Below are 112,500 nucleotides of genomic sequence, written 5' to 3'. Positions count from 1 at the left end.
GAACCCCGGAGCGTTCAGGGACAAAGCGGACGAGGTACAGGTTTTAAAGGGAATCGAACCCGTGGCGCGGCCTCGTGACTAATCGGCCCTTTACTCTAAGTCGGTGTGGATGCCGCGACCGGGCCGCAGGTGACCACGTCGGAGCAGCAACATGCTCGTAATGACTCGTAACGGACAATAAAACGGATCTAGAATAAATTAGCTTCCCTGTAAACCTGATGCCGAGGGACCCACGACGGAGAGGACACTGAGCGGGCGTTCCGGAGTAAATCAGTGTTTTGTTCGACAGACGGTCCGAGCGATCGTGACCCTGTTCCGTGACGTAGAGTCGGGCTTTGATTCCAGTTTCCTTTTGTGTCCGCAGGGATCGTCCGGCCCCCCGGGGAACGCCGGCCCGATCGGACCAGCGGGAGTGAGGGTGAGTCCGGACCGGCCGGTCGCGCTGCTTCTCGCCACCCGAGACCTGCTCGTGTTCTTACAGTGGTGATCTTTTCATTGCAGGGTCCTCCAGGGAAGGACGGCACGACCGGACCCAGAGGCCCCGCCGGGGCCATGGTAAGACTTCTGACCCCTGAGCGGCTCACTGCCTCGCTCAAGGACAAGCTGGGCGCGACAACACCACGCATTGATTTGTCTCTGTTCTCTCGCAGGGACCTCCGGGATCTCCAGGAATATCAGGTGCCGCGGGACAACCGGGGAAGCCCGGAGACACCGGTCCTCCGGTGAGTGTCCTCCTCGCTGTCGTGGCGACTCTGTACGATCACGCACTCCAAATGGTTTTGACCTGTTCTGTGTTTCTGTCTTCAGGGAGGCAACGGCCCCAAGGGCGACAAGGGAGAGAGAGTGAGTCCGTCTCTTTCTGTTTGAGAGTCTCAGACATCTCCAAAGTGAGATCATTAACCTGAAGATGCTTCATTGCAGAGAAGCAAACATCTCTTCTAACAAGTCTTTTAGTCTTTTATGGATTTATTATCATGAAGTATCGACTCAGTTCAAGAAAATATGATCAGTGTTGAGCCACATTTACAGTTCAGACAATAAAAACTTCAAACACACAAGAAGCTCCACAAACACAATGTGTGATAAAACCTCCACAGGACAATAATCACAGTCCATCAGGAGATAAAACATGTTTAATAAACCTGTTGATCCTCCTCTGCACAGGGCGACTTCGCTCCTCAGAACATGATGCGATCCATCGCCAGACAAGTCTGCGAGCATCTGGTCAACGGTTCGTAGTCTTTTCTCTTCCTCAGCTGCTCCGAGACTCCGAACATCCTCGCTTGAGTCTCACACTCTTTTTTAATCTGCTCCGCCGCCGCAGCGCAAATGACCCGAGTCAACACGCTACTGAACCAGATCCCCTCCGGCATCTCCCGCAACAACAACCCCGGACCTCCAGGGCCCGCCGGACCCACGGGCAGGCAGGGGCCCCGCGGAGAGCCGGGCTCCGCAGGAACGAACGGTTTCCCCGGAAGTCCGGGCTTACCAGGGCAGCAGGGAGAGAGAGGTACGAGCCCGGGGACTTGTCAGACCGACTCCAGTGATTATCTGGAGGGCGAGAGGTTTATTTTAAAAAGCACAAAACCATCACATCACGAGCTCACGAGTCGTGTTCTCTTTCTCTGCTTCATGTGCTGAAGAGATAAAAGAAACGCACCAGATGTTAGTGGAACGGAGAGCGAGGCTCATCCGGAGCAGTCGCTGAGACGAGCGAGGCGACTGCTCCGCCAGGAAACATTCACATGTCGACTTTCAGATTTAATCCGCGGACGTTTTAGATCGGACAGTGTTCCACTCGTGGCCTTTTAGATTCACAGTCCCACAATGTATATCGATGCAGCGTCAGTGTTCAGGCCCGACAGGTAAACTGCCCCGGTGTCACCTGCCACGCGCCAGGTGGAGAACCGGATTCAACAGTAACTGTGGGAGATTAATGTACAAAGTCGATGCAAAGACACGAATTCCGTGCCCTTCGCTTCACTGGCTCAAGTGTAAATATTTGAACTCATACGAAATATTAGTATATTTGGAAGATACATGTCTGACAGAGTAGTAAGTAAATATAAATGATGTGGCGGCCAAAGTCCTGCGAGTAACGCTGTACGTGAAAATTGTTTAATGTGGAAATAGGTTTAAATGAAACACTTGTGATTTCATTTCAGAGTAGATCTTGAAACAACACTCACATTAGGCCTGTCAGCATAATTACATCAATCGACTGATCGTATGATACGTCGACCTCAATAACAGCCACTGTGTCGACATTCGTGAGCGTGAACGTCAACGGACGGTCCAGATAAGTGGTGGAGGACGACCAAGATCACATGATTCAGTATTTTTTTTTAATATTACGATTATATTGTTCAGCGCGATCATTTCTGGGACGATACTTCGTGACAGGCGTCGCTCACGTGTACTGTGGCTGTTCCTCCTGCAGCAGAGAAGCTACTTCCTGTGTGATGGAGAGAAGATCTTAAAGACAACACGGAGGTTTTAGTACGAAATCCCTGCATCTTGTTTTTCAGTTCAACAGGGAAAACAGCCCCAAACACATTTTACGCTAAAAAGCCGACTGATACGAACGGTTGCAGGTCGACGCCGACGCCGCTTCGTTCTCTGTCCTGTTGTCATTCTGTGAACTGTGAAGAAAAAAGGCCTCGGAGTTTTTTCTCTCCACCGTCGCCAAGTGCTTTGCTCATTGTGGGATTTGTTGGGTTTTCCCTGTAATATTGTAATATTGACCTCACTATGTAAAGTGCCTTGAGACAATGTATGTTGTGATATGGCGCTATACAAATAAAATTGAATTGAATTGAATGTGTAACCAGAGGAATGTTGTCACGCCCCTTTGCTTCAGGTCCGGCGGGAGAGAAAGGAGAACGAGGTCTGTCGGGAGTCGGACAGAAAGGATCGAGAGGCCCCGCAGGTACGTCACAGTCTCCCAGCACCTCCACACTCCAATGACCTCCGGCTGCGACATGCCTCAACCACATGCTAGTAAACGCTCAAATGTCCGGCACATCGGTACGAAACCAATCGGGATCGATGTTACACGTCCATGGAGGGAAAGTTCAAAACTCTTGTTCCGCAACACTCGACTCAAACATCCACCACGGAGCGATGATGTCATCCAGCAGCAGACTCCACTTTCTGTTTTCCACAACTCGACCTCGTTCATTCACAAACACGCTGAGGTCACGGAGATGCAGCAGAACTTTCCAAGTGGGTTTCGTCCGTGTCTAGACCAGCGACCCCCCCCCCCCCCCCCCCCCCCAGTCGAGGTTCTTCTGGACCAGCGACTCTCAGCTACAGTAAAGCAGATTTTCTTTTTTTTTTCCTAGATTAAGTTTCCAGCTGGAAAACTCAGTGAAGACACGGAGCCATAAGTGTCTGTGTGCCGCCAGCGAGCCGAGGCAGTTTAACAAGAGGACAATAAATTAGGATATATCTGCGGATTATTCAGAAATAACAATTCAAAGCTGAATTTTCCAAAGTATGATCATAAAATGTTCAAAAAAAGCACAAAGCCACATGGAGACGAGTCACTTTGAGCGTTTCAGAGAATCCACATTTCTTCTCAGTAGATGAAACAGACTGTTGCTCTCTTTGCTCCATTGAGTCTTTGAGAATCTTCCAAGTGTCGACAAACGTTCCTGTCTCGTAAAACTGTGACTGGTGCGGACGGGAGGCGTGTTCGCGTTACGTTATACGGAGAATTCATCACGTGTTGCGTCTGTGTTTCCCCCTCAGGTCCGCCAGGCGAGAGCAGGACCGGCTCCCCGGGCCCCTCGGGCTCCGCCGGACCCCGCGGACCCCCCGGACGTTCGGGATACGCCGGAATCCGCGGGCCTCCCGGACCCCCTGGATACTGCGACTCCTCCCAGTGTGTCGGTATTCCTTACAACGGGCAGGGATACGGAGGTACGTTCTGAGAGCTCACGCCCAACGGAGCGGATCCGCTGTTGGAAACTATTCAGACTGAAATTAACATGTTGGGAAATCCTCTGGATGTCCGTCTCACCTGGAGTCAGACCAGAGTCACTGGGTTCCACGCATGAGGTCTTCCTCCGTCTCATTCGAGTCTTGTTTTTGAATATACGCTGCATTTCATTTCCTCAACAATGTCCAGAATAAAAACATTTCAAAGTTGGTGGATTTAAAATAATATCCGTGGTAACGATCTCGTGCTCGTTGCAGAGACTCAAGGGACAATGACATTGTCAAAGTCAACTAATGTTGGTTCAGTTTATTGACTCAAATATATAAAATTACTAATATGAGTGATTATAATTAAAACAATGAAGCCGCATCATCCCATTAATGAAAGGATCAAACACTGACGTGTGTTTCAGGCACGTTTGGTCTCGTCATCAAACATCAAATTCACGAAAAGCAGCTGAAACAAAATCAACATATAACAACATGAATTTTCTTGATTGAATCTGTGGCTCAAGCGTTTCTGTTCATACGCAGCAGATGGAACATTAATTCGTACTGATCATCGATGTCATAGGTTATCCTGCGACACGTAGATGAATTCTATGTAGATCTTCTGACTCTGGGTGTGAACGTCACCAGGAGAATTTCCCAGTCCTTTTTTTTTTTTCTGAGATGATTAAACGCATGTGTGGAAACTCGTAGTCACTAATCACGAGAGAGAGAAACGTTCAAAGTTGATGATTCTCTTGTTTTCCTGCTTTGACCTGACTGACGCCTTCCATCCTCTTTGGCCTGTTGCAGGTTCACAACAGTAGAAACTTTCTTTGCGCTGCTTTCGCTGACTTCCTGAAAACAAACAACCCAAAACTCACAAGTCCTGTAACTGAAACAGTTCGCGCTCGCTCACTCGCTCTAGAGCCGTTTTAAAAAGGGATGAACGCCAAAGGAAACCATTAACAAACAAGCGCAACACAGAGGGAACCGTACTAACAACCAGTCACCAGCGGCGGCGGCGGCGGTGATGACACCGACCTGTTTGACTCTTGAAGCCAGAGACCAAACACAGCAGCCTTGTGTTCAGCGGACGAGCATGAAACAAACAGCAGCAACAGACAGATACTAACAAAGTGGAACAACTGCAGCGGCGTCACCGGCCTCCGGGCGGCAGCGACTCTGGTTAACAGCATTTCTCTGGAGGTGACGTGTAAATAAACTAATCTGTGCCTTGTACACGATGTTTGAATTCAGTTTTGAGCATCTGTAGTTTTAAAGCTTGTGCCTTGCAGACAACAACAACAACAACAACAACAACAACAACCTGCTGCTTGCTGAATGCCAACCAATCGCCTCTTTCTTTCGTTCTCTTCCTGCCCCTGTGTGTTGGAAGCTGTTCTTACTGCTCAGGGCCACGATGAGTCACTTGTGCACACGTGACCCCGAAGGTTCAGATTGACTTCATGTTCAAAACCAACATGGAATCAAGCTTTTACCCCTTTTTTATGATTTTATTTTGTTCTTTAATGTTTCTCCCCAGACCAGCTGAACTGTATCTGTATGTGATGAAATATTAACAATGTAAAGCCAAAGGAGGTCGAGGTCGAGGCTGTCGTACCTGACTGAGGTTTTTCTTGTTTTCTTTTTGTAAAAATGAATGAGTTGAACACCTGAACTTCTAAAAAGAAATGGGGGGGGGGGAGTGTCCACGATGGTGTTGCAGGTTGTGTGTCGGCCAATGAAAATCCATCTAGAGTCCAACATAAAAAGACGTGTTGGAGAGAAACTCTGCAAATTAAAGATTAATTCAATTTGACCATTTAGTAGCTGTTCTGGTTCTTTCAGTCATCTTACATGATCTTCATCAGAACAGTAAGATTTCATTTCTTTGTTTAACCTCTACAACTCCATAACAGAACAAAGTAAACGTGCCGATGAAGACCATGTGATGTTATTGAAAGTCCCAGAATGGGTCAAAGTCAAGAGTGAACTTTCAAACTTGAAATGAATTTGAAATTCCTGAAGGCGTCAGTTTGGATCCGCCCTTTCTCCGGATCCTCGGGTCAACGACCCTCCACCACATTGGGTTCAGGAGTGTTTTAGAAGTTGTGCTGGCTAACACACAAACAGCAATGAAAACACACCCGGTTCACATTTTACTGTAACCAACTGATATTGCTATTATCAGTTCAACGTTTCCGTTTAAGAACTGTAAGATCGTCCCAGTTGAAGGGGAATATCCCCAGTTTTTGTACTAATAAGATGAGTTGAACACGTGACTCCAGTTGATCCACTGATCAAGTAGAAATCGTTCAAATCGTTCAAGTTAAACCTCGTAGCTCTCTGGCTAGCATCGTCCAAACACCTCCGACACCATCGTGGACACGCCCCCTGGTGTCGACCAACCAGCGGTGTCGCTGCTTTAGCTCGCAGGCGGGAACTCCTCGTTCCAACACGTTCTCTTTGTGCATGCCGAGAAAAAACTGACAACTTGTGCTCAACCGGCCCCAAAACCACTATCTCCGAGCAGGACAGTACCCTCCCGAAGCCGACGCCCGCGGCGCCCCCGGTCCCGTGGAGGAGGAGGAGGAGGAGGGGGAGGAGTCGCAAAACTGGCGTCGAAAGAGGTCAACATGAAGACAAGCGTCCGACGGGCTCACGTCGTAAGACGAGGCGCGTTTTTGTTACAACGGAAAACAAACCAAACAACAGAAAGAACCAAAACTTCATCGGAACAAACCTTTAAATGCTTTTAAACCTTGGTGGATGTTGTGGTGGCAGTTGGACGGAGGTTGAATTGAAGAGGAGAAACAACCTGTGGCCTTTTCTTTCCCCACTTGTGTCTTTTGCTTGTAACATATTTGCGTGGCGTCAGTCTGGACGAGCCAGTTGACCAGTGGAACCAGTTGACCAGTTGACCAGTTGACCAGTGGAACCAGAGGACGGACGTTCACGCTGTCCGATCGGATAAGAAATGATTTTTCTCCTCTTTTTTTTGTGTCACACTTCATCGATATGTTAAATATAATCCTTCTCATCCAGCGTCATCGTTCGGTTTCATTGCGGCAGTTTAAACACAGCTTTCATTTTGTATCTCTACACTTTAGTATTTATCAGTTTTCCTTTATTCCGTCACAGCTCATTTCACCGAAGGTGGAATCGCATGTCTGTGGTGTATATTTACTATGGTTTGTTTTCTTTTTGTTCATTTTTAAACATTTCATTTTGTTTTATCCAGAATATAGTTGTTCTCATTCTTGTCATTCTCTCAGTATCGAATGCAGTCGAAAAGAACCTGCGAGCAGAGACTGTGGAGGTGGTGTCGCAGCGTCATGTTTAAAACTGCAGATTGTGAATTCCACAGCCTTATTTTCTTATTTATTTCTGAAAACAGAAGAGGCATTTTTCAATAAAACTACTGAAAATTTACATCCGTGTGGTTTTGAGTGAGTGTTTCATTGGGGGGGTTTCAGAGTCTGTAGGGACACGGGGGGGGGGGGGGGGGGGGACCACAGGGCCTCTCGCTAACTACAGCAGCACTTCCAGTATCTTGACCTGGGCTGAGAAGGTCGAGTTTGAAGTATCTGGTGTAATGGAAAAACTGATGCAGTTGAATCAGGAAGACGAAGAACGTAGATTATCTTAAGCAGAAGTTATTTATTACAGGAGCTCAATATTTTGAGGGGATTACTGGTTCGTAGACGAGATCAACAGTGTCAGAGCAACATGTCCCAAAAAGCCTTCTTGTCCCGAGTGACGCGATCGACTCACAATCATGTCGTCATCCAACAAATAGAATGTCGCTCAACTATCATCTAAGACTGTGATGTCCAGAGATAAGAAGATCTCCAGAGAATCTCTAGGACATCTGGGATGACGAGAGGTGAACTGCACTTAGATCGACTGGGGGGGGCTTGTTCATTGACCAGTCAGGCTTTGGGTAGTTGGGGCACTTTGGGTGACTAGTTGGACTTGACAGAATGATGGGTTGACCCTGGCCAACAAGAGTCCCACAGACTACTGGGGCACTCAAGGTGTATTAGACTCACCGGGGGGGGGGGGCTCATCAGGGGGCAGTGGGACGGACTCGGGTGGCACTTGAGCCGACGAGGTGAATTCAAAAAGCACTTTTGCTGAACAGAGGAATGGTGAAGAACGGTAGGGCATCTTTAGAGAATTGGACCAATTGGAGGTCCCCCTCAGGGGCACTTGGCCCAATCAGACAAGAGGAATGACTAGAGGAGCATCTGGGCCAGATAAAGGGGCACTTGGGCAAACTAGAGGGGCCACCGGCAGCTCCAGCGCCCCTGATTTGGTGATGTGAAGAAGTGTTAAAGGGCCACAGGAGGAGCCTGGTTGAATAAAGGTTCAAGGGTTTGTGAGACCAGGATCATCTGCTCCATCCAGGAGCTGGTGGAGGGAAAGACCTGAAGGCCTTGAGGAGTGTGTGGCCCTCAGGGAATCCGTGAGAGCGTCGCTAAGTGTCATTCTCCTGAAGCTCTTTGAACGACGACCCGGAGCCCCGGAGCTGCTGAGGATCACAAAAGTCCCCTGGCCTGATTCTGTTTCTCTTTCTTCTCAAGACTTTTTTTTCTCTTTGGATATTTTCCCCCTGAATCACCGCCACAGACATACAGCGGTAATAGCCGAGCACACGAGTGAGACGCAGCGATCATGTATGAGCCGTAAACATCAGATCTCTGCCATGGAAACACCTCATCATCATCATCATCATCATCATCATCATCGTCATCATCAGCGTCGTCATCGTCATCCTCCTGAACTGGAGTGTGACTCATCTGTAGCTGCCAGTCACCACACAGACAGTTGAGATTAGAGATGGAACAAATGAAAGACAAAACCCCTCTGAGCTCAGAGGGTTAAGACTCTGAACCCTTTTTAAATCCCTCGATGAAAACTACTGAAGGATGACGAGGCCCCACAACTATTCTCAAAGTGTTTGTGATGTTTAGATCACATTTCCGTCATCACTCACCAACACTAAACAGCAATAACTCCTCCTAATATCATTAATTCATCGCGTCCCGTCCTGGTTAGTGGTTCGTACCGGACTCCATCTTTTACACAATCCTGACAAATTGCACATTGTTTGAAAGCTCTAAGTCTCCTGATTACGTCTGCAGAAAGCGGTTTAGGATCCTTCTGTCACTACAACAGCTGCTGACACAGAATTCAGGCTTCAGGCTGCAAAGTGATTTCCACAATAAGGATCCGAGTGCAGGACTAAAACATTTCCTCTTCTGATTCTGACTTTGAGGTTGTAAATGTTCCTTTCAGAGGAGAACAAGGTCATGACCATAATCATGTAAACTCTGTCGGTGGAGCTGAAAACTGATCTGAGTAAATCAACGCATCACCGCACTTGATTGAGGGTCCGTATGTGAATTCATATTTTCAACAACTATTGTGATAATTATGAATTATTTCAGAGGGCGTGCAAAATCTTCTCAAGTATGAAGATTTGCCGCTTGTTTGTATCATTTTGTACAAGACCGAACATGAAAGATATTTGGGTTGTGGATAAAACAAGAATTAAAAGAGCACACTCGGGAAGTTTCCTCGAACTCGGCGGTCGAGCAGAAGTTTTGACATGAAGCAGCGAGCACAGCGCTCGTGAAGGATGAGGAAGAAAACAGCAGAGAATGTGGAGTTGGTGTTTTTAATCAGACCGATCGGAACGGGATGAGGAGGCGGAACAGCCTCGTCCCCCCCGAGGGTTCCAGCCCCTCGGCAGCTCTGAACGTCCTCCCTGGACCAGAGACCAGGTCTGTGATCGCTTCCACCCACGAATGAAGGTCACTGAGGATCTTCATCTCTCGTGCTCTTGATAGGTGATGGATGTAGACCAGAGATTACACGTTGAAACTCTGAAAGGATTAACTGCTAATCTCTAACAGAACATGTGTTTTGAAATGATCCCGGCTCCGAACGGATATTCCACAAAAAAATGAAGCGAAACGAAACGGCGGTTCAGGTGCGAAGGTGGAGGTGACGACGTGACTTTCTGAACTCGTCCACACTGGGAACAGTTCGGACTTTGTAAGAAGTGATACGTCTGTTTGTTCTCACCTCTGAATGAACTGAGGTTCTGCTCTGATCGATCAACTCTTCAAAGTGACGTGAAACACTCGATGAGTCACGTCGGAGCAACACCTCGGGTTCCTCTGACGGACGGATCGCAGCCGCTCCACAAACACTTGAGCTTCATTTGGACGTCGGCTGCACAGAAGGAGCCGACTTATCCGGAGGGGAGGACGGTGTTTATATGTGAACCCGTCGTCCGGCTTTCAGCACAACTGTAAACTCAAGAGATGAGCTCATGGAAAAGTCTGGCGGTCGGTGCGCTCGGAGGTGTCCCACCGGCCGCCACTGTTCAGGAAACTGAACCAACATCATTCCAGTCCAGTGCAATATTTATGGAAGCGTTTGTCTCAGCGGGCCGACGCTGTCAGCGCTGACAAACACGGTGCGGAGTCGGAGCAGGACAACGGACCGGCGCAGACTGGAGTCGCATCAGATTCAGATCAGTGACTCAATCTTTGGCTTCGCCCGCTGAGGTTTAAATCCACTCCGTCTCTGGAGAGGATTATTAAATATCATAGTAAAAGACAAAAAACATACGGTAGAATAGTAACGCATAAAAATGAAATACAAACCTCATAGTATAGTAAGAGGGAAACAAGATATTCAAATGTCTGAACCCGAAAATATTGAAACACTTTACTGAACACGTGTCTTTAGATTTTCATTTATTTTGCCAATTTTTTTCACCACTGCATCAAATTAAAACGCCTACATGTGCTTTTTTCCCTTTTTGTCTTGATTTTCAAGGAAAAAATCAATTACAAAAGTACAATTTGTAAATCATTTTTTTAACACTGAACATTACACGACTTCATCCAAACAAAATATTCTATATTGGCAGAACATGTTTTTTGCATGTTAAAACAAACCCCTTTCCGACGCATTCTAAAGATTTTATCCTCTGGTTTTTATGTGATTCTGTTTCTTCTGCTCACGAAGGAAACACCTGGAGATCAGCGTCGATAAAGCAAACTGGTGGTCGAGTGCCAGAAGATACCAAATCTCAGGGAGATACTTAATTTACCTATTTAAATTTCCTTGCGCATGTTTCACGTTCACCCGTGTTGGGTTCTGGAGGCAGTGGAGACGACGCAGCAGAAGGAGATCGGCATGTGGAGCGATGCGGGAGTCGCAGTGAATTCCAGATGTTGCACTTCTCCGGCCCGTATGAAGTGATGACTGTCTCTGATGATGGGCCACGTTCAGACGCCTCCTACTGTCTTTTTATTGCACTGGAAAAGTAAATCTGCAGCTGGAACGATGTAAGAACAACAAGGTCTTGTCGGGGGGGAGGTTCTGGTTCTGGCTGTTCCACCGTGAAGGAGGTCAAGATGCTGTAAATGTTTGGACGACGCTTCTTGGGAGGCGTCGACCTGCGTCGACCTGCGTCGACCTGCGACCTCCACAGAGAAGTTCACAGGATCCGACTCAAGACCAACTGAGGTTTTTGTCTTTTCTCTGGCGAATCCTCAAGTGAGATGTATTTGAGCCTCGTGCCGACTTCTGTTTGGCCGCTTCTATGTTTTGTTTTGTCCTTCCACACCAGCAGGAGCCGGCTGATCCACCCCGCGACCCCGGACCCCCTGAGGGGCCTGACGTCCCCTAGTCTCTCGTCGTCCTACAGGAACAATGCTCCTGTGTGTGTGGATACAGATCCCAGGAGTCACCGTCTGTCTGTGTCTTCGTCTTCACCTGAAGCTCTGGTCCAGGAATGGCCTCGTCTGAGACTCGAGTGATAGAATCACTCACGTGGAGTCATGAACCACCCGTCGGACGATATCATTGATGTTTGAACAGACGACGTGTGAATATATCCTGTTGGCCGTTAACTCGGGGGCGGTGACGTTTGTGGGGCTTCACGCCGTTTTATTGGCTCAAATGCTGATCTGTGACTTTTATTGGCTGCAACAAAGACTTCAGCCAGGTGCTCGCTCATGTATGTACAGTATATATATCTACGTGTCGGGGCTGCAACTCGCGTCACGTTGATTGAAGGAGTCATTTATTTGCTTTGAGCTGCAGGGCGTCCCCGGCCGGGCGGGGTTTACCACCGCGGGGGGGGGTTACAGTAGGTGAAGAGTTCAATTGACCGTGAAACTTTCTGCTGGAGCTGAAATGTGAGTGGCACCTGGTGAGCTGCGGCTCCCCCACAGGGAAGCAGCGGTACTACGACGAGACGCATGGGAGTTAAAGGGATAATGCACATATTTCCCTCAGGTGCAGGTGGAGACCAAAACAGAGCTAAAAAGAGTGAACGTTGATGTTGATATGTCTGGATATACACACAGCTTGTTTTGTTGCCCCCAAGTGGTACCTTTTTACAGGTTTAAGTACCAAACCAGTGTTTTCCAGAAAACCTGGCCCTGGCCCGAGCTGTGCATTACGCTGCAGCTGCCGCCCGTCGATGAGGTGCCCCGGTGATGTACCATCTCCGATCACACATCAGGAATCTCAGCAAAAGGCAAAATTAGCTCACTCTGCCTGAACATGAGCCTCCTTGGCTCCCGTACAGCGCCGCTGAGGACGAGCTGAAGGTCGGAGCATGACGGCAGCGGAAGTCGGCGGCGGACGACGAGCCCACAGCTGCGTCAGCGGGAGTCGGTAAGTGACGCTGATGGACGGAGATGTCGGTGCCGCGGAGCGAGAGCAGATGCTCTGACTTCACACTTTGTGCTTCCAGTGGACGTGATGATGTCAGTGGAAACACTTACTGGTAACATACAGGGAACTCTTTTTTTAAGGAGAAACACTGAACTACTCGAGGAAAACTCATGACATTTATTATATTCAGTCCATGTACTATATATTTAGTACATTTCAATTTATTTAGTTTTGCTATATACTGTTTGGTTTTGGATTACTTACTTTTGCACTGTTTAAAATGTATTTACTGTAAATGTTACTTATGTTTTTGTACTTATTGCACCGTGGGTCGGAGAGAAACGCAATCTGTCTGGCACATATTACAGGACTGATAATAAAGTTGACTCGCCAAACTTATTGATGAGATATTTAAACACACACACATTGTCAAAAATTTACAGAAACAATACATAAAAAATAAATAGCACACCAATTAATTTCAATATGTTGGATGACAATGACAAAAGACATATTGGACATATGACCTGGGAGCTTCTCTCCAGATCTTTAACTTTTGAAGCCGATCAGTCAAAGCAGCTCATACGATCTTTTCCTGAAACAGCGCCTCTACTGATGAGAGCAGGTACTGAACGCCACAAACACTTGGTCCGCCTCAGAGCATGACAGAGAATCAACACGATGAAATTACAGAATATGAGGAGATCGACAAAAGCTTCAGATTGAGTAACGTTGACGCCAAGTTCAGGTTCTCTGGATTCATAATGTCTTGAGTTAACAGTTGTTAATATTTAATAAGTTCAGACGACGAGCAAACAAACAAATAAACACATGCAAGTGTGTCCGCAGTCACTCTAGTTATTGCGATGTATTTATTTTTCATTCCCCGGTAACCGATGACAACATCTTAAATACGATGCGGTCACGTCTTATGAGTCGACTTTACGAGTCGCCGGGAGGCTTCGTAAAACAAACTGGAGCGATTCTCTTGTTTCGCCATCGTCTGCCGGACGAGTCGTGAACCTGGACGACCACACATTTCAGAAAACACAGTGTGGTCGGACGTCTTTTCCTTTTCTTCTTCTTCTTCCTGTATTTCACGGCTTGTAACATCTCTGTGTTTGTTTCCCGACTCTCTGCCAGATTCTCCTCCGGCCTCTGTGCGTCGCCTGAGGGACGAGTGACGGACGATCGAATCCGCCGCCAGATAATCACTGAGGCTGGCAGAAGTCTCGGGACTTTCAAGGAAAAGTCATATTTCTGGCGTTTGGACGTGAGTGTGTTTATTGGGTGTTCACATAAACTCGGCGTTTGTCAGGATTATTCAATTTCTCTGTGTGAAATTAAAGATCACTTTTAATCGGCTCATTTGAAACGCTCCAGATCTTTTCGTGGCCCCGAGCGTCCAGGGGAGTTAATGGAGCCCGGAGCCTGAGTTAAGTGGGGGGCCCCTGGGGGGGGGGGGTAATAGAGAAGCATAATTTCATGGTTGTCAAGAATAACAATGATATAAAACTGAAAAACAAAAAGAGAGCAACACACGGCTTCACATTTTCTACGCGGTCACCTGAAGTGTGACCCCCGATTCAGTGTCAGTTTGTGGGTCTTTGGAAGATAACGTTGGAATCTCAGCCGGTACACACACGTCTATAAAAATGTCCCGTTCGGATCGTTTCTCCTCTCGGGGTCGACACGTGGACGAGGTCGGTTCCCTTCTCCTCCATCCTGACTCACGCAGGAACACGACGAGCTGCCGGGACGTCCCGCCTGACGAGCGCGTGGGCGTCCAACAAACGATTCAGCCCACGATTTAAAAAGCCCACAATCACATGAACGTTCTAAAGTCTTTCCCGTGATGAAAGGACGTTATACAACAACACGATAACATCTTCCAGAATGTAATCCCCACCATCTGACACACACACACACACACACACACAGCGGTGACTCAGACCAGCACCTGGTGTGTGTGACCTCGTCTCATTTCTTCTTTGTGCTGTTGACGACAGAAGAACCTGGAATTTACACAGAGATTCTTTTCCCCGTTCGGTCAAACTGTCGTCGTGAATTCTCCCGGACAAACAAACAAACAAACAAACAAACAAACAAACAAACAAACAAACAAACAAACAAACAAACAAACAAATCGCCGATTCTGCTCCGACCACAAACCTGTCGTCATGGCGACTGGTCTGGGATTTCCAGCTGATCCGGTCCACGTGTGGCGGGATCAGATATCACACGAGGGGGTTTCACAAGACGCGGGTGCTGAGAGTTGGTGTTTAACATCAGAGATGAGATAACGGATCAGAGCACGACGGGGAATCACAGCAAAGTGTTTCTTGTTTATAAAGATAAAAGGAAGATTTTCATTTTGTCTTTACGATGATCAATGTGTCTATTAGTCCCTGGAGCCGTCGCTGCTACAGTTTCCAGATGAGATCAGAAGTGAACCGCCGACGCGTCGTCTGGTAAAGATCTTTATGAAGTAAACAAAACGAGGAATCTCAACTCTTGGTCTTTTTCTCTCTGATCTCGTGACTCAGGTCTGGTATCAGAGTCCAGGAGCTGAGACCACATCCTCTCCCTGAGGGACTCCACTGGTTCTGGATCTGCCCTGGAGGAGGGGCGTGGTCCTCTGAGATAGCCACGCCCATAAAAACTTCCAGTTTTCGACATCTCAGTTGCCGGGATTCAAACGAAGGTTCCGGACCCTCCAGTCGTTTTCTCTCCATGAGTTTTCTTCTCTGCCGCTTCAAAGCTACAATGGGTAGAATTCAGTAGAGTTCATCCTCTGAGGGCCAGGAATCGTTTTTTAACCAAATATCCCGGTGAACCACCCAATGAGCTCCGGGTCGTAGACGGGGCCACAACGCGATGAAGAGGTCGTACAGTCGCTTCGTGTTTCCTCTGACAGTCGCAGATATTTAAATGTGGCAGGAAACTGTTTGTTATCCGAGTAATAAGTGTCAAAACATAAATTAAAAATCGGCGGCTAGCTGTTAGCCAACTCCTCCTACGACAGCTAGCTAGCAGCTACCTAGCTGAGACGACACAGCTGCTATTGCTAGCTAGCTAACGGCAACTTTGACAGGAGTTAGCTAGCTAGCTACTATTAGAACACACACACACACACACACACACACACAGTATTATAAATTCATCAGCATCATAGCTACAATGTCCCACAGAGACTGCTTATGAATTTGGGAACACCCCTGCTAGCATGGCTAATATTAGCCATATTATTTTATATTATATGCCCAAAATAGAACTGTACACTTCTGCAGCGCGCTCTTCTGAAAAGACAGATAGTGGTCGACTCACGGACGTTCCACTTTGCTTCCTCACCAACAGTAATCGTCTCCACATGGTACAGTAATGAGCGTCTGAGTGGAACCTCGTGCTCTTTAAAAACCTCCCCGGCAACCGAGGCCCAATTTAGTGGCGACTCGTGTTGCGGCCTCCGAACATCAGTCAGGATCCTCATCTGTTGTTTTTATTGGATGATTGTGCCGTGATTTCTCTTCTTTGTCTGACGTTTTAATAATTTATTGGAAGTTCAGGTTTGTTTTTGGAAGGTGCTTTGGTCTTGTTTGTTTCTGAGCTTCATTTTGATTCTTTCTGCGGCAGATGATCGTGACCTGGCTGCTGCAACAAAGCACTGGATTCATAAACACTCGATACGTCTCCATCTCGTGAGATCGAGGTGAAGGAACTGTTTGTGCCAGACGTGATCAATAAACTGTTCAGGGGTGTGGCCCCTGTAACCGTGCACCGATTGGGCGGTACCAGCTGTCAATCACACTGTATCCACCGTGTATCGGTTTGCATATTGATGCATCAGAAACAATAATAATGATAATAATAACAATAACAATATATTAGTCAAAAGATTTTATTTTTATCATTTTAATTGTTCTATTATTTTTCACTAAAGCAGGATTTCTACTTGTGACAAAGTATTTTTGCATCGACCTGATTATTATAAGTTCTAAAACAATAATGAGATTTTAAAAATCCATCCGTCCACCAACCTGTGTCCTCACATGTTCCATACTCATTAATAAAATGAATTGACTTCATGCCTGCCAATGTAAAAGATGCACTGAATCACTGCCCATGTTTGCATTTCATTTTTTAATAGTTTAATAAAGCTGCTTTATATTAGACCTTGTAACTCTGCTGCGCATAATTACATAAAAAAAGAACATTTGTTTTTGTTTGTTAGATTTTTGATTTATTGTGCTCTTTATCCTTTAATGTAATTTTATTACATTTCCTATAAAGTGGTCACAAAAAGCTGTTTTCACTAAACTATACACATTGAATTATTTGCTGTTAAAATATTTATTAAATGACATGACGGTTAGATTATTTTTTAAAGGTCAATTTTAAAAAATACTCCTTAGAGACGTCAAAATCCCCCCCCGAAAAAAAACAGCTGTTTATATTTTAAAGTCGAGTCTGTGGTGATGTCACACTCCGCTGTCAAACAGTGACTCGACACCAGGGTTCATCTGAGGTGTCGTTTCAGTCATTCTCCAGAAATGTGCCGACAGACGTTCATCAGATGAGACTTTAATCCGCGAGAATGATTCATGCAGTCGGTCCGTGAGCCGGACGTCGGCACGGAGACGGGCAGCGCACTGTAGAAAGAAAAAAGAAAAGTCCATGGCTTTTTAGAATATTGCAATGTTTTTGTTTCAACTAGTTTCATTTCTGAAGTTTCAATCAAAAGTTGATTTATGGACGTGAAACACAAAATTGTGAGTTTTGAGGCCAGGCAAGTAAAAAAAACAGGGTCTACTTATCAATTCTGCAGGGGTTTTCATGAAGACTGGGGTCTCCAGATCATTTCTACAGGGGTTTTTAAGAAGACTGGGGTCTCCAGATCATTTCTACAGGGGTTTTTAAGAAGACTGGGGTCTCCAGATCATTTCTGCAGGGGTTTTTAAGAAGACTGGGGTCTCCAGATCATTTCTACAGGGGTTTTTAAGAAGACTGGGGTCTCCAGATCATTTCTGCAGGGGTTTTTAAGAAGACTGGGGTCTCCTAATCATTTCTGCAGGGGTTTTTAAGAAGACTGGGGTCTCCAGATCATTTCTGCAGGGGTTTTTAAGAAGACTGGGGTCTCCAGATCATTTCTGCAGGGGTTTTTAAGAAGACTGGGGTCTCCTAATCATTTCTGCAGGGGTTTTTTAAGAAGACTGGGGTCTCCAGATCATTTCTGCAGGGGTTTTTAAGAAGACTGGGGTCTCCAGATCATTTCTGCAGGGGTATAGATTGTTGCCAGATCAATCCTCCTCCTGCATCAGCGGCTGAAGACCAACTTTAGAATCCAAGTGCTCAGGTTTCAACATGTTCTGCTCTTCACAGCTTGTGGTGGTTTAACAGTTCAGAGTTGGACTCTTCGCAACATCAGACCTCCTCTTTTTTTAATGGCTTTCAACCTGAAGCCTGAAAAACGAGTTGTAAAAGACAAATACATCGATTTTATAGATTTCCCATCGTAAGAAATCAGAACATACCGGAATGATTGAGTCTAATAAATTTGAATGTTTTCTTTTTTTCTTTCTTTTTTTTAATTACTCACCGAACTTTATCGCACTTTCTCTTTTCCAACAAGTTACAACTAACAGACGGCAGCAGTTTCTCTCAACGCGCTGCGTCACGGTGTCTATTGTTGCTCCTGTGGATGTGATATTAAAAAAGATGAAATCAAACTTCAAGGTGAATTCACCACATTAACACAAATTAACAGGACCCCTCTGTGCTACCTTTTCAATTTTGTCCAATCTCCGCAAATTTGACCCACTACTGTCGTCTACAGCGAGTTTTATGAATCATACTCCTGTCCGATACGTTGAGCATAATGAATATTTAAAAATCTGTTCTGTTAAAGTGAAGCTAATGCATAGTACACCTGAAGCCTGTTTTCTGTGTACTGACCAGCAGAGGGCGACTCTAAGAACACGACTCTACTTCTCACTCGATTCATAATGTCAGTAAAACATTTCCTGAGGAGTTTATGGTTCAATCTCTAGTTTTTTTAAAGTCTTCTTCTCCACATGATGTTCATTTTGTACATTAAGGTTCATTTACGGTCAAACAGACCATAAAGCACCGGATGTGTTGGAGGCGTGGCTACAGTGTGATTGACTCGAGGCTTCAGAGCTGCAGCTCACAAACCAACAGCTGACGTCACAGTGATGCAAATGACAAACGTTGCCTGTGAAGACCAGTAAAAGAAGATTTTGTCAGCTTTGGAACAGCTTTGGTCCCTGCCACAGGTGCAAATCTACAAATCCATACGTCAGCGACCAACTGCTGAACACACCCGTCAGGTCCGTGGCTCACATCGTGGTCCAGACACAGGAAGTGGACCCAGAGAGACGCAGCAGTGCGGCGATTTATTTCCCTGCGATCCGAAAAGGAAATCCTACTTTCAAAGGAAAACCCTAATGAGGTTGTAAATACCAGCATCTGGTATCAAAATGTCCCGCTCGGAACCTGCGTCCCACTGAGAGCCGAGCTCAGCGTGAGCGAAGCAAACATTTCATTTAAAGTAATCAGAAACATTTCACACGTCTTTTCAATCTTCTTCCTTTCATGCTCGTGCCAAACGGCTCGGCGTCTGTTGCCGCGTTGCCCGGCGTTGATCGACAGCTGCACGAAGAATGTTTCATTCTTCATCGCAGGTCATCGAACACAGAGATCTGCCTCCGTCACGACCAATCACAGACGTGACTTGGTCAACGACGCCCTGAACCTGGGAGAGAGAATAGAGACGGATCGCGTCAGAGGTCTTTACACAACACGGCACCAAACAAAGACTGTAAATAAGATGGACGACGTGTGAAGACAAATCGTCCTGATCGCCCCCTGGTGGCTGGCGGTCATAAGCCCCGCCCCCTCCATGTTAGCGGATGGGACTTGGAGTGTTTAGCGTCGTCGCCTCTCTGTGAGGAGTTTGCATCTTCTCCTCGTGTCTGCGTTGGTTTTCTTGGGTTCTTCAGCGACTGTAAATCGCAGCTGCCACCTGCTCCAGTTGTGAAACCTAATTAGTTCGTGGACGTTCGTGGACGTTCATGGACGTTCATGGACGTTCGTGGACGTTCGTGCCTGCAGCTGCGAGAGGATAAAACAATCCTCTGAGGGTTTTCAGAAAAGTTTTGGGGTGTCCATTTTTTTATATAATATATATATATATATATTTTCCTTTCGAAGTTACATAAACAAATAAAATTTAACTTTACGTCTCCCTCGTGCCTTTTTTTTCTTGATGGTCAAGACATTTGTTCTCCATCCTTTCAGCTGCTGTATCTTCCGTCCTCCAGCCGCCTCGGCACAAACCACCATCACACAAGATGCTTCAGTAAATAAACTTCAATTTAGTTTTTCCGTTTGATTTGGTGCGATCTCGTGAAAAAGGTCTGTTCATCGGGTCCGACCTGAGTTCATCGTCTGTACGGCGGCGGGGCCACGTGAGGTGTTTGGCTTCGGTCCGACGTGAGGCTGCGTTAGATCGGCTCTTCGTCCACGTTCATCTGCAGGTGGTTTGTCAGTTCTCTGACTTCCATCGCAAGAGACAAGGAAGGTGTGAATGAAGTTCCCACCCGGAGATGCAGAAGCAGCAGGTTAGAAAACCGCGGATGTCTCAGACAATTTGAATAAAAGAATTGGAGCACAACTGTCGGCGACAGGAGTGGAGGGCTGCAGTGGCACAGCGACGTCGTGGCCCCTGCCGTCAGATCAGGTTTGAGGGATTTTCGTTGCCGACGTAAAACATCTGTCAGACACATGAACAGCTGGTTGGATTCTCTTCAGACTGTTTGACAGAGAGAACAGGTTTGTTCAAACAAACAGTCTGTTCGACTGTCACTTCACCAAACCGCAGCCCGACAGTCAAGTCAAGACGTCCACAGCCTGAGACCATACGGATACTGAGAGAGGCTGAGGGTCTGAAATGATCTGAATAACACTAAAAATATGGGCGGCCGCATTTGAATCAGTCGACAAAGATTCTTCATTGTTGTTTTGTTCTATTGCACTCTGCTCTTCAGGGTAAAATCCTTCCACTGCGTCAAGTCGTCCTGTCTGCAGCGGATCAGGCAGCTGCCGACCCCGATCCAAGATGGAGGCCGCTGCCCGGTCAGGGTCCGAGGAAACGCCTTCTTCTTCTCAGGAGTGAGGGATGTTCAGCTCACAGCAACGTACTGACATATGATACAGTCTCTGGCTTTGGTTGGATATCTAAAAAATGTTTTAGATCTGTGTTCCCTCCGAGTGATAACTTGGCTCATTCGTGAACGTCGGTGTCACCCTGAACATCCTACCCAACCCAGTTCAGAGAGTTTTCCTAGAAAGATCCGGTCTGCAAACCAAAGTCGAGCTTCTCCGATGGAAAAACATCAGCAATTATTTGAAGGGATACGATGAAGACGGACGACACGCCGGCTCCACGAATGTGAAGCCGAAACATACTGATCGCCCCCTGGTGGCTGTCTGCAGTATAGGTCATAAGCCCCGCCCCCTCCATGTAAAACAAGGACATAAATGTTTCTAAAGATGGTTTCTGTCATGTGTCATCACACTGGTGTTTGTTCAAGTGTTCATGTTTCTGATCAGTTTGCTTTACATTAGTTATTTCTGACAGATGATAAATCTGAGATACTTTTTACTGCTTCATTTTTGTACAGTGGGAGGAAATGGAGACACGTCGTCCATCATCTCTGGTACACAAACATGAACGCCCTCGGCAGAACAAAGTAATAACATGCTATTGATTACAGTCAGTGAATCTGTACATTCTCATGTGCATGAGGAAAATCACTCTCCGTCTTTTCTCTAATAAAATTAATATCTTGAAAGCAAAGTTAAAGTGATGCAACATGTGCAGCCTTTGTTGGGTCCTATTTAAAATTCCTCTCTGATCATTTTCATGGAACAAATTTTTATATATATATATATTTATAAATATGATTTTTTTTCTTCCCCAAAACAGATTTCTAGTATTTTGGAATAAAATCAGAGAACACCTGCCGCATGTCTTCTTCTTATACGCAAGCGAGTGTTAACAGATGATCAACAAATTGATCAATGCAACGTGCAGAAGTCTTTGAAACTCTTATCTTTTTCTTCAGGATTATTTGTTACCTCTCGGCAAATTCCCAGGTGTCCGTGACATGAAGATTCCTGAACGTGTCGTCATGTGGGCAGACAGAAGTCGGAGACTTGGGATAGGTCAACCAATGCGTTGAAGGTTTAGGAGAAGGCATGAGCGGGTTATTTGATATCGGCATGAAAATGAAACATTTGAGTCAAAGGACGGTGATTTTCGCTCCGTCCTCAACACCGTCCACTGCCGAGGTTCCCTTGAGCACTGAGCTCGGGGGTGAAGGGTGAAAAACAGGTACAGGCTCGATGTCAGTGACCTCAGGCGTAAATCGTCCAACACAAATTGCCGCCAGTGGTTCGTGAGATTTGGGAAAAGTGGCTCGTTAGAAACAATTACACTCGATCGTGTTGTTCCATCCGAGACAAACAGATGTGATGTAAAACCAAACACGGCTTCTTCTGTCACTCTGCCACTTTCCATGTCGCCCTTCACGTCGACACCTTCAATAACCGAGACGTCGCGCCAACGCCGAACATGCACACCAAGGAAAAATCGCAAATTTGATAATTGCTTTGACGTTGACACGACAAAACAAGAACATGTGGTCGCCTGGTTTCCTCCTCCGAGGGAAATGAAAAGAGAAACCTGCGTTGGATTCAAGATGGTAACAATTGCCGATATCTTCCAACTGTCCCGACCATCCGGACTTGGCCAACAGTTGCGTGGATTACTGAGCAATGAGTCTCTAATGCAGGATAATGCGTCTGTTAGGGGTCCAAGACGGATCAATCAGGAGGTTCATGTGTGCACACGTCTCCAGCTCTCCTGCGAGGAACCTGTGGAGTTGTTCACGGTAGACCGCGGCTCAGGAACATGTCCGTCGACCGTAACTTCGGTCTACGAGGTGGACGACAGCTCATCTACGAGTCGCCGTTGAACAACTGCAGCAACTGTATCTCCTGCCTAGTGACGTACAGTCGAGACTGAGCCTGTCACGGGAAGAGGGATCATATCTCCTGCTGCCTTTCCTTCTTTCCTTCCCTGCTTTCCTGTATCCTTTGTCAAGGGAATCACCAATGTCAATGCAGTTCCATGTGTTATCGGCTCAGCGGTGGAACATTCAGCTTCCAGTCGCATCAGACACTGAAACACAATAGTGGATGATGACAAACAGACGATCATCGGCATAATGAAGAGCATATAATGATGTGGTCGCGTTCAGTGTCAGATCCTAAACAAGCTATAATGGGTTTATAAAACTTTATAATCATCATTCACATTTTTTGTTTGCCAAGTGAGAGTTTCCTCGCAGCCGGAGAGCAACTGTTCCGTGGTCTTGTACTCGGGGAAACCGTTCGACTGCCACCGCAACAAACCCTGGAAGTTTACTGCTCTTCGCTTGTGCCACATCGGATTTGCAGCCGCGGCAGAAAAGCTGCTCACTTCAGCTCTGCCATCCTGGAACATCTTTTTCCACTTACAGATATCAGATGAAAGCTCGCGTTGGAGTGGAAACAGCTGCAAGAGAAGCTGGTGCGCAGGAAAACAAGGTGGACTACTCCACTACCATGGAGACGACCCTGGCGTGCGTGTGACCCGACCACAGAGCTCGGGAAGATGAAATGATCTTTTTTAAGACAAACAAAAATGTTGTCTGGATGAAAAAACGGGAGAAATCGTGATTCTTTGATCCTTTGTGGGGAAAATGAAAAGCTCGACCTGAAGGTGGCTCCGGTGACGAGGCCACATTAATCCACACGTCGAGTCATATCAGAGGAAATGTAGTTTCTGGTTTCTGACTTGTGGTTTTCTGACTGAATAATCATTAATGATCTAGATATTAGCATATTTTTCCTCCCTTGACTGAAAATAAAAGCTTTATTCAAGAACATGTTCACATCTTCCAGGACGGATCCCGTCTGCACCTTTTGTTAAAACTGCATTATTATAATTTTATGAATCAACGTTTTTTGGTGAATCCAGACGAGAGAAAAAAGCAATTAAAAGCCACGAGAAAGAGGGAAAGCATGTATGATTGATGAGGAACGTTGAAACCTGGGAGGGAAACTAATGTCCTCATTCATCCTCTGCTTCGTGTCAAAAAAAAAAAAGGGAGGAATAACATTACCAGGCAGGTTGGGAACGTAACTGCCAATCATTAACCTTCAGGACAACTTCAGCACATGACACAGGATCATGGCAGCAAACAGAACAGATACGGGAGAGAGAAACGATCGAGGCGGTGGAATAACGTTTCATCTGGGCAAAGACCCACGAATATGGAGAATAAACTGTGGAGAGTCATCAGGATAATTGCGTCCATTACGTTTAGATTTTGACTTTATCGCGCTCCCTCTGGGGCCAAGAGTAAAAGCCTCAATCAATCTTGCTCGTTTCTTTTTTCCTACCATAATAATATGTGGTGACGCTAAGCCCACTTTTCCGTGCTTCTGTCTCAAGGCTGGAGCCCAATTTATTATCTAAATGACCCCCCCCCCCCCCCCCCCCATCTGTCATCAGCTGCTCAAGCCAGAAAGAGTGAAATCATCTTACGAGGACAATATTTGCATTTTGATGACGTATTTGGCTCTGCAGAGCAGTAACTGTGATCACTTTCAACAAACCTCTATCAGTAAATATTTCTTCATTGTCCATATACAATGTCTGGATTCTGAACGAGGCATAAATTCACACCATATGTACTCACGCACTCAATCCAGAAGTCCAGAAGCTGAGTCTGAAGACGTTGGGTCCGCCCCCTCACTTGGCTCCACCCACTCCGTTCTTCCACTTCACCTGAAGTCCCCATCTGTCCACCCTACGTTTGACAGGACTGTTTGAAGAGGTATAAACCCCTTGATCTTCAAAAGAAACGGAACACCCTACCCTACAAGGGAGAAATGGGCGGGCCCCTAAACCTACTCGGTCTACGATGGTCGCCGTCGTAGACCGAGTAGACTGTGAAAGGTCGGACCGAAATCAGACCATCGGGTCTACTGAACATTTCCTATTTCCATCACCAGGTTGTCCTGCGCTCGTCATTGCAGTCGCCCACATAGCTAGCACGTTAGCTTTGTCACCGGCATGAAATGAATCCTGGGACAGGTTGGTCCGAGGAGGACTGGATCCTTCGGGAATGCAAGGATACGTTTCCTTAGGCCGCGTTCGAAGCAGCCTTCGAAATGGGACGTCCTAGTCCCTCCGATACGATGCATCGCTCTTCAAATGTGGCCTCCGAAGGACGCTGCACAGCTACTGGCTGTACTTAACCTTTAATTGGTCTTGCCAGCGAAACCAAGCATGTTATGTCCACGCTAACAAGATTGTAAAGCACAAAGATGATCTAAAGATTCTCATTTGCTTGAGTTGGTTGGTAGACTATCTGATTTATCCCCAGTGACGGAGCAAATACTGTAGTTTAAATAGGAATGTACTTGTATATTGTCCGAGGTGCAAAGAACACACAGGGCGCACATGTAGTCTGTGCTCAACCCATTAGCAGGAACTAATTCCTCTGGGATATAAACTGGTGAAAGCAGAGAAACAGGAAGAGATGATAAGTTTGTAGTGGAGTCAAATCGGGTGAAGAGGAAGAAAAGAATGAAGAAACTGCCTGCAGGAAAACTTTGGTAAGAAAAAAAAGGCGGAGGATAAAAAGCCTTTTTCCTCCGCCAGCATCATCAGGCCCTTGGATTGGTCCAAGCCTTTGGTTCACGAACTGCCACTCCCATCAGCCTCAGCTACACGTGGTAAATCTGTCATTACAGTAAGTCTGATGTGACATGATCATGCAACATTAGTCTTGTTTAAACATGCTACCGCTAGTTACTCATAGAAGCTCTCTAAACTCCTAATGGGACAATAAGTAGCTACAAGCAATAGATTCCAGAGAAGTATTTGTTTCAACTCCTACAAACGGTTCTTAAATAACAATGGTTACGTGTACAACACCTTCCTCTGCAAACGTGCTGGGGAGGTTTCTTCTGGAGTCACAAGGCTTCACCCGCAGCAGGAGCTCCACTGACTGGATGGAATCCATCAAAATGAATAATCTTCAGTAAACTGTAGACGTATTTCGTGTCTGGTTGGAGAATTGCAACGAAGTCCCCCCCAAAAGAGGGGCCTGATGTTTTCTGCAACATTTGGAGGAATATCTGCTGGAGCACATTTCATGTATTAAAAGAAAAAGGAAATCAGAGGTTCACTGTCATAATTGTGAGATCTGCCCTCTAGTGGCCAGAAGGTTTCCTCCTGGAGAAGATGGAAGGATGATAAATCATGATGTCAATGCTGTTGCAACACTCCTGTCTGTTCTGTGACAACATGAATTTGTGTTGTTGTACAGCGTCTTACAAATCAACCGCAACTCACACGACAAGAGGAAAAACATAAATTACCAAACACATGCAACACATTCCACAGAGGCTCACGTGTGTAGACAGACGGTAATTAACGGTTAATACTGTTGAAAGAGCCAAGACGAGACCACACGTGACGTGTGACTCAAGGTGTTCGTCTCTATTCGTATGAATGCGTTAAATCACTTTTTTCTGTCGTAACTTAAAGCCGACGCTCCCGGCACGGACACGATGCCGTTGGCCTCCAGGCTCCTGCGACCGACGGTCCCTCGGTCGTGTTCCGTGAGCAGCACAAAGGCCGAGTCGTGTCACCGGGGACGGTCTTGTTATATATCAGCTCTTATGGCTTTGACATGTTTGCCATCGATTCCACAAACTGTTTGAACAGCTCAGATTCTGCCGAGCTCCTCGGGCGTTGCAAGACTTCACAGAGTCCCGTGATTGTTTTGGCCCAAAGTCACAGACCTGAATTTACATTGTTGAGGAGATTCCAAAAGTTTCCAGAGAAACTGTTGACTCAGTGATTTACTGTAATTGTATTTTTAGATTAAAAGTCACACTGAGATGAAAATGAAAAGGTGAAGACGCTTTACTCCCCGTGTGGTTGAGAGACGAGGCTCTGAGGTTTGTATCGGACGACGGCTCCAACAGATTCAACGAGGACCGGACGAAGGACTCTGACGCAGCTCGCTCAGTGGAGTTCTTCTCCAGCGACGACTTCCTGTTGACTCCCTGAACACGTGAACGGGACAAAGACGCTGAACCGTTGAATTGTCAGTATGAAGCGTTTGTACTTACAGCTGCAAAGGAGGTTATGTTTTCACCCCCGTTCGTTCTTTGTCAGTTACTTGGTTGGATTGTGAGGAGTTTGTTCCTTCGTTCGTCCTTCAATGCAAAACAAGGATCTTGACCCTAAAAGAAGAGCTCCCTCTGACACATGGACAAAGTTAAGTATCAAAAGTCCCAAAAGCCACCTCTGACGCCCACAGACTCAAACGCCTCTTACTTCTTCTAACCATCGACACAAGGAGCATCAGACAGTTACAAAGGTTCCAGAGCTGCCAACAAACCCCAGATGCTGAAGGAGACGTTTGCCTGCGACACGACACAAGGCGGAGAAACAAGACGACAACAGCTGCTGTTACGACCAAACATCTGGAAACACGACGAGAGGAGATTTGAACCAAGTGTCGCTACCTGGATGTGAACTGACGACGTCGCAGTCACGTGAGGCCACAACAGAATATTCAGCGTTTTATTTCAGCTTTAGAAAGTCCGTAGATATTAATATCTGTGTCTCAGCAGATACGACTGGACACATTCAATTTCACGGCTCTTTATTGTTATTAACCGCAAATATGAACCGGCGGATCGAAGCGGCACCAGATGAGTTCGGCAGCTCAGGATTCAAACATGTGCAGCAGCAGCTTATGTAACATCTGTCCAGCTGTCATGTTAGTGTGACGGGAACTCCGTCTGGAGCTGAAGCTGCAGGTAGATCCTCCTCCTCCTCCTCCTCCTCCTCCTCCTCCTCCTCTTCATCTTCCTCCTCCTCCTCTTCATCTTCCTCCTCCTCCTCTTCCTCCTCCTCTTCCTCCTCCTCCTCCTCCTCCTCCTCCTCTTCATCTTCCTCCTCCTCCTCCTCCTCTTCCTCTTCCTCCTCCTCCTCCTCCTCCTCCTCCTCTTCCTCTTCCTCTTCCTCTTCCTCCTCCTCCTCCTCCTCCTCCTCCTCCTCCTCCTCCTCCTCTCCATCATCCTCCCACTCCTCCTCTTCCTCCTCCTCTCCCCCCCTCCTCCTCCTCTTCCTCCTCCTCTCCATCATCCTCCCACCCCTCCTCCTCCCCCTGTTCCTCCTCCTCTCCCCCTCCCCTCCTCCTCCTCCTCTTCCTCCTCCTCTCCATCATCATCCCACTCCTCCTCTTCCTCCTCCTCTTCCTCCTTCTCTCCATCATCATCCCACTCCTCCTCTTCCTCCTCCTCTCCCCCTCCCCTCCTCCTCTTCCTCCTCCTCTCCATCATCCTCCCACTCCTCCTCTTCCTCCTCCCCCCCCCCTCCTCCTCTTCCTCCTCCTCTCCATCATCCTCCCACTCCTCCTCTTCCCCCCCCCCTCCTCCTCCTCACTGGAGGTTTCTGGTTGCGAGCAGATGCTGCGAATGCCGCGACGTCTGTTTGGCAGCTCCTCTCTCTGAGGCAGTGACGCATTTCAAGTGTTTTAATCCTGACAACCAGGAGAAACATTTATCCATTAAGGGAAATGGGGGAAAAAAGTTTCTTTCTTTCTTTTTTTTGAATGTTTGGACATCACGACAATTCCGTCAGCGATCAGCGATTCGTGCTGATGTAACGTGACACAGGGTGAGAGGAGTTTACGTGTCGTGGTGGGAGATTCATGGCGGCTGCTGTGACTGTAATGAAGCATCAGATAAAGAGTTTGAATTATGTGGAACTCTCCTGCTGCAATGTGCACGTCGTCGTCGACGACGGCGTCTCCTCTGGCTGCAGCGCTGCTCGCTCTGACTGATGAACTGCTTTTTTTATTTTTTTTTTTACAGATATTGTCTTTCCAGACGCGGTCGCCCGGAGGTGAAATGTGGTAGTGGAAAAAACTCTCCTCCCTCCTCTTCCTCCTCCCCCTCCCCCTCCTCCTCTTCCTCCTCCCCCTCCTCCTCTTCCTCCTCTTCCTCCTCCCCCTCCTCCTCCTGACCCTCCTCCCCTTCCTCCCCCTCCTCCTCTTCCTCCTCCCCCTCCTCTTCCCCTTCCTCCCCCTCCCCCACCTCCTCTTCCTCCTCCCCCTCCTCCCCCTCCCCCACCTCCTCTTCCTCCTCCTCTTCCTCCCCCTCCTCCCCCTCCCCCTCCCCCTCCTCCTCCTCCTCTCCCTCCCCCTCCCCCTCTGCCTCTTCCTCCCCCTCCGCCTCTTCCTCCCCCTCCCCTCCTCCTCTTCCTCCTCCTCCTCCTCTTCACCTCATCTGTTGTTCAACGAGGAGGTAGAGGGACTGATGGAAAATTATATCACCATGGACGACTTACCCATCAGCCCCTCCACCGACAGCCCCCCCCCCCCAAGCCCCTGCAGAGAGCTCTGCTGACCCCTGATGGAAGCTGTGGCCCAAACACACCTCACACTAAAAATGAATTATTATTATTATTATTTTCAGTGTTTGGAAAATAATTAAATCCTGGGAGCAACATTCCGATGCGTATAAAGTTAGATTTACGTGTCACAGTGCAAATGTTTTGTACGAAAACGGTTACGTATGTTGATATGTTTTGAATAAGAACAACAAAATGTTACATATGCTACAGTTATTATTATCACTATAGAGAAATTAAATCATTTTTTATTGCACTTAACTTTTCGTCATCGTCGCTTTGTGTCTTTAAACTTCATATAATCCTTCTTGTGACGCATTAACCGACTTACAGATCAAACAGGTTCATCAATTAATATTTTGGAAACAACAGTTACATGTAAATTAAAATGTAAATTAAACATGAAGCCTGGTTTTGCAGATGTCTTCACACCTGCAGCTCCGTTCTTACTGATTTAAAGATAATGTGAATTCAATCGCTGTGAAACGTCCGATTCTTAAAACCTCTCGCTTGTCGCAGACACTTGAACGCAGCAGGAGGAAGATGAATGTTCAGCTCTCTGCAGGACATTCATCTAGAGTCTGAGTCTGGAATCGAACCTGTGTTCTTCCGGGAGAGTAATTAGACCGTCTGGGGCCTGAAGGCTCCTCAGCTGGACGCACACGTGTGTCAGTGACCTTTCACCTTTTGTTTACAGGACGGACTCCAGAGGTCGCGACTCGGCGTGACCTCCAGGGCTGAGGAATATCCTTTCCCTTTTAACCTCTGACCCCGCGGACAAGCCGGGGCGTCGGCGGCAAAATGAGCAGAACCGAAAACCGAAGCAGCTCGTAGAGCGAGTGACTGAATATTGGATCATATGTTGTTTACTGACATATTACATATCGAAACAAAATACAACTGATATCGTCACAATGTCCGAGAAAAGTTTGTCAGCATCTCTTTTGTTTGTCACAACCAACATCAGAACTTTAAAAGGAAAGATTGTTTTTATTAATCATCAATATTTTAATTTACTGGAGACACAAATTAAATGAAAGAGAATTTTGAGTCCTGCCCAGAATAAAAATGAATTCTGCTTTTAATTTGTCCATTGCATTTGTGTCTGTTGGATATTGACATTCATTTTGAATAATTCTTGGTTTTGAATATTGTTCTTTTGATTTTCCAACTCCGTCGCCCACAAACAGATGAAATCCAATTAGACAAAACAACCCCATAAAAAATAATGAAAATAGATAAATAAAATCAAAGCTCAATAGATAATAAACAGTAATAAAAGGTCGATGGATTCACAATAGTTGCATTATGACTTTTCTCTGGTTTCATAATGCAACTCGAACTCGAGTCGAACTGAGAGAGTTTCCCTTGAAGTGAGTTTGGCAACAAAACAGGGAATAAAAATAACTCGAGTCTGGATTCGAGTCGTGGGAAAATGTGGACAAGAGGAAAGTGGACACGAGGGAAAAGTGTGGAAGTTTCACCGAACAGGCCGAGAAGTTCTCACTGACGAGCGGCGACGTGATGGTGACGTCGTCTCACCGACAGGTTGATGCTTCCTGCAGGATTCCTCTCATGCCTCGCAGTGTGTGTGTGTGTGTGTGTGTGTGTGTGTGTGACCTTCGCCACGTTGCTGAATCTGACTGTTCCCATCGCCCTCGAGTGCGAACGTGGGCAAGTCCTCTCTTCTCCTCCTTCACTTTTATTCCCAGCGTGGCTCTGACCTTTGACCTCTGCGCTACAGTCACACTCAGCTGCAGCAGAACCATTTACAGCAACACAGGAAACACCACGACCTGCACAACAAGGGGATTTTTTTCAATGCAAACCCTCTCGAAGGTCGCGTCTCGATCGAGGCGGGGCGCAGGTCTCCGGGGCGGCCATTTTGTGGTGCAATCCACCAACTGATTTACAGCAGCATCATTGCGACATGTTTTGAGACAAGCATCACAACACTGCTGCGGTTTTCTGCAGCTGGGCTACGTTGATTCGTTTCACACAGTGAATCATCGGAGCGTCGCCGCTGGCACACGAAACATATTTCAACTTGAAGCGCCGCGACAAAGACGTTCCTGCGGGGCGTCGCGTCGCCTCCTCTCAACCTTCGCTAGTTTACATAATGTGGCAAGTGAGGGGCGGGAATTCCTTCAGTGTGCTGCGAACCATGTCTGACTCCAGACGTCCAGATCCATCTCTTGACACTCGAGTCGATCTGATCATTCCCAGCGTCTTTCTCACTGCACTGCAAAAATATATCTTTACTTAAACAGATCCACAAGTTAATTCCCCCCGTCCGGAGAAGAGTTGATCCCGGTGTTCCATCTGTTATGACTCAGTTAAACTTGGACCCAAAAACGGAAGACTTGGGGAAAAGCAAAGTTGTCACACTCACTCAGTGTGACAGGTAAAGTTTGGCAACAGGTGAGCAGCAGTGTGAAATTAGATTTCTGCCTCTGGAACGTTTCCTTTGCAGGAACTCTGTACGTCTCCACCAGGGACCAGGATCAAATCAAGTTCACCCCCCTAAAAGTACATGAACCTTTGGGGGCGGGGCTTGCAGGGCTGAAGATGCCCGATTGGTGGAGTGCTTCCAGCCGGTGTCCGCGACAGGGACCATGTTGTAGTGTTGATGTCCTCATTGTTGTATGGTCTACACACGCCTCTCGTCTTTGGACCGTGATGGAAACACAGACCAACGACGGTCTGCAGGAATTGTTTAGTTCCTTGGAAAAAAAGTTCCAGGAACTTTTGGTCGAAAATGCGGATTGAATGGGAACAAACTAGTAGAAAGGTGAAGAGGTCAGACTGGCTCGGCTTGGACGGCTCAATAAACAATGAGTTGAATGGAAGTGGCAGGAAAACACTGCTGCCCCTAGTGGTGAGACTGGGAAGGACAGGATGCGTTATGACGGGTCACCTGGTCAACCTGGCTGCTTCCTGCCTCTGACCGAGTTTTAAAATCGTCTTTTCTACAGCGAACAACAACAACAACAACCTCCAAACTGCGACCTTCACTCCGGAGATGTCGATTTTAGGTTCAGACGAGAACAGGCCAGACCGTGACACAAACACCAGGCAATAAAACGTCCATAAAAACCAACACCTGGGAGGAGAAAGTGTCCATTAAATGACCACAGACGCTGCCTGTGAGAGTTAATAGAATAATAATCCCAACTATGATCCGACAACATGTTGGTTTTTATTAACAACAGATAAGAGATGGAACTCCATCAGTCACATCATCCGGATATTTTCAAAAGCGTCATCAAAACTATCAGGGGGAAAAAAAACTGACAACAGTTTTTGACAAGTCTCGAATAAAATATGTTTTCCACTTAAAAATCCAATGTTGCATTTCAATATCCACGAGCAGCGACTCAGGTTTTAATAAACGGTTGAATGGCTCTGTTCAGACTGAAGGTCGGTGAATGATCCTCGTCTGGTTTAATAGAGAAAAGTTTCAATGTTTCCTGAACCTTAAAGCCCCAGTGTGTCATTTTTGTAATTTTCTGGCGCCATCTGGTGGTAAAGTCACAAACCGCGACCAACTGAGCGACCGACAGGGGACACTTGATGGCGGCGCACCGCTCATTCCATTTCCTGTTTCCGTCAGCGTCTGATAATTCGACGTGAACGCGACGTGTTCTGGACGTTTAGTTCAACAACCGTATTCAACAGGACGTAGAAACATGGAGACTCACACGGAGGTCTGGTCGCAACACAAAAAGATGCACGTTATTCAAAACCACGCCGCACGTGTCAGGGTGAAGTTTTCAGGAAATATGTTCAAACGATGGAAAACATTTTTCAGTCACATGTCACACGTTGAGTTTGCATATCATTGATCCCATTTGGGAAATCACTGAAACGATATCTACATATATCTTGATCAGATACGGTTCGGTTAATTATCACCGAGGGAAATCATGACTGGAGTCGGGTCGCTCCCCCACAATTCTTCCCATGTGTGGAATCCTGGGAATCGATCGTGCGATGGACGAAGGGCGGCGCCACGAAAAACTCAACCATGAAAGTGTTTGGGAATCAACGTTTTCACGACGCGTTTGGGGGAAAAAAGACTCGAAGGCGCTCGAGAGAGTTGAGGAGTCAACGATTGACTGATGGTGCGAACGTGTAATTCAATCAACGACTCCAGAAAAATGGATCCCCGGAATTTGGCCGCCAGCGCTGTTGTTGTTGCCTTACGGCCACGTGAGTCATTCTCAAACGATTGTGCCATTATACTAATTTAAAAGACATAAAACTTCAGATGGTGGTTATTTAGTGGACGAGAACAGGCTCATCGACGAGGACGAGAGTGAACTTCATGTGTGCGCTGATTTCTTTTGAAGGTGCTGAGGGAGAAGAAGAGGTTTGTGAAGCTTGACTGGAAATTATTCCAACGCCTCAGGCAACTGGGAAAATCCAGTGTTAATAAAAATCACTGGCATCACACGGCGAGGAGTGTGTGTGTGTGTGTGTGTGTGTGTGTGTGAACATGCGTGTTGACGTGTTGATCACAGATGAGCGAATGTATGACATGTTTCTATTAGTCGGAAAATGAGATGTAGGACATAGTTGGGATCACATCTTCACATGACATGAAATCCTCACACTAAAAGAATATACATATATATATATATATATATATATATATATATATATATATATATATATATAGTACATTTAATAAATTTAAGGTTTTTTTTAAGCACTGTCAGTTTGTCTGATTGTTTGTCAGCAGGATTAAAATATACAGAACAGATTTCCAGTCAACTTTGTGGACTAAATTCATTTTAGTGCTGATCTAGACAAAGGGGCGGAGCCAGGACTGGGGCATGAGTTTACAGTTAACGATGCTATGTAAGCGATTTCACTTAGCGATGCTATCCTTCAAAGTCTGTAAGTTGCATCAAAATGAATGCTAATAACTATTTAAAGTCACACTCACGCTGCCGAAGCCCCGCCCACACACACTCTCGACCAATCCGGAGTCAGTGTCAGCTGTCAATCATGATATCTCAGCCCCGTTTCGATATCAATCATCAGTGTGATAAGAACGACCTCACGTGACGGAAACATCTACATGTCCCATCTGCTAACATGGAAGGGGCGGGGCTTATGTTCCTATACTGCAGCCAGGCACCAGGGGCGGGGCTTATGACCTGTACTGCAGCCAGACACCAGGGGGCGGGGCTTACGTTCCTATACTGCAGCCAGACACCAGGGGCGGGGCTTATGACCTGTACTGCAGCCAGACACCAGGGGGCGGGGCTTATGTTCCTATACTGCAGACAGACACCAGGGGGCGATCGTGATGATTTGACTTCACTTTTGCAGGGCTGTCAGGTCGTCCATCTATGTGATTGAAACAAAACAAATCTTGTTGCAAATTTTGTGTTTGATTCTGCGCTGACAGAACGTTTCAACTCCAAAATCGTATTTAAAAAAATGTGACAACAATATACAACATGGACAGGGAAGGATGGTTTTCAACTGGAAGAATTGAAACATGTCACCAAGAGTCAAGACTTCCCCGAATATTCCCTCGTTAATATACGGCAGAACGCTGTTCTTCTTCTTCTTCTTCTTCTTCTTCTTCTTCTTCTTCTCCTTCTGCTCTCAGACACATTTTCACATTGACTCTTCATGAAGTTTCGACGACTTCACGTGGAGAACTCCCGGAGAAGAAGAAAAAATGACCACGGCGCTCACGTGGGTTTATGAAACGAACGACCTCCCGTCGGCTTCGTGCACGGGCCCGTCTGGTAGCTCTCCAGTAACTTTTCATCTAGACGTACAAGTGTGACACGTAAAAGAACCGTGATGGGTTTCACATGTGCAGCAGGTAAATCATGACCACATCTAATCCTTCTTGCAGGCGGATCCATGAGCTCACCGGCGATGCACGGTTTGGAAAAGGGAGGTTATCTCATATGACTTTATGAATCTTTAAAATACATGTGGGAGCTCTGCAGTGGATAAAAGGTGAGTGTATTTAATCCTGTAAACTCACAGAGTCAGATTCTGCTGCGACGCACTTCAGGAAAAATGCTCGATTCAAGTCGACAAGTGTAAAAACCTCCGACTGAAAAAGCAGATTTCACTTATTGGTGATGATCAAACGAAGAAAAGTTTTACATTTTGAAATGAGAAATCTTTTCTTTGACTTTTCCAAAAAGATTCCTGCTCAGAATATTTAAATTGAATTGTTAAAAATCTCTTCAATTGAGTAGAAGTGACCGAGTCGTCCCGGGTGAGTGGGCCGGTCGTCTGGGGTTTCCTCCGACCCGTCGGGTTTCACAGGGGCCGTCCGTTCATGTTCCCTGTGGATTCTTTCCCCGGGTCGTGTTTCTGCCGACAGCGCAGCTCAGATGTTTGCGAGCTCTCACATGAAAATTCCTCAGAGAACATAACTCTGTCGGGACCGTGACACCTCCTCACGTAACCACGCAACAACAACAAAAAAAAACCTCTCTGGAAAATGAGTGGGTCCAGTTTTTTTTCTTTCCGACTCGGAGGAAGATTTGCTGACGCTCGATCGTCTCGCAGGAATCCAGACGCCACAAATCATCCTGCAGCGCCCGTCCACCGCGCGGCTGCGCCTCTTCCTGTGTGTTCCCGAGGAGCGAGCTCGTGTTTATCACATGGAGAAATGTTCAGGATTATTAATCAGAGGAGTCGCTGCAGACGATCAGTCACTCGTGTTTCTGCAGAAGCTTTTCTAACCGCACTTATTGTCCAATAACCAGATATTTGTCTTCTGTTAATGACATAAACTGATCTTGAACTTGTTTCTAATGAACCCGTCGCTCGTCATCACTCCCCCCCGAAGGCCGACTGACAAATATTCGCACCACACCCCCGACTCGTTGTTTTCCGTGCATCGTGTCAATCCCTTCAAAGACACGTGCCTGCTTATTGATTCCATTTGCCGAAGACGCTGCTTTAATAAGTCACGTTTACCCGACGAGGGCCGATTGGATTTACAGCTTGTTTGTTCCAAACGAGGAGCTCATTTGTTTTTACAGTCAGTGCCCGAGCTTCATCGCTCACAAACTGATCCTGGGAAAGTGGAAACTCTTCAGAGTAGATTTCTGTTTCCTGCGGCAGCCGAAGGTCCCGAGGTCACAAAGTTACAAGGAAGAATTAAAGTGCAAACTGACGCAACACGTGACTTAACGTGATGTTTGTGGAAGCGTTACCATAAAAGAACTGATTGGAGTTATTTTGTGATGAGTTGATACGTCAGGAGGAAACTCACCAGGACGGAGAGACGCCACAAGTCGCACTAAACAGATGTGATTCTTCACGACATGTCTCGGCTCTGTGCCGACCGTCACGTCACGTCACCGCCTGGAGGCCGAGAAGTCTTAGCTTAATTTTTCTACAGTAGTACAGTGGAGACTTAATTCACAATCTAGAGCAGTGTCCCAGTTCAGAGAGGGCGTGGTCTGTTCTAAGGACCATCTCATTTGCCGTCTCCAGTGTGTTCCGCCCTTACCGCTGTCGCCAAGCAACGAAGATGCAGTTGTCGCCCACGGCTCGAATGGTCGTCGCCGGCGACCCGTTGGATCCTCCGTTGGATCCTCCGTTGGATCCTCCGTTGCCTGGGAATGGAAGGACGTGTTCGAAGGAGGCGTTGTACTGGGTCAGACGTCGTGACGCCAATGTGGCCTCCGATGATAATTTAACCTGAACGAGACTTCTACCTGGTAGAATACAGGAAGTGACAGGATGAGAGTGAATGAATAATTGTGGCCTGAACTCCGTTGACCTCCAGGTTGAACAGTAAAACATTATTACTGCACCATTTCCACCAAACCTCCGTTCGTCCCTTTGAAAGAAAACAAACGAACAGTTGCATCAGGAAAAGTGCGAAGTGTGTTTACGACGTTGCGTCGGGAGACATCATCTCTCCCGTTTGTCAAACGCTCGCTCGCTGCCAGACAACGGAAAACTGCGGCGGAGCTTCAGCCGAGGCCAAGTTCCTATTGACGGACGAGCTCCGAGCTCCGCGCTCCGCGCTCAGCGTGGGGTCGAGTGAAGTCGACCGCCAGCGACGAACCAGACGACCAATTAGAGTAATGAGGAGCAGGCGGCGATGTTGACTCCACGTGTGAGAGACTCTGCTGACTCCGCTGGTGGAGCTCGCCGTCGCCGTGCGTCTCTGGGGGACGAGCGCGGAGGAGGAGTTGGAGTCGTGACGGGTCCAGAACCAAGAGACGCGTCACGTGACACAAGTCCAGCTACTGGTTTCACGTCTCAAGAGGCTCAGTCACATCTTTGACCAAGTGAAACGGAAAGTCGTAGGTTTGGTTCTCTAGTGACAAACTCACGAACTGAAGGCAAATGATCAAGTTCAAATAAAAGGCTTGAAGCTCAGGTTGAAGTATTTAACCTCCATCAGGGCCTCTATGACACCGTCCCTGAGGAAACCCTGCGTCTTGTCTGCAGGTTTCTCTTCAGACACCGACCGGCTGCGTGTGCTCCTCCACCTTCTACAAAGTAATGGTCTTTCACCGGGGCGACTCATCACGCGCACTGAAGCCAAGTAGAGCAAAAGCACTCAGCCATCTGTCCATGTGTTCCAGCGGAGCAGATAACCGACAGGACTCGGACGGTTTCCGTCTCCCGTCAAAGCGGCTGGATGATGACAAAGGATGATGTCACCAAACCTCTGTCCAATAAATGAAATGGGACATTGATTTACGAGCCTCTGTGTGTTCGGTCGGTGTGGAGCTGGAAAACACTTTTCCATTCTGATCCAGGCCGAAGACGACGGAGCGGCGTGATCGCACCCTGAGTCACGGCGCTCGGTCAGATCCGGGATCCAACCGCCGGCGTCTGATCCCGTCGGCCGATCCCAGCTGCCGGAGCTCAACACCGGAACACGAGGCGGAGAGTGAAAGAGCCACCGGGGTTTCTGAGGTCAGAACGATTGACTCGCGAACGCGACGCCAACACTAACAGACACGTAACCGTCCGCTGGAGGAGCATGACTTGGTCCTGTCAGGCCCGATCAACAGACGGACGCCACAGAGGGATCAGCAGCACGGTGCTGCTGACTCATCGGAGACGTCAAATAAACCACTTTTAACTGAAGACACTTGAATAAAGTGTAAAAAGTTGACACAACAATATGAACTCTTCAACCACGTTATGGCACCAAGTCGCCAACATGATTATCAAGGATAACAGCTACTGAACTATAGGCAGTGATGTAGAAATCCTTTTTTAATTGTTTCTTGTGTCTGTCATTAGATATATTGAACATTCATCTCACTCTTATCACGTCGTGTTCTGCTCGACAGGAAGTCGCATCCGCCATCAGACGCAGTGAGAGATGAGGACTGAGTCGACGTCGCTCACGTTCAGTCAAATTAAATCAGTATTCATCTGAATCAGAAACATTATGGATTTTACTTTAACTTTATATGTGGAAAACCATGTTGTTTAAAACAAAGTCTGAGGTCACTGCCTCGTCGTGTCTGTTGTATCTGGAGGTGACGGAGCGTGACGGAGCGTGATGGAGTGTGACGGAGCGTGGCGGAGCGTGACGGAGCGTGGGCCGTGTTCATCCTACATGAGCAAGGAGCAACTACATGGACAATCAAACACTGAACATATCAGGAGAAGATGTGCAATGTTTTTTTCTTTTAAATACTGAAATATCTGATCTTGCAGTGGAACGTCCACTTGTCGTGACTGCAGCATTTCTTTAGAGATACACACACACACACACACACACACACACACACACACACTCACGCACACACACACACTCACGCACACACGCACACACACACACACACACACACACACACACACACTCACGCACACACGCACACACACACACACACACACACACACACACACTCACACACTCACACACTCACTCACTCACACTCACACACACTCACACACTCACACACACTCACACACATTCACACACTCACACACTCACACACTCACTCACACACACTCACACACTCACACACTCACTCACACACACTCACACACTCACACACTCACTCACACACACTCACACACACTCACACACTCACACACTCACTCACACACACTCACACACACTCACACACTCACACACACTCACACACATTCACACACTCACACACTCACACACACACACACACACACACACACACACACACACACTCACACACTCACACACTCACTCACACACACTCACACACACTCACACACTCACACACACTCACACACATTCACACACTCACACACTCACACACACACACACACACTCACACTCACACTCACTCACACACACACACACACACACACACACACACACTCACAGGTGCGTCGCCTCAGCGAACCTTTCGGGCCTCGTGTGACGAGCTCCCTGAACTTTGACCTCGTCGTCTCCAGGAGCCACTTTTATAGGAGGCGCTGCCTTTTGAATGTGGCTTCGTTCAAATCCACATTCCAACTGCAGAGAACGGCTGTGAAAGAGCAGCTCGGTTTCCATTGTGGACAAAAGGGAAGGCACTCGTGTAATGTTGTAATGTTCAAAAGCAGGTTATTGACCTTTTGACCCCTGGCGTTTCAGTGAAACTTGAAAGTTTGACTCTTTAACGAATCCTAGATGTTTCTTCTTTCAAGCTGCATTATGTCCGAGCACAATAACTGGATCGGGCCCCTCTGCTCTCTGTTTGACAGCGACAGAGCAAAATATACAATCAGCATCCAGTCGCTGGCTGCCAGTGTGAAGCCTCGGCTGATTCCATATTTCCCTCATTAGTGAGCGGCGAGCGGCCCAGGTCCATCTGCCTCCCATTAACGACGGCTGCCAGAGGCTCGACGCTCACACAGCACGCCGCTTACGCAGCCGCAGCTGAAGACGCTATAAAAAGTTTCCCGTCGTTACCTTTGTGTCATGGAAAGTTGTCGTTTGGAGAACAACGTGCCAGTTTCTCTGTTTTCTCTGAACCAAACCTGCCATCTAGTGGCGGAGCAGGGAAGATGTCATTCCAATGAAACACTTCTCCAAAAAGGCGAATGAGTTGAAATATTCACCCAAAAAGTGTAGAGAAATGACCTTTAATATTTAATGTATTTAATATATTTTAAAGAACAGAAACGTATTTCTGAAGAAAATAAACGCGAGAGGTTAGAAGTTAAAATCATCGCTCTCATGCTTAGTGCTCGAAAATCTACTTTCTTACATTTTATTCTATTATGACTAAGAGTAAAGTTTCTACACTTTATTATCTGAAAAACTGCCAAAATGGCCGAAGCATGTGAGATGCTGAGTGTTTAGACCGTTGCTACAGAGCGGCGTCACTTCTGGTGGACGTTCCCTCTCCGGAGGCTCGTCCGGGCCCAGTGGGGCACGTGTGTCAGGACGTCCTGCATCTGGATCTGGATCTGGATCTGGATCTGGATCTGGATCTGGATCCTTTCCCCCCGTGATCAACTCTCTGCTGCAAGTGTGAACCGTTTCAAACTGGAACCCGGTTTCTCCGTCCAATGGAAATGTGTTGGATCCGCGGCGGACAGTTGCGTCAACGTGGAGCCGAATCTCCTCAAAGGGAAGTTGTTGAATCAGCGCGATGAAGCGCGGAGGCGGAGGCCGTCGGAGCCCGTCAGGTGTTTTCAGTTAGTGTTTGAGAAATGTTGTCCGAGCTCCAACTCACGCTGTGCGAGTAAATCGTCCCATGATGGAAAAGACCAAAGCTCAAGACTTGTGTTCTCACACTGTCTGGTCCCGTCGTCGAGCCGCGACGAAAGACAGTCGCTCAAGTTGAAACATTCGCCTGACGCTATGTCGCGGACGCCGATGAGCTTCACTGGTGCGACAGAGAAGAGGAGGATACTCTCTGGTTCTGAGCCGCATTCGAACGCAGCGTGACGAGTAGCAGGAGCGCGTCAATCACTCAGGTTCTTCAATGAACCTCTCGTGAGAAGGTCCTGGTTCGTCTACGCTTCGTACAATGTAACAGAGTTGACGAGTAATAATGAGCATCAATCGAGTTCCCTCAGTAACTCTGAGGGGGTGAGTGAGTTGAGGAGGCCGAGGGGGTCGGGGGTCATCACATTTCTTCACCTCTCTTTCAGCGCTGGTCCTCTGCTCGGGACAGAACGTCTCTCTCCCGGCTCCAGAGAGCGGCGGCTCTGCTCCGGCCCGGGCGGCAGATTGAGGCCAGATGCTCGTCCCGATGACTCAAAGGCGCTCTCTTGAAATATGGTAGCGCCGGCACTGCAACTGCAACTGTGACTTTCTGGCATCCTTGTTTGATGTTGTCCATGAGAACGGGCCGAGGGGTCTGCGGCGCACGTGTTGACCGACTGGACCGAAACATGTGGCGCAGATCCGCTCGCTGACGGACGAGCAGAGGAGATCTGTGGCATGAAAACATGTTTGGCTCTGCGGCCGTGTTTATACTCTGACAGGATCTGATACACACTCGGGGCTGAGTGATGACGACGCCATCGCTGCTGGCTGTGGAATCTGCTCCGGCCAAAATATTCCGAGCCAAAGTTCTCTCGCTCCCTTCTTTCTGTGAAAGTGTGAGTTCACACTTTTCTATCTCGGACTGACGTTCAGGGAGCGTAAATAAAGACGGACGACGTGACAGCTGCTCCAAAGTGAAGCCACATCTTCTGGATCGCCCCCTGGTGGCTGGCTGCAGTATCGGTCACAAGCCCCGCCCCCTTCATGTTATCAGATGGGACATGGGGAGGATTCGGGTCGTCCTTCCTCTCTGCTCGTCCTTGACCTCAGTGGAAAACGTCCTGAGGTCAAGAGAAGGCGTCGAGGAGGATTCAGAGGACTTAGGAGAAGAGGATCCGACTCCTCTGACACTGAACCACGTCGTCGTGTGACGTCCTGGTGAAACCACACATTTACTGAAGATGAACTACAAAAACCTCAGCGGCTCCATGGGCATGTTTCAGTGTTTTATGATTCATATGTAACAGTAACTGACATCTGAATCATATTCATACTCTTCTTCTTCTTCTTCTACTTCGGATTCAATCGTTTACGTCTGTGCATTAAATATCGCCGCCGCAATGAATTGTGGGTCGTCTCTTTCTCTTTTCCTCTCACATAGGAAGCTCCAGTGTTTCCTATGTTAAAGGAAATAGGAACAGAAGCATTGAAGCTCCTTTCTTATGCATTTAGAGAATCTGAACAGATCTTATCATGGTGCTCATCAAATACTTCCGTGTCACTTCTGTGATTTAGGAAACGTCCTGAGAAAATTTGACGATTCCACAGCAACCACGTACCACATGAGATCAAAAGCTCGGGAGGTCTGGTCCAGTGTGCAGTTGACAGAAACCAGACCGGTATCAGACGCTCATACATGTGCGGACGCTTCCTCCGAGGAGAGGCGTCCTGCAACGTGCATCAGACGCACCTGCGTCTCACCTGCACATGTGGGTCAGATGCCGTCGGCTGCGCTCGATCACGGCGTCCATCGCTGCGGGACCTTTGAAGTCCCGTCCAAGTGTCCAACGTTTTTATGCTTCAATCACTTTGAGTGTCGCGGGGATTTATTGCGCTGCTGCACCATCAGGCGGCGTACGCGCTTTTCGTTTGCAGATTTATGGGAGGCCTTCGTGTTCCTGCTCGTGTTTGGACGCTTTTATTCCTGGTCACGGTCGCAGCCTGATTAAAGCGCCGCCGCCGACTGAGGTCAACGTCCACAGAGTAAATGTGTCAAATGATGATTGTTCGGTGCCGTTTTTACCTTCTGCCATCAATCAGACGAGGGGCAGGGAGAAGGCTTCTGTCCCAGCTGGTCCTCGGCCTGGGGGTCATGACCCCTCTGGGGGAAGCAGAACTTAAAACGGTCACAGGAGGAATTCAACTGGGTTACTGTACAGCTGAAAGTTTTATTTGGGGGGGATGTCTCAGAAACAGATTTGAGCCCAGTGGAGCCGAGGCGGCAGCAGCCACAGCGGATGAAGAAGTTCAGACGTCGGACAATCAAGTCAAAAATATCAAGCTGCAAAGAATGTTTCCATGGTTACGAATTTTTACACAGGTAATATATATTTTTATTTCAAAAATAGACACGAATAATGTAACAGTGGTGGAAACGGCTTTAGTTCCTGTAGAAACAGGAAGCAGTTCCACCAGCAGCTAACAGGTTAGCTAACAGTTGTGTAGTTTCACTCATTAATTCTGACTAAAGTTTTCGTTCGCTCTTTTAGCTCCGTTTGAGTCTCCTCACGTCTTCTTTGTGCTGTTTGATGCTGGTTTATGAGCAATTTTAAAGCCCCATCTTTGTAATTTTTTTGGTGCCATCTGGTGGTAAAGTTGAAATCCGCGACCGACTGAGCGACCGACAGGGGACACTTTATGGTGGCGTCTGAAAAAGTTTAGTTCAACAACGTATTCAACACGACGTAGAGACATGGAGACTCACACGGAGGTCGGTCCACCTCATGGAACTATATTTAACTCTTACATGAACATAGTTATGGACAATATATTCAATTTATGTGAATAAGTTCTTCTAAATATTACACACTGCAGCTTTAAGGAGATGAAACATTGTTCGATTCCACATATTTACAGGGTTTCTAGTACAAACACGAAATGATCAAGGGAGGTCCCTGTGCTCCGCTCGCTACCTGGAAGAATTTATAGTCACAGGGGGGAGGAGTTTAAATACTCCAGAAAGCTTTCTGATTGGACGACAGAAGAGGGAACGCTATCTAAAAAAATGATAAGAAATAGGTTTTATAATAAGAGGCTACATGGATTCTGTGTCCCTGTGTCAACACAGAAACGTCTTCTTCTACTTTTCTCTTCCCTCACTGATGAATATCCAACTTTAACTGTCGCACATTTGAGTTGAAAAGTCCACTTAGAGTGAATCGAGCCAATAGACAGCATGAACACGTGTGATGTGGAAAACTCTGAAGCCTCCGGTGCACAAACTCATTCAGGAGAACGTGAAAACATATCCACACATCTACGGCCGAACTAGGCCTTGTTAGATTTTCTTTTCTCTACATGCCGAGGACGACGGTGCAGATCACGAGCAGAGCAGCGGGCAAACCGGTCAGCAGGACGTTGTGGCGGCGGCGTGGCGCCGCGCTGTGCTCGTACTCGTCCATCATGCAGTCGCTGCAGTCCTCACCGCAGAAGAAGCAGGGGGACATGTCGCGCCGCCGCTCGGATCTGTACGACCTCTCCGTCCTCCGTCCTGCCAGAAAGAGGGGAAAGAGGTCAAACCTCCACCTGGTGGAAACGTTACGAAGGTCACCTGAATCATCGTTTTAGCAGAAAACCCATAGATGAACATCCAGGGCAGCACGTACAACTGTTCTAGATCTACTGTACATTCGACAGGTGACGTGTGTGTTCAGTGGTTTGTCGAAGGAAGAACGGGCGAATATTCCTGAGTTGTGTTCATCTGTGCGAAGAAGCAAAAGCGATCCTGTGGACAAAGTAGCGCAGTGTCCTGTGAACACGACCTCAGGGGTCCTAAGTTAATACAAAGCTGTATTCCGAGTGATTTCTGGACTGTGGTCTTACGAGGTTCATAATAGTCGTAGAGGAGAAGAGTTCCCTCCAGCAGTTTGGCGACTTTGTACTCCATCACCAGAGGAACGTGAACACAGAACTCTTGGGTCGTCACCTGGAGACACATTGACATTTGAGTCCTCGTCGTTAACGTCAGACAGAATCAGAGCAGCTCCACATGGTCCATGTGTTTCCACCTACTGAGTCCAGGTACAGGACCACCTTCCCCGGGTGCGTCTCCACTTTCTTCACCATGTCGTTGGTCTGGATGCCGTCCGGCGCCAGACTGAAGCCGCTCAGCAGGCCGACCTCCAGGACGGCCATGCCCGTGGCGTCCAGACCCAGACGCTCCGACAGGCTGCGGGGGCGAAGCCGTTAGAAAACTGCATCACCCAAACATTTCATTTGTCTGGTACGATGAAATAACAAGACTCGGAGCAGGAACAAGAAAATGTTATTCCAATGATTGAAATTTAGAAAAAACGATGTAACATGTTGCATATTATTTATATACGAGCAAAAACTTTACATAAATACTTTATTCATACACAACTTTTTTCCCCAATCATCTCATTTTTCAACATATAGATGACAATAGCGATCATGAAAGAATTACAAAATGTATCAAACTACTTTAACATCAACTGAAAATTATATTATTTATTAGTATATTATTAGTACTATAAGTTAAAATTGAATAAAAGAAATAAACAAATACAGCATATTATTTTTTTCACACAGCAACTAAATGTAACAATTTACTTTAATTTTTTTGATCTCAAATCCACATTTGATCCTTTTTCCAAGTTGCCTCAGGTTTTATTTATTTCAAGAGAAAATAACCGTTTCCAGGAAACGTCCGTCGGAGTCGAGCTGCTCACCTGAAGCAGACGTACAGATGCTCCCAGTTCATCTCCGCCTCAACCAGCTCGGCGTACAGATGAAACGCCTCGTGCTCGTCGGCGTCGCGCCGCCGCCGCCGCCGCGCTTCCTCTTCCCTGACGTTGTAGAACACGTTCAGCTGACGGACGAGAAGAACACGGGTTGGACGGTTCAACAAGCAGCTCATCCGTCATTCTGCACAGTTTCTCCTTCAGCTTTAAAGGCGCTTGTGCCTTCATGTGACCAACAGGAGGCGCCGTTGCCGCGGAGTTCAGACCTTTGCAGGTTGAAACGTTTCTACGACTTCATGACGACGTTTGCGAAGACTGTTTGGTTACAGTCGTACTCACACAGCAAGAGGGATGTGGAGTATTAACGACACTTGACAGGAAGAAACAGATGACTAGAGTACAGGCACCATCTTAGTAGAAGGACTATTAAAGTTTTCATTTCTTGAGAAGAGTTTTCTGGACTACGACAACTTTATTCTCTTTTCTCTTCTTCAAGATTAAAGTGGTAATATGATCATTTTCTTCAATATGGCCCCAGACACAGATCTTTGAAAAAAACCGCTGGAATATGAAGAGAAATCTAAATCAGATCATCCGTCGGCATGGAAGAAGTTTTGAATTGAAATCTAAGATGAGCGGAAGATTTCGGAGGTTGGGACCCACGTCACATGAGTCACAGTCGGAGGAAACAACTGTACCTGAACGAGAGCGAGTCCACGACCCTCCGCGGTCACGAGGAGGCGCAGCTCCCCCTCTGGCTCCATCTGAAGACACAACAACATTCAGGCCTTTTACGTTCCCTTTTCTAAGAACAGTTCAGAAGACTTTAGATTCAGTCTGAAAGCAGCTTGTGAGTTTTACGACTTGGTTTGGTCTTCGTCTTGGCTCCACCGAGTGACATTCTAAGTTTCATACGGTGACTGAACGTCCCCTGACGTGAATGAGGTGGTGATCTCTGGGCTCTGTCCCGGTGGTACCTGCTGGCTCTGCAGGAGCAGGGAGTTGCTCTGGTCGATGTGGAAGAAGGCGACGGGGTCGGAATCGTCCGCGGTCACTTGGACGCTGAGGTCGACGTCGTGCGAGCCGCCGGCGGTGAAGGTGGACAAGGTGAACAGGCCCAAGATCGTGTCCTGAGAGACGGGAGAGGAGAAGAAGACGCTCATACACATTTCCTATCTCGCACATCTGTTGCCCCCGTGACTGTTCGGTCGCTGGAGGAACTTCACACCTTGAGGTTCACCTGCCTGAGAGAAGCACACGTATTGCTCGTACTGTATTTGGGGCCAGTGACACGATATTTGGACGTGCTTTGTTTCCTTTTGCGTGCGTGACTTGTCCATTCGTGCTGAGAACTTAATTATCCTTTAGTCAGCACCGGGCCCAGACGACCACAGTCTCCCTCTGATGTGACAAACTACAGACGGGAATCCTTCTGAGTCACACATCCAGCTGTCTGATGCCTCAAATCATTTCACAATGTCGATAAAATGCTGTGGTCACACGATGGCGTAGAAAATGTAGTTGTACTCTGGTTTTTTGACTTTTACAGATCGGACCTGGGTGCTTCCGAATCCTCCCGAGGCGCCGCGCTGCCGACTGAGCCACTTGACGAGGGCGAGACCTTCGGCCACGCGACCCAGTCTGTGCAGAGACAGCAGCACGTAGGACGCCATCTCGATGTCGACGGAGCGAGGCTGCCACGACCGCGACACGCCGGCGTCTGGGGACGACCACATCGGCACGCCGTCTAGTCCGCAGACACAGCCGACGGGGGAAAGACAAATTCAGTTTTAAGAGAACGACTCAGTTTTTTTCCAAAAATGTAAGTATAGAACTATTCCATCAAACACACACACTCACCGACCATCTGGGCTCGTCCAATCAGCTCGCTGAGCGCCATGTCGGCGCTGGAGCTGCCGGACAGCGCCAGGGCGTAGATGAGGAGGCTGAGGCTGTAGTTACTGGAGACGCCCAGAGCCAGACGGGTCTCCAGGTACACCAGCGCTGACGACACCTGGCTGCCGTACTGAGCCTGACAGACAGAGAGCAGGGCGCGAGTTACCCCCCATCTTTTCACAGACTGCTCATGAAAAATCGAACTTAACTGATCCCACGGGGAAACAAACAGACATGCACCGACGAGTGGAAATCAAGAGAAATGCCTTTGGTTTCACCGTTTCTTTTGTGCGTTAACCTCAAATTTTACAGTCTCATCAGCTTGTCAATCGTCTGGTGAAAACGCGCGGCACAGGCACTCGCCGCTCACCCTGACGTCGTCGTCCTCCAGCAGGGCGACGAGGACGTAGGCCGCGAGGGTGACGGGACCGTCCACGCCTCCCTGGAGCTCGGTGTGAATGACCCGGCCCGGCTCCTCGAACCTGCCGTCGGCGCCCTGCTGCCATGCCAACCAGGCGGCCATCGTGTCCAGCACGTGGGCGTCGATGGCGATGAACGGCCGCGCCTGCAGGAAACACCGCAGCACGAAGGCGGTCAGCCTGCGGAGAAGAAGACACCGTCGGTGTTACCGAGAGGCAGAAAACACAGTTCCTGACGCTTTCCGTCCGCGTTTTGAGCTCAAAGCTTCTTTACAAAAACTCACCAGGTGCTTCCAGAGGAGTCGCTGTCTCCGAACGCACTGAAGGAGCCGTCCTGCCTCCGATAGGTCAGCTCCTGCTCATAGCCTGAGGACGGCACAGCAGAGATGATACAGCCTTCACACTACAGTTCGATTTCATATTGCGTACACACTGCATCGATTTTGTCAAGTCACAACCAGCCCTGAGAAGCTCAAGTGTTAACTGTTCCTCGCTCCACCTCTGGTCATGTAGTCCCTGGCCCGCTGCGTGACGTCGTGCTCCGCCTGCCCCGTGGCGCTCAGATACTGCAGCACGTAGATGTTCGGCGCAAAGTTGATCATGTTCTGTTCGCCGCAGCCGCGCGGAATCTGGATCAGGGAGTCCAGGCCGCTGATGGACGGGCCGAGGATGTCGCCTTCGTCGTCACCACCAGGACACGAGAAAGACGGAGGGAGAGAAGAGCGACGCTCAGTTGAGTTGAGAGCACAGACACATGGTTTCACTCCCAGTGACCTAGTGATGCATGGACTCGCGTCCAGGGCTGTGGCACCACAGTCTGGGCATATTTGTAGTTGCAGTGCTCAATAACCATGGCAACGCAAAAACACTGGAGTTTCTCCTCCAACTTTGTGTTAACGCTCATTTTACTGCAGACTTTCATCTGAGGTCCGCAGAGCGTGAAGTCGTCTTTCCACTGAAGAGGCGGCCGCTCCGTCTCCGGCTCACACCGACGCCACGCTCGACCTTTGACATCACTAAAGCGCCGAATCGCAATCGCGTGGTTATAAATGTCGTCGGTGTTCCCCGTGAACAGGAAGGTGTGACCTCAGAAACGTCTGCACTCCCTTACGTGGAAAAGTACCACACATGTGTTTCATGTTCTCACCACCTGACAACATGGATTATAAGAACCAGAGGGAGTTTCTTTATGGTTTTTTCTTTTTTACTACACGTTTCCAACATGCTGAAGTCAATACGTGGGACAGACTAGTATTGTACCATGAAATTAACTAATAGAGGTATTAACACAGAAGGAGAATTAATTCATTTAACAGTATTTTGTGACTTTCTAGAAAATAAAATGAGACCAATCAGAAAATACCTTTAAAAAACTAAAATGTTGACTTTATTTGTATTTACAGTCGGACCTTTCATTTCATGGACGTACAATAATTGAGCACCTTCGATATATAAAGATTCAGAACACCGGATCTGGTTTTTGTTGATGTTTTTATAATCTGGATATTATAAAGTGTTGGTCAGTTCACCACTTTTTGTCCAGACTGAAATATCTGAACATTTTTATTGGATACTGATTGGATTTGATGGACTTTTTTTAAAAACATTCTTGGTCCCAAGAGGATGAATCTTACAGATGTTGGTGACTAGTGGTTCACATCTGAAATATAATTATTGGATTGACTGCCTTGTACTTTTTACATGTTCACCTGTCAGCCTCAGCTGTACTCCGCAGGTCCTGAGGTATTAACTTCAGTTTCCCATGTGTAAAAAATGTATTCCTCAGACTGTGACTCTTAAATTGAATAGGTTTTTAATAGGCCATCCATTAATCCATCATTCTTTTCCTGCTGCTTATCCAGGTTCAGCTCATGTTTAAAGATTAATTACTGTGATTCAGAATCGTTATACACAAGTGGGAAGAGCTAAAATTGTGATATAAAACTAATAATTCACAGGTTTTTATCAGTATAATTTATACTTGTATTCAATTGCATCCTGTGTAGTATTAGATTTAAGTCTAATACTGTGATGAGAACACCTTGAAGGTGCTATAACCACGATCTCATCTCTCATCTTATCTTGCTTAATTTCAGATTTTGAGTATTTCAAATCAATAATTCATCGGTATAAAAGTTTTACTGTACAGATTTAGTCACTGTTATCAGACCAAAATCTCAATCCAAGTCATATATTCACACACAATTGTCATTTGTGACCCATTTGATATGTGATAATCAAACGCGGGCCAGTTCAGTGACCCGAGCCAGAACCCGGTTTCCCGGCAGGTCGTGACTCAGAGACGATTACATACCGATGGCCGTCACCGACGCTCTCTCGCTGCCCCGCACAGCATCTGCCGGGAGAGTGAACGCGACGTGTCTGGAAAGACTCGGCTGCGCTTGGGAAACTTCAAACAGCAGCGAGGCCGAGTGCGCCCGCTCCACTCCTTCGGCCTGCGGAGATCAACAGCCGAGGGAAAGAGTTGACACACAAACATTCGTGGTGAGTAATATTTCTGGGAAAGGCAGAGCTGCAAACAACATCATTTTTTTTTGGGGGGGGGGGGGGGGGGGGGGGGGGGGGGGGCAGCAGATGAGTTCCCTTTGTTTTGCAGCTGTTTGACAGACACTCGGATAAACACGGTGACAGGATCAACTCTCGCTGCCGATGAGGCAAGACGCTGAACCTTGACTGCTCACGAGAGAAGAGGACCAGGACCACCCGACAAACATATCTGAGGTCAAGTCTCTTCAACATGTTTGGGAGAAAGAACAAACTTTTTATTTTTTTTAAATTTCTGCATTTTTTGGGGCGAGAAATACTGGACAGACGACACCGAATCACGTCTCATTTAAAGGAGACACATTCTGCTCATAATCAGGTTCATAATGTTCATTTGTGTTATTACTTGACAAGGTTCACATGCTCTAATGTTCAGTGAACACATCCGTTTCCTGCAGCTCCTCTTTCACAGCCCCTTGTCTCTTTAAGGCCCCTCCCCCTCCCGATCAAGCCCAGTCTGCTCTGATTGGCCAGCTGGCTCCACTCTGTTGTGATTGGTCAACCGAGGAAGGTTCTCTGGCCCACCCGGCTTTGTTTGGGGGCGTGTCTTATTCACTTCTGTGCCATCGTGACGTCACGATGTTACGGAAGAATCGTCTGGACGACTGACGAGGCGTTTCAGGAGCAGTGTTCTTTACCTCAGAACTTTCACAAAAAACCTTTAACACACTAGAGGAAAGAGATAAACTGAAAAAGCAGAATATGTCTCCTCTAAGTTCCAAGTCATTGGACTATTCCAACAACCACAGTATAGTGTCATTAACTAGACTATACATCGATGTTTTGGGATGTTTTTTTTGGTCTTGGAACCTCCTCCACTGACCACTTTTATCTCAAACCTCCCCAGTTGTTGGTTTTTCCCCCTCGCACCTTGACGAGCACCGTCCGGCGCACGAGGTCGGACGCTGCGCTCGACATGGCCTTCACAGAGACGGGGATCTCGCCGAGGACCAGCGGCCTTATGGGAACGAGGACGGACGTCCCGCCCTGGCTCCCCACGGACACCCGGCGGACGCTGGGCATGGGGAGCTCCTCATTGTCCGGGAAGACGAACTCAAAGGTGTCGCTCTCCGCCACAGTCACCATGACCTGATGAACAAAAGACGACAGCAAGAGAAACCGCCCAGATCACGTTGAGCCAAACACAAAGAGCGTGGGAGGAGAACAAACGGAGGCATGTTGTTGAAACCCAATATCAAATTAAACAACTGGCTCTGATGTGATCTTTTCTGAGGGATTTTGTTTGTATCATATCCTCATTGAAAACCGCAGAAAGCCACTGATGCCTTGTTGAGATTAAAGAAACCTGACGCCTGAACCGACCCCACAAATCCCCATGAACTACATTTATTTCACAAGAGCCACTCGTCACCTGACACCTGCTGTATTCTACTGTTTGGTACACGCTGATATTCATCACTGTTGGAACCAGACGGGCTCATTTAAAAAGTATATGGGTCCCGTGTGTGTCTGAGAAATCCAGCATCGATGTTCTCTGACCTACATTTTTGAAAACCCTGGATCAACATATCGTCTTTGGCAGCGACCACGGATCTGCACTTGTACTACAGCAGTACAGTCGGAAACAAACCAGCTCAGGGAAAATAAGCAGCCTTATTTTGAACAAGGAGATACTTGACTTAAATTATAGAATAATTTGAATAAATTACTTTTGAGGGACATTTTTGGATTTCTACCTTTAAAATCTATATATATTTTTTAAAATATGAAGTATGGTGTATGAACCAAACATGACAAATTTTTCTGAGGTCTACTGTTTCACTTGAATCTGGTATTTGACCATTTGATTCTCGAGAGATAAAGAATTGTATTAAATTAATTATTATATAAAGAGGAGCAGACCGACCTCCAGGTCCTGCAGGAGGTAGTTGAACAGAACGATCTCCAGCAGCAGTTCCTCTCCTCGGGTGACGTAGGCCGGCAGATTCAAGGACAGGAAGAAATCCTGGAACACCACGAGCTGTAGGAACGTCACACGAAAACCGTCTCAATGGGTGAAAACGGTAACGGACAATACATAAAACGTACCAATACAATACAATACGAGTTAAAATTTGCTGTTGTGCAATACAACAGTTCAGAAATAAAAAAAAAATTGTTATTGTCTTTGACGTGATATAAATACCTGCGCAGGCTCTTCGACGATGCCCAGTCCCAGGTTCTCAGACATGACGAAGGCAGTGGCCTCCCAGGTTGTGATGCTGTCTGGTACAGTTAGAGTCAACTCTTTTTGGTTGGAATCACTGTGATAAAGATGAGAAAATTAATTTTATTATAAATTCTATGAAGTGTCTTTTAGGGCTACAGTGCGTTTCAAATGTAAGCACATTTAGTTATGTTTAAATCCTCACAATGGCAGCCCCCTGAAGAGGTGCTGTAATGTTCTAGTCACTGTTGACTTTTTAGTTTTTCATTTTATCCTTAATGCAACGTGGATCAAATTAAATAAAACCTCATTGGTTGCTTGTTATTGTAATTAGTATATATCTATACATGTGTATCATCTGCATACAGGTGTATCTTGTAGTTGATCTAGTCCCACCAGGGACAGTTTGGCCTCGGTAGCTCAACTTTAGGTGTTTTTTTTCAGTATTTCATGACATGAAGTATAGTTTGAAAGTCTCATCATTCCATCTGTGCAAAACATTTTAGGATCTGACTATAGATAGATAGATAGATAGATAGATAGATAGATAGATAGATAGATACTTCATTCATCCAGAGCTGGGAAGCTGGTTTAAAGAGTTACCATTCAAAAGGAGACTAATGACTCATGTCTTCACAGGGTTGAAGACCTTTTCATTGCTGATACATTTTCAGGCTTTTGCACAAAAAACAGGGGTTCAATTATTATTATTCCTCCCCAACAACGAGATGGACGTCCCCAATGTCTGCTCTCAACCCCTTAACCCTCTTCTGCACCATCAAACACATGCCGTCATTAAGTTTGCTTTTTCATATATTCTGCCAATGAGACATGTCGGTAAGCTTCCAATATTCCGTGGTTGAATCCAAATGCTTGTCTGATTTGAAAAGAGATCCTGGCTAATAGAAAGTGCACCAACTTCAAACAAAAGTGGCGAGTTGAAATTGAGCAACATGGTGAACATTGTTCTTCACCCCGTCTTGGTGTCCAGCCATATCCACGTCTCTGGAAAGAGCCAGCGCTCCCGCAGCTCCCGCTGTCCCTGCAACGGTGGATCATCTGTGTGGGTGAGGTGATGTATTCCCTCCCCTGCTGTTTACAAGACGAGCATCAGTTATATTAGCTTCAGAAATCCACGTAATATTTCAGCGAGAGTGAAATGGCAAAGCTTTTGAACAACATTTATTTGTCCACTTACGAAATGCGGGCTTCAGTGAATGTTCCATCTTGTGTAAACGGGCGTCTGTGAGCACCACGAGATCACAAGTCTGTGCAGGGAGGGAGAGGAGGAGAATTCAGATACCTTCAATACCATCGACAACCTGCAAGTCCGCAGGACACGTTTAACACTGCCGATCTGAGGAATGCCGTTATTACACTTCACAAAAACGTAAATAGATTAAGAGCGTTTGAACTCTGTCTCACTACGATAGAAATGTCAACATTAATCAATATTGAGTAGCAGTAGTGATATTGATAAAATCCCAGTTTAGGACCCAGATAAACATCTTGGAGTAAATCACACAGATTTATTATTTTCTATAATATTAGAAGGAATATCCCAGTCAGCCATGGAGATAATGGGATAGCTAGTGGCCACACCTTTTCATTATTTTATCGGTGGACTGGTTTAAATGGTGGCAGATACAGAACTCTTCCATTAATTGACTAAGGTTCTGAAACTGACCGTGAAGATGGAGTAGGGATCTCCCATTGCCACCATGTCGGAGTAGGCGTCGGCCCTGGAAAGGCTGTACTCCTTCAACTCCTCCGTCACCTGCAACAACAACAACATCCCCTGAGCCGCCATTGAGTCGGGAAGGACGAACAACACTGAGCCGGACACAAAGACGGTTCGTATTGTTTGAGACCAGTCTGACAGGCGCTTTGAGACACTACGTTGATACTCAAAGTGGCAGATTGGGTTTCATAGGTGAACCTGCAGGAAACGTTATACAGGAAAGAATTGGGGGCGTGAGGGAGAGAAGACCCTGGAGAGTCATGGAAGCTTCAGGTATTCACAGATCACATGATGCACTTTTGTGAACAACAATGTAAGTCAACGCGAAGACGATGTCTTTGTAGTCGATGCTGAATCAGAATAAGTTGACTCACTACGTATGGTTTTGGTATATCTGAGTCATTCTTGTTCTCACCCTCTTCTTAGTGATGTCATTGTTTGAGCCCGTCCACCGCGTCGCCTTGTCGACCACCAGGATACCGACCAGCGAGTCGGTCTCCGCCACAGTGACCCCGAGTGTGACCTCGTCACCCGGCTTCCTCTTAGCGTTGCTCCAGGTCAGCAATACCTGCCAATCACAGTCTGGTCTGTCATACACCATCATAATATATACTCATCTCCCATTGCACAGATTCAATGTTTATGTGTTTCCTCTTCATTAGTGAAGCTCCGTCGCTGCGAAATATCATAGATGGTGGTTTACTTAATAAATACACATTAATCTTTCTGAAGCAAAACAACACAGTAGCTCCTGTACAGCAAGTTAGCATTAGCACATTAAACAGTTTTTTGCACCTTGATAACATTATACTGTCAGACTCACTGCCATGCTTACTAAGTCATTACTATTAATTCAGAGAAAAACTTAATTTAAAGCCGTCAATCACCTTGTTTTGTAAGGTTTGTCCGATTGGCAGCTGCAGCACATCGTTGATGATCTCTCCGTCGGGATGCACACAGAAGACGATGATGCAGGCCAGAGGCGCCCAGGAGACTTCTGGGAAAAGTGTCGGATCACCAGAGCTCTTCCCAGCAGACACCACCTGACCTCTGGACTTCACCTTCACACACAAAACAGGTGTAAGGAATTCATATAAAGTGCATGATGTTTGATGTATTAGAACATTTGGAGTTTTAAATAGTCCATCGCAAAGAAGTTCATGTTTTTTTCTCTACAGGATCAGATCCCTTCCAGTTTTCCAGATCTTTTGACCACTTGGATGCAAACAAACACCTGAAGAAGTTGAAGAAGCCATATTGTGACTTTAAGTTAACTAAAAAAGAAGTGAATATATGCAATAGTGAATGATTCATAACTCTGAAAAAAATATACAAATCTAGTCAATGAGGAAATTCATGATTAAACCATAATTGAATGTAAATGAATGTAGTGAACAATTAAATGCGATACATTAAATAAATAAATACATTTTCTTACTATGTAGTGAATCTCAGTTACTGGAAAATTCTTCTCAATGTGAAGCGGGAGAGAAGAACCAACCTGGAGGAGAAGATGGGCATGTTTTAATTCCATTCCACTAAAGACAAATCATGTTCAAGGACTTTGATGCGTTTACCTGCGGAGGACTTTTTGGATTCTGAATCTGCAGGTAAGAGTGACTGTGTGACGTGTAGCTCCTGTAGAGCTGAAGGGTGCTTTGGCTGTCCTCAAAAGATGCCTGAAAAATGATGACCAATATGTTAAATAGCTTTTTGTCCAGGTACCAAAGAACATCAGAAAGATCTTTCTAGGCCTCGGCAGCTGACCTGAAAATCCCAAGAGTTACCCATCGGGTTATCCCTGAAGTATAATAATGCAGAGTATATTATTCAGGGTATTTGCCGCTATCGAGTCTGATCCAGTGCTTATTGCTGTCCAACGTATAAAACGTCCGTATTGTGCAAAGATGTATCATATATTGAATATTAAGGAGACGTTAGAATTGGTTATGCTACACAAGTTTTGAAAGTGGACAGGATTTTATAAAGATTATCTTTATAAATAAAACCAGTATGTCCGCCCTAAAACTGGCCGTGGAAATCTTTAGCTTTTTTCTCTTTTGTGCAGACGATACACAACTTCGCATTTCAGTTTATCCTGTCAAAATTAACATATTGTTCATATTGCACATTAAATATTGTATAAAATTACCAAGTTTTGATGTTACCAATACTTTACCATTTTATCCTGCCTGCTGGCATTTTACAGTTTACTTTATTTGCATTTTTTATTGGGGAAACCTCTTTTCTTTTTTTTTTAACTTACATCAATAGTGAGTGTTTCGGTGTCATTCATGACCTCGATGTGGAGGCGTATGAATCCATCTGCCGGAACAGGAAACTCCATCTCTTTAGGCGCCGTCTCCTCTGGACGGGGAGGCCTGTTCGAAGGACCCGACAGGTTTGACATACGAGGCCACATTTCTTCCACTTCTTCCATTTTCCAACTCCACGGACTTTCCTTTCCTTGCATCACCGACACTTGAACCCTCTTTCGCTGATCCTCCTCCGACAGGGGTTGATTGTTGTACGTTGATATTTTCAGCTACAAAGATAAGAAATTGTTAACTGTTAAATATTGGGAATATGCCAAAGGAGGCGTGTTATTTAGAAATAGAGAACAGTTTGTAAACTCAGACAGACTGTGCTACCAGAGGCTCAGTCAGTACACGTGTAGCAGCCCACATTAACGCCCCCGCCAAATTATACCCTGGATAAAAAAATTATATTCTGTATATTCTGAGCTTGGCCAGAATATACCCCCTTGTGTTTTTCATGAATAAGTCTGTATTTTAATGTCCAGAGTTAGCCACTTTAACCCCGGGTATAGTCTGGGGAGGGGGTATATTTTGTGTAAAGTAATTCTGAAAGGTGAAGCAGATACCTCAGAAACAGGATTAGCTTTTGTATTGTTGCTGCGATCAATTATGTATCGGAATGTTTATTGATCTCCATTGACATTTGAAAATACATCGTTCCAATTATCTTAAGTAGGCAAACAATATAACTGAGCTACAATAGGGTATATCTTAAAAAATAAAAATAAATCCTTACCATGGCATAGAAGCTTAAGGGCTTCAATACTTTGGGATAGTCCTCAAAGGAAAATTTATATTTGTGTTTAACCAAAGACACCATTGCTGTACTGTTGTACGTGAGACCTGAAAGACGAGAAGCATCGGCAACGGTCAATGACACACCATGACATCAGGAATATGATTACAATTCAAACTAATTTACTTTAAATTATGATGCAAAACATAACAGAACAAAAGACCCACTATATTCCCCAGAGGCAACAGTTTTCAGGACGTCATAAGTAAATGTAGCCAGGAGATAAAAACTCATTACCTGTGATATAGTCGGTCACATTCACCACAATCGTTAGAAACTCTTCATTCATGTATCCTTCATCCAAAAAGAAATCCATTTCTTGAGCCCTTTCGCTCATTACGAAGTTATCGGGAACATCGAATGTGAAGTCGTCGGTGCCATCGATCTAAATCAAACAGAAAATCAAATTTCCACTTCAGAATTCTTATTTTGTTTGAACAACAATCAAACTTTAAAAATGTTTCATCTATACACAATAAATCATCCAATAACCAGCAGATGTTTGTTCTTAAATGATAAAGTATCCAGTGAGCACATGAATCATTTAGATATTTTATCAAATTAACAAGAAACATGATATAAATGCAGTTGTTAAGGAAACCATGTGCATGTTGGGTTTTAAACTCAAGATGTTCATTTTTAAAATAATCAATAATAATAATCCTTTAAACAGAACTACAAACCTCTCGATCTTCATCGTAAGCATCAAAAATACCATGGAAATGATGGAAGAACGTTATGTACATGTGTCCTTGAACAGGTTTCATGGTGGAATACCTGGAGGAGGAAGAAAAACACCTGTTAGCGTACGAACAGGTGAACGATGGAATCAGAACTTTTACTGAATGAAACCAAAAAGTCCCACATTGCTTTGACGGAGCCGCTCAGCGTGTCCTTGTGATACATGGAGTCTGGAACGTCGATCACGACCTTGAACTTTGGCAGCACTGCAGCACGACACGCAAGATTAAAAATATATACTTTCGGCAAAGCAGATAAGTCTGATAAGCACGAGGATGGATGATGGTTTTATTGTACAACAAATAGTCGCTTGGAGAAAACGTACGAACCATAATGAGCCACGTGGAAATGCTTCTCACTTGAAACGTCCTGGAAAACAAACAGAAGATAAAACCTTTTAGGTAACACGACGTTCGCTCTGGTGCCACCTACATCACAACCTTGACTTAAAGGCCGTTTTAAAGTCTGACTGGTTGTTTTTTTTGGTGCGTCTGGACTTTGAGTTTCTTTAGATCCCAAAGGAAAAGTTAAAAATAACAAAAGCAGCTAAATGACGTTGACACTTTAATATGGATATTTGGGGTTTGTGCTGAAATGACAGAAACATCTGTAATGGTTGTTATAAATGTAAAAGAACAGCATGTATGTGCTGAGCCGTTACGATGTAACACCGACTCTACTGGACGACAGACGTCAGACTTACATCGACTGTAGCGACGATGGTCCACTCGCCCAGCGGAGGGTTTTCAGAGAGCTGGAACTGTTTGGACACGACCCCGAGGTCGGCGTCCACAGACAGCCACTGTCGGAGCAGGTTTCCCCTCGGATCCTGGATCAGGGACAGAGAGAACAAATCGATTCAACGGGCTGATTCTGAAGAGGTGTGATGTATAAAAAGGTTCAGTCGTTCTTCTGTCCAGACCGAGGTCCGACTCACCCTGACGCTGACGTCCACCGGGCTGACCAACGGTTTCCCGTCAGGACGGACGAACACCACCCGGATCTTCACCTCCTGCCCGGGCCGATAGTTCGCTTTGTCCGTCTGGATGAAGACGGAGACGCCTTTGGGGTCAAAGTGCAGATCCGTCGAGTTGGAGAAAACCTGTACGCCGCCCACGTGACCCCTGACCTCCAGGCTGTAGGTGAGCCAGTAGCTGGACTCGTTCTTGTGGATCTGCAAGGGGGAGGCAGCGTCTCAAACCATTTCATTGACATTAATCTTCAATTATTGACGATAAAGAACCTTTTTGAAAAATAAAATACGGCAGTTTTCAGAACTACACAACAAAAAACTTTGACGGCTGAAGTTACGTCACAGACCATCGAGAGTTAACACCGAGTAAAAAACATTTCTTTTACTTTTTCCAGAAAAGAAATACTAGAAATAGTGGAGAATTAAGACCAAACTGTAGAAATAGATTCTTGAAACCTCCCCGACAAAGATTGAAATGTTAAGTGACTTTATATATTTTACTCACTGGAGGCAAAGTCAGCAGCTCCGTCGAACCTTCAAACAGAGAAATTGAAATCAGATTCAAACTGAGAACTTAAAATTTTATTTGTATTGCAAAAAAAATAACATACATCCTAACATCGTGAGATCAAGACCGTACAATAATTCATACATGTTCAATATACAGTTAAAAGAAACAGTTCCCAGAAACCTTCAACAGAAATTGAATTTCAACGACAGATAATCTCTAACCTGCTTCGACAGTCGCCGACGCCGAGGCCACGCTCTCGTTGCCATGAACGATGTGAGCCGACACGTCGACGGACGAGCCGCCGAGGACGGTGACCGACACGGACGGAGGGACTCCGGGCCGGAGGGACTGGGGAGCCAGCAGCAGGTAGGACGGCTGAGGGGCCGAGCTACAGCAACGAGTTGGTCCAACGGTTTGTGTCAATCAGATTCAAAGTCAACGCAAACAGACTAAACTCAAACTCTTAGGAATCATGAGACCACTTAGTAGAATACAGCGGGTGTAGGAAGAGCCTGTTCTTTAAGACTGAACACAGTCATACTGAACTGTTGATGAAACATTAACCTCTTCAACAGGAACAAAGATGTTTTCTAACAGATATTACTTTTTTTTTTGTCACAGACTATTTTTTAAAACCCTGTGAGATTCTATCAAAAATTCAAAATGCATCCAGATGTGTGAAGCAAGAGCTAAAATGAAAAAAGAAAGACATTTAAAATGTAGCAACTTTGTGACACATAAAGTCACGTTGTGCTCTGTTCATGAAGAACATGCTGATAATAACCATATCCTAATAGTTAAAGTAGAATTTTATTTTTTTCATGAAATTTCCTCTAAATATTAAAGATTAAAGTAGAGATGCAACAGTTAATCGATTAATCGATTAGTAATCGACTACTAAATGAATCGCCAACTATTTTGATAATTGATTGATTGAAGTAGTTTTTATAGATCATAGTAATAGTAGTAACTGCGACAAAATCTCTGTGAATCTCCAGATGATTCATGTCACTTTTTTGTAATAAAAAAATATACAGTATTTGGATTGTTGCGAGAGAGTTAACGTTTAATAACTAATTCTCTGATTAATAATCAAAAAAATTAATAATAAATAATCAAAGATCAAAGATAACCAAAGATCAATAATCAAAAATAAAAATTCACATGAGACAATGTTGTTATTCCCAAACCTTTTCCTCTCACATTGAGTTCTGTCAGTCGTGAGTGTCTGTGGTCGTTACCTGGGTGAGTCGCTCTGGGCGGCGACGAGGACGACGACGAGGCTGAAGAATCCAAACACCTGGACACGCTCCATCTGCATGAACGACCAACCTCGATCCACGACGACTCGCTCGCTGTTCGGACGCAGGCGAAGTCAAGCGACAACCTTCATACCTGCGGCCTGGCGACCACGCCCCCTCACCTGATGAACTGCACCAGTGTCAGTTTACCTGGATCCCCCCCGGGGAGGGAGGATGGGGGGGGGCCTTTGTGTGGGATCCGTGACACTGGGTGTTTCCACGCTGACGATATTTACACTGAGAGATAACGTCGCTGTGATTTTATTTGTGATGAGTCGTGATAAAGAGTCTTGGCGTCGGTTTCGGCCTCGCTGCTGCTGCTGCTGCTGCTGCTGCTGCCGAGTCAAACTGTCACCGTGACCTTTAACCTCCTTCGTGGAGCTGGAAGAAGAAGTTGAGGACGACCTCATGAAACGTAGACGACCTCCCGAGGGCCCTTAGTTCTCCCAGTGTAACCAGTGTCAGTCACTGCATCATTAAGTTCCTTGGGAAACTATATTCACCGCAGCATCGAGGCCATTCTAGAAAAAACAGTTCCTGTATTCATTGTTTTTCCATTGTTCGAAGCCCCAACATATGAAATTCAATTCACTTCCATTCAATCGGAGGGCGGAGGCAGAAATCCCCAGAAAACAATATCTCATGTAGCAAATTAATCTTTTGCCCTGATGATGGCGTTAGATTTAAAGTCAATGGAAGGATGGGGAGGATTGAATGTGTGAAGCGAAATATCAAGTCCAGCTCTATTCGATTCTTTTCTATTCTAATCGATTCTATTCTTTCTCCAAGGACAGACGTACAAGCAGTTGTTGTGGCTCAGGAGGTAGAGCGTGTCGTCCACCAACCAGAAGGTTGATGTTTCGATCCCTGGGCCGAAAGGGTCCTGATGGAATGACTATGAGTTACCATCTCGTGCTACACCGCATGATGTTTAGTTTTTCAGAGTCTAATTCTTTTTGTAATATTTTGTGGATTGTTGAGTTTTACCTCTAACGTAAAAAGAAGAAAAAAACATTTCAATGTAAATATACATCACACACGTAAAAATGTCAACAAAGAGGTGTCTTTCCATTTTTACCAACTTTCTTCTCACCAAGAAGGCACAGCAGAGGATGTGCTTCCTGCGGCAGCTGAAGAAATTCAACCTGCCGAAGACCATGATGCAGAACTTCTACACTGCCACCATCAAGTCCATCCTCACCTCCTCCATCACCATCTGGTACGCTGCTGCTACTGCAAAGGACAAGAGCAGACTGCAGCGAATCATCCGCTGTGCCGAGAAGGTGATTGGCTGCAACCTGCCGTCCCTCCAGGACCTGCACGCCTCCAGGACTCTCAAGCGTGCAGGAGAGATCGTAGCAGACCCCTCCCAACCCTGACACAAACTTTTTGAAATGCTCCCCTAAAGTTTGAGGTCCGTCAAGACCAAAACCTCCCGTCACAAAGACAGTTTCTTCCCTTCTGCCGCCAGCCTCATCAACAAGGCCCGGGACCCCCACTGACACCTCCCTTCCTTCCCCATGGACAATACACGTTATATTAACGTGATACACCACACTCACATTTAACCATCTGTGACCCGGTATTTATTGTAAATTTATTGTAAATAGTGTGAATTTTATTTAATTTAATCTTATTTTATTCTAACTTCTTTTTCTAATTCTGTGTGTATATGTTGGCTGCTACATGCACCTTAATACCTACCAGGCATTAAAACTGATTCTGATTCAGTCTATAGTTCTTCCACGGTGTAGTACACCTCCCGGCCAGCAGGGGGCGCCACTCGGCTCCTTTACGCCTTTAAAAAAACAAACAATCTCTTTACGTCCGAGAGGTGAAAGTTCACACAGCTGCAGCCGAGATGACGACGTTACGACCGTTCACCTGCGACGATCTGTTCAAATTCAACAACATGTGAGTGATGTCTCACGACTTCACGTGTGGTTTAACGTTATTCTTCCTGCAGCTGTTTGCGTGAGAACCGTGCTCGCGTCGCGTGCGTGTGTGTTCGTGCTCGGCGGCGTTAGCAGGCTAACCTGCGGGATCACGGTCCGAAACACCGGCGCGACTCTCCGTGCGAAAAACATGCGATTTAACGATTTCGCCATTATTGTCAACAACAGGCGCATTTTAACGCATTGGTTTTAAAACCATGTGAATCGTTGCATCTTCCGGAGAAGATCGGCGTAGTAATTATCAGTGGAGGAACATGATTCTTTAAGTTAAGTGAGGAAACTGTTGTCAGCTAGCTTTGACAAGCTAACAGTTGGATCCAGAATGTGTATTTCCGTACAGAATGAATGAGTGACACGTGCCGAATTCACCCACATTTGCTAAGAAATGTAAATTATACCACGTCAGAATTTGTGGGGATTGATATTTATAAATATCCTTAATGTTCAGCAAAAACAATATATTGTTCGATGGAGTTTGGTGTGTTCGTCTCGCACAGATTTGTTATCAGCTGGACACAAGTAACATTTATCTATATTATTATTAAAAAGCTCAGTTTTAATGAACGTTTTAAAAACTACATGAGTCGAAGCATCTTCTGGAAAAGATCGGCGTAGTTATTATCTGTTAAAAACACGATGTTTGGATTAAAGTAGGAAACTGTTGCCTCGCTAACAAGCTAACGGTTGAATGTGTATTTCATACAGAATGAATGACACGTGCTGAGAAATGTAAATAACATTGAGTCAGAATTAATATTTATGAATATCATCAGTGTTAAACAAAACTTTAGATTATTCCATTGACTTTGTTGTTCGTCGTAACATTTTCAGATTAAAAGTGAGCTAATGCTTTTTGTTTTGTTCCAACAGAAACCTGGACCCTCTCACAGAAACTGTATCCTTCATGTTACCAAACCATACATGTGTCAATGTTATTAAAAAGAAGGAATTGACTTTCACAAGGATCATGTCAATGCAGCACGCGTAACTCACAGAGTCAGTTCTCATATCGTTGGGTTGTCTTTGACCCTTTGACCTTCAGTACGGGATCCCGTTCTACCTGCAGTACCTGGCTCACTGGCCCGAGTACTTCATCGTGGCCGAGGCTCCTGGTGGTGAACTGATGGGCTACAGTAAGTTCAACCATCATAATAATAAAATCTTGCCAAACACTATATTTTCCTCTGTCGTGGTTTGATAAAATAAGAAACGATCGTTTCCCCTGCAGTCATGGGGAAGGCGGAGGGATCTGTGGCTCGCGAGGAGTGGCACGGCCACGTCACCGCCCTGTCCGTCGCCCCGGAGTTCAGGAGACTCGGCCTTGCCGCCAAACTCATGGAGATGCTGGAGGAGATCTCGGAGAGGTCGGTATCGCCATTCATCTCCTCCTCTTGGAGGTTCTACTGCCACTTATTCACCGCGTCGTGTCGTGGTCGTCTTGTAGGAAAGGCGGATTCTTTGTGGATCTCTTCGTGCGAGTCTCCAACCAAGTGGCGGTGAACATGTACAAGCGTCTGGGCTACAGCGTCTACAGGACGGTCATAGAATATTACTCGGCGAGCAACGGAGAACCGGATGAAGACGCCTACGGTGAGTTGGGTTATGAAAAACGGACCCAGACTAAAATATATAAATACCTGGTGTTGAGAGAATGTTGAGCGTGTTCTTTGTGCTCAATGAGGAAAAAAAAATTCATGCGACAGATTTTGATTTTATAGTTCTACAATTAAGATCCTTTTTTTTTTGCCATCTTACTCCCGTCCTGCATCTGCTGCTGCAGAATTTACAGATGTCCGTGAAACGCCACACATGCAGACTGTCACACTGCAATTTTCTTATGTTCATAAACGCCTCATATAGTCAAAGTTGACAGACGCTTTGATTTACTGACGTTCCTTGAACGCAGACTGTTGACAGACAATGTAACTTACTGACGTTCCCTGAACGCAGACTGTTGACAGAAAATGTAACTTACTGACGTTCCTCGAACGCAGACTGTTGACAGACAATGTAACTTACTGACGTTCCCTGAACGCAGACTGTTGACAGAAAATGTAACTTACTGACGTTCCTTGAACGCAGACTGTTGACAGACAATGTAACTTACTGACGTTCCTCGAACGCAGACTGTTGACAGAAAATGTAACTTACTGACGTTCCTTGAACGCAGACTGTTGACAGACAATGTAACTTACTGACGTTCCCTGACTCTGTTGCGAGTCCTTGTGACTCCACCTATTGTTTGGCTTTATAAGACACAACCTGAGGGGGGCGCTGTTCACACTGACTTTCTCTTCTCTGTGCAGACATGAGGAAAGCTCTGTCCAGAGACACGGAGAAGAAGTCCATCGTCCCGCTGCCTCATCCCGTCCGACCGGAGGACATTGAATAACGTCGGCATGTGGCTCTCTGACGATCATGTGTGACACGTGTGTGTGATACTGTAACTACAGGAAGCTGCTCAGTTACACTCTACATAGTTCAACAGTCGGGGAGTCACAGCTTGTACAAAATTATCGTAAATTTATTCCTGTAAATTCAAAATTTTGCTTAAAGAAAAAGAAAAAACACCTGATGCCAGTTTGACTTAACGTGTGTGTGTAATTGAAAACATGGTCATACAATAAAGATCATGAAGAAGAAAAAAACAAACAGTAGAAAAATGAATCCATTCCCTCGTGTCCCTGAGTGAATCTAATCTTTATCTTCTTCATTGCTCCTGCTCTCTTTCTTCTTCTCCTCTTCCTCTATCTTCGTCTTCTCTCCATCATCACTGTCACTCTCGCTGCTGCTGCTGCTGCTGTCATCTCGGTCGTCGTGCTTTTTCTCCCCTTCTCTTTCAGCCTCAGTGTTTCTGTCGGACTCTTTCTCCGGCTGCTTCTCAGGAGGAGTCGTTGCAGGTTCCCGAGTGGACGGCGATGGCGGTGACAATGGTGGTGGGGATGTCGCCATCGGCGTCTCTTCATCCGTGGCACCGTTCTCTGGAAGCTTCTCCTCGTCCGTCTCCACCTGCTGCCTCTTCCACATCTTGGCCATGGCCAACAGCTTGAGGTTGGGCTGGTTGGCGGCGTCCTCTGGGAAGATGTAGTCGTAGTACTCCTCCCAGCCGGCATCCGACTGATGGGAATCAGGGAGAGAGAGGTTTTGATTAAAAATTCAATTTTCAATCAGTTAGTCTATAAAATATGAAAACAGACATTTTCAACCAACAGCACAGAACCTAAATATAATGAGTTTAAAATAATGTAAAACATAGAAAAGCAACAAATCTCCACATTTGAGAAACTGGAGCCAGAGAATTATTATTTTCCTTTGACAAATATCGGGGGGGGGGGGGGGATAATTACGCCTTTCCTGAAGTTAATATTTTAACTCGTAGGGTTTCTAAAGTCAAACTTTATTATAATGACCATAGATATTTGCCAAAATACTGTAAAATATAAATTTATTCTCCTTCAGACTGTTTCTCAGTCCAAGGCCGAAATTTTCCTGCTTAACACTGTATGAAGTTATGAAATAAGATTTATTGATTTGACCCTGGTGTCCTCTGCTCACTGTACCAAGCACAGTAAATTAAGTAAAGATCCACTAATTGTCTTTTACATTTATATTCATTTATTTTTAACTTATTATTTTTGCGTTTTAGACACAATTACTTTCCATATGTAAATCAAGTTTTTTTTATTCAAAAGACAAAAACTGTTTTTATCTGACACTGAATTAGAATTTAAACTACTGAGCTTCGGCAAACAGAAATGAACCGTGTCCCAGAAATCCACTAAAAAACGTCATAGGTGTAAAAGTTGCTGTGAAATCATCAATGTTAATTTAGCTCAAAACGAGAAAAAAGTATTAAACCAGTGAAACACAACGTTAATGGATCGAAAACTTAAGATAATCAGGGGTTTTTTGAAGCAGGAAAGTGAAAGTTTGCCATTTTCACTTGACGAACAAATAATTAAAATAGTCCGTTAATTAGCGAAGAGGCGAAGAGATTTATGTTTTGTTTTTTTACAGGTCAAAGTTTGTACAACATCTTTGAACTTTTGGTGTAAAAACAAAACGTCTTCACTGCCAGAAGAACAAACCAAGAAGAACAAGACATCAGTTCTTACCCCGTCCTCGGCCGTCAGCTTCCTCCTCTTCTTCACCTTCTCCGGCAGTAGCTTCTCCACGCGCTCCTCGGTGGAGTCGGAGCCGAACTCCCTCTCGAATTCCCTCCAGGACTCGAGCAGCATCAGCCGCTCCTCCTTCTCCTCGCAGCTCCGCATGCCCTTGTTGGCCTCCTCGAAGATCTGCCGGCACCGCTGCAGCCGGTCGCCGCCACCGTCGATCGACAGCTCGAACTTGGCGTAGCTGATCCAGACCTGCGAGATGAGGAAGAGACAAACATGAAATTGAAATCTGCCCGTCTGGGTTCCTGATGCTGCTTGAAATGTCAGCAATAATTTCTAGTGTCTATTCTCAAATATAAGTGGATAACTAAAAAAAATAAAAGGACATCCACCCAGTTTCATTTATCCTGATAACAGAGGAAGTGTAATTTTTTTTGGTGTCATCTGGTGGTAAAGTTGCAAACCGCAACCAGCTGAGCGCCCCTCGCGGCGTATTCTGGACCGTTTAGTTCAACAACCGTATTCAGCATGACGTAGAAACATGGAGACTCGAACGGAGGTTGGGTCCACCTCAATAAGTTATTCTAAATATTAGACACTGTAGCTTTAAATAAGGAGCTAATGTCTATTTAAATACTGCGTTGGAAAACAGTAATTTTCACCGCGTGCTTCTCACCTTGACGTGCTGCGTTCGCTGCAGCAGACGCTTGTAAAGGTTCCTCGTGTTTCCAAAGTCCTCCTGCTCAATCTCGAAGTCGATGTAGGACTTCCACAGAACCTGCGGACGATATAAAATTAAAACGTAATGTTGACTGTATTTGCAGACGAACGTGAACTCCACATTCAGGCTGTTACACTGAACTTGCTGATCTACTTTAACTTTTCTCTGGAAGTAAAAGATCTGTCTCTCGACGGTAATCGTCAGACCCAATCGATAATAGAAGAGCTTATTAATTGTGCCTTAGTAACAAGGTTTCTAACTTTCACCAACAGAGGATAAGGAAACGAAGTCGATACCTCCGGCATGTCGAGCCGCGGCTGTCCGATGGCGAGCTCGAAGATGCCACGGGCTCGCTCCACATCGCCCAGGATGGTCTCCAGCTCGGAGAACTTGATCCAGGTGGTGCAGTTCTCCGGACTGAACTCCAGGTACTTCTCGTAGAGCTTCCGGCAGCGGTCGAACTCGCGCAGCTGCAGCTCCAGCTCGATGTAGCCCTTCAGCAGCTTGTTCTTCGGACACTTGCCGATCGCAGTGCCCTGACGGGAGAAGACGATGAACAGATCAAATTCGTCTGCAAGACGAGTTTGTGAATTTTCCCATTGAGGCTTTTTTTTTAGTTTGAAATGTTAAATGTTTGCTTTTAAATCAATCAGAGTGGAGTATCAGGGAAACGCTGCCCTTGTAGGCGATGACGACAGGACGAAGGTTTGTCACACAGTGAAACCAGAAGTAATTGGACAAATGTAAACAATGCAACAGACACAAGTGGGTTGGTTCAGACTTTTCTAAATCTCAGTCAGTTTGTGGACGGAGGAGACAAGATCGTGGATGTAAATGACGTGTCGTTGAATCTCACCATGACCTTCCTGGCTCCCTGCAGGTTCTTCTGTCGGATCTCAAACTGAGCGTAGAGCAGCCAGATCTTAGCGAACGTGAACTGAAACAAAAACGTGATCGTAAGAATATTTAATAGTTTATTCAACACTATAACTAATTGTCTATATTAAAAACAGAATCGGGAGTAAAAAAATGAAGAAGTAAAATTACCTTTTTATGCGGCATGAGGTCCAGACAGGCCTGGTACACCTGCCTCGTTGTCTCCGGGTCCTGACGGAGACAGACACAATGGATTTTTATAGATTTGTGATTTGTTATCCAACGAGACAGAATCTAACGTCATTAGAAGGAAGGTTAAAAGAAAAGAAACAACATTTGACAGGGTGTTGAACTGTGTCTGCATCTAATTATGGAAACTTTCCATTATGTCATTTCTGGGAACATTAGAAATTTTATTTTTTCCTCCTCTGAGACCTGATAGAAAAAACATCCTGTGATGGAAGTTTATCAAAGATTTTTTTTTACAAGATGGTTCATTTTACCACTTGTGTGAACGCACCTTGACCTCAAGCTCCTCGTACAGGGCGTAGTTGATCCACAGGTAGATGTATCGTCTCCAGTGTCTCTTCTCCTGGATGGGCGGGATGTTGGCGATTGCTCGCTCGTACACCTCCCTCACGGTGTCAGGGTCAGCGTCGCTCTCCACCAGGCGCAGGTAGTCGAACCACGCGTCGTAATTGTGCGGATTCGCCTGTAAGCAAAAGAATAAACGAGAAGTCACGAGGACAGTTAGTAGTTTTTCCCCCTCATCAAGTGGTCTGATGTGCCGCAACGTAAAAATCATTTTTTTTGACGGGACAGATTGTGATTTTTGAGTCTGATCACGTTATTCAGGCTTGGGGTTTTCCCGGGTTTCGTACCTTGACTTCCTCCTCGTACTGGAACCTCCGTTTGCTAACGATCACGTCCTCGATTCCCCGCCGGTCTCCGAACTTCTTCTCGAACATGGTGTAGTTCTTGAAGAGCTCCTGTGCCTGCTGCTTCGGGATTCGGTCCAGAGCGTACTTGTATATCACCCGGACACGTTCCATCTGTAAAAGGGAAACGGAAAGTCAATCGACACGTTTGTTTTTGTGGTTGATTTGGGTAAAAAGAAAGAAAGAAAAGAAGTCTGGATTTTTGTTGCACAAACCTCTTTCTGTGCCTCCTCGAACCGGGCGAAGGCCACGAAGAGGTTCTCGTTCACGTACTCCTCCCCGAAGAACTCCACCGCCCTCTCGAACACCTTCCTGCTGTGGGCGATGTAGCCGTGCTTCTCCTCGAAGCGAGCGTACTTGATCCAGTTCTTCACTTCAGGGTGAACAAGGACGAGTGCGGCGGCGTTAAGCAAAACACAATCATTGTATTTTCACTCCAACCCCAACTCATTAAACAGAAAGGACTTTTCAAATATGGTAACTCTGGGAAGAATAGGACTGATTCCTGTTTTCCAAAATATTGTTTTGACATTAAATGTAACCTCGCGAATTTTCTATTTCTACGATCCTACAAAAGTAGTGGATTCATACTTGCACTTGAGTTTTGTTTGCGTCTATTTTTCTTTTTGTTCTATGTTCTTTTGTTTCTTTTTTGTTTCCTGCACAAACAAGAAAAATCTAAATCCTTTACTAAATCTTTGCTTTCAGGTGGACTAACTCCGACCACAACACACGGAAAATGCCCACAAAAGGATATATCGCTCATAAATGGTGCGAGCTTTGTCCACCTCCTTGTAGCGCAGCTCGAAGTTGATGTAGGAATGCCAGGCCTGCTCCTCAGGCTCCCACTCCATCCATCGCTCAAACGCCTGCCGGCAGCCGGCAACGTTCCCCAGCATCTCCTCCATGTAGGTGTACTTGTACCTGAACAAATCAGACAGTAAAAAATCTGAAGTACTCCCGTTGGAACACAGGAACAAACAAAAACGGTCTGTTCATTCCATCAGCAGGTGAGTAGACGTCATTCGTACCAGAACTGGTTGACTCGTGGCAGGATGGTGATGGCTCGGTCCCAGATGTTGCGGGCATGGTTTACCTGGCGGCTCTTCATCTCCATCTCGGCATATTTCAGCCACAGGGTGATGTTGCGGTGGTCGACATCCAGCGCTCGCTCGTAAATGGAGCGAGCCCTGAAACCAGAAAAGCGAGTGGTTGAGAGGAAACCCTGCGTGCGACAGTTCTCGACATGAGGAAATGGTAAATCACATCGTAGTAAACCAAAACATACCTCAGGATCTCCTTCAGGCTTTCCTCCCATTGTGCGTATTTAATCCAGTTGCTGATGACGGTACGATTCTTTCTTATGTTGTCCTCAAACCCCTGAAAGAAAATACACACCAACTTGTAAGACAATCATATGTCGACACACCAGATATTTATCACTGGTTGCTGGAGCACTTTTACCTTCCTCTTCTTCAGCTTGTAGTCGTTCAGCTCCTCCTCATCGGTGATCTTCTGTTTCGGCGGGGGAGGCAGAAGTTCGAGCTCCCTCTCTTTGGCTTCTCTCAGCAGCTGCTCGGCCGTGATCTGAACCTCTGCGGGAGCTTTGTTCTTCACCTGAGACACAAGTCAGTCAAACGATCATGAATCGAGATGCTGCTCCAATCGTGAGTATAATATATATTAACTGAAAACAATCAAACGTTTGACACTGTCTATCAAATTTAAGTCAATTTATTTAGCCTTTGTCTCACTAATGGTTTTACTTATCCGGTTGTAATGTTGAATGAATGAATTGAGGCTCGATATTGTATCAAAACTTTCTAGAACTTGGATTAAGAAAATAAACATTAAACAATAAACATAAAGTATAAAACATATATGCAATTTTTTTCTGCATGTTTACTCTGTAAAATAAAAGATTTCATATCGCTAAACATGAGTGCTGATACCGATACTGTATGTCCGAGAAGGGCTCATAACAGAATCAGATATATCAGTCTGAGTCTAGAACCAAGAAATTAACAGAACATGTTTCAGAACAGAAAATACACTTATGGTTGTGTGTTTTAGCAGTATTATGAAAATATGCAGCATAAGGAGTGTGACACATATGAGTGATTGGTGTGTATATATGAATGTATGAACATTATGGAGTGGATCTTTTTATATTAACACTTAAACACTAAACTATATTTAGGTACAAGACCAGTACAGTGGAAACAGATAGATCAAAAGAGGGAGTTCTTTTGTTGTTTTACGATGCACTGTGGGAAACATTGAAGATGAACGTCAGTTTTTGTTTTTACTCCCCATTATACAGCTGATTAAAATATGATGTTTTGCTTGTCTTCAGTTTGGATAACCATACGAGAGACAATTCACTTTGCTCACAATATACCGTTTCATTTGATACGTTGCGCGTGTTGTTTCCCCACTGCCAGGGTGAGTGTTAAATCAGTGTAAGATGAACATTACACAGACAATCCACTTTGTTTTGAACCACAGTCTGAAAGGTTGTAATGAAGCAGTGTGAGAAAGTCTCAGTCTCAGATAGAACCGATCAGTCAGTGGCTTCATGGGAATATTCCCACAGACAATGAAAAACTAACCAGGAGTGAACTCGTCATTAAAAACACAGGAACAAGTGTCAGCGACAGAGTCTCAGAATCAGTGATGGTAAAACGTGGGGCAACCAAAACAACGCGTACCTCGGTGCAGTTAGCTTAGCACAGGACATGTAGCTAACCCCGGTAGTGTAGCTAATGTCAGGCCAAAGTTAAAGTCATCACTCCTGTGATGACACTCGATTGTTATCGACTTCACACGTGCGTGAGAATAGATTTTCAAAAAGCAAACACGAGCTCCACACGTCGACGTCTTCGCTCCATTAAACCTCCCGCGGTCCGTTAGCATTAGCATTAGCTTAGCCCTGGAGTTAGCTCACGGCTCTCAGCGCCTCACATATTGTGTCATTTTTGGGGGAATTTCTCTTGTTTTTTTACCTTCGCCACCTTCGGGATCCGCTGCTTCCCCGCCGCGGTGGACGCCATGTTGACGGGAGGTTCGACAATCAGACAGAAAACACACAAAATAAAGCAACCAGCGCTTTTTCAAGAGGTTTCGACAACGTTTCGATGTCCGCCAGCGACGGCAGCCATTACGGTACCCAGAAGGCTTTGCGCGCTACCAGGCAGGAAGCTGCTGTGGTGCAGCGTTCTGTTACTATGGTAACAGAGTTTGCGTCGGCTAGCAACGCCGAACGAACGTAGCATTTTAAGCTAGTTCTTGTAGTTATAAACACAAAGAAGGTGAGTTACACTGTTTTTAAAAATCGTTTAACCACTTCTCCTTCTTCCTGGTTGTTGTTTGTATCGTTGCTGACATCGTGTACCTTAATTACCGGTCCCGGGAACCTGTGCGACAGTCAAACCTGCCCCCCCTCCCCGCGCTGTTTTGACGTTAAGGCATTACGGTAACAGCCGTAAGAAGTGATTTCACAATACAAGAATCGTCACTCAGACAGTTTCACGATTTTCTGATGTGGACTTTCAGAATTAAAACCATATAAAATGTCATTTATGTGCCATCGTCGTCATTAAATTCGTTTTCCGGTGCTCTGATTGGTCGGTGTGATCCGCCTTTCATCTCTCTGATCTCAGGTGAAGCCGTTCAGCATCAGTTGCCATGGTGATTTACACACCAGCGTCGCGGGGACGGATAACACCGAGTTGAAACCCTGAAGTTGCCTCGATAGCCGCAAATGATAATAATAATCCGTGGCCTCGTCGTCCTGCAGGTCCGAGATGAGCACCGTGACTCCACCGGACGGCGGTCGGGAGGAGGAGACTGTGACCGTGAGGAGGAGCGAGTCGGCGGACGCGCAGGGCATCGACAGCCTCATCAGCCCCGAGGCCGCGGAGCTCTTCGGGAGTGTCAATGTGCTGCAGCTTCTGTGAGGAAAACACACTCATTTCAATGTCTTTCATTTTGTGAAGTTTACGTTTAATAAAAGGCTTTAAACACTGGAAAACACCGGGGCTATAAGTAGAGTCCGACCGATATGAGCCTTTCACAGACGTAAACAATGCAGAAAAATGTGCATTTATGTGAAATACATTATGTTCATGTTCTTAATTTCAAGTTCTATATATTAGTTTGTATTCTCTTTTTATTTCTAGTTATTTATGATAAAGTTTATACTAAAATGTCAAGTATCAATCGTGTACTCCCTAATATCGATATCTGCATCGCCACCCCCCATAAAATCCGTATCAGTCGGGCTCTAGTTATATAAGATAATGTAAATAATTAAAAGTATTGTTCACCTAGGTATTTACAGAATTCAAACATGTTTGTCATTTTAACTGAACATGATGGGTTATTGTTTTCTCATACATACTAAGTTATTCATACTCTAGCAAATAGTTTCATTCATTGTAATGGTTTGTTTTCATTATGTACAAAGCTACTCTCCATCCATACTCTATGTTAGCGTATTGTCAATATTTTCGTGTATAATTTATTTATGTAATTCTGAACCAACCCTGGTTTGATGCCATGATTGTGTTTCCTTGTACTCTTTCTATTCACTCTTTGCAATTAACGTAAAGTTGAATCCGTATCTGATTTAATTGCTTAGGCTTTATTAATCTGGTTATGATAGCAAACAAAAAACATAAGGATGGTAGTTTAAATTCATGTCTTTGAGCTGATTAAACCAAAACTAAGACTGACAAGTAGCAACATTTTTGAAATGTCAAACCCACGGGGCGAATTATTTTGGTAGATCTGAGTTTGAGAATCACTGTAATTGGTGGTGACGATGATAAAGTAATGATGACGTGATTCTCAAAGAGTTCAGAGGTCCGGTAAAGACTCTTTCTCCTGCCTCTCATTTCGGGAACCCCTCCAGAGAGAAAGCCAACCTGGCCGTGACCGTGGCCAACGAAGAGGACGACATCGTGGCCCACGCTTCCTTCCTCGATCACCCCGTCGGAGAGTTGGTGGATCAGGCTGACTGGGAACTTTTCCTGCACCAAAACTTCAGCACTGAATCCTGCACGGTGTGTATCATCGATGAATTCAAACAGAAAGTGCAAAGATCTGCTGATGCCGAGCTGTTTTCAGGATATCAATCTGTTTGTTGTTGACCTTTTAGCCGCGTGCCTGCTCACACATTTAAAGTTTCTCAGATCAGACGATATGAAAGTGAACTCACCTCATGAAACTGTCTATTTTCGTCGCGTCTGCAGCCTCTGAACACACTCTTCCTCCACCTTTTCGTGGCACAGCCGACTTTCGCGACGGCAAGTGTGAAGGCGATAATGAGGTATGAAAGGATGAGGTCATAGGGTTTGAGTAGAATTTGTCAGAAGGAATTCGTCAAGGTTTTGCAGTGTTTTGTATCTGTAATCTTTTCTTTCCAAATGTCTGTCCCACAAATGTCCGATCAACTTGTTGCTCTGCATCTTTTCACAGGGCTGTCTTTAACGCCATCCCAGAGCTCGAACACATCTGCCTGGTCGGCCCAAACGTCCAACCTTTAGGTGAAAAGCTGCCTCAAACTCATTACCTACTAAGTTCACCTTCCGCTCCACGACACTCGTGACCTTGTGACCTTCTGTGTCCAGAGCCGGCGCTGAACGACACGTTTGAGCCGCTGCAGCGCCTCACTGACCCGGGGCCGCAGTGCTTAGCGTTGATCTGCCACCGGCGGCAGCACTTTCCCAGACTTCACATCCGCCCGGCCAGGTGACTCCTCCCTACAATAGCAGAGCATCTGGCGAGAAACACACAAACCTAGTGGTCATACAGAACAGAGAAGCTAAAGAGGTTGTGAACATCTGCTGTTTCAATCACTCGACTCCTTTCACCTTCACAGAGAATCATTTGATTTGTTGCAGTACACACACATTGATCGTTGGCACTTTAAGGTGTCGGCTACTTGTGTGCTAAATGTGTCCGTACATTACAGGGTGGAGGATCATGACGACATCATGCGCATGTTTAAAGAGCAGACGAGCCTGTTGTCGGTCTTCGATCAGCCGTACCTGCTGACGGAACTCATCGAAGCTCAGCATGAAGACAATCCCACCGCTGTTTGTGAGGTTTGTGAGGATCTTTTATACACACTGATCTCCATTTTTGTGTGTGTTCAGTTAGTGTGTGATTGCAGCTCAGTGGTTTTGAAAAGTAGTTGAATAATCCTGCTGACAAACAAACAAACCTCGGTGCAGGGAATTATAAAGTTCATCACGTTCGCGTTGTGCCGTCGTCGTGTGAATCACGCGTCCCAGTCGTGTCCAACATCGACTCTTCCAGCCTAAGATTTCCTGTGACGCAGATCTGTGATGACACTTTGACTGACTGTCAGAAACTCTGCCGGGGTCTGTTTCCCCCCCGGGACGCGGGAGATGACAGATCCCCCCCCCCCCCTCCCCCTGGCAGGCGGGATGACATGTGTTCATGGCGGCAGCATATGGCAGATACGAGCTGACTCTTGGCCAAGACGTGCTCTCACTGAACATATTGTGTCCAGACATCTGAGGCATTTTGGTTAAATATGTTCTGAGGCAGCTCCAGGAGTCGTCCTGTTCACTCGACTCGGTTCTGTGACGCGTCATTTTCAAATGCAACACTTATTTTCTCTTCTTCTGAAAGTTTTCATGTTTTTCCAGAGAAAAAACACGCTATCAGTCACACGATGAAACTTTCTCAGGATTTATCAAAAGTCATCTTCGGCCACTTGCTGCTCTGACATTGAAACTCTCTTGAATCACATGATCTGTCTCAGCAGACAGAGTTCGATAAAATTGTCATGACAAATTCTGAATTTAGGAAAAAGCAAATGTTTAAAACAGAAAATGGAAAAAATTAAACTTGATGCACAGGCAGAAAGTTTGCAGAGAAGGAAAAGCTAAAATAGACAAAATAAACACTGAAAATTGCTTTATAGAAGAAATCAGTTCAAGAATATACCTTGAATTCAAAGGTAGAAAAAATTTAATCACTTTTAAAGCAAGATAATTCATCTCATAATCTTTTTTCATTTTAGATTTTAAATCCTGGCGAGCACAGAACATTACACGGTGTATCATGAGTGTGTTTCCTCCACAGATTGGCGGAGTCACTGTCGGCTTCATCTGCGTCACCACTGACGTGGACATGCAGAAGCTGCGCGGCGGCTTCGAGCTCGGCGACTTCGACGCTCTGCACGAACCGCAGCAAAGCGACGACGAAGACGAACCGAGATGGACCCAAACGTCAGAAAAGGTCACGGAGTGTTAGATAGATGAAGACACATGTATTTATTACAGGAGCTCAATATATTGAGGAGATTTCTGGTTCCTTACACAGATCAACAAGTGGTCAGTGCATGGCTAGGTCATGTCTTTACATCGACTTTGCATGTGATCTACTTGCGCGAATAATTTGCGTCGCGTCCGGTGTGAACGCACCATAAATTTCCCCGACAATTATCAACGCACATACGACTCTTAGAGAGGAAATGTATTCTACAGGCATTCAGGCGGAGTTTTTGTCTTTGCTCTTTTTACTCTAGATAATTAAAAATGATATGAAACATGCTCCATCATCCAGCTGTTGAATCCCGTCGTGTTGGCGTTGAGGTGATTTAAGAAGCGATTCCTCAACAGTGCAGAACTCATAAAACAATCAAACGAACTTCAGACTCCATCTTCTCCTTCTTCTATCTCTTCTGTCGGTCTCGTCTCAGCAGGAGGAGACTCGGTCGACCGGAGCCGGAAGGTTTTCAGAGGAACTCGACGCTTTCAGCATTCAGCTTTTTGTTATGGACAAGAAATATGAAATGAGGTGATGATTCTAAAATTACTAGAACTCAAGAAATCCAAATGTTTCCCCTCGTCATTGTCGATTAATCCCAGGAAAAGACGTAAACTAACAATGAAACAATGAATATTCTGCCTGCGAACAAGTGTAATGTAAGTTTATCACACACACACACACACACACACAGTTTGTGTACACTTCTCTTTCTGATTCCTTTGTTTTTTAATAGAAATATTATAAAACATTATCAACCACCACTTTTTGGTTGTTGTACATGATTCATATTTAATATAATTATATTTTTCATGACTGATAAATACGGAAATAAGATATAATGGTTTCCCGGGATTTTTTCTTTTTCTTTTCTTTCTTTATGTAATTTTCTTTATAAATCAGAGGATTCATAACACATTTCAAATAAAATAATTTTCTTAAACTTTTTTTTTTTTTTTAAACAGTGTAAGGCATGAAAAACTTAATACTGCTTTTTTAGGAGAGAATTAATATTCTATAATTCACAGATACTTAAAGTCAGATACAAATCCATTTTAATGGTCGTACATATTTCAAAAGTTTTGCTCCTGGCGGTTGCTCCTGCAGCTCTGGTGGCAGTCGTCCAGCGTCGCGTCAGTCATGTGACTGCGAGTTGGCTCCAGCTGAGCTTCCTCTCGCCGCCGCCTCCCAGCTGCTCCTGAATATGGAGTCGATCCGCTTCCCGCCGAGAGTGAGCACGTTATTAATGAGAGCTGCACTTAAAGCGACAGCGAGTCGAAAGGCGGGAAGTTGGCGGAACCCTCGTCCAGTTGTTCCACCACGGTGATCGCCAACTGGCACAGACATGTTTTCACTTAACTTCTCCTCTTCTTCTTCTCCTCTTCCAGATCCGTGGACTTTATTCCATATCTGTTCAAACTTTTCCCTGTGAGTATCGTTTTGCCTTTTGAGTTTAAGACACCGACTGATGTTCTGTACCAGACAATACTTTTTTATTTAATGAGTTTTTGAAATGCATCCATGTCCCTGGAATGATTAGAGGTAATTATGTCACTGTAAAACGCTGGATTCCTTGACCTTGAAGTGTTTCTCCTCGTGTCCGTCAGGACCTGGACCTCTGCGTCATCACTGCTCCGACTCTTTCCCCGGAGTTCCCATTGCTGCAGAGCTTCATCCGGTTGGAGCCGCGAGCCGCCGGCTCTCTGCTTCGTGAGCTCTACGTTTTCCACCGCGTTGGTCTCAGGTGGGTCGCCGTGGCTGTCGTGTTTCCACGTGCAGCATCATCGGTGACCCGGGGTCTCGTTCCCTCAGGCCTCTGTATTTCACATGGAACCTTTCTCAGCTGTCGTTCCTCACTCGTCCACCAAGTGCCCTCGGATTTCCCCTGACCCTCCCCGCCCACTCACACACACACACACACACACACACACACACACACACACACACACACACACACACACACACACACGCTCACACCTGTTCCTGGTTTTCCCAATCATGCAGCCAGTATTTAATCCTTCCTGTTCCACCTGACTTTACCCACTGGTCACATCTCTTCAGGCCTCAGTTGGTGTCAGTGTGCGTTCATCAGACTGTGGTTGTTCCTCACAGGCCGGTGGAGGTGAGGGCGGCAGTGGCTGCCGACCGGCCGGCCGTCTCTGACCTGGTGAAGGACCTGGCGCTGAGCGAGTCGCTGCTGCACGACCTGGACTGTTACTACGCGAGTGACACGGTCGGTCAACACACGCGCACACACACACACACACACCGTACACACAGTGCCAGTTGTCAATCACACTGTAGCAACACCCCCAATACATCTATTATATGGTCAATTTGACTCTAAATGGACCATAATGTACAAAATGAACATCATGTGCTGAAGAAGACTTGACACTAGAAATTGAACCATAAACTCCTCAGGACAATGTTTTATAGACGTTATGAATCAAGTGAAAAGTAGAGTCACGTTCTCATAGTGTCGCCCTCTGCTGGTCATTACATAGAACACAGGCTTCAGGCAACTTGTGTGTACGAGATTATTACAATGGCTTCAGGTGTCGGTTAATTAACTAAATGTGATTTTTACGTAGAGAAGATTCAGTTGGTGAAGTAATTTTTTCTTTATGGAGTCGGCAGTGAGCCACTGGAGCTTATTCATCTGAATATATTTTTAAAAAACACGGTCTGTGTCTAAAACAAGGAATATAATTCCAAACTGTTAATGGAGAAAGTATCGGGGTTGTACCTCTAATTAGTCTCCCCTTTAACTTCCAAATGAAACGATGATTGTTTTGGAGCGAGCTGCGAGCGGAGTGGGAGCCGGTCGGTGTGTAATGATGATGATGATGATTGTGTTGGAACAATGATGGAATATCGCTCCGGTTGCCAAAGGAACAGATTGGTGAGAATTCAGCTGAGCGGCTCGTCCTCCTCCTCTCTGACTGACGCCCCAGCTGTCGCCGCCGCTGCTACCACCGCTCCAACTCTGATAATTACTCCTCAAATGAGATACGCAGCCACTTCATGTGTATTCATGGCACAGTCAACTCGACACACACACACACACACACATTAATATGTCTGTGTCTTGTTGTGTGTGTTCAGGACGCCGTGCGGCTGCAGGCCTTCGTGGCTGAGGTGGACGCTCAGGTCGTCGGGACGCTGATCATCAGAGACGAGCAGGTTGGCACGTTTTCAGTGTCAACGTCTTTAAAAAATACAAAACATTATCTTGCTTTTTTCTTTTCTTATTAAATAAATGATTGTAAATCACACAAGATTATTGATTAAATATTATCAAGATATTAATATGGAAGCCACTCTGTCTCACCACACATTGAAATTTAAACGGGCACTGAACTTCTGAATTTTTCAGTTTATCACAGTCATGTCAACTTAAAAAGTTACTTCAGTAAAAATAAAAAAGAAGAAACAAACAAACAATAAAAAAGAACAGAGCCTGTGAGAAACCTTTACAAAATTGAAAATAAGCTAATTTTGAGTAGCTGCCTTACACTTAAATGGTTACAAACTCATTTTTAATAATTGATTTTCACTTGTGTTTTTCAATGTAAAATAAATAAATATATATATTAAACAATAATGAAAATAATCATTCAATGCATCATTAATCTTCTTGCTCCAGGTCTTTGTTGAGTCAATGTCACACTTAAACTGTGTATTAGTCCAAACACACATTTCTGTCTGATTCATCCTGACATCAGTGTTTTACAAAGTATTTGTTCAGTTTTCAGAAAATTTAAATAGGAAAATATAAAGTACAAATATTCCCCCCGTCAGCGTTAATCCCCGTGACCTTGTCTCTGTGTCCCTCAGGACATGGAGTACGTCCGCGCCCACTACAACATCGAGAACTTCATCTACTTCAGCCACCACGGCGCCGAGGAGCACGCTCGGATCCGCCACTTCGTCCTCAGACGCTGCGTCCAGCACTTCACCAGACACTTGTTCAAGGAGGTTCTGCGTCTGGCCCACAGGTCCTGCCTGTACCACCGGGTCCACCCGGCCCACCACCGCCAGCAAGAGGTGGGTGCGCTGGGGGGAACCCTCGGGGGCCCCTTCATCACCAGGCCCCTTCCAGCCATGAGGGCACGTCTGCTCAGTAATGATCCACGCTGCAAAAAATATGCGCTCATCCAAACTCAAATCTAAGGGAAGTTCTAAAACACTTCACGTAACGTGAAAAGGCTTTAAAGTCGCTAAATGTTGCCAAAGCAGCGATCAATAATCATCACATCTCTCTCAGATATGATTCGTCATAAACACCTAAACCCCAAATCCTACAATTATGGACGCAAAATTTTGATGATGCCTGGCTTGGAAAAGGGTGAACGTCTCTGTCGTGTCTGAGCTCGGCCTCCCTCTTTAGAAAATACATAAATATGATGGGCGTGTCATTTTCATATGAATATTCATAGTCTCAGAGGACGGTCACCAGCCCCTTTTCAGAGGGTTTTTATTAAACTCTTTTGGGGGGTAAACAATGTTAGACAAAATATTAGGCATAGCTGATTCTTTTTATGTACGTGACTGGAGGGGGTCTTTGAGTGGCTAAACCATGTGAAATGAGGCGGATGAATTCATTGGGTTGATTTAAACCTTTAAAGATGTCTCCTTCTCATTTTGTCACTGATTAATCATGTCACAATTGTTGAAGCTTTGCAGCGGTGTCACTTTTTGCAGTGTCTGTGCTCCCGGGGCGGGGGGGGGGGGGGTCAGGGCCGCAGGTGTCCCGCCGGCGCTGCCAGCTCCACCTCTCCACTCCGTAATAAGACATTTCCTCCACTTCCTGCGCTAATTAACCTTCCACAAACACGCGCCAGGAGGAGAGATGATGATTTGCAAATAGAATAATGGCAGCGGACGAGCAGAGGATCAGCTCGGGGCCGCGGACGGAGCTCCGGTGTGACGATCATCTGGTGTCTGTGGTGCAAACCTTGCATCATCTAACCCTTCTCACCACAGCTCATTATCACTTGATGCTGTTTGACCTCCGGGGGGGGGGGGGGGGGTTGTTACTGACACCGTGCCCTCTCTTCATTCTGCACTCACAGGATTCCTGCGTCCATCATCTGGATTTCCTCCTCAACTGTGCGGTTCCCGTGCGCCCGCGACGCCAGATCATCTTCCCGCTGGAGGAGCTCGGCGTCAACGCCCCGTCCAGGCAGATCACCGAGCACCAGGTGAGGACAGTGATGGGACGGGGAGCAGCTGAGAGAGGGGGGGAGCGCAGCAGGGCGGAAATGTGGCCACTAGGCGGAGCTGTTTTCAAAAGAAAAGGAAAGGGAATCTGGTTGACCTGAAGGTGACGAGGACGGAACGTCACGTTTGTCCACAGACATTTATACATTTCAATTTCGTGTCAAGCTACAAAATGGATCATTGCAAATAAGAATAATGTCTGAATTTATTTGAAATATGTCACACAAGCTCAAAACATACGGAGACAAATCAGTGCCCCGTGTTTTTGTTAATTCGAAGAAAATGTTTCAGACTGAAAGTTCAAAGTTTTGATCTTGAACTTTGTAAAATAAAACAAGTGTCTTCATAAATTAAAATGAGTGTAGGAAGAGACACTTTTAAGAAAAAAGAACAAAACTAAAAAAGACGTTTTGTCTTTTTTAGCAGCGTTAACATCAGTGAGATTTATATTGTAACATTTTCACAGTGTCTTACTTCAGTTTGTCTGTTCCTCAGCACATTCACAACTTTCTCTTCTCCTTGAATAAAACAAAGCAACCGGTGTATAATGATCCGGCTCTCTTGTTCAGAGTCGTGTGTTCTGGCCTCAGTGAGTTTGTGATTAATTTTAACGTCCTCTACTTCAAATATTTACCATATATAAATACACGGCAGCGCTCTGTGCACACACACACACACTCGTTTATTTCACTCCATCAGACCGCAGACTCCGCCCCCTTCGTCCTTGGTAACGCGGCGGCCGTGATTTCTCCAGGCTGCCATGTAGATAAGGGCCTTCGCCCGAGCTTTGTCTCTGGGGAAGATTAATCTGATTTACAGCACCTGTTTCCCTCTCGGTCAACACGGGCCGCGGTCAGACTGAGGCGTGCGCTGCAGCGTGATGCACCTGCTGTTGTTCATCCGAGGACTTCACCTGGTTCATTCCTGCAGCCATTTATTTACTATACAGTCAAATGTGTCCTGCAGTGACGAACACAAAAGTTTTCACTGTGTTGTAAATGTCAAAATACAAGAGCCCGAACCATATGGATCTGTGGGGGCCGATACGGATGTTTCAGTTTGGCTCCGGACCAACGGGCCAAAATTGATTGCGACCAAACAGAACCATGACCCGGTTCGTTAGCGTGAAACAGAAAACACAAAAGTTTTGCTCGGCACAGATTTTAAAAAGCTCCTTCATCCCATTACAATTCAAATGGAAATTCTATTAGCCACTTTATTATTTAAGGCTTCAGTGTGTGTTAATAATAATAATAACAACAGTTAGCCTACGTGTATTTTAGGTGGATTTCATTTTCATTTTCTCTCTCTCTCTCTCAGGCACCGTTCGCCCTCTGCCTCATCAGCAGGAAGTTGACCCTGGAGCCCAAGGTCACCGTCAACGCCCGGGTCGTGGTGGTGGGGGCGTCGGACACGGGCTTGTCTTTCCTGGAGGTGCTCTGCTTGTGGTGAGTTGGACCCGGGTGTCATTGCTTCTCCCAGACGAGCTGTAGATCGTTCACTGGTCGACGAAGAGGCGAACTGACGCGTTGGTTCTGTTCCTCTCGTGGGACAGAGGTGACATAATGTCAGGCACCGAACAGAAATCAAAACTTCTACTGCAGCAGAACTGGTACAGGCAGAGGAAACACCGGCAGGTTACAGGAAGAAGACGGTCAGATGTGGACAGATGAAAAGTCTTCACACCATCATCAGTGACTCTGATGCGTCGGTATAGAAACACACAAAAGCTCCACTTTCATTATCTTTATACTTTTTTTATTTTTTTTATTCCATTCCGGAAACCCAATCTCTGCAAATGTCACTTGACTCCAGGTCGGCCCGTCTTACACCCCCCGTCCTCGCCTGGTGAGATTAACTGCTCCGGCAAATAATCATGAGAAGACGACGAGCGGCGGCCGCTGCCAGGCAACCGGGGCCGTTGTTGTCTTGTGCGAGCGAGATGAGACTCTCACTGGCGCTGGCAGGGCCCCGGGGGCCGAGGGGGCCGGGGCACACAGCTGTCTGGGGCCTGGCATTCAGGAGGGCCAGCGCTGGACCCCTTTAATTAGCCACTCCGCTGCCCCTCCCTCCCCGTCAGGGATCTGCTGCAGCGATCTGTGTTCGCTGTCGCTAACGACTTGACTAATGAGACAGTTAGTGTCCGCTGAACTAACGGCGAGGCGGCGACACGTTGAGAGGGTGAATGATGGGTCAGTTTCTCCCCTTATCGGCTCTGCCCAAACGTCCAACCCCCTCCTCCCCCTCCTCCCGGCAGCACCAGCTTCACACCCCCGCAACCCCATTACCGACGGGGACGGGGTCAGACAGATAAAGAGCTCTGCGGCCGCCCGGCCCTCGGCTCGCCGCGGTCAGGGCTGCAGGGTCACCGCGGCCGCCTGCCACCGGCTGATAACCGAGAGGAAATCCAGAGCCGCTGATTCACTCGCATCCAGACGCCAATAATTGTCCTTAATGCCTCAGTAAATCTGCCCTCAGGCAAAGATCAACAAGGAGAGTTTGACTGTGCTGATTATTATTATTACTGTTCACACGTTCACGTCGAAACCTCACAAAGCTGAAGAGTGACAAGTGACCATTATTTTATTTAATGTTTGATGATTTCACTGCTCTACAAGTGAAAAAATAAAACTTTAAAGGACGAAAATCGCCAGTTATTCCACCAACAGAAAATTATCCATCATCAATTATCAGTTACTTATCCCAAAAATATGGAAGTCGAATATCTTTGTTTTTTCAAACCATTGAATGAATAAAACATTGAATTTAAAGGCATCGGCTATGGCTTTTCATAAACTTCAATGATATATCGATCGATAAAAGAATCGCTAATGGAAAACAGCAAATGCAACATTGTCATATTCGAAAAATACACCTTTCATGAAAGAAGTGCTTATCCTGATGTATGTAATTCTATATTCATCACACTATACATTTTCTCTATATTTATGTGAAACCATTTCCTGCTCAAATAGTCAGATGTAAAAATATCTATCCAGTGGAATAAAAATACCGGAGAAATCAGTAAACCTGATAACTCGTGACACCAACAGTCCACAGCGTCCCGTCGTACGTGTCTCCGGCCCGTTCGCCAGCGTGTCTGGTGTCTGTGGTCGTAGATGTGCAGCCGCCGGGCGTTAATTTACCAGGAAGTGGAGATAAGGGCGGCGCAGCAGGTGATCAGAGGCGACGGTGCGATAAGGTCGGACACACTGAGGAGCAGGAGCTGCTCTTATCAGCCGTGTAATGTCGGCAGGCCGAACACAAAGGAGGTCGTTTACATCACAACAGATGGTGTTTTTACTGCGGACAGTAAAAACACACACAGACACACACACACACACACACACACACACACACACACACAGCAGGAAAAGGCAGGTCAGTCCACAGGCTGGACAAGTTCCTCCTCAGGAGATTTAAAACACGGCCTGAGATTTAACTGATTTCACAGAAAATAAGTAAAAAAAGAAATCTCACAATGTTAAAGAAAGAGATAAGAATTTCCTGGATCCGCCCCCTTTGTCCAGGTCTGCGTGAAATGTAATGGATTCTTTCTTGGTCCATGTTCCATCCATCTACCAAGTTTACTGGAAATCTGTTCTGGAGCTTTTGTGTCATCCTGCCGACCAACCAACCAAACCAACCAAACAAAACCAACCAACCAACCAAACAAAACCAACCAACCAAACCAACCAAACAAAACCAACCAACCAACCAAACAAAACCAACCAACCAAACCAACCAAACAAAACCAACCAACCAACCAAACAAAACCAACCAACCAAACCAACCAAACAAAACCAACCAACCAACCAAACAAAACCAACCAACCAAACCAACCAAACAAAACCAACCAAACCAACCAAACAAAACCAACCAACCAAACCAATCAAACAAAACCAACCAAACCAACCAAACAAAACCAACCAACCAAACCAACCAAACAAAACCAACCAACCAAACCAACCAAACAAAACCAACCAACCAAACCAACCAAACAAAACCAACCAAACCAACCAAACAAAACCAACCAAACCAACCAAACAAAACCAACCAAACCAACCAAACAAAACCAACCAACCAAACCAACCAAACAAAACCAACCAAACCAACCAAACAAAACCAACCAACCAACCAAACAAAACCAACCAAACAAAACCAACTAACCAAATAAATCTCCTCGTGGATGTTATCATATTGAAACCACCCATAGTTTTTAAAAAAGCATCATTGTCTGATCGGGGGTTTTACAGTTCGTGCGTTGTGTAAAAGTCGCCTCTCAAATACTTAAATGTTGTTGTTGTGGTGGTAACTTGTGTTTTTAATGAGCCGAGGAAACTTGGTACGATGATGTTACTCGTTTCCTGTCATGACAGACAGAACAGAACAGTCTCTGACAAACTCACATCTCTTCATTACAACTCCCCGTCCTCTACACCTACAAAGGTTTTACCGTCCACTGGTCATTTTTTGAGCCAAACGTGTTTGCAGATGTTATTTTTTTTGTTTTATTTATTCTTCGTCTTCCTCTAGACATGTTTGACGAGTCGTTACAGGTTTGTTCTGCGGCGAGGCCGAATCTGAACTCGTCCTTCCTCTGAGCACATTCCTCTCCTCTGTGAAAAGCCTCTTCATGCTGTTTGTTCTCCCGCAGCCCTCACCTGAGGTTCAACAACCTGACCCTCGTCTCCACGCACGGTTTCCCCGGCGACTACGACCACGAGGACGGCGCTTTTCTGTCCACAAGGTGAGTCAGTGGGACAATGGCAGACGTGAAGAAACGGAGAGGGAAAAAATCATGTTTCGGCATCTCGGCAGGAGGATGTTGTAAAATAAAAACTAAACGTTAAACGTGTGTGGGATTAAAGTAAAGTTTGCTACTTTTTCAATAATATAGAAGATTCCCAGAACAAAACATCACACGTGGATTTTACTGTATTTACTGAGTAAAGAAAATATGAGGCAAGAAACAGCATAAATGTGTAGAAATATATTTTTCTTTAAACCCCGTGTGTAATTTTTGAAATTTTTCTGGCAACATCTGGTGGTAAAGTTGCAAACTGCAACCATGAGCGACCGACAGGGGACACTTTATGGCGGCGCACCGCTGATTCCGTTTCCGTTTTCCGTCAGCGTCTGAAAATTCAATGTGAACGTGACGTATTCTGGACGTTTAGTTCAACAACCGTATTCAACACGTCGTAGAAACATGGAGACTCACACGGAGGTCGCTCCACCTCATGGAACTATATTTAACTCATATATGAACACATAGTAATGGACAATATATTAAATTTCCTCTAATTATCACACAATTTGGCTTTAAATCATAGTTGGACTTGGAATAGAACAGGAATTTTCCGCCGTGCTTCATTTCTTTGAGGCTCAAGTTTCTCAAATCCGCCCTCAGTCTCACTGCGTTGTTCCCTCCTGTCTCCCGCAGTCACGCGTACAGCGGCCGAGACCTGGCCCGGCTGCCACTGCGCGCCTGCGTCAGCGTGGTGACGGGCAAGATGGTGGGCATCAACAGGAAGTCCAAGCACGTGCTGGCGTCGGGTGGTGCCAAGGTGCCCTACGACCACCTGGTCCTGTGCACGGGCCTGCAGTACCGGGTGAGCAGCAGGTTGCTGTATATAGGTTCTTTTAAAATGGGTTCCACTCCGTAAGAACCCGTGAAAACGAGAGGGTGAATCTGCCTCTAAAATATCTCGGCTAGAGGAGCGGCCATCTTGCACTTTTGTCGTCAGTGTCCCCATGAATCAGTTTTAACTTAATGTGTGTGTCAGGCACTTTGAATGACTTTGTCGTCGTCCTGAGGCTTGTGCAGGCTCCCTGTCCCAGGAGTGTGGATGTGACCCGGCCGGTCTCCAACAGCGAGCTGCAGAGTCGGGCGGCTCGCCGCGGACACGCGGGGCCCGTTCTCTCCAACCTCCTGACCCTCAACGACCTGGACGACTGTGCGGCTGCTCGCCGCTGGCTCGGCGCCAACTTTGTGAAGCGGGAGGGTGAGTACGTCCTCCACACACACACACACACACTCTCAGAAGCTCACATTAATCTGCAGCAGTGTGTCATCACTCAGCCAGTCAGCGCTTGAAGTGCCTCGGTGTAATTAGCAGCTAATTAGCCGCAGAGACAAATCTTCTTTCATCTCTGCCAATCGGCGGCTCGGCCCCGTCTTCCCTCCAGTCGCCGTTATCGTATCGCTCCTCTTCTCTGGGTGAAAACTACACGGCGTCATTACGCAGAATTAATCTGCTCTCTGAAGGAATCGAGCTTTTCATACATACTAATTAGTCAATCCCAGTCATAAAAGGGAAAAGCGTCGTTAACGAATGCAAATTGCGAGCGGCGGACTCGGGCAGATACCGGAGTTTTATTTCCATATTCTAATAACATCAGGAGGAAACACAAGTGTATGTCAATTTTGCCGTATTAGACTAAAACGGTTCGGTCTCAACACAAAGAGATTTTTTTTTTAATAGACAACAAATCCCATGTTCTTCCGACTCTCCCGGTCCAATAGTCTCCACTGAAGATGTGGATTCTTGAAAATGGCTCAGAAATATTTTCCTTCTTCTCAAGTTCTAATATGTTGGCTCAAACACCTGCTGCCTGTAGTTTTTTAAACAAACACACAGAAGAAGAGCTGCAACAGTTAATCGATTAGTAATCCACTACTAAAAGAATCACAACTATTTTGATAATCCATTAATCGGTTCAAGTAGTTCAAAAAAAAATCAAAATTCTGAAATTCAGCTTCTTAAATATGAATATTTTCTGGTGTCTTTGCTCCTCTTTGACAATAAAATGAATGTCTTTGGTGTTTGGACAAAACAGAACATCATGGGTTAGGGATAGTGGGTTATGAGTATTGGAAAACACAATTTGATCATGAAAATAATCTTTAGTTGCAAATGCGAGAGATTAATCCACATTCGGTGCTCTGGTGGGTTTTTGGAGGTGTGTGTGTGTGTGTGTGTGTGTGTGTGTGTGTGTGTGTGTGTGTGTGTGTGTGTGTGTGTGTGTGTGTGTGTGTGTGTGTGTGTGTGTGTGTGTGTGTGTGTGTGTGTGTGTGTGTGTGTGTGTGTGTGTGTGTGTGTGTGTGTGTGTGTGTGTGTGTGTGTGTGTGTGTGTGTGTGTGTGTGTGTGTGTGTGTGTGTGTGTGTGTGTGTGTGTGTGTGAGAGAGAAAGGGGATTTTAAAAACGGTAACACACAGTTAGCAGGAGACGACAACACTGTAGCCACAGTCTGTATCCTGTGAACGGAGCTCTGTGCTCCGGAGGCCTGCACGTTTCAGCACCACGGACAGAGTCAGTGAACAGCAGCTGCTGTCCGAGCGACTCTACCTCCCGAGCCGTGGGCGCCCGACAGCGGCTCATTCAGATAACACTTTTTGTTAAGATCTTCGTTGCTCTTCAGGAGCTCCGTGGTTATGTATAAAAAAGGCGGAGATACATTGAAACACCATGAATTCATCACACTAACTGTTTCTCTCTTCGGCGTCCAGACAACGCCGTCGTGTACGGAAACAACATCGACGTCTACGCCACCGTGGAGGCTTTGCTCGGCCTCGGCGTCCGTGGGTCTCGTATCCACGTGGTCCTGCCGCCGCCCGAGCCCGGAGCAGCCTCCTCCTCCTGCTTCAGCGACCCCGTGGTGGAGGAGGCCGTGGCGTCGGCCACGGAGAGGGCCGACGTCCAGGTCCACCGCAACTGCCTACTGGTCTCCATGAAAACCGGCAAACAGCCCGAAGCTCTCAGGTCGGCGTCGTTCACCACCGACGCGAAGCCTCTTCATCTGCAGTGCGCCGTAAGTTTCACTGCTCGGCCGGTCGGTCACATGTTCTCCAGACAAAACTGCATCAAGCAGCCAAAGGGCGACTTGTAGAAAAGCTCCACAGGCTGAATGTGATGTTGGTTATGTGTTAATGTCCCTGCTTTGTTTAGCACGAAATGATTTGGTTTGTTTCCCGTTGACATTGTTTCAGACGCAGGATTGTCTGCTTGTGTTTGTTCATGCTGCTCTGAAACCGAAGCTCGTTCGATGAGACTGTTGTTCCCATATTCTCCACATAGGAACCACAGGTTGCACAATATTCCAAATATGTTTCTTTTGAGGAAGGAAAGTGTGTTGAACACATTTGTCAGGCCTCAAGAGCGTTCGTAGTGTCTAGTGGTGAGAAACATTTAACGGAAACATAAGAAAACTCCACAGGCTGTTTGACATTTCTAATAAGTTACAAATGTTTCATCTTCAAAGTTTTATCCTGCTCAAAGAGCAAATTATATTTTTTTCAAGGTGATATGCTTCTTCTCAGTGATCCAGTTCACAAAACAGGCTCAACTCAGTGTTCACTCAGTGGGAGTGAGAGCTCCAGAACAAGCGAGTAAGTGGACATTGAGTTGAGGACGTCAGCTGCTGTTTCCAGCGTCAAGACGCTGCCGTCGGCCTCAAACTCTCGATAGAATCAGCATCGTCCTCGTCGTCATTTTCAATGGAACCAATTATATCATGTCATCTTCCTCTCCCAGGTGTTCATCAACCTCTCCAACAGAGGAGTCGACTACGACGCCTTCAAGAGCGTCAACGGCTCCTTCCTGGTCTTCGACAGCAGACTCGTCATAGACGCCACGTTCCGCACCAGCGACTCGGCCATCTACGGCGCCGGACCCGTCACCAAGTTCTCCCGCTGCTACCACTCGGAGGAGTGGTCGCACGCCAACTTCAACTCCAAGGAGGTGGGCCAGGATCTGGCGGCCACGATGCTGCCGCTCTTCGACCCGACGCGGGAGCTGGCGGACGAGCAACCGCCCGAGGAGGGTCGTCTGGTGCCGCTGTACAGACGGGCCAAGGTCCAAGGTCGGTTTCTACACTCGTGTCTTTGTCCTAAGTGTGTTGTTCAGCCACAGTTCCTACATTTTTTTGTAGAGATAAAGTCAACGATCATCAGCATAGAACTCAGATATTTTCCAAACCCACGAACCGCGTCCACCGCTGCTCCAGAGAAGGACGGCGGTCAAAGGCCCGAATCACAACTTTGTCATTGTGCTTCATTCACAGCAAATGCGAATTTTTGGGCTACATTACTCACCTCCCCTCTCGCGGTTGCGGACGTTAAGTGACGTCGGGAGGATCTCAACACTAACCATCTTTGGCAACATTGCGCCGAGCGAATATATCGCTTGAGTTGAAATATTTAAACTAGTGCGATTAAAGTGAACGACGCGGATTTCTTGTGTTTGCGCGATTAGCATCGGCTGGCGCAACCGACACGGATTTTGTGTCTACTCGCATCTTTGCATGTTCTTTGTATGTAATGTCATGGCATGAAGAATTTGCTTGGCGGACTCGGCGGAGTTTGGCCATCATGGATCATTTGTGCTGATTCGCATTGACATATAACACGAATATTTCCCTCAAGTTCAAATATTTCAACTCAAGTAGGAGAAGATATGGACTTTGGCGGCCGATGCAGATACGGATATTAAGGAGTAAAACATTTCCAATATAGATGTATATGTATATATATATATATATATATATATATATATATGTATATAATCTTTTTTTGAAATGCCAATGATTAATTACTAAGATGTCGTTGTCAAGCCCTCATTACAATGAAATGTAATTGAGTCTTGATATTTTAAAAGTTTAACCATAAACTTTATCCAATTTACTATGAATAAAAAAATTGTAACACAAAAAGAATCATATAAATAGAACTTGGATTACCACCTTGTGTTCTGATGATTCAAACAGACCGAGCGACAACTGTGAGTCACATTACATCGTCTGAATGGGACAAACTAAAGAACCCACTTCACTACTCGAGGAGCTTTCCCGCAGTCTTCAGCAGTCGTGTTGTGAATCACGTTACGAATCATTCCTTCACGTTCCACAGCAGATCTCCTATTTCCAGACAGTTTCAGGGTTTGTAATTTTTTCCTCCATCCTCTCCGGTGTCCTCCCTCCTCCTGGAGCGTGTCCGTGTTGTTGTCTGACAGAAGTTCTTTTTTCATTATGCTTTTGTGAAACAGTTACACAATCTGTCTCCGCCCGCCGCGCGTGTTATTGTGACGGACCCTGGTGCTGCGGTGCATTCAGAGTAACCGAGGCCGCTCCGAGGGTCACAACCGACACAACAGCCACTCGGCTCCGCTCGTCTCACACTGATGAACTTTTCAGTGCTCAGGGGTGAAGCAGAGAGAGGGGACATTTCATCGCACCAGTTCATCGCCTCGGCTCCGTTTTCCTCCGTGGGAGGAAGCGAACGGTGAAATGTATTTTACTGCTGTTCAGTTCTGGTGCCACGTTGATCATTGATCCCCGGGTCGGTCTTTTTTAACTTTCTGATTTTTTTTTGGTCCCCTGTGCTGCTTACGTTTCATTTACGTTTCGGGTTATTCTATTTTTTTATAACCAAAACTTGTGTTTGTAACACTTGATCCGGTGTGTGTGTGTGTGTGTGTGTGTGTGTGTGTGTGTGTGTGTGTGTTTCTTTCCTCCATCAGGTGCGAAGCTTCCTGGAGGATTTCACTACCTGCACGTCACCAAACCGTCTGCAACCGACACGACACCTACGACTCCTGCTGAACACGTATGTTCGGTTTCCTGTTGTATGTGATTTATCTTTTTTTTCCTTTTGGTTAAGGCTGTTAATATGTGACGGAGATATGACATTGTTTTAGAAAAGTCTCACCCAGTGTCCGGACTTAGTTTCCAGGCGCCTGATTCGCTCCCTCAGCTCAGATGTTATCAGCAGTTTCCAACACGTCTTGATTTCATTTGCAGCGGCTGCGAGTGAAATTGAAAAATATTAAAGAGGCAACAGACAACATTTGTGCCCCCTAGTGGTTCCAGGCGGTGTTACTGTTTGGGTCGCTGTCGTAGAGACACCGGTGAGGACGCAGGGGCTTTTTCTCAGAGCTTCTGAGATAGTCGTCAAACACCAGGAAGAAAGGAAGTATGAACGTTCTGGCTCCCAGCGTTAGCTAGCGGCAGAGTTAGCATCACGGCTAACTCAACGCCAGCAGCCTGGCAACTGTCCAAAGCAGAAAACAACCGTGAAAGATTTGCACGAATACTTGTCGGCACAGTTCCTTTGTCGCAAATCAAGTCGTCATTTTTCAAAGGAAAAAACGCCCCCTGGTGGCCGAGAGAAGAACATAGTGAAAGTGGAACTCGTAGGATCAATATAAGTTTGGATAGTGTAGGTTTTTTAAATACCATAGTGACACTTTTAAAGCCCCAGTGTGTAATTTTTATGATTTTCTGGCGGCATCTGGTGTTAAAGTTGCAAACCGCAACCAACTTAGCGACCGACATGGGACACTTTATGGAGGCAGCGTTTTCCGGCAGCGTCTGAAAATTCAACCGTTCAACAACCGTATTCAACACGACGTAGAAACATGGAGACTCACACGGAGGTCGCTCCACCTCATGGAACTATATTTAACTCGCAGTTTAGTCTCATCACCAGGTTCTCTCTCTCTCTCTTTCTCTTTCGCACTCTTTCTCACTCTGTAAGGAGTCACAGGACAGAGAGTTCGTGACCGGACGGCCGGAGACGGGGAACTACTTCTGTCTGCACCTGGACGGCTACGAGCTGGTGGAGACGCTCACCTGCCTCTCCCTGACGCCCCTCCCCGTCTCCAACTACCTGAGCCTGTACGGGAAGCACCAGCAGCTGCTGGGCCAGCTGTCGAGCCGCTACCGGGAGGGCCTGATCCGCGACCTGTACAGGTGAGACCCGAGACCGGTGGGAAGACGGAGGGAGCACGGATCTACGTTAATATTTCAGGAGATACTGAAGAAGCTCAGACACAAATCGGAGTGAGATTTTTGCTTCGTCGTACAGGAAAACACGTTACTGTTATTCAGAGGTGTCCGTCTGAAAAGACGGCAGGTGGTCGGGGTTTTAAAGAAAATCCACCAGGAAGTGTTTTCAGAAAGCTGCAGGTAGTGACCCCCCCTGTCATGTGACCGCTGACTGATGACCTCACACATCAACGTGACACATGAGAAGAGCAGAGAGAGAGAGATGTAGGTCCAGAGTGTCTTTTGTCCTCGTGTGTGTGTGTGTGTGTTTGTCAAACAGCGGGTGACCTGCTTCTGAGGTTTCAACACAACTGACCCCCCAGACACGGACGTCTATTGTCCCCCGTCCCCCTCCGCCTCCTAATCTGTTTATGCAGCTCGCCAATCTGTCTTTGTGGACGAGACAAAGCCGCGGCCTCCCGGCCGCAGAGGGCCAACTCCTCCTCGCCACCACCACCACCACCCGCTCACTCAGCTGACTCGTAAAGTCATTGTGGAGCCTGACGGAGCGTCGTGAGCCGTTAAAATAATCGATTGGCCGTGTGGCGGCTGGGGGTCGTTCAGCCGACACCGTGAGTGTGTGTGTGTGTGTGTGTGTGTGTGTGTGTGTGTGTGTGTGTGTGTGTGTGTGTGTGTGTGTGTGTGATGCTTAGCTGTTATTTAAAGATCCAGATTATCATGACGGATGTTTCCTCTCGTGGCGTCGTGCCGTGCAGATCGTCCCCTCAGACCTTTCACTCAGAGAGTAAAGTAATGTTATTACTTTGTTTGTTATTGATTCAAGATTTCAGAGACATTATCCACAGATCGTTAAAAATGATGCATAGACTCAGAATATTAAAATTGACCTATTGTTACCAGGTTTGGAAAATAAAGCCAGTGCTGAAGTGTGTGAAGTCTGTATTCTGTGTACTGACCAGCAGAGGGCGACTGTGAGAATGTCACTCTACTTCTCACGTGATTCATAACGTCAGTAAAACATTTTCCTGAGGAGTTTATGGTTCAATCTCTAGTTTCAATTCCTCTTCAATACACGATGTTCATTTTGTACATTATGGTCCAAGCACCGGATGTATTGGAGGTGTGGCTACAGCGTGATCGACAGTTGGTACCGTCCAATCGGTGCATGGTAGCAGGTGTAGGTGGACGCTTAAGTTTTATTATTTGCATCAAAACTTTCCAAATAAAAAGTGTCGTTTTGTTTCTCAAGTTTCACAAAAAAACCTGTTGTCCAGTAAAACGGACAAAAACTGATTTTCTTTTGTTGTGGATTGTGTTGATTGTGTTGACATCACAGTCGTGTGTGTGTGTGTGTGTGTGTGTGTGTGTGTGTGTGTCTCGCAGGTTGTTCAGACAGAGCTGGTGTTTGGCCGTTTGTCACGACAGATTCTCCGACTTTGAGCAGGAGATTCAGCAAATCACGTCAAATCAACAGGTTTGTTTTTCTTTGTTCCTATTTTCTTTTCTTTGGGTTTCGTCACTTTCTTTCTTGCTTGTTTGCTTTTTTTCCTTTTCTCTTTCTTTCGCTTTCGTTCTTCCTTTTCTTTTTTGTGGAAATGGAAAATTCTCTGATTTCCTTTTCCTTCTCTTTTTCTTTCTTTCTTTCTTTCTTTCTTTCCATGGTTCTGTGTCTTTCAAAGCTTTAAAAGATTTAAAACATGAGCACATGGAACAAAGATCAGACCAGACGGTCGTTAACGAAGAGACACGGAGCATCAGGAGTCAGATTGTGTCTCGTCTCTCCGCAGGACGACGAGTCGACGCAGCGGACGATGACGACGGACGACGACGAGAGTCGAGCTGCTCTGAGGAACAGCGCCGTGAAATATCTGAGCTACAACAGGAACCTGCTGCCCATGTTCGCCTGCACGGGACGACTGTGACCCGACGGCCTCGCCTGCACTCGTTCACCAAGGTTCTGATCCCGGTTACGTGTGGAACGCACACACACACACACACACGCTCACACACACACACACACACACACAAACACACACACAAACACACGCACACACACAAACACACGCACACACGCACACACACGCACACACACACACACACACACGCACAAACACACACACAAACACACACAAACACACGCACACACACACACACACGCACACACACACACACACACGCACAAACACACACACAAACACACGCACACACAAACACACACACACACGCACACACACACACACAAACACATGCACACACAAACACACACACACGCACAAACACACACACAAACACACGCACACACAAACACACAAACACACGCACACACAAACACACGCACACACAAACACACACACACACGCACACACACACACAAACACGCACACACACACACACACACACGCACACACACACACGCACACGCACACGCACGTAGAATTGAAGCTCTTGAAAAGTCGCCCTCAGTAGTTTTCTTACTGTTTCTCATCAGAACAAAACATATCTCATAAATCTGATTTATAATCAAATTGATCAAAGTTAGTTGGCGTCCATGTTTTTGTGTGTGTGTGTGTGTGTGCACAATACAAACAAAACAACTGCTGGAAAACCTGTAATTAAAGAAAAATTGTTTGTAATTAGTGTCATAACATAAATTATTAATTGGCTGAATTCATTGGTTGAGAGACTGAACTATGCATTTAAAAAAATAGTGGAGGTTCCATATTTTTTTTGCATAGTCTAATACCTCGGTAATACTTGAATAATGTTGTTAACGTTAATGTTTTGACTCATTAAAACATCAAACTAACAGAATTTCTAATTTAACCTCTGATTAAATTTAATTGTCTGACTCGAGTGAACAAACTTTTTTAGTTTTTTTAAATTCCACCAACAACATCATCATCATCTTCTCGTCCATAAATGTGCCAACTGTAACTGAGCGTGACCTCTGACCTTTGTGACTCCACAGCAGCGTGACCAATCACAGCGGCTGGAGATGAAAGTGGATGTGTGAGGAGGGGGAGGGGGAGGAGGGGGGTGTCACTCTACAGCTGTATGCTAATGAGGCTGAACTGAAGTCTGTGCAGAAAATAACCCCACACACACACACACACACACACACACACACCCTGACGATGCAGAAACAGTTTTTAATCTACTGTAATATTTCTATGATCCTTTGTGTTAGAGTTCCTGTGGTATAATCGCTCTATAATAATTGAATCATATAAATTTTCTTATATTCTCTTATTGCAGCTTTGTAGAGAATCCTGACAATTTAAATTAGGTTTTAATACTTTCATTTTTGTTTCACAATAGTTTAGACTATTTAAAAAAAGAAGATATTTAATGATCATTTCTTTAGTCCCTGTGTTATTGCATTATTTATATATTTCTCACAGGAACTCATATTCCTAAAAGACGACATTTGTTGTCCAAGTTTTCAATGGAAAGTCACATCACCTGTTGTAGCTGCAAAATGTGTGATATTCTCCTGCTGGATTTCTTGGATTATCACATATTATGTGACACCTCACTACATATTTTTATGGATGTAAAACAAAACTCAAATGATGCAGACAAATCTCCATCTTGTTTCAAATGTAATTCGAGGAAAAGTTTCCGTGTAGACAATAAAAAAAATGAAAAGACTTAAAACAGGTCGATTTGTATAAACAATTATTAAAATCTCACTTAACAGTTTTTATGGTTTCAAGGACAAATAATAGACAAATGAAGCAGGTGGAGATTTTAACTCAAATCTTAAGATATGTCTGTCACAGACGTTACAGATGAAGAGAAAATAATTTGACAGTTTTGATCAGATATCAGCTCTTTGAGTTTGGACTCCACTGTCATCAACATCCAGTGAAACTATCGGGCTGCAACTAATGATTATGTTCATCATCGATCCATCTATCGATAGACGATCGTGTTTCCCAAAACTCGATAGAAAGATATTCAGTTTACTGTCAGAGGAGCAGAATCCAGAAAATATTCACATTTAAGAAGCGTTGTTATCCTAAAAAACAACATGAACCGATTAATCGATTATCAAATAGTCTTCGATTACTAATCTATTAATCAATGAACTGTTGCAGCTCTAACTGAAACCTGCTGCCCCCCCCCCCCCCCTGACCGGGTCCGACGACGTGCTGGAATCGGGTTTGATGTGTTTTTTTCTTCTTTTCTCTTCATTAACCCGCAGATAATCTCGGTTTGCCCCCGTTTGGAGACAGAAAGAGCGCACTGATTACGCACAGCACGCGCCCAAGGTATCTGGGGGCCAGATTGCTTCTGCCCCCCCCCCCCCCACACACACACACTTCTACTGCCCCCCCCCCCTTTCTTTAACTGTGCAATTTCCTTTCCAATCACGGAGGCTCTGTCGCTTTTTTGCACAAGCGGCTGCCATTGTGATGCAAAGCAGGAGAACCCCTCCTCTCCTCTCGCTTATTAATTATGTATGCGCGAAATGACGGATTCATATGTCCCGAGTTAACTGTCACGCCACATGCTGCTGCAGGAATGAGCCTCTTCTGCTCTTTGGTTATTTCACCTCATTGTCCTGCAGCGCGTAAAGAAGAAGAAGAAGAAGAAGAAGAAGAAAAGAAAAGAAAAGCCACAAACCTCCACGATGGTTCGTTTTCATCCTGCAAAGTCTTAAATTCTCAAATCTGAACCCAAGGTTTCTGAAACTGTTTTAAAAGGGAAATTCTAATGTTCATCAGTTTTCATATCATTCCAGAAACTTTGTATTTTTAAACGCCAAGACAACGGTCTCAAAACTTCACTGCCTCATTTTCCAGTTTCAACATTTTTCCACTTTTCCTCGTGCGTAATTTCTCCGGTCACTTCGTCCTGGCGCCGCTATGTTTGGGGCGGATGTCTCCCCTTTTTTTGTGGGGGGGGGGGGGGGTCACAGCCCCCACCGCCCGACACATAAAGCCGAGGCACGTGTAGATTTCTATACAAAGTCATCAGACCGTAAAAGCAGGAGGCTCCTGGCGTGTGCCCGAGTCGAGACGAGGAGGAGGCGGAGGAGAGAGAGAGAGAGAGTGTGTGTGTGTGTGTGTGTGTGTGTGTGTGTGTGGTGTGTAGAGGGGGGGGGGGTGAAATACAATAAAACCCTCAGGTACATCTGCTTTGCAATCTGCAAATCCTCCCTCCCTCCCTCCCTCCGTCCATCACCCCTCCTCCTCCTCCTCTCCTCCAGCAGCCTCTCCATCCTCCCACTCCCACTCTCCAAAATCCACAGGGGACCTCGGCGGCCTGTGATTGGTCGGGGGGGATGATGAGGCAACGAGGGGGCCACGGGAACAATGTCATCGTGTCGCCCTTAAAAAGAAGTGCAGCTATGCTCGCGAGGAGAACCGAGGATCAATAGCGGGAGGAAACTAAGGAAAGGACGCGTCAGATGTTTGTGTCCGCGCGCAGCTGATCGTGGATGTTCTTGTCCCCGCAGCCGCCGCCTCAGTGCCTCCAGCTCCCCGCCCGGCGCCAACATGCCCAGAGGATTCTTAGTGAAACGGAACAGGAAAACCAACCCGGTGTCGTACCGGGTTCGGTCTGACGACGAGGACGCGGAGCTCACAGCGGCAGACGCGCCGCCGCCGCCGCCGCCGTCCTCCTCCTCCTCCTCCTTCTCCGCGCATCTCGCGTCCGTCCCGGTGCGCGCACGGACGCCGACGCCCACCTGCGGGGCGGCGGCGATGGCCCCGGAGCGCAGCGCCCGAGCGGTTCAGTTCGGGAACCCGGAGGCGGTGTACCAGCCGCTCTACAGCCCGACGCGCCCCGTCAGCCAGGACCACGACCGCTCCTACAGGCGCTTCAACCTCGGGTCCCCGGTCTCCGCGGAGTCGTTCCCCACACCGGCGGCGCTCACCGCCCTGGACCACCTCTTCGCCCCGGTGGACCTGAAGATCGGCTCCAGCAACAGCAGCCGCACCGACACCGTCGCGGCGGCTGCCTCCGCCGGGACGCACCCCGGCGCCGCCGGGACCAAGCGGCCGTCCGGCGACGCCGAGCGCAAAGGCAAACCGCCGTCCAAGAAAACCAAAGCTATCCGGAAACTGCACTTTGAGGATGACGTCACCACATCTCCGGTCCTCGGGCTCAAGATCCGGGAGGCGCCGGTGGACCACAAGCCGCCCCGCGCGCCGTCGGCCGGCGGAGACAACGTCCCGCTGGGCGAGTTCGTGTGCCAGCTGTGCCGCGAGGCGTACGCGGACCCGTTCTCTCTGGCGCAGCACAAGTGCTCCAGGATCATCCGGGTCGAGTACCGGTGTCCCGAGTGCGACAAGGTGTTCAGCTGCCCGGCCAACCTCGCCTCGCACCGGCGGTGGCACAAGCCGAAGCAGCAGAGCGGCGCGGACAGCGACAAGGCGGCGGCCGCGTCCGGTAGAGCGGCGGCGCCGGATGACGCGAAGGACTCCAGCGACAGGGACACGCCCAGCCCCGGGCCGTCCGAGTCCGGCTCCGAGGAGGGGCTGTACGACTGCCACCACTGCGGGAAAAGGTTCAAGCGCCAGGCCTACCTGCGGAAACACCTGGCGTCGCAGCACGGCTCCCCGAAGCGGGAGGAGGAGGAGGAGGAGGCGCAGGAGGAGGAGCAGCGGGACGCGCGCGCCGCCGAGCCGAGCGCGGCGCCGCTCAACCTGAGCGCGTCCGGCTGCCACGTGTGTCCGGTGTGCGGGGAGAGGTTCACCAGCCGCGGCAGCCAGGAGCGGCACCTGCGCCTGCTGCACTCCGCACAGGTGTTCTCCTGCAAGTACTGCCCCGCCCTCTTCTACAGCTCCCCGGGACTCACCAGGCACATCAACAAGTGCCACCCGTCCGAGAACCGGCAGGTGATCCTGCTGCAGGTGCCGCTGCGCCCCGCCTGCTGATCCCGGGACGGACACACACACACACACACACACACACACACACACACACACACACACACACACACACGACCAGTCCCAGTCCCAGCATTTTAAATAGTTACACTGCAAAAAAATAAAAATAAAATAACTTTATGGCACTTTGAGGAAGTGTAACTGGTTGATAGAAGTGTTGAAAATCACCAAATTTCATCAAAATTTTACATTTGAAGAACTTTTAACACTGACGTTAAATGTTTTTGGGACGTTAATCCTTTTAAAAAAGCACAAATAATCAAAGATTCTGTGTAATTGTGATCAAAGTCGCCGCGTTGTTGAGGTGAAATGAGGTTCATTTTCGCAGTGTGACTGGAAAATGTGCACTGTTGAAGGTCAGAGGTTAACAGTTCAGTGCCTTGCTCAAGAACACATCTGCAGGTACTGGGTGTGTATGTTTCCGTCGCAGCCCAGGATCCACACAACACCCCGAGTGCAGTTTGTGAACGTGACGCGTCGACACTTAAAGCCCCAGTGTCTCATCTTTGTCATTTGCTGGCGCCATCTGGTGGTGAAGTTACAAACCGCAACCAACTGAGCGACCGACAGGGGACACTTTATGGCGGCGCACCGCTGATTCCATTTCCTGTTTCCGGCAGCGTCCGAAAGTTCAACGTGAACGCGACGTGTTCTGGACGTTTAGTTCAACAACGTATTCAACACGACGTAGAAACATGGAGACTCACACGGAGGTCGCTCCACCTCATGGAACTATATTTAACTCTTATATGAACACAGAGTTATTACAATATGTTCAGTTTCTGTGAATAAGTTCTTCTGCGTATTACACACTGGAGCTTCAAGACGCGTGCTAGCGGATGGCGCTGCAACGCGGCGGTCTTGGCCTCGTGGTTTAGCGCGTCAGTCTCCCGAGGACCTTCGCTCGCGCCAGAGCAGGAAAATCACTACAACAACAAAGAGAGAAACAAGGTTTCTCCAGAATCGCTCACTGCCCCTTTCAAAGGATCTTTTTGACGTCACGTTCCGAACACCTTTTCGACTGTTAATTTATTTTTCTAGCATCTCTGCACAAGTGCTATTAGCTTCTAGACCTAAGAGAGGGGCCGGGCCGTGGGCGGACCTCGTCTCGTCACTCTGACTAGCTTTAACTTACAGTAGCTTGTGGATCATGTGGATCAGTAGCTTGTTCGCCTGAAAAAACACAAAGGAGAGTAAAGAAGTATAGTTGTAGCCGTTAATGCCTTTGGATTAGAAACTCCTCGCTGTAAAACTGCCTTAAACTCAACTCATCTGTGTGTTTTTGTTTTTATTTTTAATCACTGGTTGAATATGATATAAGCCTTCTGTATTACCACTATACAGTATATATCTCTTTCTCCTATTTATTTATGTATTTATTAAATTATTTGTGTAAATTATTGCTCCGTCTTGTTGTCAGACCTGTGATCCGTCGCTGTGTTGTTATTTTTATTTTCATGATGGAGCCAAAATGGTCTTATTTTTCTTTTAACTTATTTTTTGGGAAAAAACGCCGCGAGGACGGCGACGTTACAGCGAAGTTCTATCAGCCGCTCCGAAATAATAATAGTAATGAACTGAATGCAATCACGATTCTATATTTAAGATTTTTATTCTTGTTTTTTGTTTCATTGTTGCCCGTAGCTCTTCACACTGCTTTTGGATGTTTCTGCAGTATTTTTGCTAAATGTCCAAAAAAATAATAAAAAAAACCAAACTGAGAAACTGAGGTTTGTTTTCCATCGTCTTCTTCTTCTTCTTCTGTAACAACACAAACAGCTTCATGATGATCTAGTGGTGGAAACCACGCTGGATTTACACCTGCAATTATGTTTTTGTGGACTAAAAACGCCCCAAATTGATCTTTTAAAAGCAGACAGGGCCGTAACATGTACAAACACTGAGGGCAAAGACCCCCCCCCATGAGAACACATGTCTCTTCCTGATGCTCTGATGTTTGACAACTAGGGAACAGTCGATCTTTATCTTTGCTATGTGTTTTTGGGGTTAAAATCAATAAAGTCACACCAGATTCAAGCCTTTAAAAAAAAAAAGTAATATATGTTGCAGATTATTTACTCCAGGACACATTTCATGATCCGATAAATGTGAAGAACCGTAACAAATGAATGAATGAATGAAAGAAAACTAAAAACTAGAGTTTGACAGAAAAATATGAGGAACTGATCGAATTATCACGAATCGCACGGAGAGAACACACAAATGATATTTTTGACTTTGAGTGTTTGTTAATGGTGATGTCACAGATTTCTTCTTCTCTTGACGAAACAAATACTGAGTGTTACAGTGTCAGAGTGTGTGTGTGTGTGTGTAACAGGGGTCAGAGGTCAGCTGCAGGTCAGCGCACACAAAGCATTTCTGCATCTGAAAGACATTCCCTCACTCCTCCTCCTCTTAGCTGTGTTTATCAGCTAACTAACCCAGCTAACCGTTAAGTAGTTAACACAACTAACCGTTAGCTAGTAAACACAGCTAACCGTTAAGTAGTTAACACAACTAACCGTTAGCTAGTAAACACAGCTAACCGTTAAGTAGTTAACACAACTAACCGTTAGCTAGTAAACACAGCTAACCGTGAGCTAGTCAACACGTGAGGGCCTATGAGCTATCGTGCAGCCAGCCACCAGGGGGCGATCCAGATGTTGAACGGGAGCCGTGTCACGTTCCATTAAACATTTCTCCACCGACAACACGTTCTGAAACTCAAAAACACCAGGTGATGGTTTATTTTGAAAAAACTATCTGAGGTAATTAAATTTGCATTTTCATGTTTATAAAATGAACCAATTAATAATTCAATGTTTCCATCCTGCCTTGAATAAATTAAATGTTTTAATGAATTCACAACATAGATTTAAATAAAAAGAGTCTTTTGAATAATTGAAATGCTTTTAAAAATGGTTTTATTTATTCTATTTAATGTTTCCTATTACAAGTCTCTTTAGTCAAGCATTTTCAGTGGGTCCCCACAACATGAGTAATACATGGACCACACACACACACACACACACTTGGACACAAAGGTCGTCCATCAGTCTCCGTCTCTCTCTATGTGGCTCTGACAGGTGCAGGCCAGCTGGGATCACACTGCAGATAAGAGCTCCAGATAACACACACACACACACACACACACACACACACAGAAAGAAAGAAAGGGAACAGCAGAAAGCAGCTTCTTGTCACAGATGTAAACCTCAGGTTTTGAGTGAAATATCTCTGAAACTATTGGATGAATTGGACATAAAATCTGAATCATCTTGTCAAGTTAAATCGACGCTGTGACACAGAGAATAAAAAACAGACCTTCATTAAATAAGAACCTGTTGGAGACGATGGTTCTGACTCGTACAGTATCTCGGGTTGTCTGCTGTCGCCCAGCGTTAACGTCAGAGTCTCTGCTGCTGTCGCGTCAGACGACTCGTTATCGGACGCGAACGCGACACAACGTGATTGAATTAGTCGGGTTTAATCAGACATCTACTGCTCTGATGCTGTTAGGCCAGAGTCATGTTACACCCCGTGTGTGTGTGTGTGTGTGTGTGTGTGTGTGTGTGTGTGTGTGTGTGTGTGTGTGCGTGCGTGCGTGCGTACGAACACAGCGGCTAAAATATTATGATCACATTTAAAGCTTCAATTATTGTGATTTAGATGAAAATGTGTCATTAATAACCAACAGGTGGAGTTAGTGTTTGTTTCTCAGCATTATGATGATATATCCCATCCATCCATTATCCGACATCAACGCTTCTAAAATCCATCCAATTATCTTTTAATCTACTTATCTACTACTGTCAATGCATCATCCATTATAAGTCACTGTTTTATCATCCATCCAGAGAACATACCCATTTTCCCCCATTTCATAAACCTACCATTTATCATCCCACCAACCAGAAATTAACCATCCAACCAAATATTATCCCATCCATCCATCCTTCCTTCCACTCATCAAACTGTTCAATTATTTTTTTATCCATCAATAATCTACCAATCTGTCTTTCATCCTTTCAACCAAAAAGTAATTTATTTACTTTCACCAATTCTTCCAGTCTACCATTCATCCCTCCATCCCACCAACCCCCAAAATACCCATCCATCCATTCTAATATTCATCCATCTATCCTCATTCATTCATTACCTCATCATCCATTCATCCCTGCAAACTTCCATCCACGCATCCACCATTCGTCCATCCATGCTGATGTCCAGGTGAATGTCTCTCTGTACATTAATCCACTCATCCATTCTTTCATCCATCTGAAACATCGGAAAACACCTTTTAAAAAGAAACAGTTGACTCTTTGTGGTTGTTTCGGCCGATGCTGTTTCACTTTGTCCTGCAGACACATTTATTTGGATGTTACACAGCAACAGCACAGAACTGCCACATGATCACACATTTAAGATCCATGTCACTGTTGCCTGATCTTACAAACATCTAAATTCTTCCTCTCTGACGTCAGGACGTGAGTAGGTGGCGAGTTACATCGCGTTCGATTTCCACACGTCTCCTCTTATCTCCGACACACTCGAGCAAAGAGGAAACAAAGAGCAATGAATGAAAGCAGGAGCAGTCAGGGCGAACGCGCCCTCGCTGGTCGAGGTAAGTCAAACAAAGCTCGGGGGCATTCTCCCGGCCGGCGGCAGGTGTTGGTGTCAGAGGCAGGCGAGCGTCAAGAGTCAACAAGTGGAGCGGCGAGAGTCGAGTGCAGGTCAGACTTCAGGAGCTGTTGCTGCTTGTCGGGTGTTTGTGGTCTTTTGTTCACTTGACATGTGGCTGTTGAAGTGGTAAATCCTTCAAACGGACCCTCCATCTTTAGCGTCGTCCTCCCGATCGCCGCAGGGCGCGTGAGACGCTCCGCTGCTTCTTCATTCCGCTAGATTCTTTCTAATGCTGCGTTCACACCGAACGCAAGGCGGATGTCGCCTGGTGAACCTGTCTGGCTGCGAGATCATTTGCGCGGGTATTGTGTGTGCATTGTGTGTTGCATTCAAGCCAAAGGCCCTTGGATCAGACCACGGTCATTGGTTGGTCAGCCGATCGGATGAGACAGTGACGATGCACCGAATCAATACGAAGCAATTGTGTCGATGACGATCGTTGTGACGTGCGAGGAGCTTAACTCTGGGGTTGAGGTGGAGCGTCAGAGGTTCTTCTGTCTAGAAGCCGGGAAGTTACCGTAACCTCCGTAGTACAGAGTTCTCCTGCGGGCGGGTGAAGTGAGGTAAACTATTCATGTCGGGGTTCATTGTTACCTGGTTGAACATGTAGGAGCTTGACGAGGACGACGGGCCCAGCGTTGGGAATTAGCGAATCAGGAAGACGTTCAATGATTCGCTACTTGGAAACGTTTGATGAAGTCAAAACAGTGACGTCTGCTGGTCAAACGCGTTTGTATGGATGAATTCAATCTGAGAGGCTGTTTGTCAGAATGTTACGGAGCGTGTTGCTTTCACTTCTGTGACTTTAGCAGAGTGAAGTCTGTCCTTTTTCTCGACAGCTGCTCGTCCGATCGAGTGCAGACGGGAGTGAAGTCGACGTGGAGAACACACTGCGTCGGTGCATCGCGTCCATTTGGACCCGCGTTGTCTCTTTTTTCCAAGGTCGGTGTCTGCGGACGCCCGCTGATCGGCTTTAGCGAGCAGGATCCAGCTGGCTGTGATACCCATCTCCCCTCTGATTAGCAGGGATCAAGTAAAACCTTAATCGCCTTGTTGACTTGAAAGGCTCTCAAAGTGGGAAAGCTAATTAACTGCAGCCCGCAGCACACGGACGGAGAGGGAATGTCAACCTCCCAGGATTCTACTATTCATTTAGTCTAACATCCTTATTTCTTTGCCGTAGCTATAAAAAAAATAATTTGCTTAGTTTGATTTGCAAAAACTAAATGTACGAGGATCTTCCTGGAGTAACTGTGCTGGACCCCCACAGTCAGTCTAACGAGTGTGTGTTGGCAGGTTAGAAACACTGTGTGTGTGTGTGTGTGTGTGTGTGTGTGTGTGTGTGTGTGTGTGTGTGTGTGTGTGTGTGTGTGTGTGTGTGTGTGTGTGTGTGTGTGTGTGTGTGTGTGAGTGTGTGTGTGAGTGTGTGAGTGTCTGTGTGTGTGTGTGTGTGTGTGTGTGTGTGTGTGTGTGTGTGTGTGTGTGTGTGAGTGTGTGTGTGTGTGTGTGAGTGTGTGTGTGTGTGTGTGTGTGTGTGTGTGTGTGTGCGTGTGTGTGTGCGTATGTGTGTGTGTGTGTGTGTGTGTGTGTGTGTGTGTGTGTGTGTGTGTGTGTGTGTGTGTGTGTGTGTGCGTGCGTGCGTGTGTGTGTGTGTGTGTGTGTGTGTGTGTGCTCCCTGTCACTTATATGCACGGAGCCTGCGGTGGAAACTGGGGAGCAGCTTATTGCATCTGCTGCTGCTGAAGGCGCTCGTCTGTTCAGTAATTCCTCAAAATCTGCGAAACATCAGTGTTGCTCTGTAAGCTTTTGTTCCGAGGGCCGAGGTAATGGGTGGGGCAGGGGGATGGTGTGTGTGTGTGTGTGTGGAGGTGAAGGGGGGGCAGCTGATTTGAGGGCCCTGGCAAACACAAAGGGGCCGGGACCTCCTCCACACATGCCCAGCACAATGCCCCGGCCCTAATGCTTGTAAATCTATTCACACATCCAGAGGCCAAAGATAATAACAAGCTGTTCAGAATGAATTTCTAATGAGAACCATTGGAAACCTGATTCTGGTTCAGAACAGAATCCTCCATCGCGGTTCAGCCGGGAAACAAAACACGGCCGTTTTCAGCAGCGACGCAGAGACGAGGACGACGGAGGACGAAGAAACAACTACACACCGCGACGCTACAGGACGAAGGCTGTGCAGTGTGAGCAACACACACACACACACAAACACACACACACACACACACACACACACACACACACACATACACACACAGATTTAACTTCTCCAATCATTTTCTATTCCTAAACAGCTGTTGACACAAATTTTTGGGCCAAAGACAATTTGGTTTACATATTGAAAGCAGCTACAATATTATTTATATTATTTATTATTTTTACAAGAAGAAAATGACAGTCACACTTTCACACCTGGCCCAGGTTCCTCGGACCAAAGGGGCAACTTTTGGTCGACTCCGATAGTGAGGCCAAATCATCCTGATCGCCCCCTGCTGTCTGGCTGCAGTATAGGCCACAAGCCCCGCCCCTCCATGTTAGCAGGTGGGACATGGACCGAACCAAGATCACCGGACGTCCTTTCTCGTCTCCGAGCAGCTCGGTGCTGCAGCTGGAGAAAGGTCATCAGAGGTCACCCCACTACCGCGTGACAGGTAGGCGACGTCATGTATTAATAACTTGTGGTTTTTGGGAGAATCGGTTCAGTGTGTGTGTGAGTGACGACTTCTCATAATTATTGAGTGGGAAAGATCAGCAAACATGTTTTTATTCATTCAATAATGAATAATTATCACCCTCCCGGTGAGCTGGCACGCGGCGGCGGCTGAGGCGTGACGCATGGCTGAAAGAAACTTCTGCAAGGCAGCGCACAGGAACACCTGAGCCACGGAGCAGAGGGAGGGGCCAGAGGAGGAGGGAGGAGCCAGAGGTGGAGGGAGGGGCTCCGGAAACACAGTAAGTGTTTCATCCAAAGTAGTTTATGTTCTTTCCCTGCAGCCTCGTGAAAATGATTTCTTATTTAAAAGTGTCAAAAGTGGGGTCGAACCAGACGCAGCGCGAAAGTCTTACAGTTTTACAACTGGTCCAAACAATTTTTGGATTAACTGTTTTCATAAAGTTCAAAGTTCAGCTCCTGATGTTCAGGCTGAGCGGAGCATCAACGGTTCTGCTGCTTAGCAACTGAAAGCTCAACATTCAGTGTCACAACGTTTCATGTCGGTTATGTAAAAAGGCTAAATGTCACTGAATCAACCGCCATTTTTAGCAAATTGACGCCCACTCGCAACAAAACCATCGCTGGAGCATCAACCTGAAGCATCACGGGATTGTTTCCATGGTGTGAGTCGTTAAGAGCTTTGCTCAATTTTCTGTGCGTTAGGGTCAGCGTCGCTGAAACAAAAGCGTTGCTTCAATTAGTAAAAAACATTACCTGCAGTAATGAATTTCAAAAGTGAACCCTGGGTCGTCTCCATAGGAACGGAGCTTTCGCCGGTTGACGAGCAGCCGCTCGGTCACCTGAGCTCAGGAGGAGCGGGACGACGAGTAGTCGGGACGGAGGCGTTCAGTCACAAACGACTGGTCGAGTAATGACCTCGATGGAGGGTTTGTTCATATTTTCATATCTGAGGCTCTCGTGTTGGTATAGAAACACAGTCCCACTCTGCCGCAGAGTCCTCGAGCAAGACGCTGAACCTCCTCCTGCTCCAGAGAGGAGTGGGTTGGTGGGAGCTTCCATCACAGTGAGACTCGCGTGGGAAACGTCCACGTGCTTCGTCCGTCTAGTTCCCCGAGTCGCTTGATTCGAAATGAATATAGAAAAAAAAATCTGGATGAATTCAACTTCTTCAAAGACTTAGCTGATATTTTTATTTCTTCTTCTAAAATGTATAATTGCGGAGCCACACAGTTGAAATGGAATCGTCCTGTCACGCCCCAATAATGACGGGCATCAGTAATTGAAACATTACGGCACCCCAGTGTGGCGGCTCCAGGGCGTGTGTGTGTGTGTGTGTGTGTGTGAATCAATACGGGTCGGGGAAAGACGATTGTCTGAAGTCTCCACAAACTGACAGAGGTTTGAAGGGTTTGGTCCTGCGGCAGCTGAGGCCTTCTTCCAGGGCAGCGGTCGCTGGATTAACCCCCTCCTGCCCCACAGTTGGACAACTTGTTTCATTGCCTAATGGAGCTGCAGGCGAGGGGATTACTGCGATGGCAGACCATGACGAGAAGTCTCTCGCCTCAAAGAATGTGCAGGGGCACAAAGTATCCCGTCCCGTTGACAGGTCATTATCTTGCAGACACCATCATTGGACGGACGGAGGGAGTCGTGCTTCTCTTTTCTTTAAACCTTTTGGAATTATCCAAAATCTCCTCCGGCGCGCTTTCAACCGTCAGCAAAAAGAAAGTGATGCCAAACAAGGAGAAAGATTCCACCCGGGGGGGAATTTATTTTCCAGTGTCGCTGAAAGGGGGTCAAGCACGCTGGTGGAAACGAGTCTCCGCTTCCACACTTGAATCGAAGCGACGAGACATTCCTCTGATGGGTAAAGCACCGGCCGACTCACTCCACTCCACTGCCTCTTTAGCAGTCGGTCGCTTAATTAGCCCCCATCGACGTCGCTGACCCTCCCGTTGGAGCCGGGGAGGCCTGCGGTCACGCCGACGCTCCCTCGGAGAGATGATTGCTTTGTAAATACGAAGCCGCTTCGCAGGAGGCTCAGGATGTGACGCGGGCGATCGAGGCTCAACAGGCCGGACGTCTGGATCAACGCACCTGGACGTCAAGGACCTCTCGCAGAGGAACACTGGTACATTATAACGACCTTAACAAGGTCACGAGGGTCACGCAGGATCAATATTCACACATGCTGCGGTCGAATAGTGATGGAGTGAAACGACCTGGAAGTGTTTCAGAGGCAGAGGCCACGACAGGAGCTGATCAGAGACTCCCTAAGGAAATTAGCTTCATTGCTTCCCATCGTATCTCCTTTAGCATAGGGTGCACTGGACCGTCCTTTACGAAAGTAAGGGAGACGATGCCGTCCCACAATTCATTGCAGCAGTGACGCGCGCAAATGTAGTAGCAACAGATCAATATGTTTCATAATTGTGACATGATCCCAAACTGATGGAAATCCTCACATGACTGTCACATCCACGAATATAGATTTCCTGCTATAAATGTGATATATCTACATGTTGTTTCACTTAAAGGTGACCATATTAAAGCTCAGTCAGACACACTGGCTGCAAAAAACACAAGATGGCGTCGGTGAGAAAAAGGTTTGAAACTCAAGGTTTCAGAACGGCGGCTCACAAACCGACGGGTGACGTCACGTTGGGTTGCTACTTGTTCCCTACATGTCTGAACGTGAGATGAGAAGATCAAAATCAATCTCATATGCTGTACGATAAGTACAGAGCTAGAGTCAGGACAAAATTCATCTAGGTTAGCCACCTAGCTTAGCCCACCTAGCTTACCAGTCCAGAGCTGCCTTGGTCCTTATTAATAGCTAGCTACCTTAGCTAACATACATGCTGTGTGTAAAGTACGGAGCTAGAGTCAGGACATGATTCATCTAGCTTAGCCACCTAGCTTAGCCACCTAGCTTAGCCACCTAGCTCACCATGAAACCTGGAAGAACATGCAGCTCGACCGGATCAATCCAGAGTTTAAAAATACCAGTTTACACCTCGTATCTAAACAGAAACTATCTTTTAGCAAGTTAAGCTAACGCTGCTCAAAAAACAACATTCAACTACGGATTAGCAACAAATTCAACGTGCTCGTGTTTGTCTCATTAAGAGTCGCGGGTTGATGACACCAACCGCCATGTTTGTTATTGGTAGCTAGCTACCTTGGCTAACATGTTAGCTACCAATTAAATGTTAGCCGTACTCCGTAGTGCTTCAATCATTCATAAAGTCTGAGTTTGAAATCTGGTCACTTCAACTGTGATGGAATGAAAAGTGGGTCCATTCTATTTAAGTCTTACTTCACGTAAAGATGCGTTAAAGAGCCCGAAAAATTATGATTAACAATAAGAAATTCATGATTGATTAATTTTCAGCTAATTAAACACAGAAGTATATTTGTTTTGAGGTGAGGTCCATGTTATCACAGTGACGGTGTCCTGAAATGACGCTGGGTGAAGGGAACTGATAAAAGTGGTCGACTGCCTCGTCTTTCATTTTGTTGTATCAGGAAATCTTTTCATGTGTTATTGCTTTTTTTTTTTGATTGTCTTTTTTGGCTTGTCTTGAAATATTGACCATTTTCTCTGAGCAGAGAAACTGAAACTGTAAAAGACACAAGTCAGATAAACGTACACTTAAATTTTTCTGCTCCTGTTATTTGGGATCCAGAAACCGAGTTGTCGTAAAAGTTCCAGGCGTCAGTCTCGTCCCAGATGGCCTCGACGCTGAGATACGGAATAATCTAATTTCCATCTCCATTACCCAAATAAGTAGGCAGATTAAATTTTCATCTGCATCCCCGGGTTTAGGGAAATTAAGACGGCGCTGTAACAGAGATGAGGCCTGATTGCCGCTAATGTGATTGTGAGTGCGAACGTTTCCCATGGATGATATTCAGTGAGAATTAGGGATTCTTTCTTTTCAAATCGTCGACCAAAGTGCTTCATTATTCATATTCTGGAGGGAAAACTGAGACGAGTGAGAAGATGAAAGCATCTTTTAAAAAGCTGCAGAGGAGAAATAACTGTTGTTTCTTTGTTGTTGTATGAGCTCAGTCGTTAAGAGTTTGTGTTCGAGGAACAAGAGAGTATTATCGTGTTTATCATTTTCACTAGATCACGTTCCAATGTTTGGTCATTTCACCTTACTCTTACATATGATTTGAGGTATGATGTGACGCAGTCGCGGAATAAATACTCGTCTCAGTTTGTCGTAATTAAAGTAAGTCAGAG

General features: G+C 46.2%; 6 protein-coding genes and 1 long non-coding RNA gene across 17 annotated transcripts in view; 5 read left to right on the top strand and 2 right to left on the bottom strand.

The window, feature by feature from the left end:
* The window catches only part of col12a1b (collagen, type XII, alpha 1b), a 98,133-nt gene extending 90,768 nt beyond the window's left edge, over window positions 1-7,365 (top strand). For 4 of the 5 annotated variants that reach the window (XM_047328581.1, XM_047328579.1, XM_047328578.1 and 1 more), the window contains 9 exons: window positions 365-418; window positions 502-555; window positions 651-722; window positions 808-843; window positions 1,165-1,231; window positions 1,325-1,510; window positions 2,861-2,929; window positions 3,754-3,924; window positions 6,467-7,365. In XM_047328581.1, the coding sequence (XP_047184537.1) occupies window positions 365-418; window positions 502-555; window positions 651-722; window positions 808-843; window positions 1,165-1,231; window positions 1,325-1,510; window positions 2,861-2,929; window positions 3,754-3,924; window positions 6,467-6,573 (816 nt within the window). In that variant the 3' untranslated portion in view covers window positions 6,574-7,365. Of the gene's footprint in view, window positions 1-364; window positions 419-501; window positions 556-650; window positions 723-807; window positions 844-1,164; window positions 1,232-1,324; window positions 1,511-2,860; window positions 2,930-3,753; window positions 3,925-4,743; window positions 5,753-6,466 lie in introns of those variants that run through there. The other variant, XM_047328580.1, reaches the window with a different exon arrangement.
* Window positions 7,366-43,630: 36,265 nt separating this feature from the next.
* Window positions 43,631-61,108, bottom strand: cd109 (CD109 molecule). Of its 2 annotated transcripts, none has more exons than XM_035618446.2 (33): window positions 61,000-61,108; window positions 59,980-60,146; window positions 59,753-59,781; window positions 59,212-59,448; window positions 58,978-59,103; window positions 58,604-58,643; window positions 58,399-58,480; window positions 58,217-58,310; window positions 57,771-57,918; window positions 57,474-57,580; window positions 56,686-56,964; window positions 55,997-56,098; window positions 55,858-55,920; window positions 55,307-55,480; window positions 54,835-54,987; window positions 54,366-54,455; window positions 53,877-53,946; window positions 53,653-53,770; window positions 52,658-52,775; window positions 52,379-52,492; window positions 51,382-51,600; window positions 50,261-50,402; window positions 48,446-48,622; window positions 48,231-48,312; window positions 47,898-48,126; window positions 47,492-47,663; window positions 47,188-47,378; window positions 46,609-46,761; window positions 46,330-46,395; window positions 45,620-45,759; window positions 44,940-45,096; window positions 44,751-44,853; window positions 43,631-44,418 (listed from the first exon to the last, which is right to left on the bottom strand). In XM_035618446.2, exons 1-33 carry the CDS (start codon window positions 61,077-61,079, stop codon window positions 44,222-44,224), a joined length of 4,419 nt encoding a protein of 1,472 aa, XP_035474339.2. In that variant the 5' UTR covers window positions 61,080-61,108; the 3' UTR covers window positions 43,631-44,221. The 2 variants fall into 2 exon arrangements, with proteins under 2 accessions (XP_035474339.2, XP_035474341.2); XM_035618448.2 differs by having other exon boundaries at window positions 53,653-53,767.
* Window positions 54,324-55,816, top strand: LOC118290659. Its single transcript, XR_004786470.2, has 3 exons — window positions 54,324-54,976; window positions 55,320-55,499; window positions 55,598-55,816. It is a non-coding gene; the product is annotated as an uncharacterized LOC118290659 (long non-coding RNA).
* Window positions 61,109-62,866: 1,758 nt separating the features above from the next.
* Window positions 62,867-65,671, top strand: naa20 (N-alpha-acetyltransferase 20, NatB catalytic subunit). Its single transcript, XM_035617396.2, has 6 exons — window positions 62,867-62,973; window positions 63,885-63,909; window positions 64,057-64,147; window positions 64,243-64,378; window positions 64,459-64,604; window positions 65,321-65,671. Exons 1-6 carry the CDS (start codon window positions 62,921-62,923, stop codon window positions 65,404-65,406), a joined length of 537 nt encoding a protein of 178 aa, XP_035473289.1. The 5' UTR covers window positions 62,867-62,920; the 3' UTR covers window positions 65,407-65,671.
* On the bottom strand, window positions 65,596-72,808 carry crnkl1 (crooked neck pre-mRNA splicing factor 1). Its single transcript, XM_035617393.2, has 14 exons — window positions 72,670-72,808; window positions 71,129-71,281; window positions 70,953-71,044; window positions 70,696-70,854; window positions 70,422-70,588; window positions 69,880-70,058; window positions 69,608-69,778; window positions 69,247-69,438; window positions 68,898-68,957; window positions 68,707-68,787; window positions 68,147-68,386; window positions 67,806-67,907; window positions 67,130-67,381; window positions 65,596-66,131 (listed from the first exon to the last, which is right to left on the bottom strand). The coding sequence occupies exons 1-14, from the start codon at window positions 72,715-72,717 to the stop codon at window positions 65,709-65,711; spliced, it is 2,319 nt and encodes a 772-aa protein (XP_035473286.2). The 5' UTR covers window positions 72,718-72,808; the 3' UTR covers window positions 65,596-65,708.
* A 32-nt stretch (window positions 72,809-72,840) lies between these two features.
* On the top strand, window positions 72,841-98,208 carry cfap61 (cilia and flagella associated protein 61). Of its 6 annotated transcripts, none has more exons than XM_035617391.2 (25): window positions 72,841-72,975; window positions 73,464-73,619; window positions 74,580-74,730; window positions 74,920-74,996; window positions 75,146-75,213; window positions 75,298-75,418; window positions 75,642-75,774; window positions 76,784-76,939; window positions 77,403-77,500; window positions 78,358-78,397; window positions 78,577-78,713; window positions 79,082-79,202; window positions 80,078-80,155; window positions 80,810-81,019; window positions 82,048-82,176; window positions 83,516-83,643; window positions 86,853-86,945; window positions 87,642-87,810; window positions 88,026-88,203; window positions 89,710-90,011; window positions 90,734-91,061; window positions 92,717-92,802; window positions 93,733-93,947; window positions 95,367-95,457; window positions 95,771-96,047. In XM_035617391.2, the coding sequence occupies exons 2-25, from the start codon at window positions 73,471-73,473 to the stop codon at window positions 95,903-95,905; spliced, it is 3,393 nt and encodes a 1,130-aa protein (XP_035473284.1). In that variant the 5' UTR covers window positions 72,841-72,975; window positions 73,464-73,470; the 3' UTR covers window positions 95,906-96,047. The 6 variants fall into 6 exon arrangements, 4 of the variants coding, with proteins under 4 accessions (XP_035473284.1, XP_035473285.2, XP_035473282.2 ...); XM_035617389.2 differs by lacking the exon at window positions 72,841-72,975 and adding an exon at window positions 98,191-98,208 and having other exon boundaries at window positions 73,358-73,619; window positions 95,771-95,937; XR_004786334.2 differs by lacking the exons at window positions 72,841-72,975; window positions 95,367-95,457; window positions 95,771-96,047 and adding exons at window positions 91,965-92,135; window positions 92,243-92,478 and having other exon boundaries at window positions 73,357-73,619; window positions 93,733-93,788.
* A 118-nt stretch (window positions 98,209-98,326) lies between these two features.
* On the top strand, window positions 98,327-101,458 carry insm1a (insulinoma-associated 1a). Its single transcript, XM_035617395.2, has 2 exons — window positions 98,327-98,622; window positions 99,448-101,458. The coding sequence occupies exon 2, from the start codon at window positions 99,488-99,490 to the stop codon at window positions 100,868-100,870; it is 1,383 nt and encodes a 460-aa protein (XP_035473288.1). The 5' UTR covers window positions 98,327-98,622; window positions 99,448-99,487; the 3' UTR covers window positions 100,871-101,458.
* Window positions 101,459-112,500: the final 11,042 nt, after the last annotated feature.

Source organism: Scophthalmus maximus, chromosome 18 (assembly GCF_022379125.1).
Source record: "Scophthalmus maximus strain ysfricsl-2021 chromosome 18, ASM2237912v1, whole genome shotgun sequence".
In the NCBI taxonomy this organism is placed as follows: Eukaryota; Metazoa; Chordata; class Actinopteri; order Pleuronectiformes; family Scophthalmidae; genus Scophthalmus; species Scophthalmus maximus.
The sequence above is the reverse complement of the archived record's forward strand: the minus strand, read 5'-3'. Positions and strand labels throughout refer to the sequence as shown.

Coding starts and splice junctions, on each gene's coding strand:
- cd109 (XM_035618446.2), bottom strand. CDS start 61,079: ATGCAGATGGAGCGTGTCCAGGTGTTTGGATTCTTCAGCCTCGTCGTC. Junction 59,782..59,979: donor GTCGGCGACTGTCGAAGCAG/GTTAGAGATTAT, acceptor CTCTGTTTGAAG/GTTCGACGGAGCTGCTGACT. Junction 58,311..58,398: donor AGCGGCTCCGTCAAAGCAAT/GTGGGACTTTTT, acceptor TTCCTCCTCCAG/GTATTCCACCATGAAACCTG.
- naa20 (XM_035617396.2), top strand. CDS start 62,921: ATGACGACGTTACGACCGTTCACCTGCGACGATCTGTTCAAATTCAAC. Junction 64,148..64,242: donor TGGTGAACTGATGGGCTACA/GTAAGTTCAACC, acceptor TTTCCCCTGCAG/TCATGGGGAAGGCGGAGGGA. Junction 64,605..65,320: donor ACCGGATGAAGACGCCTACG/GTGAGTTGGGTT, acceptor TTCTCTGTGCAG/ACATGAGGAAAGCTCTGTCC.
- crnkl1 (XM_035617393.2), bottom strand. CDS start 72,717: ATGGCGTCCACCGCGGCGGGGAAGCAGCGGATCCCGAAGGTGGCGAAG. Junction 70,855..70,952: donor AGCCTGAAGGAGATCCTGAG/GTATGTTTTGGT, acceptor TTCTGGTTTCAG/GGCTCGCTCCATTTACGAGC. Junction 70,059..70,421: donor TCGCACCATTTATGAGCGAT/ATATCCTTTTGT, acceptor ACGCCGCCGCAC/TCGTCCTTGTTCACCCTGAA.
- cfap61 (XM_035617389.2), top strand. CDS start 73,471: ATGAGCACCGTGACTCCACCGGACGGCGGTCGGGAGGAGGAGACTGTG. Junction 90,012..90,733: donor CTCTTCATCTGCAGTGCGCC/GTAAGTTTCACT, acceptor TTCCTCTCCCAG/GTGTTCATCAACCTCTCCAA. Junction 95,458..95,770: donor AAATCACGTCAAATCAACAG/GTTTGTTTTTCT, acceptor GTCTCTCCGCAG/GACGACGAGTCGACGCAGCG.
- insm1a (XM_035617395.2), top strand. CDS start 99,488: ATGCCCAGAGGATTCTTAGTGAAACGGAACAGGAAAACCAACCCGGTG.